General features: G+C 34.7%; 1 protein-coding gene across 1 annotated transcript; it reads right to left on the reverse strand.

Annotated features, from left to right (window-relative positions):
* Positions 1-17439: 17439 nt before the first annotated feature.
* On the reverse strand, positions 17440-63956 carry LOC134683346 (uncharacterized). Its single transcript, XM_063542595.1, has 5 exons — positions 63470-63956; positions 51081-51251; positions 48699-48831; positions 34611-34910; positions 17440-23477 (listed from the first exon to the last, which is right to left on the reverse strand). Exons 1-5 carry the CDS (start codon positions 63835-63837, stop codon positions 23298-23300), a joined length of 1152 nt encoding a protein of 383 aa, XP_063398665.1. The 5' UTR covers positions 63838-63956; the 3' UTR covers positions 17440-23297.
* Between the last annotated feature and the right edge of the window lie 80223 nt (positions 63957-144179).

A 144179-nucleotide genomic window follows, 5' to 3' on the forward strand; every position in this document is an offset into this window, starting at 1 on the left:
TTGGATGATTAAAATAGGTAAATATGGGACCTTTGGGCGAATTCAAAAATAAAAAATAGTTTCTTCATCGGAATTATTTCTTTCCAATATTCTATTTAATTATTAGTATTGTATCAAAAAAGAACAATACATATGTTCTTCATTTGTCACTTGTTATTTAAGGTCACTTTGTGTCTTTATTTTCCAAACACCACTTTCATATCAACTTTCTTCTTAAAAGGGCACAGCGTAAGGCAAATATCTTGATTCATTTTTCCGCTTTCAAGATGGTGAGTTTTCCTTTATTAGCGAACTCTGCATGTCTTTCATTACTGATTGGATATGCATTGTTATTTAAATAAAACATTTTTGTGTAACTAACTAAAGAACAATCTATGCTTCAATATGAAAATATTTTCTAGTGCGTATAAGCAATTAATTATCTATATACTACACTGTTATATTAGTAAAATGCTTATCATTGAAGGCAGCATTATGTTTTATATTAAAGAAGGTTAAAGTTATTGCAACTAAAATTGATCAACATAAGTTGGTATTTGCCTTAAGGTTGATAATGTTTTGATCAATTAAAGGGACCTTTGGGTGAATAAAATAAGTAAATATGGGACCTTTGGGCGAATTCAAAAATAAAAAAAAGTTTTTTCATCGGAATTATTTCTTTCCAATATTCTATTTAATTATTAGTATTGTATCAAAAAAGGACAGTAATATGTTCTTCATTTGTCACTTGTTATTTAAGGTCACTTTGTGTCTTTATTTTTCTAACACCACTTTCATATCAACTTTCTTCTTAAAAGGGTATGGCGTGAGGCAAATGTCTTCATTCATTTTTCCGCTTTCAAGATAGTGAGTTTTCCTTTATTAGCAAACTCTGCATGTCTTTCATTACTGATTGGATATGCCTTGTTATTTAAATAAAACATTTTTGTGTAAATAACTAAAGAACAATCTATGCTTCAATATGAAAATATTTACTAGTGCGTATAAGCAATTAAGTATCTATATACTACACTGTTATATTAGTAAAATGCTTATCATTGAAGGCAACATTATGTTTTATATTAAAGAAGGTTAAAGTTCATGCAACTAAAACTGATCAACATAAGTTGGTCTTTGCCTTAAGGATGATATTTTTTTGATAAATAAAAGGGACCTTTGGGTGAATAAAAAAGGTAAATATGGGACCTTTGGGCGAATTCAAAAATAAAAAATAGTTTCTTCATCGGAATTATTTCTTTCCAATATTCTATTTAATTATTAGTATTGTATCAAAAAAGGACAATAATATGTTCTACATTTGTTACTTGTTATTTAAGGTAACTTTGTGTCTTTATTTTCCGAACACCACTTTCATATCAAAAGAGGGACGAAAGATACCAAAGGGACAGTCAAACTCATAAATCAAAAACAAACTGACAACGCCATGGATAAAAATGAAAAAGACAAACAGAAAAACAATAGTACACATGACACAACATAGAAAACTAAAGAATAAACAACACGGAATTATTGGTTTATTGATTTATATTAAAGAAGGTTTAAGTTATTTCAACTTTCTTCTTAAAAGGGTACAGCGTAAGGCAAATATCTTGATTCATTTTTCCGCTTTCATGATAGTGAGTTTTCCTTTATTAGCAAACTATGCATGTCTTTCACTACTTATTGAATATGCCTTGTTATTTAAATAAAGCATTTTTGAGTAAATAACAAAAGAACAATCTATGCTTCAATATGAAAATATTTTCTAGTGCGTATAAGCAATTAAGTATCTATATACTACACTGTTATATTAGTAAAATGCTTATCATTGAAGGCAACATTATGTTTTATATTAAAGAAGGTTAAAGTTCATGCAACTAAAACTGATAAACATAAGTTGGTCTTTGCCTTAAGGCTGATAATTTTTTGATAAATAAAAGGGACCTTTGGATGATTAAAATAGGTAAATATGGGACCTTTGGGCGAATTCAAAAATAAAAAATAGTTTCTTCATCGGAATTATTTCTTTCCAATATTCTATTTAATTATTAGTATTGTATCAAAAAAGGACAATAAATATTTTCTTCATTTGTCACCTGTTATTTAAGGTAACTTTGTGTCTTTATTTTCCGAAATCCACTTTCATATCAACTTTTCTCTTAAAAGGGTACGGCGTAAGGCAAATATCTTAATTCATTTTTCCGCTTTCAAGATGGTGAGTTTTCCTTTATTAGCAAACTCTGCATGTCTTTCATTACTGATTGGATATGCCTTTTTATTTAAATAAAACATTTTTGTGTAAATAAATAAAGAACAATCTATGCTTCAATATGAAAATATATTCTAATGCGTATAAGCAAGTAATTATCTATGAACTTCACTATTATATTCGTAAAATGCTTATCATTAATGACAGCATTATGCTTTATATCAAAAAAGGTTATATGTCATGCTACAAAAAATCATTAACGTAAGTTGGGCATTACCTTAAGGTTTGCAGTTTTTTTATAAAAAAAAAAAAGGGACCTTTGGGTGAATAAAATAAGTAAATATGGGACCTTTGGGCGAATTCAAAAATAAAAAAAAGTTTCTTCATTGGAGTTATCTGTTTAATTATTAATGTTGTATCAAAAAAGGACAATAAAATGTTCTTCATTGGTCACTTGTGTCTTTATTTTTCAAACACCACCTTCATATGACCTTTCTTCTTAAAAGGGTAAGGCGTGAGGCAAATGTCTTGATTCATTGTTCCGCTTTCAAGATGGTCAGTTTTCCCTTATTAGCAAACTCCGCATGTCTTTCATTACTGATTGGATATGCCTTGTTATTTAAATAAAACATTTTTGTGTAAATAACTAAAGAACAATCTATGTTTCAATATGAAAATATTTACTAGTGCGTATAAGCAATTAAGTATCTATATACTACACTGTTATATTAGTAAAATGCTTATCATTGAAGGCAACATTATGTTTTATATTAAAGAAGGTTAAAGTGATTGCAACAAAAATTGATAAACATAAGTTGGTATTTGCCTAAAGGTTGATAATGCTTTGATCAATTAAAGGGACCTTTGGGTGAATAAAATAAGTAAATATGGGACCTTTGGGCGAATTCAAAAATAAAAAAAAAATTTCTTCATCGGAATTATTTCTTTCCAATATTCTATTTAATTATTAGTATTGTATCAAAAAAGGACAATAATATTTTCTTAATTTGTCACTTGTTATTTAAGGTAATTTTGTGTCTTTATTTTTCAAACACCACTTTCATATGAACTTTCTTCTTAAAAGGGTACAGCGTAAGGCAAATATCTAGATTCATTGTTCCGCTTTCAAGATGGTGAGTTTTACTTTATTAGCAAACTCTGCATGTCTTTCATTACTGATTGGATATGCCTTTTTATTTAAATAAAACATTTTTGTGTAAATAACTAAAGAACAATATATGCTTCAATATGAAAATATATTCTATTGCGTATTTAAGCAATTAATTATCTATTTACCACACAATTATATTCGTAAAAGGCTTATCATTAATGGCAGGATTATGTTTTATATTAAAGAATGTTAAAGTTCATACAACTAAAATTGATAAACATAAATTGGTCTTTGTCTGAAGGATGATATTTTTTTGATAAATAAAAGGGACCTTTGGGTGAATAAAATAGGTAAATATGGGACCTTTGGGCGAATTCAAAAATAAAAAATAGTTTCTTCATCGGAATTATTTCTTTCCAATATTCTATTTAATTATTAGTATTGTATCAAAAAAGGACAGTAATATGTTCTTCATTTGTCACTTGTTAGTTAAGGTCACTTTGTGTCTTTATTTTTCGAACACCACTTTCATATCAACTTTCTTCTTAAAAGGGTACGGCGTGAGGCAAATGTCTTGATTCATTTTTCCGCTTTCAAGATAGTGAGTTTTCCTTTATTAGCACACTCTGCATGTCTTTCATTACTGATTGGATATGCCTTGTTATTTAAATAAAACATTTTTTTGTAAATAACTAAAGAACAATCTATGCTTCAATATGAAAATATTTACTAGTGCGTATAAGCAATTAAGTATCGATATACTACACTGTTATATTAGTAAAATGCTTATCATTGAAGGCAACATTATGTTTTATATTAAAGAAGGTTAAAGTTCATGCAACTAAAACTGATAAACATAAGTTGGTCTTTGCCTTAAGGATGATAATTTTTTGATAAATAAAAGGGACCTTTCGATGATTAAAATAGGTAAATATGGGACCTTTGGGCGAATTCAAAAATAAAAAATAGTTTCTTCATCGGAATTATTTCTTTCCGATATTCTATTTAATTATTAGTATTGTATCAAAAAAGGACAATAAATATTTTCTTCATTTGTCACCTGTTATTTAAGGTAACTTTGTGTCTTTATTTTCCGAAATCCACTTTCATATCAACTTTCTTCTTAAAAGGGTACGGCGTAAGGCAAATATCTTGATTCATTTTTCCGCTTTCAAGATGGTGAGTTTTCCTTTATTAGCAAACTCTGCATGTCTTTCATTACTGATTGGGTATGCCTTTTTATTTAAATAAAACATTTTTGTGTAAATAAATAAAGAACAATCTATGCTTCAATATGAAAATATATTTTAATGCGTATAAGCAAGTAATTATCTATGAACTTCACTATTATATTCGTAAAATGCTTATCATTAATGACAGCATGATGCTTTATATCAAAGAAGGTTAAATGTCATGCTACAAAAATTCTTAAGGGTTCCGCGGAACCCAGTGTCTCGCCTACTGATGCTGTTAATTGCAGGCTCAACAAAAGAGGAATAAAATCAATAAAAATATTCCTCTTGATACTGTCTTATGATTCTAAGAAGCTTCTGTCCAAGTTTGGTATGCTTTTAAAACTTTTTTAAAAAGTCCATTTATAAGTAAAATACAGATACTAGCTTTTGATCATAAACAAGCTTCTGTCCAAGTTTGGAACAGGTCCAAAATAGTATAAGAAAGTTATTAAAATTTTAAAAACTTTAACCACAGAGTGAATGCGTTGTTTCCTGGCAGAAAATCTAAGTCCATTTAAAAGTAAAATGCACAAAAAATGGATTTATTTGTTAACAAAATTTACTTCTGGATACTATGTTATGATCATAAACAAGCTTCTGTCCAAGTTTGGTACAAACCCAGGATAGTTTAAGAAAGTTATTAAAATTTCAAAAACTTTAACCACAGAGTGAATGTAATGTTTCCTGGCAGAAAAACTAAGTCCATTTTTAAGTAAAATATGGAAAAAATGAAATTTCATTTTTTCCAAAATTTCCTTCTGGATACTATCTTATGATCATAAACAAGCTTCTGTATAAGTCTGGTACAAATACAGTATAGTTTAAGAAAGTTATTAAAATTTCAAAAACTTTAACCACAGAGTGAATGTAATGTTATGGCAGAAAAACTAAGTCCATTTATAAGTAAAATACGGAAAAAATAGAATTTTATTTTTACAAAATTGACTTCTGCATACTATCTTATGAACATAAACAAGCTACTGTCCAAGTTTGGTAGAAATCCAGTTTAGTTTAAGAAAGTTATTAAAATTTCAAAAACTTTAACCACAGAGTGAATATTTGTTGACGCCGCCGACGACGCCGACGCCGACGGAATGTAGGATCGCTATGTCTCGCTTTTTCGACTAAAGTCGAAGGCTCGACAAAAAATCATTAACGAAAGTTGGGCATTACCTTAAGGTTTGCAGTTTTTTTATAAATAAAAGGGACCTTTGGGCGAATTCAAAAATTAAAAAAAGTTTCTTCATCGGAGTTATTTCTTTCCGATATTCTGTTTAATTATTAGTATTGTATCAAAAAAGGACAATAATATTTTCTTAATTTGTCACTTGTTATCTAAGGTAACTTTGTGTCTTTTATTTTTCGAACACCACTTTCATATGAACTTTCTTTTTAAAAGGGTACGGCGTAAGGCAAATATCTAGATTCATTGTCCCGCTTTCAAGATGGTGAGTTTTCCTTTATTAGCAAACTCTGCATGTCTTTCATTAGTTATTGGATATGCCTTCTTATTTAAATAAAACATTTTTGTGTAAATAACTAAAGAACAATATATGCTTCAATATGAAAACATATGCTAGTGCGTATAAGCAATTATTTATCTGTTTACTACACAATTATATTAGTTAAATGCTTATCATTAATGGCAGTATTATGTTTTATATTAAAGCAGGTTAAAGTTCATGCAACTAAAATTGATAAAACATAACTTGGTCTTTGCCTTAAGGATGATAATTTTTTGATAAATAAAAGGGACCTTTGGGTGAATCAAATAGGTAAATATGGGACCTTTGGGCGAATTCAAAAATAAAAAATAGTTTCTTCATCGGAATTATTTCTTTCCAATATTCTATTTAATTATTAGTATTGTATCAAAAAAGGACAGTAATATGTTCTTTATTTGTCTCTTGTTATTTAAGGTCACTTTGTGTCTTTATTTTCCGAACACCACTTTCATATCAACTTTCTTCTTAAAAGGGTACAGCGTAAGGCAAATATCTTGATTCATTTTTCCGCTTTCAAGATAGTGAGTTTTCCTTTATTAGCAAACTCTGCATGTCTTTCATTACTGATTGGATATGCATTGTTATTTAAATAAAACATTTTTGAGTAACTAACTAAAGAACAATCTATGCTTCAATATGAAAATATTTTCTAGTGTGTATAAGCAATTAAGTATCTATATACTACACTGTTATATTAGTAAAATGCTTATCATTGAAGGCAGCATTATGTTTTATATTAAAGAAGGTTAAAGTTTTTGCAACTAAAATTGATCAACATAAGTTGGTATTTGCCTTAAGGTTGATAATGTTTTGATCAATTAAAGGGACCTTTGGGTGAATAAAATAAGTAAATATGGGACCTTTTGGCGAATTCAAAAATAAAAAAAAGTTTCTTCATCGGAATTATTTCTTTCCAATATTCTATTTAATTATTAGTATTGTATCAAAAAAAGGACAATAAATATTTTCTTCATTCGTCACCTGTTATTTAAGGTAACTCTGTGTCTTTATTTTCCGATCACCACTTTCATATCAACTTTCTTCTTAAAAGGATACGACGTAAGGCAAATATCTTGTTTCATTTTTCCGCTTTCAAGATGGTGAGTTTTACTTTATTAGCAAACTCTGCATGTCTTTCATTACTGATTGGATATGCCTTTTTATTTAAATAAAACATTTTTGTGTAAATAAATAAAGAACAATATATGCTTCAATATGAAAATATAATTATTCTAATGCGTATAAGCAAGTAATTATCTATGAACTTCACTATTATATTCGTAAAATGCTTATCATTAATGACAGCATTATGCTTTTTATCAAAGAAGGTTAAATGTCATGCTACAAAAATTCATAAACGTAAGTTGGGCATTACCTTAAGGTTTGCAGTTTTTTTTATAAATAAAAGGGACCTTTGGGTGAATAAAAAAGGTAAATATGGGACCTTTGGGCGAATTCAAAAATAAAAAAATAGTTTCTTCATCGGAATTATTTCTTTCCAATATTCTATTTAATTATTAGTATTGTATCAAAAAAGGACAATAAATATTTTTTTTATTTGTCACCTGTTATTTAAGGTAACTTTGTGTCTTTATTTTCCGATCACCACTTTCATATCAACTTTCTTCTTAAAAGGATACGGCGTAAGGCAAATATCTTGATTCATTTTTCCGCTTTCAAGATGGTGAGTTTTCCTTTATTAGCAAACTCTGCATGTCTTTCATTACTGATTGGATATGCCTTTTTATTTAAATAAAACATTTTTGTGTAAATAAATAAAGAACAATATATGCTTCAATATGAAAATATAATTATTCTAATGCGTATAAGCAAGTAATTATCTATGAACTTCACTATTATATTCGTAAAATGCTTATCATTAATGACAGCATTATGCTTTATATCAAAGAAGGTTAAATGTCATGCTACAAAAATTCATAAACGTAAGTTGGGCATTACCTTAAGGTTTGCAGTTTTTTTATAAATAAAAGGGACCTTTGGGTGAATAAAATAAGTAAATATGGGACCTTTGGGCGAATTCAAAAATTAAAAATAGTTTCTTCATCGGAGTTATTTCTTTCCGATATTCTGTTTAATTATTAATGTTGTAACAAAAAAGGACAATAATACGTTCTTCATTTGTCACTTGTTATTTAAGGTAACTTTGTGTCTTTATTTTTCAAACACCACTTTCATATCAACTTTCTTCTTAAAAGGGTACGGCGTGAGGCAAATGTCTTGATTCATTGTTCCGCTTTCAAGATGGTGAGTTTTCCTTTATTAGCAAACTCCGCATGTCTTTCATAGCTGATTGGATATGCCTTGTTATTTAAATAAAACATTTTTGTGTAAATAACTAAAGAACAATCTATGCTTCAATATGAAAATATTTACTAGTGCGTATAAGCAATTAAGTATCTATATACTACACTGTTATATTAGTAAAATGCTTATCATTGAATGCAACCTTATGTTTTATATTAAAGCAGGTTAAAGTTATTGGAACTAAAATTGATAAACATAAGTTGGTATTTGCCTTAAGGTTGATAATGTTTTGATCAATTAAAGGGACCTTTGGGTGAATAAAATAAGTAAATATGGGACCTTTGGGCGAATTCAAAAATAAAAAAAAAGTTTCTTCATCGGAATTATTTCTTTCTAATATTCTATTTAATTATTAGTATTGTATCAAAAAAGGACAATAATATTTTCTTTATTTGTCACTTGTTATTTAAGGTAACTTTGTGTCTATATTTTTCGAACACCACTTTCATATGAACTTTCTTCTTAAAAGGGTACGGCGTAAGGCAAATATCTAGATTCATTGTTCCGCTTTCAAGATGGTGAGTTTTCCTTTATTAGCAAACTCTGTATGTCTTTCATTAGTGATTGGATATGCCTTGTTATTTAAATAAAACATTTTTGTGTAAATAACTAAAGAAAAATAAATGCTTCAATATGAAAATATATTCTATTGCGTATAAGCAATTAATTATCTATTTACCACACAATTATATTAGTTAAATGCTAATCATTAATGGCAGCATTATGTTTTATATTAAAGAATGTTAAAGTTATTGCAACTAAAATTGATAAACATAAGTTGGTCTTTGCCTTAAGGATGATATTTTTTTGATAAATAAAAGGGACCTTTGGGTGAATAAAAAAAGCTAAATATGGGACCTTTGGGCGAATTCAAAAATAAAAAAAATAGTTTCTTCATCGGAATTATTTCTTTCCAATATTCTATTTAATTATTAGTATTGTATCAAAAAAGGACAATAAATATTTTTTTTTATTTGTCACCTGTTATTTAAGGTAACTTTGTGTCTTTATTTTCCGATCACCACTTTCATATCAACTTTCTTCTTAAAAGGATACGGCATAAGGCAAATATCTTGATTCATTTTTCCGCTTTCAAGATGGTGAGTTTTCCTTTATTAGCAAACTCTGCATGTCTTTCATTACTGATTGGATATGCCTTTTTATTTAAATAAAACATTTTTGTGTAAATAAATAAAGAACAATATATGCTTCAATATGAAAATATAATTATTCTAATGCGTATAAGCAAGTAATTATCTATGAACTTCACTATTATATTCGTAAAATGCTTATCATTAATGACAGCATTATGCTTTATATCAAAGAAGGTTAAATGTCATGCTACAAAAATTCATAAACGTAAGTTGGGCATTACCTTAAGGTTTGCAGTTTTTTTATAAATAAAAGGGACCTTTGGGTGAATAAAATAAGTAAATATGGGACCTTTGGGCGAATTCAAAAATTAAATAGTTTCTTCATCGGAGTTATTTCTTTCCGATATTCTGTTTAATTATTAATGTTGTATCAAAAAAGGACAATAATATGTTCTTCATTTGTCACTTGTTATTTAAGGTAACTTTGTGTCTTTATTTTTCGAACACCACTTTCATATCAACTTTCTTCTTAAAAGGGTACGGCGTGAGGCAAATGTCTTGATTCATTGTTCCGCTTTTAAGATGGTGAGTTTTCCTTTATTAGCAAACTCCGCATGTCTTTCATTGCTGATTGGATATGCCTTGTTATTTAAATAAAACGTTTTGTGTAAATAACTAAAGAAAAATATATGCTTCAATAAGAAAATATATTCTATTGCGTATAAGCAATTAATTATCTATTTACCACACAATTATATTAGTTAAATGCTAATCATTAATGACAGCATTATGTTTTATATTAAAGAATATTAAAGTTATTGCAACTAAAATTGATAAACATAAGTTGGTCTTTGCCTTAAGGATGATATTTTTTTGATAAATAAAAGGGACCTTTGGGTGAATAAAAAAGGTAAATATGGGACCTTTGGGCGAATTCAAAAATAAAAAATAGTTTCTTCATCGGAATTATTTCTTTCCAATATTCTATTTAATTATTAGTATTGTATCAAAAAAGGACAATAATATTTTCTACATTTGTTACTTGTTATTTAAGGTAACTTTGTGTCTTTATTTTCCGAACACCACTTTCATATCAAAAGAGGGACGAAAGATACCAAATGGACAGTCAAACTCATAAATCTAAAACAAACTGACAACGCCATGGATAAAAATGAAAAAGACAAACAGAAAAACAATAGTACACATGACACAACATAGAAAACTAAAGAATAAACAACACGGAATTATTGGTTTATTGATTTATATTAAAGAAGGTTTAAGTTATTTCAACTTTCTTCTTAAAAGGGTACAGCGTAAGGCAAATATCTTGATTCATTTTTCCGCTTTCAAGATAGTGAGTTTTCCTTTATTAGCAAACTATGCATGTCTTTCACTACTGATTGGATATGCCTTGTTATTTAAATAAAGCATTTTTGAGTAAATAACAAAAGAACAATCTATGCTTCAATATGAAAATATTTTCTAGTGCGTATAAGCAATTAATTATCTATATACTACACTGTTATATTAGTAAAATGCTTATCATTGAAGGCAGGATTATGTTTTATATTAAAGAAGGTTTAAGTTATTGCAACTAAAATTGCTAAAGATAAGTTGGTATTTGCCTTAAGGTTGATAATGTTTTGATCAATTAAAGGGACCTTTGGGTGAATAAAATAAGTAAATATGGGACCTTTGGGCGAATTCAAAAAATAAAAAAAAGTTTCTTCATCGGAATTATTTCTTTCCAATATTCTATCTAATTATTAGTATTGTATCAAAAAAGGACAATAATATGTTCGTCATTAGTCATTTGTAACTTTGTGTCTTTATTTTTCGAACACCACCTTCATATGACCCTTCTTCTTAAAAGGGTTTGGCGTGAGGCAAATATTTTGTTTCATTGTTCCGCTTTCAAGATGATCAGTTTTCCTTAATTAGCAAACTCACCATATTTTCTATTTCTAATCGGATATGATTTTGTATTTAAATACAACATTTTTGTGTAAATAACTTAAGAACAATCTATGCTTCAATATGAAAACATATTATAGTGCGTATAAGCAATTAATTATCTGTTTACTACACAATTATATTAGTTAAATGCTTATCATCAATGACAGCATTATGTTTTATATTAAAGAAGGTTAAACTTCATGCAACTGAAACTGTTAAACATAAGTTGGTCTTTGCCTTAAGGATGATAATTTTTTGATAAATAAAAGGGACCTTTTGATGATTAAAATAGGTAAATATGGGACCTTTGGGCGAATTCAAAAATAAAAAGTAGTTTCTTCATCGGAATTATTTCTTTCCAATATTCTATTTAATTATTAGTATTGTATCAAAAAAGGACAATACATATTTTCTTCATTTGTCACCTGTTATTTAAGGTAACTTTGTGTCTTTATTTTCCGAACACCACTTTCATATCAACTTTCTTCTTAAAAGGGTACGGCGTAAGGCAAATATCTTGATTCATTTTTCCGCTTTCGAGATGGTGAGTTTTCCTTTATTAGCAAACTCTGCATGTCTTTCATTACTGATTGGGTATGCCTTTTTATTTAAATAATACATTTTTGTGTAAATAAATAAAGAACAATCTATGCTTCAATATGAAAATATTTTCTAGTGCGTATAAGCAATTAATTATCTATATACTACACTGTTATTTTTAGTAAAATGCTTATCATTATATGATTTGTCTTTATGTAATATAAATGTATGTCAATGATACGACTTTAAAGATGTACTTTTGTATATTATATTTCTAAAGACAAAAAAGAAAAAACGATAACTCTAGAAATATTCATATTTTATAAATAGAAATATACTAGTCTACGGAAAGCCAAAAAAACAAATTTTCAGCCAACAAATGACAAAACGTTAGGACAAAGGGCACCGGGTAATGTCGAGAGCCCCCTGATCTTTCAATCTTTCTTATATTATGCAGGTATCTAAATAATAGGTGGATACAAACGTGACAAAAATGAATTAGGGTAAACTTCCTGTCTTAAATGAGGTTGAGAACCCCCTGGTCTTTCAATGTCCATAAAATTCAACCAAATGATTGACTGTGTATATATAAAGGTTTAAACAGAAGGGATTTTCAGAAAAATAAAAGTCATCTTCAATATCTACGGAGGGCTTAGATTGTCACTTTTCAACTAAAAAATGTCAAAATGGTAGGACAAAGGGCACAGGGTAATGGTGAGAGCCCCCTGATCTCTCAATCTTTCTAATATTGTGTACATATTAAGTCAATAGGTAGACACCAACGTGACAAAAATGAATTTGGGTACCCTTCTTGTCTTCCATTTTTACGGAGAGCCCAAAGTGCCAGTTGGATATTCAAAATATATAGCGAAAACCTACCCGAGACCGCTTAAATGAGCTAAAGAACCCCCTGATATTTCAATGTCCATAAAATTGAACAAATCATTGACTCTGTATATATAAAGGTTGTAACAGAAGGATTTTCCAGAAAAACGTCATCTTCAATATCTACGGAGGGCTTAGATTGTCACTTTTCAGCTAAAAAATGTCAAAATGTTAGGACAAAGGGCACAGGGCAATGGTTAGAGCCCCCTGATCTCCCAATCTTTCTTATATTATGCAGGTATTAAGTCAATAGGTAGACACCAACGTGACAAAAATGAATTTGGGTACACTTCCTGTCTTCCATTTTTACGGAGAGCCCAAAGTGCCAGTTGGATATTCAAAATATATAGCAAAAACCTACCCGAGACCGCTTAAATGAGGTTGAGACCCCCCTGGTCTTTCAATGTCCATAAAATTCAACCAAATCATTGACTGTGTATATATAAAGGTTGTAACAGAAGGGATTTTCAGAAGAAAAAAAAGTCACCTTCAATATCTACGGAGGGCTTAGATTGTCACTTTTCAACTAAAAAATGTCAAAATGTTAGGACAAAGGGCACAGGGTAATGGTGAGAGCCCCCTGATCTCTCAATCTTTCTAATATTATGCAGATATTTAGTCAATAGGTAGATACAAACGTGACAAAAATGAATTTACGTACACTTCCTGTCTTCCATGTTTACGGAGCGCCCAAAGTGCCAGTTGGATATTCAAAATATATAGCGAAAACCTACCCGAGACCGCTTAAATGACGTTGAAATCCCCCTGGTCTTTCAATGTCCGTAAAATTCAACCAAATCATTGACTCTGAATATATATAGGTTGTAATAGAAGGATGTTTAAAAAAAAAGTCATCTTCAATATCTACGGAGGGCTTAGATTGTCACTTTTCAGCTAAAAAATGTCAAAATGTTAGGACAAAGGGCGCAGGGTAATGGTGAGAGCCCCCTGATCTCTCAATCTTTCTTATATTATGCAGGTATTTAAATAATAGGTAGATACAAATGTGACAAAAATGAATTAGGGTACACTTCCTGTCTTCCATGTTTACGGAGCGCCCAAAGTGCCAGTTGGATATTCAAAATATATAGCGAAAACCTACCCGAGACCGCTTAAATGAGTTTGAGACCCCACTGGTCTTTCAATGTCCATAAAATTCAACCAAATCATTGACTGTGTATATATAAAGGTTGTAATAGAAGGGATTTTCAGAAAAAATAAAAAGTCATCTTCAATATCTGCGGAGGGCTTAGATTGTCACTTTTCAACTAAAAAATGTCAAAATGTTAGGACAAAGAGCACAGGGTAATGGTGAGAGCCCCTGATCTCTCAATCTTTCTAATATTATGCAGATATTTAGTCAATAGGTAGATACAAACGTGACAAAAATGAATTTAGGTACACTTCCTGTCTTCCATGTTTACGGAGCGCCCGAAGTGCCAGTTGGACATTCAAAATATATAGCGAAAACCTACCCGAGACCGCTTCAATGAGGTTGAAATCCTCCTGGTCTTTCAATGTCCGAAAATTCAACCAAATCATTGACTCTGAATATATAAAGGTTGTAATAGAAGGATGTTTAAAAAAACGTCATCTTCAATATCTACGGAGGGCTTAGATTGTCACTTTTCAGCTAAAAAATGTCAAAATGTTAGGACAAAGGGCACAGGGTAATGGCGAGAGCCCCCTGATCTTTCAATCTTTCTTATATTATGCAGGTATTTAAATAATAGGTAGATACAAACGTGACAAAAATGAATTAGGGTACATTTCCTGTCTTCCATGTTTACGGAGCGCCCAAAGTGCCAGTTGGATATTCAAAATATATAGCGAAAACATACCCGAGACCGCTTAAATGAGGTTGAGACCCCCTGGTCTTTCAATGTCCATAAAATTCAACCAAATCATTGACTCTGTATATATAAAGGTTGTAACAGAAGGGATTTTCAGAAAAAAAAAGTCATCATCAATATCTACACGGAGGGCTTAGATTGTCACTTTTCAACTACAAAATGTCAAAATGTTAGGACAAAGGGCACAGGGTAATGGTGAGAGCCCCCTGATCTCTCAATCTTTCTAATATTATGCAGATATTTAGTCAATAGGTAGATACAAACGTGACAAAAATGAATTTAGGTACACTTCCTGTCTTCCATGTTTACGGAGCGCCCAAAGTGCCAGTTGGATATTCAAAATATATAGCGAAACCCTACCCGAGACCGCTTAAAAGAGGTTGAAATCCCCCTGGTCTTTCAATGTCCGTAAAATTCAACCAAATAATTGACTCTGAATATATAAAGGTTGTAATAGAAGGATGTTTAAAAAAAAACGTCATCTTCAATATCTACGGAGGGCTTAGATTGTCACTTTTCAACTAAAAAATGTCAAAATGTAAGGATAAAGGGCACATGCTAATGGTGAGAGCCCCCCTGATCTCTCAATCTGTCTTATATTATGCAGATATTTAGTCAATAGGTAGATACAAACGTGACAAAAATGAATTAGGGTACACTTCCTGTCTTCCATGTTTACGGAGCGCCCAAAGTGCCAGTTGGATATTCAAAATATATAGCGAAAACCTACCCGAGACCGCTTAAATGAGGTTGAGACCCCCCTGGTCTTTCAATGTCCATAAAATTCAACCAAATCATTGACTGTGTATATATAAAGGTTGTAACAGAAGGGATTTTCAGAAAAAAATTCACCTTCAATATCTACGGAGGGCTTAGATTGTCACTTTTCAACTAAAAAATGTCAAAATGTTAGGACAAAGGGCACAGGGTAATGGCGAGACTCCCCTGATCTCTCAATCTTTCTTATATTATGCAGGTATTTAAATAATAGGTAGATACAAACATGACAAAAATGAATTAGGGTACACTTCCTGTCTTCCATGTTTACGGAGCGCCCAAAGTGCCAGTTGGATATTCAAAATTTAGCGAAAACCTACCCGAGACCGCTTAAATGAGGTTGAGACCCCCCTGGTCTTTCAATGTCCATATAATTCAACCAAATCATTGACTCTGTATATATAAAGGTTGTAACAGAAGGGATTTTCAGAAGAAAAAAAAGTCATCTTCAATATCTACACGGAGGGCTTAGATTGTCACTTTTCAACTAAAAAATGTCAAAATGTTAGGACAAAGGGCACAGGGTAATGGTGAGAGCCCCCTGATCTCTCAATCTTTCTAATATTATGCAGATATTTAGTCAATAGGTAGATACAAACGTGACAAAAATGAATTTAGGTACACTTCCTGTCTTCCATGTTTACGGAGCGCCCAAAGTGCCAATCTTTTTTGTACCTTTCTTTCATTATGAAAAGGTTCCTGTCCAAATTTCATTTCGTAACACAAATGTTTTGCCATTTTATGAGTAACCAATTTTTATGATTAGTATCAATACTTTGAAAAACACCTGCATATACTTGATAACTTACTCGTGTACAGCGGGAATGATTACACGTGGACGTTGTTGCGATTTAAACTTAATATAACATAATTTAGGGCTGTATTGACAGACGTCCTAAAAATAAAGGTATATGGCTTTTATTTAAAAACAAGCACATGGACCCCATTTTTTTTCTTTTCCAATCAGTTAAGTACTGTTTCAAGAACACTCCCCCAAAATTTCAGGAAAAAAATCAACAATCAAATTTTTTCTTCACTTCCGAAAAGACGCAAAAATATGGTCAATTTCTTTATAAATTTCCGATATAGCAATCTAAATCCGGAAAATTGTGAGACAATGAGAGCATATTAGATATACGTTAAAAGTGGTGTGTAGTGGAGATTCTTACTTGTACCAAGTTGCTATTTCTGTAAAATATTTGCTTATGCTTGCTGAGCAGCAAAAACAATGCAATGAGTATATCAGAATAAGAAGTTGGTTTAAGGGCATACATCATACAGAAGATCCCTCGTTGATCTTTTCTTAAAATTTTGACTTGGCTCTCTCATTGTCTCACCAAACATTGAACATTAAGCATAACCAGAAATTGAGCGACTTATTTGACCATCCCTAGCTGTCTTTTTGAAAATGCCTGTACCAAGTCAGGAATATGACAGTTGTTATCTATTAAATTGATGTGTTTTATCATTTGATTTTGCCAATTGATTAGAGTCTTTCCATTTTGAATTTTTCTCGGAGTTCAGTATTTTTGTGATTTTACCTTTTGTTTGTTTTGTTAGTTCATCAGTATGCACAGAACTTATGAATGAAAACATATTTGCCTATTGTTTCAACTATATGAGTCCTGATTATTTTGCTTGTACATGCAACACTGTACATATTTGTTGGGTTTTTTTCTGAGAGAAATTAATTAAATTATATAATCGGCTTAATTTGTTTATTGTACAGGATACATTATAATAAGGTACTTTTTACTATCATTGCTGATTTACTTTTTCCTTAATTCAGTAATGACGCATTACAGTGTTTTTCAGGCAAACTAAAATTTGCTGAATTTTCCATTGCCGAGAATGTTTTTGTTATATTACAGATTGCATAGGCTATGCAAACAGACATACATATTTAAATGGCCTTCATATATTAATTGATTGGTGTATTATTGAACAATAAGAAATAATACATACCTATAATAAACCATCAAAGTACTAACTAACTAATCAGTTCACAAACTGTAAGCTCGTGATAATCAATGTGTGTGTTTGTCAGCAACATGCAAAAGTACGCTGAGTTAGCAATTACACACACAAAAATTAATAAAAATGAAAAATTACAATTTCTACACATATACTTTATTTTATATATATATACAAAAGTGAATGAACATTCAATATATAATTTCAAAGAAAATAGTAAGTGGATTGGTGAGATGTTCATCCAGTCCTATAAATAAATAATTGTAAAATACAGTATTATGGAAAAATTCACATACTGTAATTAATATATACAAAATTTAAAAAAAATTGTTTATAATATTTAATCAAGATTAAATTGTTAATGTCTTAATTTTTTTTAACTGTGGGTGACTATATATATAAATGAATAAATGTAAAAAGACTTTAGAAATATATAGATAAGTTAGATCCATCAATAAAGGATATGTACAAATTCAACAAATCATTCAAATTGATTATATATATCTTTAGCTAGTTCAAGCTTGTTTTTTTTTAATTTACACAACATTTCACCAGTAATATACCGATTTCAAACTAGACACTTTAGCCTGTGTCAATCACCTTTGTGTATGTGCATATCAAACAAAGGCAACTCTCCAATATTGACACTTCATGACAAAAATCTCTATTTTGTTTATCATTAATTTCTGATTGTTCAGTCTAATATGTTTTTCTGTATCTTATTCATAATGGAAAAAAAATGTTTCTCTGTAAATATCATATTATTTTTATGATAATTGACTAAAATGTTTCGATTGGAGGCAGCAACCCCACAAAGGATCATCTGATTTGTCTAAAAATATCAGGGCAGATAGATCTTGACTTAATGAATAATTTTAACCCTGATGGGTTTCAGAGATATAACAAAAATCTACATTTTAACCATATAATAAACCATCAAAGTACTAACTAACTAATCAGTTCACAAACTGTAAGCTCGTGATAATCAATGTGTGTGTTTGTCAGCAACATGCAAAAGTACGCTGAGTTAGCAATTACACACACAAAAATTAATAAAAATGAAAAATTACAATTTCTACACATATACTTTATTTTATATATATATACAAAAGTGAATGAACATTCAATATATAATTTCAAAGAAAATAGTAAGTGGATTGGTGAGATGTTCATCCAGTCCTATAAATAAATAATTGTAAAATACAGTATTATAGAAAAATTCACATACTGTAATTAATATATACAAAATTTAAAAAAAATTGTTTATAATATTTAATCAAGATTAAATTGTTAATGTCTTAATTTTTTTTGACTGTGGGTGACTATATATGTAGGACTCAAATATATAGTGGGTTCCAAATCTATGGCAGATTCCTAATCTATGTTAAATGTGACGTCATGCCATCCCAAATCTATGGCAAGTTTTGTAATTTCCTAATCTATGGCGGATTCATGTTGTTTCCAAATTTATGGCAAGTTTTGTGCAAATGAAAAACAATGCAGTACATTGTTTACCAATGACTTGTCATAAGCAAGTGGAAAAAAATACGACAACGGGAGCATGTCTATAAATATTTGTGAAATGAACATTTCATAATGGTCAACCAAAAAAAAATCATAAATGTACAGTGCATTTGGTCCATCTTCGGGATAATATGTCACATCTTCCTTTAAACCACCCGCAAATTGTTGGCAGGGTAATATCTTTATCTTGAATGGTGTTCAAATCTATGGGTTCCGCCATCTTTATCTGCGGCAAAGATGTAATATGGCGGTATATTCAATTGTGACGTTATACGGTACCCTTTCCACAAGATCTGCCATAGATTTGGAGTAAACAAAAATCTGCCATAGATTTGAGTTGTTTGGCGTTTGTAACGTCACATTTGCCATAGATTAGGAATCTGCCACAGATTTGGAACCCGCCATAGATTTGAGTCCTACATATATATAAATTAATAAATGTAAAAAGACTTTAGAAATATATAGATAAGTGAGATCCATCAATAAAGGATATGTACAAATTCAACAAATCATTCAAATTGATTATATATATCTTTAGCTAGTTCAAGCTTGTTTTTTTTTAATTTACACAACATTTCACCAGTAATATACCGATTTAAAACTAGACACTTTAGCCTGTGTCAATCACCTTTGTGTATGTGCATATCAAACAAAGGCAACTCTCCAATATTGACACTTCATGACAAAAATCTCTATTTTGTTTATCATTAATTTCTGATTGTTCAGTCTAATATGTTTTTCTGTATCTTATTCATAATGGAAAAAAAATGTTTCTCTGTAAATATCATATTATTTTTATGATAATTGACTAAAATGTTTCGATTGGAGGCAGCAACCCCACAAAGGATCATCTGATTTGTCTAAAAATATCAGGGCAGATAGATCTTGACTTAATGAATAATTTTAACCCTGATGGGTTTCAGAGATATAACAAAAATCTACATTTTAACCCTATGTTCTTGTTTTAGCCATTGTGTCCATGTTGGTTGGCATGCCGTTTAATTGCACACATTTTTAGTCTAGATACCTTAATGATGATTATGACCAAGTTAAGTTCACTTTGCCTAGCTGGTTTCAGGAGAAGATTTTTGTAAATGTTAAAGACTGACCATGACAGATGACAGACAACCAGTGATGAGAAAGCTCATTGGGCCATTTGGGCCAGGTGAGCTAAAAAAGAGTAATAACTATTTAACAAAAAAAATTATGTGAGTGTGAAGTTACTCAGATTGACAATTTTATAGAGAATTCATAAGTTTTGTTTTACAATACAATCAAAACAGATATTTACACATAGCTATACATGGATGACTTTTCATTGTCAGTTAATTTTAAAAGAACTCTTAATAACTGCACTAACGAAGTGTACAATCCCCTGAGGCATTGTTCATGGGACAAGAGTCTACTGATTAAAGATGAAAGAGCAAAAATTAAAATAAAACGTTTTCAATTTTCCAAATTTTCATACATTTTAGAACAACCCAACAATAGGCTGAAAGATTTACCTGAAAATTCATGGGGTGAAAGAAGATAACATAATGAACTGTTTAACTGCATGTCAGATTTGCTCTAAATGCTTTAGCTCATGAGTTATAAGCCCAAAACTATTGTACTTCATGTTCTTATTTTAGCCATGGTAGCCATGTATTTTGATAAAACAGAAAATAAAACACACTTTCATCTAAATACCCTAGGGATCATTCAGCTTAAGGGCATACAATACAGTTACAGGGGAGGTAATGACGTTGCTAAGGTCAAATGTTATTTTCGCGACGTCAAACTGTGACATATTGGGAAAAGATGCATTTTTCGACTGATTTTTATCATTCAAACTGATTTCATTTGAAAACAAGTGCATGGACCCATTATTTAATAACAAAAAATAATTTGTGTTTTAACTTTTAAAACAACTAGAGGCTCTAAAGAGCCTGTGTCGCTCACCTTGGTCTATGTGAATATTAAACACAGGACGCAGATTGATTCATGACAAAATTTTGTTTTGGTGATGGTGATGTGTTTGTACATCTTAATTTACTGAACATTCTAGCTGCTTACAATTATCTCTATATATAATTAACTTGGCCCAGTAGTTTCAGAGGAAAAGATTTTTGTAAAACATTACTAAGATTTACGTAAAATGGTTGAAAATTGACTATAAAGGGCAATAACTCCTAAATGGGTCAACTGACCAATTCTGTCATGTTGACTTATTTGTAAATCTTACTTTGCTGAACATTATTGCTGTTTACAGTTTATCTCTTTCTATAATCATATTCAAGATAATAACCAAAAACAGCAAAATTTCCTTGAAATTACTAATTCAGGGGCAGCAACCCAACAATGGGTTGTCCGTTTCATCTGAAAATTTCAGGGCAGATAGATCTTTACCTGATGAACAATATAACACCTGGTCAGCTTTGCTCTAAATGCTTTGGTTTTTGAGTTATAAGACAAAAACTGCATTTTACCCCCATGTTCTATTTTTAGCTGTGGCAGCCATCTTGGTTGGTTGGCCGGGTCACACAAAACATTTTTTAACCTAGATACCTCAATGTTAGTTGTGGCCAAGTTTGGTTAAATTTGGCCCAGTTGTTTCAGAGAAGATTTTTGTAAAAGATTACTAAGATTAAAGAAAAATGGTTGAAAATTTACTATAAAGGGCTTATTTGTTTACTTTGCTGAACATTATTGCTGTTTACAGTTTATCTCTATCTATAATAATATTCAAGATAATAACCAAAAACAGTAAAATTTCCTTAAAATTACCAATTCAGGGGCAGCAACCCAACAATGGGTTGTCCGATTCATCTGAAAATTTCAGACAGATAGAGCTTTACCTGATGAACATTTAACACCATGTCAGATTTGCTTAAAAATGCTTTGGTTTTTGATTTATAAGCCAAAAACTGCATTTTACCCCTATGTTCTATTTTTAGCTGTGGCGGCCATCTTGGTTGGTTGGCGGGGTCACGCCACACATTTTTTTAAACTAGATACCCCAATGATAGTTGTGGCCAAGTTTGTTTTAATTTGGCCCAGTTGTTTCAGAGGAGAAGATTTTTGTAAAACATTACTAAGATTTACAAAAAATGGTAAAAAATTGACTATAAAGGGCAATTACTCCTAAACAAGTCAACTGACCATTTCAGTCATGTTGACTTATTTGTAAATCTTACTTTGCTGAACATTATTGCTGTTTACAGTTTATCTCTATCTATAATAATATTCAAGATAATAACAAAAAAACAGCAAAATTTCCTGATAATTACTAATTCAGGGACAGCAACCCAACAATGGGTTGTCTGATTCATCTGAAAATTTCAGGGCAGATAGATCTTGACCTGATTAACATTTTACCCCATGTCAGATTTGCTCTAAATGCTTTTGTTTTCGAGTTATAAGCCAACAACTGCATTTTACCCCTATGTTCTATTTTTAGCCATGGCGTCCATCTTGGTTGGTTGGGCAGGTCACCAGACACAATTTTTAAACTAGATACCCCAATAATGATTGTGGCCTAGTTTGGTTTAATTTGGCCCAGCAGTGTCAGAGGAGAAGATTTTTGTAAAAGTTAACAACGCCGGACGATGGACGTAGGACGACGCCGGATGCCAAGTGATGAGAAAAGCTCATTTGGCCCTTTGGGCCAGGTGAGCTAAACAAGTTACGCCTTTCTTTTGGAAAAAAAATTATATGGCCACAAATCTGAATTTTGGGCAAATATACATCATTTGGACCTCAATTTACTCAAAAAATAGCACATGAAGGTATATTTTTTATTACATATTTGTTTAATCAGGTAAAAATAGCCTATATGCAAATTTTCATCAACTTGTAAATATAGGTTCAAAACTGTATGGTATGCCCTAAAGCTTAGTTGGAATTACTGTGGATTCATTTATTTTCGTGGGTACCAATTTTTCATGGATTTAAGAAATCTAACATGTTCTTGCAAATTCAATTTCGTGTTTTTGCTGAAGTCTACATACAAGCCTGTAGAAAATTTGTTATTTATTGAAAATTTGATTTTGTAATTTATCTGTACCCAAGAAATCAACGAAAATTGGTATCCAACAAATAATAATGAATCCACAGTAGTCCTGTAGGATTTTTTAACATTAAAAAAATTATGTAAAATTGTCCCATATACAGTTTTTATTCAAGCTTCACTAGTCAAAATTCAGGAAAAAATTTGATAATGTTTGGCCCAGAATTTTTATGATTTTTGGACAAACAAACAACTTTGCCAATTGATGGAAAAAGATGACATGGTGTGTTATACCAAGTGATCTTAAAAATATTTTGTATAGAGTACTTTGTACAATATCATTTATATATTTATGTTATTAAGTCTCATAAAATTTTCTATCAAGATACCTCGAGATTCTTCACAGAGAATATCATAAGGTGGTGAATAATAAATGGTAGCATCATCTTGTTCTTCAAGCTCTTGGTTGTTTTTCAACTTTTCTAAATGCTTCCTTGACATTTCTAAAAGAGTGAATATGACCTAAAAATAAAGATTTTTTAAATTTATACTGATCAAGATAAATATGCTTCAAACAATCCATAATTAAATTTGTTCTATTATAAATGATATATTGATTGATAGTTTACTAATACATCTAGTGACAAATATCAGTAGCATATATACTGAGCCAAAAAAGTTTAGCAACAAAAATATGAAATTTTATTTTATTACAAAATTGTAACAATAAATGATTTAAATAATAAAAAAAAAAAATTTTGACATGTCAGAAGAAACATGAATGTTTATCATTCACATTCATTAGGATTTTCTCTGTATGGAGCGTGGGAGGGTCAAAATGCGAAAATGAGTATAGTGTTATTCAAAATTAATTTCTCGGTCATGCCCTTAGTGCATCAATGAAGGATTGCCAGACACACCAGCAGCTGTCCTTGGTCAATGCACTACTCTTGTGGCCGGAAAAAACTTATCACGTGTTGATGCAAAGCGAAAGTAGCGCTCCTCCCTTGACGATAGTTTTCATGGTCTACGACATATCAACCTATCCCGTGCAGTTGCAATTTGTTGATATCTGTTTGTTATTCACTAAACTATTGACTTGTGCACATTTAATCGAGCCACGACATCAGAAACACTCATTCTGGCATCAACCATTCCAATAGCCTTCTGACGCTCATTTTCGGGAAGGCCATGTTGACGGCCCATGCAATTTTTTAAAACTTTTTTGTGTTTTTCTTACCAATGATGTGTTTTTGAACATTAGCAAACAAAAAAAACAAAAATTTTGTTTTAAAAGTACAGGTACAGAAGGTAAAACATCAATTTCACGTGGAAAGCTGAAATGGCGCGAAATCAATCATCCAGAAAAAAAGTAAGACTGTTAAAAATTACAGGTAAATCTAAGGATTATATCAATGATGTTTTAAAAAAAAAATTGCAGAAACAATAAAAGAAAAATTGAAAAAAAAAGTGTTGCTAAACTTTTTTGGCTCAGTATATAAATAAAAGAAGAAAATATCTCAGTACAAAAAGACCCTGGCTCAATCTTTCTTATAAAATATGAAATGTGAAAATATTTTTTGAGTAGATTTGATATCATTGCTAGTTTTTAGAGTTCTATTGTTCTAGTCTTAGGTTTTTTTGTGCTGTGCTTTTAAATTTGTATTCATATCTTCGCTGTTTTTTTTTTATTTCTAATATGTTGAAAGTTTTCTAGTTCTGTTGTGTCCAGTAAATTTCTCAGTTACTGATCAATGCTCTAATCTCTTTTTTAGCTGTACTTGTTCATTTTATACTAACATGACATGGCATTTATGAGCATTTTATGTGTCTTTTCAACTCAGGAATGAAAAATCTGAGCATTGAGCTTTAAAAATAGCTTTGTTGTACCGGTTTTATAAACTTTAAGTTTAAACAAGCAAATTTAAGTAGGATTTTGGGATCAAAGTTATGAAGGGGCATACCACTAAAACAATAAGTGACTCACTGCCAAAACATTTTGAAAATGAATTCCATAGTGGTTAACCAAATCGTGATGGTAACCTCAATAGACTTCAAGATTCAAATAATGTGCCCGTCAAATAATATATTCATGGTACCTATTTACCCCATTTATTAAACCAACTAGTAAGTCCCTTAAGAAACATGAAGGCAGCTTTTTTTATAAAAAAAATTAGTAAAATATGAACAGTTTGAATTTTCAGATAATATTTATTTCATCATTAATACATCATTTTGATGTCAATTTAAATCAAGTAATCATTACTTTTATCTTTCACTTTATAAACCTTGCCAGCGGTAGACAGTAAAATATTTACTATACATTTAAAAAATATCTGGTACTTAAACTAGAGATCTCAAGAGCATGTGTCGCTCATCTTAATCTATGTGCATACTTAACAATGGACACAGATAAATTCATGACTAAATTGTGTTTTGGTGATTGTAATGTGTTCGTAGATCTTACATTAATAATGAACATTCTTGGTTACAATTATCTCTATCTATAATAAACTTGGCCCAGTAATTACAGTGGAAATTTTTTTTCAAAAAATTTACAAAAATCTATGAAAAATGTTAACAAGAGTACTAGTGCACACGCTGAAATGTATCGCCTTCTATACTAATCATTGATATTACGTTGATAGTCCTAAGTATAAAGATTTATTACAACTGTCCCATAAACTTAACATGAAGGAAGTACACCACTAATTCATGGTCCCATTGCTTTCTATGTTAAATTCCTCTGTTTGAAGCAGGCACATCTCTTTAAGTTTAAATAAAGTGGCAATCATTGCATTGCAAAGCAACACTTTATGGTGTCTTGTACTGAGAAATCAACATACCTTTAATGGCATATAAGAAAGAACTGGATCCCGGAACTTCGAGGGTACACAAACAGGTACTTCAGATCTGACAAACAGACAAAATGTACCCTCTTTTTAAAATTTGGTGCATTTTTTTTTAATATTCAAAATTAAAAGTCCAAAAGTGCTCTACAATAATAACCAGTCATTCAGCTTTCATTTGATGCCAAAAATACCTAAATATTCTACATATTTTGAAAGTTACACTCATGCGTAGGAACTATTTTGTGTTAAATATGTACTACTTTCTGGTATGTGCTTTCTGGCCAACCCAAATTAGTGGTGTTACACCTTAACCAAGATAACTAAACAAAGACCAAAGAATCTTGAAAATGAGGTCAAGGTCAGATGAACCATGCCAGGCAGACATGTACAGCTAACAATGCTTCTATACAACATATATAGTTGACCTATTACTATTTAAGAAAAATAGACCAAAACACAACAAGAGTGCACACACTGAAATGTCTCGCCTTCTTTACTAATCCTTGATACTATCTTGATAGACCTAAATATAAAGCTTTATTACAACTGTCACATAAACTCAACATTAACCAAGAAAAGGAAACATTGATCAATCAACCATGAAAATGAGGTCAAGGTCAGATGAACCATGCCAGGCAGACATGTACAGCTAACAATTTTTCAATACAACAAATATAGTTGACTTATTGCTTATAAATAAAGAAAAACAGACCAAAACACACAAACACTTAAAACTTAGCAATGGACCGTGAAAATGAGGTCAAAGTCAAATAAAACCAGCATAACCGACATAAAGATCATAAAATATGTCCATACACCAAATATAGTTGACCTAATGCATAAAGTATTAGAAAAATAGACCAAAACTAAAAAACTTAACTTTGACCACTGAACCATAAAAAATAAGGTCAAGGTCAGATGACACCTGTCAGCTAGACATGTACACCTTACAATCATTCTATACACCAATAATAGTAGACCTATTGCATATAGTATAAGAAAAACAGACCAAAACACAAAAACTTAACTATAACCACTGAACCATGAAAATGAGGTCAAGGTCAGATGACACCTGTCAGCTAGACATGTACACCTTACAATCATTTCATACACCAATTATAGTAGACCTATTGCATATTGTATAAGAAAAACAGACCAAAACACAAAAACTTAACTATAACCACCGAACTATGAAAATGAGGTCAAGGTCAGATGACACCTGCTAGTTGGACATGTACACATTACAGTCCTTCCATACACCCAATATACTACACCTATTGCTTATAGTATCTGAGATATGTACTTGACCACCAAAACTTAACCTTGTTCACTGATCCATGAAATGAGGTCGAGGTCAAGTGAAAACTGTCTGACAGACATGAGGACCTTGCAAGGTACGCACATATCAAATATATTTATCCAATTACTTATAATAAGAGAGAATTTAACATTACAAAAAATCTTAACTTTTTTTTCAAGTAGTCACTGAACCATGAAAATGAGGTCAAGGACATTGGACATGTGACTGACGGAAAGTTTGTAACATGAGGCATCTATATACAAAGTATGAAGCATCCAGGTCTTCTACCTGCTAAAATATAAATCTTTTAAGAAGTGAGCTAACACCGCCGCCGCAGCCGGATCACTATCCCTATGTCGAGCTTTCTGCAACAAAAGTTGCAGGCTCGACAAAAACTTAACACTGTGCAATGAACCGTGAAAATAAGGTCATGGTCAAATATAGTTGACCTACGGCATAAAGTTTTAGATAAAAAGACCAAAACTCAAAACCTTAACTTTGACCACTGAACCATGAAAATGAGGTTAATTATATAAGGTCACATGATATCTGTTCCAAGGCTTCCAAAACGGTCATATATTCCGGTCATTTGTATAATGTCCATTAAAAGTCCGGCTGGGCAAAGCATGAAACGGTCATATTGTTTTCAAGTCTTTCGGTCATTTTAATATAACTAGAACACACCCGCGAAATCGCGGGCATTCAGAGCGTAGTTTAAGTATGTAAAGTCTTGTTGGAAGAATTATGTAAAATATTGAATGACTGGAGAATTTCAGCAAAAGTATCATAAGTCAAAGGTTATTGGGAACAGGAAAATGTTGTTTTTTTTTATCCCTCCTCCTTTATTTCCAAAATTCCCAATTTTGGTTTTCTATCAATTTCATTATGAACATAATACTTTAGTGGGGAATTTCAGCAAAAGTATCATAAGTCATAGGTTATTGTCGACAGGAAAATGTTTTTTTATATCCCTCCTCCTTTATTTCCAAAATTCCCAATTTTTGGTTTTCTATCAATTTCAATAAGAACATAATACATTGAGTATGTTATGAACATTTAAGTAAGGAGCCTGTAATTCAGTGGTTGTCGTTTGTTTATTTGTTACATATTTGTTTTTCGTTCATTTTTTGTACATGAATAAGGCCGCTAGTTTTCTGTTTGGATTGTGTTACCTTGTCAGTTCGGGGCCTTTTAAAGCTGAGTATGCGGTATGGGCTTTGCTCGTTGTTGAAGGTCATACGTTGACCTTTAGTTGTTAATTTCTGTGTCATTTTGGTCTCTTGTGGAGAGTTGTCTCAACTTGGCTATCATACCACATCTTCTTTTTTTGTAATCAATGAATTTTGTAAAAGATTTAATAACTGGAGAATTTCAGAAAAGGTATCAAAAGTTCACTTGAATAATTTTAGGACTTATCTGTATATTATGAACATTCATTACTATATAAATATAGTGTATTTACTTTCAATTTTAAGTCTACTAATCGATCCATGGTGGTCATTGATATAGTATACAGACCCTCTCTATTTATTAAACTATGTGACCGCCGTGGATAGTAAACTTGAAAATGATAGCAGATAGAATTCTTAAAATACAGCATACAGAAAAACGCAAACTGGAAGTCTTATCAGACTTAAAATTTCGTCCAATGACGGGACAATATCCAGATGCCTTTTGGTCATTGATATAGTATACAGACCCTCTCTATTTATTAAAATATGTGACCGCCGTGGATAGTAAACTTGAAAATGATAGCAGATAGAATTCTTAAAATACAGTATACAGAAAAACGCAAACCGGAAGTCTAATCAGACTTAAAATTTCGTCCAATGACGGGACAATATCCGGATGCCTTTTTTCTCGTTTTTCTCCCAAAATAACTCAATCTGAATAATCATATGAATGGATGACAAATGCAACTATGCACTGCACCTATAGGACACAGAGGCGTGTTGATTAATTTGTTGTGGAAAGAAGAGAAGCGACACCAAAAATGAGGTCTTCTCGTTTAATAGTATAGATTCACGATCTTTTTGACCCAAACTTTTGCTTTAAAAGCCCCACATTTCCAGCCATAAAAGTGACATGATGATGAATTACTATCAAAACAACCCCTACTTCAATACTTTCTAATTTTTATCAAGGCTAATAAGTTGTTGGACAGTTGAAAACAGCCTGTTCAGATGACAGGTAAACTATAATTTTCAGCACCGGACATCGCATTTAAATTAATCGATCTATATTCACAAATTTTTTCGTACATTTCAGCGGTTTGTATCTAATTGATTTAGTCCAAAAGATTAAGTTATAATAAATACATTTATAAACATGATTTGATGAAACATTTAAAAACGTTTTAAATGAAAAATCGTCAGAAATACGTTACATGAACAAGTTCACGTGTGCGCATGTGCACAGGTGGGAAATTTAGGGAAATTTAATAATGCACCCTACATTTCTTCAAAAATGCTAAAATTATCATTGATACCTGTATGTAATGTTCATTTCAAGTATTTTGTTGAAGAAATAACGTGGCTTCTTCACTCAGTCGTGCTTTGTAAAAAAAAGGTGTCATACCACCAATTAAAGGTCCCTATCTGTTCAACCAAATTTTACATTTTTCACAGCTTTCTAAATATTTTACCTTAAGTTTAACTTCATAGAAACCAGGTATATCCTGAATCCTACATGTATCAGCTTTCTACATGCCAATTTTCAATAGGTGTTTAAAATCATATAAAAAAGAAAAGGTGTTCCGAATAGAGGTACCACTAAAAATAACCCCTGGTTTTCTGGAAATCTTAAATTAGTACTAGAACACACCCGTGATCTCACCGGTCCGTGACTGAATTAAAGTATATAACTATGCGCAAGCCTTATTTAAGTATTAGTATTGTCATCTGATAAAGTCATACCGATTATAAGATACACAGTTTTCTCTGCTTTCAAATCTTTCTGTTTGAACCCGTCGAACTGGAACTTATCAATTATTGGTAATATTTATTATTTGGAAAACAATAGGTCCTGGAATGGAGTCAACAGCATTGTCCTATATTGGTTATAAATAAAGTTGAATTATTTGTTTCGCTGTTTTACGTCATGCCCACTAACAAATTGAAAACTGTACCTATACGCCTTATTTTTAGTCCAGATTTTTAGTATTCGTATTGTTATCTTAGAAAGTCTTATTGATTAAAATACTACAATAGGTAACAATTTGACAATTTAGTAGTGTCAACCCTGTGATTATGACCCGTGTATATATAGCATATTAATCCTGAATACACCGTTTGGTGGTGTGCCTGTCAAAAGCGGAACGTACATATAAGGTAATAGGTAACAGGTGAATATACTATTGGTATCGGTATCGGACTCAACCCGGAACTTCTTAATTATTGGCAATATTAATTATGTGGAAAACAAAAGGGCCTGGAGTGGTGTAATTTTTAATCTTCACCTTTGTACTATATTAGTTATATATATAAAGTTGAATTCTGTGATTCGCCGTTTTTACGTGATGAAGGCTGACAAATTGGACCTCATAATTTTAGTATTATAGATACTATGGAGTGCATTAATCCTCAAGTTTGAATGCAAACTCATAAACAAGGAAATTTTAGCTCAAAATGGTCATAATATATTCCTCTTTCACCAAAAGTTTCATTTCTGCCAATTTGTCGGTTAGTTTAAGTAAAAAAGGACATCAAATGCACTATTTTTTGTACGAGTAGGCCTACTTTCACATACATTCTAAATTTGAGGGAGTAATTGGTGGTATGACACCTAAAACGTACACTGATTTTACGTATCCAATTTTGGTCCATGTTTTACCATTGACAAGTCAACATCTGGTTTCTGAAAATGTGACTTTAAAAACTAAATAAAGTTTTTGAGAATGTCATTTTGCACAAATAAAGAGCCTAAGGCAGATATGAGCACGCTGATGTGTACACTTTGAATGATGCACTGCCAATTTGGGAGCTTAGCTATAATCCAACAACCCTAAATTCCGACAGTCCAGTAGTCTGACAGTTCGATAGTCCGACGGTTCCATATTTTGACAGCCCATTAATCCTACAGTCCGATGGTCCAACACAAAGCTCTTCTGCTGAGGGGAGGGGAGCTTGATCCTCTGCTGCAAAGGATGTAGATATCGTCCTATATAAATTGAATGCACTTTTGTACCTTCATCATTGTTCATTGTGGTGAAAAAGCGTTGACCAAAGTACATTTTGTATGAAGCAGGGAATCTTTGCTCTCACCCCATATATCTCGTATAAGGTCACTATATATTATAACACACCATGTAACTAATAGTATTGAAGGAGAGACACTCATTCTTATTATGTCTCTGCCGGATATTTTGACGTCTGTTCATCCGTCCTGCTTCAAGTTAAAGTTTTGGTTGACAGTTTAGTCGAGGTAGTTTTTGATGAAGATGAAAGCCAATCACCTTGAAACTTAGTAAACATGTTCTTTATGATAGCCTTTTAGGATCTTTCTAAATGCCAAATTAGATATTTTACCCTTATTCACGGTCCACTGAACATAGAAAATGAAAGTGACTGCTGATGGGGCATCCGTGTACTTGGGACACATTCTTGTTCTGATATGATTTTGCATTCAATTTATTCTAGATTTAATCTTTTTAAAATAAAACTAAAGGCTCTAAAGAGCCTGTGTCGCTCACCTTGGTATATGTGAATTAAACAAAGGAAGCAGACAGTTCATGACAAAATTGTGTTTAGGTGATTGTGATGTGTTTGTACATCTTACTTTACTAAACATTCTTGCTGCTTACAATTACCTCTATCTATAATGAACTTGTCCCTGTAGTTTCAGTGGAAAATGTTAGTAAAAATTTACAAATTTTATGAAAATTGTTAAAAATTGATTATAAAGGACAATAACTTCTTCTTCTTAGGGGGTCAATTGACCATTTTGGTCATTTGACTTATTTTTTAGTCTTAAATTGCTGTACATTATTGCTGTTTACAGTTTATCTCTTCTATAATAATATTCAAGATAATAACCCAAAACAGCAAAATTTCTTTAAAATTACCAATTTAGGGGCAGCAACCTAACACTGAGTTGTCCGATTCATCTAAACATTTCAGGGCATATAGATCTTGACCAGATAAACAATATTCCCCCTTGTCAGATTTGCTCTCAATGCTTTGGTTTTTGAGTTATAAGCCAAAAACTGCATTTTACCCCTATGTTCTATTTTTAGCGATGGCGGACATCTTGGTTGGTTGGCCCGGTCACCTGACACATTTTTGTAAACTAGACACCCAGATGATTGTGGCCAAGTTTGGTTCAATTTGGCCCAGTTGTTTTAGGAGAGAAGATTTTTGTAAAAGCTAAAGCCGGACGACGGACGACAGACGCCAAGTGATGAGAAAAGCTGACTTGGCCCTTTGGGCCAGGTGAGCTAAAAAACAGACCAAAACACAAAAACTTAACTATAACCACCGAACCATGAAAATGAGGTCAAGGTCTAATGACACCTGCCAGTTGCACATGAACACCTTAGTCCTTTCATACACCGAATATACTAGCCCTATTGCTTATAGTATCTGAGATATGGACTTGACCACCAAGACTTAACCTTGTTCATGTTGTTCACTGATCCATGAAATGAGGTTGAGGTCAAGTGAAAACTGTATGACAGACATGAGAGCTTGCAAGGTACGCACAAATTAAATTAGTTATCCTATTACTTATAATAAGAGAGAATTCAACATTACAAAAAATCTGAACTTTTTTTGCAAGTGGTTTCTGAATCATGAAAATGAGGTCAAGGACATTGGACATGTGACTGACAGAAACTTCTTAACATGAGGCATCTATATACAAAGTATGAAGCATCCAGGTCTTCCACCTTCCAAAATATAAAGCTTTTAAGAAGTTAGCAAACGCCGCTGTAGCCACAGCCGCTGGATCACTATCCCCATGTCAAGCTTTCTGCAACAAAAGTTGCAGGCTCAACAAAAATTGACTATAAAGGGCAATACTCCTACAGTGGTCAACTGACAATTTTGGTCATTTGACTTATTTGTATATTGTACTTTGCTGAACATTATTGCTGTTTACAGTTTATTTCTATCTATAATAATATTGAAGATAATAACAAGTAACTGCAAAATTTTCTTTAAATTACCAATTCAGGGGCAGTAATATAACCTAACAACGGGTTGTCCGATCCATCTGAAAATTGTAGGGCAGTTACAACTTAGTCAGATTTGCTCTAAATGCTTTGATTTTTGAGTTATAAGCCAAAAACTGCATTTTACCCCTATGTTCTATTTTTAGCCATGGCAGCCATCTTGGTTGGGTGGCCGGGTCACCAGGCCCAAGACCACAATTAATTCCTCTATCATTTCTTTATAACATTTTGTCGCATTTAAAAAATTTTGCCTATTCTTTTTGTCTAACTTTTTGTGTGAGTAATGTACAGTTCAAGTCCCAAAACATATGCAATTTTCAGAAAAATTGCATGTTTACATCATACAAATTTGGCCAATACACATCCATACCCCTATAGGCAAGTCAAGAGATGTTCCAAAAAGTGTAAATATAACCTTTTTGCACCTGGCCTAATCATGCACTCTTTCCTTATTAAAATCAGTTAAAATAAAACATCCAAAAGTTTATTTCAGCTCTTTTCTTTCATTCCCACCCCAGAAAAGCTAAGAATGAATGAGAAAGGGAAAGAAAAAATTTAAAGAAAAACTACACTATAATTAAAGGGAACTATATTCGTGAACAACGAAAAGCAGGGTCATTAATTGTGGTCTTGGGCCACCAGACACATTTTTTATAACAAACTACCACAAAGATGATTGTGGCCAAGTTTGAATTAATTTCACCCAGTAGTTTCAGAGAAGATTTTTGTAAAAGATTACTAAAATTTACAAAAATTGGTTAAAAAATTACTATAAAGGGCAATAACTCCTAAAGGGGTCAACTGACCATTTCGGTCATACTAACTTACTTGTAACTCTTTTTTTGCTGAACATTATTTCTGTTTACAGTTTCTCTTTATCTATGATAATATTCAAGATAATAACCAAAAACAGCAAAGTTTCCTTAAAATTTTCCATTCAGGGGCAATTTTCTGTATAGTTAAAGAGATGAAAGAGCTAAATTCATTCAAGTGAATGGACTGAAATTTTGCCCTTAATTACATAATAATTGATTACATAATGATTGCAGAATGAAAATATTGCATTCATCTAAAAGTTTAATCTTTTATCTATCTATATATACCTCTTTTATTATTGTATATATGCATTCATAAGAAAGTTACAGCATTTTAAAGGTTAGTGATTGGATGTAAAATAATCTTTGTATTATGCTACCTTAAATATAAAGCTAAAAAACATACATACACAGCATATAGTTAATGGCTTAGTAGGTCATATCAATCACTTTGTATAGCTATATATAGTTTAATTCAAAAGAAATATGTTTTCTTTTTTCAATTGCACATGTACTCACTGTTGTTTCATCAACTATCATCCCAGGAATAGTTAGTATATCAATTTTCAAATCTCCATAGTATCTGTTTAGATCCAACAGAAGTTCTCCACCATGTTGTCCCAGAACTCTTTTAGTGGTAATATCTTGAATTAAAGGTGGTTCAATTTTTTCAGCAGCCCGTAATCTTGGGCTTTTTCTTCTATGTCCATCTGAATGTGTGCTGCTGTAAGCAGTATCAGAGGAAGACTCACTGGTGCCACTGGTAGAACTTCTCATTCTTTTCCGTTTTTGGGGACATGACTTTGCATTATTCTTTACCTAAACAAAAAATTTCAAAAATTATATATTCTATAGAATTTACAACTTCTGGAAAGAAATGCACACATGCTTCATTGTACAGGCATGGGTACTACTTATGTACATGCAAAAATTCTTTTGCTTGATAAGCCTGTCAGTTTTAGTTAATTTGAATATGCAAATCTTGATTAATTTGTAGATCAGGACCTAACATTAAAATAAATCATTCCAACTGTAAAGAAAACCAATAAGGTCACCTAATATTGTTGACCTTTGTCTGACATGTCTGATAGTAAGAGTAGTTAATGAATATTTGATAACAGAACAATTCCCAAGGGTACTTTCAAAGCTTTGGTGTACTAACTTATTGCACTTACTGCCCAAGTGCACTGGTGAAATTGATATCCAAAGATAAAGGGATAATTGATTTATGTAAAAAATTAAAAAAAATATAGTGAGCAGTCAGCCATTCAATAACAAAGGCCAGTTAATTCACCTGTGTAATGTATTTCTACGGCGGACCAGACGTGGCACTAGAGCAGGGAAAAGTGTTCATTGTGCGATACCTGTTATAACAAGTAAGATCAATCATTATGATAGACAGAATATAATATGTCACAAACAACATGGTGCCAACATCGCGAATCTAGCCAAAATACCACTTCCGAAAACGAACAGTTTAATTTCAGATGAAATAAACACGAACAACAATTTTGTTATATCTGTCTTAAATTGTCGATCAGTTAAGAACAAAGCACTCTCAATTAGTGACTATGTTGTTTCAAATAAACTGGACATGTTTGCAATAACAGAAACCTGGTTAGGTTCATGTATAGACGAGTCAGTATAACAAGAATTAGTACCAACAGGCTATGACTTTCTCCAATTAAACTGAGAGCATCCGCGCGGTGGCTGTATCGCTCTTATTATGTTTAAAAAGGGCATGAACATAGAATGTCTTCCAAATAATGACATTTGCATAGATCAATTCGAACACATGGATTTTTCGTTTTGCCATGCTAAAACATGCGTAAAGTTTTGTGTCATTTACCGGCCTCCACCATCAAAGTCAAATGACTTGCGAACTAGCTTATTTTTCGATCAATGGAATTCTTATCTCGACTGGATTGTACTTTCCCACATGAATTTATCATTACCGGCGATTTCAATTTTCATGTGGACGACAAAAATGACTCCAATGCTATGAAATTTTTACAAACTTTGGAAGACCACAACCTGACACAGCACATATCCACAGCGACTCACATTCGTGGACACACACTCGATCTTTTTATCACAAGGTCGGAGTCAAATTTACTGAGAACCAAAGCCTCGGTACATGAACCGAATTTATTTGATGCACAGGGTAACCCTTTTTGTGATCATCATGCTATTCAAGCCATATTGGCTGGTGCTAAACCAAAGAAAATAAGTAAAACTTTCACTTTCCGTAAATGGAAAACCTTTGATCAAGTTGAGCTGTCAAAGGATATTGTTCTTGATATCCCTGAAACAAATCCATCTGTTGATGAACTAGCGAATCAGTATGACTCGGAGCTTCGGGATGTTGTAGAAAAACATGCGCCTCTCGTAACAAAATCTGTGCTTCTTCGTCCGAACACGCAATGGTATTCAGATGAACTCCGTGAGTCTAAACGTAACAGACGGAGAGCTGAGTGAAAATGACGAGAAACTGGTTTAGAGATACACCGACAAATCTTCAAAGAAAGATGTTCAAATACTGGCAAACTTTTACATCAAACTAAACAAGATTTCTTCTCCAAGAAAATCGAGGATTGCTCAGGTGATCACAAACAACTTTTTAAATTGTCAAACTTATTGATGGGTAAGCAGCATGATATTGTTCTACCAACCTCAACATCGAACACAGAACTGTCTAATAAGTTCGCACATTTCTTTATCAATAAGGTCACCACAATCAGAAACGTATTAAGTCAGCAACATTCCTTTAACAGAGAGTTATCTTTGGCTGAAGACACTCCGTTTAATGGTGACCCTTTGGTTTGTTTCAAACGCACAACTAGCGATGAAGTTTTTAAAATCATCAGCAAGTCACCGAACAAGTCATGCGAGCTTGACCCTCTGCCGACGCATATTTTGAAACAAAATATGGATGCTGTGGTTCCATTTATCGGTAACATCATTAACACTTCGCTTGAACAATCAGTAGTGCCTTCAACATTTAAAGAGGCGCTAGTAAGACCTTTGTTAAAAAAATGTTTAAGGGTTCCGCGGAACCCAGTGTCTCGCCTATTTTTGCTGTAAATCGCAGGTTCAACAACAATGAGGAAAAAAATCAATAAAAATATTCCTCTTGTTACTATTTTATGATTGTTAGAAAATCTAAGTCCATTTAAAAGTAAATTACAGAAAAAAATGAGTAATTTTTTTACAAACTTTACTTCTGGATACAATCTTATGATCATAAATAAGCTTCTGTCCATGTTTGGTACAAACCCAGGATAGTTTAAGAAAGTTATTAAAATTTTAAAAACTTTAACCAGAGTGAATGTAATGGTTCCCCGCAGAAAAACTAAGTCCATTTAAAAGTAAAATATGGAAAAAATGGATTTATTTATTTACAAAATTTACTTCTGGATACTATCTTATGATCATAAACAAGCTTCTGTCCAAGTTTGGTACAAACCCAGGATAGTTTAAAGAAAGTTATTAAAATTCTAAAAACTTTAACCACAGAGTGAATGTTTTGTTTCCTGGCAGAAACAACTAAGTCCATTTATAATAAAATACGGAAAAAATGGAATTTTATTTTTACAAAATTTACTTTTGGATACTATCTTATGATCATAAACAAGCTTCTGTCAAAGTTTGGTAGAAATCCAGTATAGTTTAAGAAAGTTATTAAAATTTCAAAAACTTTAACCACAGAGTGAATATTTGTTGACGCCGCCGCCGACGGAATGTAGGATCGCTTAGTCTCGCTTTTTCAACTAAAGTCGAAGGCTCGACAAAAACCTGGACTTGATAAGGAATTGTTTCGGAATTATAGGCCAGTCTCTAATCTTCCTTTCATCTCAAAATTGTCGGAAAAAGTAGTGGATAAACGTCTTGATCAGCATCTTGACAACTACAGGCTTCGTGATCCTTTACAATCAGCGTATAGGCCACATCATTCAACTGAGACGGCCCTGCTTCGTGTTAACCATGATATCGTGGAAGCACTAGATGAACAATTATCAATGGTGTTGGTATTACTGGATCTTTCAGCAGCATTCGATGTGATCGATCATTCAATATTGTTTCAACGGCTCGAACATTCGTATGAGATAACTGGAAAAGCATTAAATTGGATTCGTTCTTATCTTACCAACATGAACCAGCGAGTCGTTATAGGGTCGGATAGATCAAACGCCAGTCATCTGCCATTCGGAGTTCCGCAAGGTTCAGTTCTCGGACCTAAACTGTATTGTCTTTTTTCGAGACCAATTGGTTTTATATATGGCGTCGTCATGGTTTCAAATTTCACTGCTATGCAGATGACACACAGGTCTACATGACAATCAAACCGCTCAATGACTGGAACAACTACGTTAAGAGACTTGAATTGTGTTTGGAAAAAATTGGCATTTGGATATCAAACAATCTGTTGAAACTAAACCAGGATAAAACGGAACTGATCATCTTTTCATCGAAACATCAGTCGAAGAACATGCCTGTTTTCCAACTTAAAGTAGGTGAAAATGTCATCAATAGTGTCACATCGGTACGTAATCTTGGTGTTTATTTTGACAGCCGTCTTACCATGGAAAAACAAGTTGCGTCTATCATAAAATCGTGTAATTACCATCTGTGCAACATTGGAAGAATCCGACATTTCATCTCTAAGGATGCTTGTAAAACTCTGGTTAATTCCCTTGTAACTTCCAGACTTGACTACGCAAATAGTCTACTCTTAGGCGTTAACAAGTGTCAAATTGAAAGGTTTCAGAGAGTTCAGAACACTGGAGCCCGTCTTGTTACGAAAACTAGGAAAAGAGAACACATTACACCTATTCTCGCTGGACTGCACTGGCTCCCTGTTGAATTCCGGCCAAGGTTCAAAATCCTTGTCTACACGTACACGGCACTGCAAGGAACTGCCCCGAACTATATACAGGAACTATTACATCTCCAAACAACAACTAGGGCACTACGATCAGAGGGCAGCCTTAGACTCAAACTGCCACATGTCCGAACAAAAACGTATGGTGAAAGACAATTTAATCGTGCTGCCGCTACCCTATGGAACAATCTACCTGTACAAATTCGTCACTCTAAATCTGTTCAGTGTTTTAAAAAACAATTGAAGACATATTTTTACAGACTTGCGTTTAATAAGCTGTTATCTTAATTCTTATTCCTTTTATTTGAAAGTGTGCTGTGATTTTTGTTTTTTGTTTTCTTCGTCCAATTTTTATTCTAGCAAAAGTTTTCATGACCATTTCAATTATTTATCCTAATCTTTCTGCTAAATTTTTTAATATATTTTCGCTTTCTATGTTTTAATTTTTTTTGGTACTTATTATTGATTTTAATTCTATTATTTTTCTATCAATATAATTATTTATGTTCATATATCTTTCATATATACGTTTTTAGTTCTTTTAACCATAACATTTTTTATTTCATTTTGTTTTGTGGTTAACTTATTATATTTTTATCATGTATATATATATGTAAAGCGCCTTAGAGTGATTTTATTGTTATATAGGGCGCTATAGAAATTTTTACTATTATTACTATTATTATTATGTAGGACAAGAGGCTGTCACCATGGTCACAACGACAGCAAACCGGATTTATTAACATTTATTTGTGTCCTGGCAATATCACATGAACCATTACTGATGAATGGTGAATGTGAAAATCGTCAATATCAAATTTGACCTCCATTTTATCATCAGTATCAACATATCAAAGGAGTAGGTTCTGTAAGACCCCTTTTTGGCCCCAAAATAAAGCAGTTTTACAAAATTGAAACCAGATGCTCCGCAGGGCGTAGCTTTATACGACCGCAGAGGTTGAACCCTGAACGGTTGGGGCAAGTATGGACACAACATTCAAGCTGGATTCAGCTCTAAATTTGGATTGTGATTAAATAGTTGACATAGCATAGGTTTTTGACACAGAATGAATGTGTTCTAATGAACTTAAAATTTTTGTTTTCTCTTAGAGCAATTCACTATGCTGTTGAATATTAATCCTCTCAAAAAAATGTTTGAAGAAATTTTCATTTTATTTATAAAATTTCAAATGAGAATAAATAGTTGACACAGCATAGGTTTCTGACACAGAATGAATGTATTCAAATGAATTTAAAATTTTTGTTTTCTCTTAGAGCAATTCACTATGCTGTTGAATATTAATCCTCTCCAGGGGCGGATGCAGGAATTTTCCAAAGGGGGGGTGCTATCCCAGGGCAAAGGGGGGGGTGCAAAACATATGTCCCGATACAAATGCATTGATCGACCAAAATAAAGGGGGGGTGCGAACCCCTGGAACCCCCCCTCTGGATCCGCCACTGCTCTCAAAAAAATGTTTGAAGAAATTTTCTTTTTATTTATGAAATTTCAAATGAGAAAAATTGAACCCAATTTTTTAATCACATCCCCCTTTCCCTTATTCCAAAACTAATTTCAATTAAAATATTCTAGTAGAGTTTGCAACAATTACTACTCATTTAAATACATCATAAAATATTAAGATGTAAAAAAAAACTGCTTGTTATCACTGAATGGTAAAGATTATTTAAATTTATCAGTTGGTAGTAAAAAGTGAATATACATTGTATATTGTATATAACAAAGATTTAAGTTGATTCTGGACAAAGAAAGATAACTCCAATTAAAAAAAAATTTGCTATTTCACAATATTGTGAAATTAGATATTTCTTGCCATTGCACAATACTGTGCAATTGAAAAGACTTGCTATTCCACAATACTTAATATAATAATTTTAGATCCTGATTTGGACCAACTTGAAAACTGGGCCCATAATCAAAAATCTAAGTACATGTTTAGATTCAGCATATCAAAGAGGCCCAAGAATTTATTTTTTGTTAAAATCAAACTTAGTTTAATTTTGGACTCTTTGGACCTTAATGTAGGCCAATTTGAAAATGGGACCAAAAATGAAGAATTTACATACACAGTTAGATTTGGCATATCAAAGAACCCCATTTATTCAATTTTTGATGAAATCAAACAAGTTTAATTTTGGACCCCGATTTGGGCCAACTTGAAAACTGGGCCAATAATAAAAAATCTAAGTTCATTTTTAGATTCAGCATATCAAAGAACCCCAAGGATTGAATTTTTGTTAAAATCAAACCAAGTTTAATTTTGGACCCTTTGGACCTTAATGTAGACCAATTTGAAAACGGGACCAAAAGTTAAGAATATACATACACAGTTAGATTCGGCATATCAAAGAACCCCAATTATTCAATTTTGATGAAATCAAACAAAGTTTAATTTTGGACCCTTTGGGCCCCTTTTTCCTACTGTTGGGACCAAAACTCCCAAAATCAATACCAACTTTCCTTTTATGGTCATTAACCTTGTGTTTGAATTTCATAGATTTCTATTTACTTATACTAACGTTATGGTGCAAAAACCAAGAAAAATGCTTATTTGGGTCCCTTTTTGGCCCCTAATTCCTAAACTGTTGGGACCTAAACTCCCAAAATCAATACCAATCTTCCTTTTGTGGTCATAAACATTATGTTAAAATTTCATTGATTTCTATTTACTTAAACTAAAGTTATTGTGCAAAAACCAAGAATAATGCTTATTTGGGCCCTTTTTTTGCCCCTAATTCCTAAACTGTTAAAACCAAAACTCCCAAAATCAATCCCAACCTTTCTTTTGTGGTCATCAACCTTGTGTCAAAATTTCATAGATTTCTATTAACTTAAACTAAAGTTATAGTGCGAAAACCAAGAAAATGCTTATTTGGGCCCTTTTTGGCCCCTAATTCCTAAAATGTTGGGACCAAAACTCCCAAAATCAATACCAACCTTCCTTTTATGGTCATAAACCTTGTGTTAAAATTTCATAGATTTCTATTCACTTTTACTAAAGTTAGAGTGCGAAAACTAAAAGTATTCGGACGACGACGACGACGACGACGTGATAGCAATATACGACGAAAATTTTTTCAAAATTTGCGGTCGTATAAAAAGTACATGTTTAGATTTAGCATATATATCAAAGAATATCATGCAAGAATTAAATTTTTGATAAAATCAAACGAAGTTTAATTTTGGACCTATTGGACTTTAATCATGTAGAGTAATTTGAAAACAGGACAAAAAATTAAGAATCTAAATACACTGTTAGATTTGGCATATCAAGGAACCCAAATAATTCCTTTTTTGATGAAATCAAACAAAGTTTAATTTTGGACCCTTTTGGACTCTAATTCCTAAACTGTTGGGACCAAAACTTCCAAAATCAATCAAAACCTTTCTTTTGTGTTCATAAACCTAATTGTGTTCAAATTTCAAAGATTTCTTTTTTTACTAATTATACTAAAGTTATTGTGCTAAAACCAAGAAAAATGCTTATTTGGGATTTTTTTTACCTCTTTTTCCTAAACTGTTGGGAAAAAAACTCCCAAAATCAATCCCAACTTTCCTTTTGTGGACATAAACCTAATGTTAAAATTTCATAGATTTCTGTTCACTTAATTAAACTAAAGAAATGTGCCAAAACCAAGAAAAATGCTTATTTGGGCCTTTTTAGGCCCCTAAATTGAATTCCTAAACTGTTGGGACGAAAACACCCAAAGTCAATCCCATCCTTCCTTTTATGGTCATAAACCTTGTGTTTAAATTTCATAGATTTCTATTTACTTTTACTAAAGTTAGAGTGTGAAAACCAAATGTCTTTGGATGACGACGACGCCAACATGATACCAATATACAACCAAAGATTTTTCAATTTTTGCGAGAGTGTTATGGGATTTGTTTGTTATATAATTAAAGCTAACTTTTTTGCAGCATGGGTCCCCTTTTAAAAGTCCCCCAACTTCTACTTCATCATGTGAACTTAAGTAGAGGGTCAATGTCATACACTATGTTAAAGAAATCTTCTACTTGCTGAATTTTTCTGAAGACCATAAAACCATCCATGGGTGCTCTTATAATTTGTTTGTATAACTGTCCATTAAACCCAAATTCATTGTTTCTTAGAAATAATTTAACAAATGCAGGTAAACCTTTTTTGTTGGGAATCTTTAAAGGATATTCTTGTATATCAATTAATTCTACTGCATTGATAACCATTTCTTTTAAATTAACAATGATCACATTAACGTTACAGTATAGGCAATTATATAATACATTCCCTTTTTATCTTGTGTGGCTCTATTTTATTAATGAAATCTGTTGTATCTAGAATTCAAAAGTTTTGCCTCTTCAATAATGGTTTTATATTAGGTCAATTAATTTCTCAATCTCAATCCATCTTGTGGGAGAGTTACCGCTATCATTGCCTATTGATGATTGGTTATAATCATTCCTCAGTAAAGGACCTAAATATCGTCCCCCGTCAATTATTAATTGGAATGAGTGTCTTAATATCATCCACGACTCACTCCATACTTACTGTATATATGAAATGGATAAAACGGGAAAAAGCTGACAAAAAATCTTTGGACTCTTTTTTTAATTCAGTAATGAAGATAGTTGATATACGTATTCAACATTTTAAAGAACATTTTACTATTAACAATAACCACAATAAACCTATTTCTCGTATCAAACATAAACTAAAAGAACTAGCCAAGGAATTTGTTTTTGTCCCGGCCGATAAAGCAGCAAATAATATTATTATTGTTTGACGTAAATTTTACATTGAGGTTCTGAAAAAGGAAATCACCAATTCACCAACATTCCAACTGACTCCATTTTCAGAAAACGAAATCTGTAACAAACATAAACTTTTAGCCACCGCTTTACAAGCAGAGCCAAATACAATGCAAGTCCCAACTATGTATTGGCTTCCGAAGCTACACAAAACCCCTTACAAATATAGATTTATTTCGTCTTCAAGCCGTTGTTCAACTACTAAATTGTCTATTCTTCTTACCAGCACACTTGGTACAATTAAAAACCTTATAATAAATTGTTCAAATAAGGCCTTCGAAAATAGTGGAATAAATTACTTTTGGAGTGTCAAGAACTCGTTGGAAGTACTTGATAAATTGCATGCTTATATTGGTGATTTTGAATCTGTTCAAAGTTTTGATTTTTCTACCCTGTATACCACATTGCCTCACATTCTCATTAAGAAAAATTTCACACACCTAATCAAATGGGCATTCAAAAAATCAGAATGTGAATATATATATATCTTCAAACTCTTTTAGGTCATTTTTAGTAGCAATAAACAAAAAAACTATGTTATTTGGACATGCTTTGATACTATATATGCCCTTGAATTTTTACTAGATAACATAGATTCCGTATATCGTCAGATTATCGGAATTCCAATGGGGACTAACTGAACACCACTTATTGCAGACCTCTTTTTGTATTGTTATATGAGTTACAATTTATGACAAAAATAAGCAAAGACCCATCAAAACAACATCTGATAAACAAATTTAATACTTTTAGATATTTGGATAATATTTTGGCTCTCAATAATGACGACTTCAGTATGTATATTAATGAAATTTATCCTGCTGAACTTACTTTAAATAAAGCTAATACTAACAATGACCACTGCCCTTTCCTAGATCTTGATATCTATATCACTAACGGAAAGCTGAATACTAAAATTTATGATAAAAGGGATGATTTTTCCTTTCCTATCTTTAATTATCCGTTTTTAGATGGTGACCTTCCCTTGTCACCATCTAACGGTGTTTATATATTTCAACTTGTAGGATTCGCTGGTGTATGTAACAATGTTTTAGATTTTAACAAGAAAAATTATTACACCAGGGTTTTCGTTATCACAAACTAGTCAAAACATTTACTAAATTTTATCATCGGTATAAAGACATCATTCGTAAAAATAGCTCAACATGCAGACTTCTTATACGTTCATGTATTTCACATCCAATTTTTTATGGAAATATTCTTTATAAAGCACAAAGGTGTCAGTATTCACCTCAGAAACTTCAAAACCTTTAAATAGACTTATTAAGAAGGGATATAATTACGATACTGTTTTCAAGTCATTAAAGATTGCATATTTTGGCGTTAATATTGAGTCACTGATAAGGTCTTTGCGTCGGACCTAAACACATTTATTCTAAAAACAATTGTTGGCATGACACCTGTTATGTTCTTCTCATATATGTTATGATGGTATGATACAAAACCCCTAACGGGAAGGATTGTGCCTGATGTTCATATGATGAAATCATAGTCTTTCAGTCAGTTTAATTGAAGTCTGGAGCTGGCATGTCAGTTAACTGCTAGTAGTCTGTTGTTATTTATGTATTATTGTCATTTTGTTTATTTTCTTTGGTTACATCTTCTGACATCAGACTCGGACTTCTCTTGAACTGAATTTTAATGTGCGTATTGTTATGCGTTTACTTTTCTACATTGGTTAGAGGTATAGGGGGAGGGTTGAGATCTCACAAACATGTTTAACCCCGCCGCATTTTTGCGCCTGTCCCAAGTCAGGAGCCTCTGGCCTTTGTTAGTCTTGTATTATTTTAATTTTAGTTTCTTGTGTACTATTTGGAAATTAGTATGGCGTTCATTATCACTGAACTAGTATATATTTGTTTAGGGGCCAGCTGAAGGACGCCTCCGGGTGCGGGAATTTCTCGCTACATTGAAGACCTGTTGGTGACCTTCTGCTGTGGTTTTTTTATTTGGTCGGGTTGTTGTCTCTGTGACACATTCCCCATTTCCATTCTCAATTTTATAATGAAAATTAATTAATGCACATTGTATCATACTAGTTGATCAGTTTGCAATGCCTCATTAATTATTTCTAAATTAATTTTATGAATTTTTGAAAGACTGAGGTACATGTGTCCATGTTTATTCTTTGAAAAATTATATGTATGGATAGCTATTTCGTTTTTTAAATATAGATTTTTACTATATATTTTATTATAATATATATATTATATTGTAATAAGTGAGTTGGCAATCAGTATAATTTTTTTTATTCGCCAGGTTTTTAAATTTATTGAATACCCCATATGGAGGTGCTCTTAATTGCAGGAAGCTAATACAGATATTAAGAAGAACAAATGTTTCAAATGAACAATGAGAAAGTTTCAGAATATTCCTCCATATACCATATTATTAACTAATAAATATGCGTGAACCCCTGAGCAATTAGCATTTTAAAGATCAAAGAAAACACCAAAATCTCTTAAATAGGACTGACTTGGCCCAGTAGTTTCAGTGGAAAATGTTAGTGAAAATTTACAAATTTTATGAAAATTGTTTAAAATTTACTATAAAGGGCAATAACTCCTTAGTGGGTCAGTTGATCATTTTGGCCATGTTGACTTATTTTTAGGCCTTACTTAACTGTACATTATTGGTGTTTACAGTTTATCTCTATCTATAATAAATTTCAAGATACATGTAATAACAAAAAAACAGCAAAATTTCCTTAAAGTTACAAATTCAGGGGCAGCAACCTAACAAACGACTATCCGTTTCATCTGAAAATTCCAGGGCAGAGAGATCTTCACCTGATTAACAATTTCTCCTCCTGTCATATTTGCTCTAAATGCTTATTAAATTAGGCCATGTTTGGTTTCATTTGGTTTTTTGAGTTATAAGCCAAAAACTGCATTTTACCCTTATGTTCTATTTTTAGCCATGGGGGCCATCTTGGTTGGTTGGCCAGAAAACTGGACTAATTTTAAAACTTGGTACCCCAATGATGATTGTGGCAAAGTTTGGTCTAATTTGGCCCAGTAGTTTCAGAGGAGAAGATTTTTGTAAAAGATAACTAAGATTTACGAAATATGGTAAAAAATTGACTATGAAGGGCAATGACTCCTACAGGGGTCAACTGACCATTTTGGTCCTGCTGACTTATTTGTAAATCTTCTTTTGCTGAACATTTTTGCCCTTTACAGTTTATCTCTATCTATAATAATATTCAAGATTATGAATAACCAAAAAAAGCAAAATTGCCTTAAAATTACCAATTCAGGGGCAACAACCTAACAACAGGTTGTCCGATTCATCTGAAAATTATTTCACAGATAGATCTTTATCTGATTAACAATGTTATTCCATGTCAGATTTGCTCTTAATGCTTTGGTTTTTGAGTTAAAAGCCAAAATCTGCATTTTACCCCTATGAACTTTTTTTAGCCATGGCGGTCATCTTGGTTGGTTGGCCAGGTCACACAAATTACACTCAAATCAATCCATGTGTTCTTAGACAGTAGATGTTATTGTGTCCTGTTAAATTGTTCCCTTTAAAAAGTTTTGGATTCTCATATATTCTATGTATAATTTTTGGACTAGTTTGAATCTCGGTCTATTTCTGTAATTTATTCTTACATACTTTTGATTTTTTAACCCTGTATGCGTACATTGCCTATGTAAATTTTAAAATTGTTTGTATGCACATTGAACGACAAATTTATGTGACGTATATAATTTTTCTGACGTCGGACACTCAAGTAGATCCATGTGTTCATGGATAGGTTTTTGTGTCCTGTTAAATTGCTCCTTTTAAAAGTTTTGGATTCTCATAAATTCTATGTATAACTTTTGGACTAGTTTGATTTCTGTAATTTATTATTACATACTTTTGATTTTTTAACCCTGTCTGCGCTCATTGCCTATGTAAAATTTAAAATTGTTTATAATCCAGGTACTTTTGATAACTATTGTATGCACATTGAACGACAAATTTATGTGACGTATATAATTTTTCTGACGTCAGACACTCAAATCAATCCATGTGTTCGTAGATAGTAGATGTTGTTGTGTCCTGTTAAATTGTTATACGATGATGACTGATGTTTCCATATTTTGACTATTTTATTGATTGTGACTGTTTATTTAAACGCATCATGTAAATGTAACGGAATTTGATGAGACTGTTATTAAAGTGAGAGGGTTAGCGCTATAGAACCAGGTCTAATCCACCATTTTCTACATTTGAAAATGCCTGTACCAAGTCAGGAATATGACAGTTCTTGTCCATTCGTTTTTGATGCGTTTTGTTTTTTGATTTTGCCATGTGATTATGGACTTTCCAAATTGATTTTCCTCTGAGTTCAGTATTTTTGTGATTTTACTTTTTACACTACACAATTTTTAAACTAGATACCCTAATAATGATTTAGGCCATGTTTGGTTTCATTTGGCCCAGTAGTTTCAGAAGAGAAGATTTTTGTAAAAGTTTATGACGACGGACGCCAAGTGATGAGAAAAGCTCACATGGCCCTTCTGGCCAGGTGAGCTATAAATCAGTGAAATAGGTGATAATGAAATCACTTGTTTAAGTAGCACCCCTGACTGTTGTAGTTCTTACATGACGGCACAGCCAAACAACAGTTCTATGTCCTAGAACTGTTTTTTGGCAAGACCTGATACAACTGATTTTCTGAATTCTGAGACATTGCTGATACAATTTGATATGAGGCTTCTGATACAAATTTCAAACAAAATTGGTACATATTACAGCAGTTTTAGGCCATGCAAGCTCAGTATTTATACATGTTTTATGACCCCTGAACGGGGTTGGGATAAGCATGTAAGGATGGGTTGATGAAAATTCCTTTAATTGTAAAAGCAGGTATTCAGTATTTTACTAATTGGTATAAATTACTTACTTCAACAATAGAAACACATGTATCTGTTCTTTGCTGTTGAAGTCCAAGCTTGAAAAAACGAAAATCTGGCTCTGATTTTATTGTTTTGCCTCTTAAATTTTTCCAAACTGTTTGCTCAGCCTTGGAACATATTCTTCAATAAAAAAAATTACCTGTTATTTCCTTATCAAAACATTATGATCTTTTTGTTTTGACTGTTTCATGTGTCTTTTACTTAAAATTCTAACTACCGGATGCACATAAACAAATAATATATATCATGCATGTGTATATATAATCATGATAACTGCATGATGAAAATTAAAAAGGGTGTCACATACTTACTTATTAGTAAATAAAAATTGTGGAATGATTGCCAAAAAGTTAACTATCCATTAGAGTTCAATGACTCTGATTTTTATTACTACAGGTCACTGTTCATCCTTCAACAATTAGCAAAACTCAAATCATAAAGTAGTATTTATGAGGCCCCAAAATGATAAAAATGTGAAACAATTCCAACAAAAAGAAATGTTTAAGAAAACAATAAACAATTTATCTTTTAATTAAGCACTTGGTAAATTTATAAGTAAAATACATGAAATAAAAGAATAAACCTGTTTATTGATCTTTAAAAAAAGAATAGTACATTGTCCTTTAAATGATTTAATTGAATACAAAAAATAAAATATGTTACAACAAGTATGATGTCAACAAATTCATGCATGCGTACTACAAATATCTACAGTAAAAACATCTGGTTACAAGTTAACACATGACGTTCATGTAGATGAGATGAAATCTAAAACTTTACATAAATAAAAGGGTACATATTTACGAAAGCGACTGTTTTTCAATCCTAAATTAATTTACAAATATAATGATTCAGATGCTTAATCATGTGTAAAAATCGGTGTCAGGAATCAGAAGTTGTTATGAAATTGTAATACACAGAAACGAATGCGGCATATGGAGGCTCATTATGATTTTAAAGTCAGCACCATAGGCCTTAAGAAGACTTGAAGTCTTCTTCCACCAAAAACTTAAAAATTTTAAATTGGACATTTACCTATTATAGTCCAATATCCCAAATCTAAATACATGGTAAGATTCAGCATATCATCAATGTTGACCAATTTGATAATTGGGCCCAAATGTTAAAATCTAAATACATGTTTATAAAGTTCAGCATATCAAAGAACCCCTTAAAATTCAATTTTTATTAAAATAAAACAAAGTTTAATTTTGGACCCTTTGGACCTTAGTCATTGTTAGTGTAGACCAATTTGAAAACAAGACCAAAAATTAAGAATCTAAATACAGGGTTAGATTAGGCATATCAACATGATCAAAGAACCCCAATAACTCATTTTTTGATGAAATCAGATAAAGTTTAATTTTGGACCTTTTTGGCCCCTAATTCCTAAACTGTTAGCACCAAAACTCCCAAAATCAATCCCAACCTTCCTTTTTTGGTCATAAACCTTGTGTTAACATTTCATAGATTTCTATTTACTCATTTTAAAGTTATATGTATGTGCAAAAACCAAGAAAAATGCTTATTTGGGACCTTTTTTGGCCCCATAACCCTCAAATGTAAAGACAAAAATTCCAAAAGTCAATCCCAACCTTTCTTTTGTAGTCATAAACCATATGTTAAAAATTCATAGATTTCTGTTTTATTCTACCAAAGTTATTGGGTGAAAACCAAGAAAAATGCTTATTTGGGACCTTTTTGAACCCTTTTTCCTAAACTGTTGGGACCAAAACTCCCAAAATCAATCCCAACCTTTCTTTTATGGTCATAAACCTCATGTTTGAATTTCATAGATTTCTATTTACTTATACTTAAATTAACAGTTAACGTCATACCAATATATGACTAAAAAAAATCAAATTTTGCGGTCATATAATTACTCAGAACTATTCAACATCACAATATAAACAGGCCTAGGGTATACTTGTATTTTATATGTAGTTTTACAATTATTTCAATTATTTATATTGATTACATTGATCCCATGCAGTTATATGTGAGTAATAATACATGAATTTTCATCAACTCGTTCTTTAATATGTAAATTAATCAATGAGCATAGATTTCTCTTAGAAGAAATGTCCAAGTGAATAAACTAAATAATGTACACAGATCTATAACAATAGCTATGTATATTGTGTTCATTCAATGGGACAATAAAACAGACAAAAAATTAAATATCAAGACAAAGAGAGAAGATTCTGTGGAAAGCTTTCATTTTGTTCGCCATCAGGAATTTGTGGTAAAGCATGTAAAGAAAAATATTCCTAGTCTTAAAAGTTTACCAGAAACAGACTCATGACAATAATTCAATTTATATGTACATGTGTACTCTTGAAATACTGTTTATTTTATGGCACACTTACATAGGTTCTAGGCAACATAAATCTGCAAATCCACACACAAATCGTGAATAAACTCCTTCATAGGATTTCAATTGTCTATGATGTTCATACACTTCTGAAAGAAGTCTGTCAAATGCAGTTATAAAACGCTTTACTTTTTGTGTAACAAAAGCTTCTTTCATGGTAGTTATCCTGAAAGCAAATAAAATATTATTACATTTGCACACTAGGACAGCACTAAAAACTCCATGGGCAGATGCAGCTAATTTTAAAAACCATACCTCACCATTCAAAAGCATTGATTGTTAAAAAAATAGGCTGCTGATCATGAAATTAAAGCTTAATTAATTTGAGTAATTGTCTAAAAACTGGAAAATACACCTTTTTTATGAATAAAACCCTGTAACTCTGAAACGTTTTGGTTGGATGGGTCACGCCACACATTTTTTAACCTAGATAACCCAATAATGATTGTGACAAAGTTTGGTTAAATTTGGCCACATAGTTTCAGAGGAGAATTCAAAGGGTTTTTTAAAAGAAACTAAAATTTTTGAAAAATGGTTAAAAATTGACTATAACATGTATAAAGGGCAATTTTAGTCATGTTAACTTATTTGTAGATCTTACTTTGCTGAACGTTATTGCTGTTTACAGTTTTTCTCTATCTATAATAACATTTAAGATAGTAACCAAAAAGGCCAAAATGTCCTTAAAATTACTAACTTTGGGGCAGCAACCCAACAACTGGTTGTCTGTTTCGTCTGAAAATTTCAGGGCAGATAGATAATACCTGTTAACAATTTTACCCCATATCAGATTTGCCCTAAATGCTTTGGTTTCAGAGTTATAAGCCAAAATTTACATTTCATCCCTATGTTCTATTTTTAGCCATGGCGGCCATCTTGGTTGGTTGGCCGGGTCACGCCACACATTTTAAAAACTAGATACCCCAATGATGATTGTGGCCAAGTTTGGTTTACTTTGGCCCAGTAGTTTCAGAAGAGAAGATTTTTGTAAAAGCTAACGACGGACGACGGACTCCGAGTGATGAGAAAAACTCACTCTGCCCTTTGAGCTAAAAATGTACTTGTACAAGTTGACATTGGTACAAGTTTGCAATGGTCATGGCGGTATTGGCTCATTATAAATCTTTTAAATATATTTGACCTTTTGCATCAAGTATCTAAGAATAAACAAACTAAATCAGGAAAACTTAAGATTATTAACCATGAAAATGAGGTCATGGTCAGACAATAATTACCAAACAGACATTCACACCTTACCATGCTATCAATCATTCCATACCAGTGATATTGTTGGCTTTATTCAAAACTACCTCAACCCATTTTTATTTGAATATTATGCATCATTTTCATCAAATTGGGAAATTTTAAATTATACATGACTTAATTTGACTGAAACTTCAATTTAAAGAGCCATTTTCAAGAGTCAAACCCTGCTTTAAAATAAGCCCTCATTTTGTCAGTGATGATACATAAATAGACCCTCAAATCTACAAATATAGTCATTTAAGGCATGAAAAATGTTTAAATGAGTGTTTTTTAGTTTGCATTCATGCACAATTTCTACTGAGACAGCACTGTTTGGAACTAGAGGCTCTAAAGAGCCTGTGTCGCTCACCTTGGTATATGTGAATATTAAACAAAGGAAGCAGATGAATTCATGACAAAATTGTGTTTTGTTGATGGTGATGTGTTTTTAAATCTTACTTTACTAAACAGTCTTGCTGCTTACAATTATCTCTATCTATATTGAAATTGGCCCAGTAGTATCAGTGGAAATGTTAATTAAAAATTTAAAATTTTATGAAAATTGTTAAAAATTGACTATAAAGGACAATAACTCCTTAGGGGGTCAATTGACCATTTCGGTCATGTTGACTTATTTATAGATCCTACTATGCTGAACATTATTGCTGTTTACAGTTTATCTTTATCTATAATAATATTCAAGATAATAACCAAAAACAGCAAAATTTCCTTAAAATTACCGATTCACGGGCAGCAACCCAACAACAGGTTGTCAGATTCATCTTCCAATTACAGGGCAGATAGATATTGATCTGATAAACAAATTCACACCAAGTCAGATTGCTCTAAATGCTTTGGTTTTGAGTTATAAGCCAAAAACTGCATTTTACCCCTATGTTCTATTTTTAGCCTTTGTGGCCATCTTGGTTGGTTGACCTGGTCACGCCACACATTTTTTAAACTATATACCCCAAAGATGATTGTTGCCAAGTTTGGATTAATTTGGCCCAGTAGTTTCAGAGGAGAAGATTTTTGTAAAGATAACTAAGATTTACGAAAAAATGGTTAAAAATTGACTATAAAGGGCAATAACTCCTAAACAGGTCAACTGACCATTTCGGTCATGTTGACTTGTTTGTAGATAATATTTTGTTGAACATTATTGCTGTTTACAGTTTATCTCTATCTATAATAATATTCAAGATAAAAACCAAAAACAGCAAAATTTCCTTAAAATTACCGATTCAGGAGCAGCAACCCAACAACCAATTGACTGATTCATCTGAAAATTTCAGGGCAGATAGATCTTGACCTGATAAACATTTTTATCTCATGTCAAATTTCCTCAAAAGGTTTTGGTTTTTGAGTTATATGCCAAAAACTGCATTTTACCCCTATGTTCTATTTTTAGCTGTGGCGGCCATCTTGGTTGGTTGACCAGGTCACGCCACACATTTTTTAAACTAGATACCCCAAAGATGATTGTGGCCAAGTTTGGATTAACTTGGCCCAGTAGTTTCAGAGGAGAAGATTTTTGTAAAAGATTACTTTAATTTACGAAAAATGGTGAAAAATTTACTATAAAGGGCAATAACTCCTAAACGGGTCAACTGACCATTTTGGTCATTTTGACTTATTTGTAGATCTTACTTTGCTGAACATTATTGCTGTTAACAGTTTATCTCTATCTATAATAATATTCAAGATAAAAACCAAAAACAGCAAAATTTCCTTAAAATTACCAATTCAGGGGCAGCAACCCAACAACCGATTGACCGATTCATCTGAAAATTTCAGGGCAGATGGATCTTGACCTGATAAACATATTTACCCCATGTCAAATTTGCTCTAAATGCTTTGGTTTTTGAGTTATAAGCCAAAAACTGCATTTTACCCCTATGTTCTATTTTTAGCCCTGGCGGCCATCTTGGTTGGTTGACCGGGTCACGCCACACATTTTTTAAACTAGATACCCCAATGATGATTGTGGCCAAGTTTGGTTTGATTTGGCCCAGTAGTTTCAGAGGAGAAGATTTTTGTAAAAGTTAACGACGACGGACGACGGACGACAGACGACGGACGACGGACGACGGACGCAAAGTGATGGGAAAAGCTCACTTGGCCCTTCGGGCCAGGTGAGCTAAAAAAAAATGTCTTTTTGTAAATAATTTTAAGCCATTTTTTTTCAAATTGGGATTCTTCTCCAGAGGAAAAAGCCTTTATTCTCCACTAATTTAAGGCAAACAATATCACTGCATACACATAATATCAATGAATATAGTTGACCTACATGTACATTTGTCACTGGTATTAAAGTCTAAAAGAGATAATCCTAGCTGCAATTACGATTATCCCAATATGGGGACGGCAGATATAGGTAAAATCTTTACAGTCATTTTTCTCAAATGTAGCATGTTTTTGTCAATAGTTACTCAGCTGCAGGTTTTTCTATACCATTACATCATATTTGAATCGTAACCGTGGACTGGAATTGTCTAAGCGCTTTGAAAATTGCCGTTGAAATATTCGAGATGATAATCGTAACTTGGAAAAAAGATAATTGAATTATGGCATTAAAAAATTTGAAGATAATCGTCACTGGATCATAGTGTTTTATTGATATTGACAATAAGAACGTATATCGGATAGCACATGATGAAATTATGCGTGATGAATTAATCACGTTTCAACATCTTATGATATATCTTGTTTGTGCATACATGTATATTATTAATAGTTCTAATGAAAACAGCTACATATTATTATATCATACAATTGGAAGGGTGAACAAGCTTCAAGAAATTTGGATATGGGAAAAACACGAACTATGTTAAATTAAAGAAAACTCCAAGAACTAGGAATGTCATAAAATATTGGAATGAGCGAGGAGGAAATTTTAAAGGAAGTTATGATATATGGCAATAATTGTCGGGGGAAACGCATGTGTCACCCTAAATCAGATTTGTGATTGATAAAACTGAGAATGGTTATGTTGATAACATTCTGAAAATTATATGAAACTAACCATGCTAACCCTTGTTATTTGTTTTGCACGAATACAATTGAAAAAAAAAATAATCTCTAATACTTGTTTCGTAGGTGACTGTTTTGTAGTGGACATGTTTACATGTTTTATTGTCCCCCCCCCCCACACAATCTCTATATTGCAATAGTAACACAAGTGTGCACACGCTGAAATGTCTCGCCTTCTTTACTTATCATAGATATAAAAATATGTTGATAGACCAAATATAAAGCTTTATTACAACTCTCACATAAACTCAACATTAAAAAAGAAAACAAAACATTGATCAATGAACCATGAAAATGAGGTCAAGGTCAGATGAACCATGCCAGGCTGAAATGTACAGCTAACAATTCTTCAATACAAACTAGAGGCTCCAAAGAGCCTGTGTCGCTCACCTTGGTCTATGTGAATATCAAACAAAGGAAGCATATGGATTCATGACAAAATTGTGTTTTGGTGATGGTGATGTGTTTGTAAATCTTACTTTACTAGTCTTGCTGCTTACATTTGAACTTGGCCCAGTAGTTTCAGTGGAAAATGTAAATAAAAATTTACAAATTTTATGAAAATTGTTAAAAATTGACTATAAAGGACAATAACTCCTTAGGGGGTCAATTGACAATTTCGGTCATGTTGACTTATTTGTAAATCTTACTTTGCTGAACATAATTGCTGTTTACAGTTTATCTCTATCTATAATAAAATTTAAGATAATAACCAAAAACAGCAAAATTTCCTTAAAATTACCGATTTAGGGGCAGCAACCCAACAATGGGTTGTCAGATTCATCTGAAAATTATAGGGCAGATAGATCTTGATCTGATTAATAATTTTACCATGTGTTGGATTTGCTCTAAATGCTTTGGTTTTTGAGTTATAAGCCAAAAACTGCATTTTACCCCTATGTTCTATTTTTAGCTGTGGCGGCCATCTTGATTTGATAGTCGGGTCACCGGACACATTTTTAAAACAAGATACCCCAAAGATGATGATTGCCAAGTCTGGATTAATTTGGCCCAGTAGTTTCAGAGGAGAAGATTTTTGTAAAAGATAACTAAGATTTACGAAAATGGTTAAAAATTGACTATAAAGGACAATAACTCCTAAACGGGTCAACTGACCATTTCGGTCATGTTGACTTATTTGTAAATCCTACTTTACTAAACATTATTGCTGTTTACAGTTTATCTCTATCTATAATAATATTCAAGATAATAACCAAAAACTGCAAAATTTCCACAAAATTACCAATTCAGGGGCAGCAACCCAACAACGGGTTGACAGATTCATCTGAAAATTTCAGGGCAGATAGATCTTGACCTGATAAACATTTTTACTCCATGTCAGATTTCCTCTAAATGCTTTGGTTTTTGAGTTATAAGCCAAAAACTGCATTTTACCCCTATGTTCTATTTTTTGCCGTGGCGGCCATCTTGGTTTGATGACCGGGTCACGCCACACATTTTTTAAACTAGATACCCCAATGATGATTGTGGCCAAGTTTGGTTCAATTTGGCCCAGTAGTTTCAGAGGAGAAGATTTTTGTAAAAGATAACTAAGATTTACGAAAAATGGTTAAAAATTGACTATAAAGGGCAATAACTCCTAAACGGGTCAACTGACCATTTCGGTCATGTTGACTTATTTGTAAATCCTACTTTACTAAACATTATTGCTGTTTACAGTTTATCTCTATCTATAATAATATTCAAGATAATAACCAAAAACTGCAAAATTTCCACAAAATTACCAATTCAGGGGCAGCAACCCAACAACGGGTTGACCGATTCATCTGAAAATTTCAGGGCAGATAGATCTTGACCTGATAAATATTTTTACTCCATGTCAGATTTCCTTTAAATGCTTTGGTTTTTGAGTTATAAGCCAAAAACTGCAGTTTACCCCTATGTTCTATTTTTAGCCGTGGCGGCCATCTTGGTTGGTTGACCGGGTCACGCCACACATTTTTTAAACTAGATACCCCAATGATGATTGTGGCCAAGTTTGGTTCAATTTGGCCCAGTAGTTTCAGAGGAGAAGATTTTTGTAAAAGTTAACGACGACGGACGACGGACGACGGACGACAGACGACGGACGACGGACGCCGGACGCAAAGTGATGGGAAAAGCTCACTTGGCCCTTCGGGCCAGGTGAGCTAAAAATATAGTTGACTTAGGCCACACTTAAAAATATTTTGGTTTGTCCAAACCCTACCCAAGGTTAACACAGTGGGTAGGTAGGTAGGCTTTTTCTTTTTTTTTCTTCAAAAAAAGAAATTGAATTATCAGATGTTTATAAGTCTTCATGCCTATTTGATTAAAAAAAAACTTCTTCAAATCAGGACAATAAAAGAATTTGAGTAGGCAGCTTTTTTCTGGGTAGGTAGCGTTTGGGCAAACAAACCTATTATTTATTATGGCCTTATTGCCAATAAATTCAGAACCAGATGCTCCGCAGGGCGTAGCTTTATACGACCGCAGAGGTTGAACCCTGAACGGTTGGGGCAAGTATGGACACAACATTCAAGATGGATTCCGCTCTTAATTTGGATTGTGATTAAATAGTTGACACAGCATAGGTTTCTGACACAGAATGAATGTATTCAAATGAACTTAAAATTTTTGTTTTCTCTTAGAGCAATTCACTATGCTGTTGAATATTAATCCTCTCAAAAAAATGTTTGAAGAAATTTTCTTTTTATTTATGAAATTTCAAATGAGAAAAATTTAACCCAATTTTTTATTCACATCCCCCTTTCCCTTATTCCAAAACTTATTTCAATTAAAATATTCTAATGGAGTTTGCAACAATTACTACTCATTTAAATACATGATGTAAAAAAACTGCTTGTTATCACTGAATGGTAAAGATTATTTAAATTTATCAGTTGGTAGTAAAAAGTGAATATACATTGTATATTGTATATAACAAAGATTTAAGTTGATTCTGGACAAAGAAAGATAACTCCAATTAAAAAAAATTCTTGCAGATATTTCTTGCTTACTATACTGGACAAAGAAAGATAACTCTTAATTAAAAAAAAATTTGCTATTTCACAATATTGTGAAATTAGATATTTCTTGCCATTGCACAATACTGTGCAATTGAAAAGACTTGCTATTGCACAATACTTAATATAATAATTTTAGATCCTGATTTGGACCAACTTGAAAACTGGGCCCATAATCAAAAATCTAAGTACATGTTTAGATTCAGCATATCAAAGAGGCCCAAGAATTTATTTTTTGTTAAAATCAAACTTAGTTTAATTTTGGACCCTTTGCACTTTAATTTAGACCAATTTTAAAACTGGACCAAAAATGAAGAATCTACATACACAGTTAGATTTGGCATATCAAAGAACCCCAATTATTCAATTTTTGATGAAATCAAACAATGTTTAATTTTGGACCCCGATTTGGGCCAACTTGAAAACTGGGCCAATAATCAAAAATCTAAGTACATTTTTAGATTCAGCATATCAAAGAACCCCATGGTTTCAATTTTTGTTAAAATCAAACTAAGTTTAATTTTGGACCCTTTGGACCTTAATGTAGACCAATTTGAAAAAGGGACCAAAAATTAAGAATCTACATACACAGTTAGATTCGGCATATTAAAGAACCCCAATTATTCAATTTTGATGAAATCAAACAAAGATTAATTTTGGACCGTTTGGGCCCCTTTTTCCTTAACTGTTGGGACCAAAACTTCCAAAATCAATACCAACCTTCCTTTTATAGTCATAAACCTTGTGTTTAAATTTCATATATTTCTATTCACTTATACTAACGCTATGGTGCGAAAACCAAGAAAAATGCTTATTTGGGTCCCTTTTTGGCCCCTAATTCCTAAACTGTTGGGACCGAAACTCCCAAAATCAATACCAACCTTCCTTTTGTGGTCATAAACATTGTGTTTAAATTTCATTGATTTCTATTTACTTTAACTAAAGTTATTGTGCGAAAACCAAGAATAATGCTTATTTGGGCCCTTTTTTGGCCCCTAATTCCTAAACTGTTGAAAATAAAACTCCCAAAATCAATCCCAACCTTTATTTTGTGGTTATAAACCTTGTGTCAAAATTTCATAGATTTCTATTAACTTAAACTAAAGTTATAGTGCGAAAACCAAGAAAATGCTTATTTGGGCCCTTTTTGGCCCCTAATTCCTAAAATGTTGGGACCAAAACTCCCAAAATCAATACCAGTCTTCCTTTTATGGTCATAAACCTTGTGTTAAAATTTCATAGATTTCTATTTACTTTTACTAAAGTTAGAGTGCGAAAACTAAAAGTATTCGGACGACGACGACGACGACGACGACGACGACGACGCCAACGTGATAGCAATATACGACGAAAATTTTTTCAAAATTTGCGGTCGTATAAAAACAGACCAAAACACAAGAACTTAACACTGAACAATAAGCTGTGAAAATAAGGTCAAGGTCAAATAAAACCTGCGTAACAGACAAATAGATCATAAATCATTTCCATACACTAAATATAGTTGACCTAATGCATAAAGTACAAAATGTATTAGAAAAATAGACCAAAACTCAAAAATTAAACTTTGACCACTGAACCATGAAAATGAGGTCAAGGTCAGATGAAACCTGTCAGCTAGACATGTACACCTTACAATCATTCCATATACCAAATATAGTAGACCTATTGCATATAATATAAGAAAAACAGACCAAAGCACAAAAACTTAACTATAACCACTGAACCATGAAAAAGAGGTCAAGGCCAGATGACACCTGCCAGTTGGACATGTACACCTTACAGTCCTTCCATACACCAAATATACTAGACCTATTGCTTATAGTATCTGAGATATGGACTTGACCACCAAAACTTAACCTTGTTCACTGATCCATGAAATGAGGTGGAGGTCAAGTGAAAACTGTCTGACGGGCATGAGGACCTTGCAAGGTACGCACATACCAAATATAGTTATCCAATTACTTATAATAAGAGAGAATTTAACATTACAAAAAATCTTAACTTTTTTTTCAAGTAGTCACTGAACCATGAAAATGAGGTCAAGGACATTGGACATGTGACTGACGGAAAGTTCGTAACATGAAGCATCTATATATACAAAGTATGAAGCATCCAGGTCTTCTACCTTCTAAAATATAAAGCTTTTAAGAAGTGAGCTAACACCGCCGCCGCCGTAGCTGCCGCCGGAACACTATCCCTATGTCGAGCTTTCTGCAACAAAAGTTGCAGGCTCGACAAAAAATGATTATATTCATCAAAGCACGTACAATGTACTAAGGGACGACATCAAAAGATCGATGTAGGATAAAAAACTTAAATCAAATAGTTTGGGGGTGGGGGGTCAACACTGGTCAACATTGCTGCAAGTTTTGTTAATCTAAAATAGATTTTACATATATTCCTATCGGTCAATAAATTTTTCCCAAATTAAGGCCACGGTTTTTTATTTGTTGGTTTATGGATCCGCCGACCCGATTTTTCCGATTTTCAGCTCAGAATAAAAATAAAATAGACTTTCATGCTTTTTTATTCCCGCCGACCCTTATAAATGCATTTTCCTTGAAATATAATTAAAATTTTCTTTTTTTATGAAATGAAATGCATTAATCATTAACAAAGTCGATAACACTTTCTGTTGTGAAAAATAAAACACTTCCAATTTACGTTTCTAAAAATAGACAAACTGACCTTGAAATGTCTTTTGCGCAAATAATTTTGCGGAACGAAACCTGTGTTTAAAAAGTTCGTTTCCCTTATTTGTCATCAGTCCGTAAGATGCATCATCTCAGAGAAATAGACTTGTCCAAATGTGGACAGGTGGAATACATCAATTAAAGTACTGAATATTAACAAATCATTTGAAATTTTCTTGTTTCATAGATTTTAAACGAAAAATATTGATCATTGGGACAAAAACCGGATTGCATGACAATTGATTAACCTGATTTTGTCATGTTTCCAGTGGACGAGTCTATTACGTTTTTCGACACGTGTGTTGAAACTTATTTTTGTACGACGTTTTTACATTTTTTTCTATATCAGTTTTTGTGCTTGAAGATCATTATTCACCAAGATTTCTGGAATTGATTGAGAGCTACCCGAATCTGTTTTTCTTGTTTGTGAAATATTATAACGATTTAATTTCGTCTTTGTCCGTGCAACCCCCCTTTTTTACAGGAAATTATTAAACGATGTCATGCGATGTTCATAATCACTGATCAATAATATTTCATCGAACTGAATGTTAAGAAATGATGACAAAACAGCATACAAGACAAACATTTTGTTAGTAAGGTGAAATATATATTTATTTTGCAAATTTTTTCAGTTTTCAAAGATATTTTTTTTTCTTTTTCCGACCGACCGACCCGACTTTTTTATGGGAAAAATCCGTAAACCAACAAATTAAAAAACCGTGGCCTAAGTTAAGAGAGGGGGTGTGGGGGTCAGAGAAAAACTATGTGAATTAAGTTTTTCATCCTTCTTTGAACTTTTGGTGTCGTCCCTAAGCTGTACACTTATTTTTTCATAATTTTAAAACCAGATACTGAAGGAGATTTGAACCGTTTCGGAGTGGATATTAACAAAAATACGGTATTACTCTGATCCATTGGTGTGCTCTTTTTTTTGTCAACAATTAAACTGCCGTTATAAAAACATAACTTCTCTTGCAAACATTGAGAATGAATGTTGAATAGGGTGTCTAGGGACATGCCAATTTGGATATTTTGAATCATTCAGGAATCAATTTAACTTATTAGTCCTTCTAAAAATAGTATGTTTCTTTGCTTAAAAAATGTTAAATCTAATTTCATGTACTGACTGCACAAAAACTTGATTACTTGTAAAGATAAAAAACATTTTTTTTTAATTTTGCTGGGAAAAGAAATCACGGTTTTGTAGAAAAACGCCCATAAATCGAGAGATATATAAGTAAATTTGTCTTAGATATTATTAAAAACCTACAAGTTTCTTCATTTATTTTATTTTCCGTAAATGTCATCAATTAACTGTACATTTGCATTTTAAAACCACTGAAATACTGAAAGATGTTTTTAAGTAACTATTATCCGATAAAGAAATTACGATTATCAAACAAGAAAAAGTTCCATAGAGTTACGATTATCATCCCGAATTTTTCAACGGCAATTTTCAAAGTGCTTAGACAATTCCCGTCCATCAGTACGATTCAAATATGATGTAATGGTATGGAAAAACAAAGTAGCTGAGTAACTATTGACAAAAACATGCTAAATTTGAGAAAAATGACAGTAAAAATTTTACCTATATCTGCCGTCGCCATATTGGGATAATCGTAATTGCAGTTATGATTATCTCTTTAATACAGTGATTTGTATTGCTAATAGTATTAAAAAAACAGACCAAACAAGAATGTTTCTATAGTACACAGATGCCCCACTCACACTATCATTTTCTATGTTCAGTGAACAGTGAATTTGAGGTAAAAATCTAATTTGGCATTTAGAAAGAATCATATCATCATGACCAAAACTTTATATGGGGACGAAGTCCCCTATTACAATAGAATATTCAATAAAAAAATAAATAAATCAGTAAATTTCCTGAATTTTTCATCACGTTCATTGTACTAATAAATTCACTTTTTTTTGTTGCATTTTTGAATTTCCAGATAGGCGCAGATCTAGAAATTTCCTTCCACTTCCGGTCTTGTTTACATGAGGCTTTGAAAAAATGTGTATGTATCAGTCTAAGAAAGGAACTAATACATGTAATACTAATTCATTTAAAAAAAAAATGTTTGTTATTAAAAAAACGTTACCTGATGACAGCGTTTCTTTGTTTACATTGAATATGATGTCATAACTGAAATAACTTCACAACTAAAATCCCTAACAACAGAACCAAAATCGGAAGAAAAAACAATTTTTTTTTTACAAATATATTTAAGTTACAAAAAAAATAATTCATAGACTTCGTCCCCATTTACAGGTAATACCTGCCTGTATGGACACAGGAGTACCTCTGGCATCAAACTGCTTAATACAAGAAAGCTGTTATTGTTATAAAGAGAAAATCCCTTTATCATGTTTGTGTAGAGATGTATTAATTTATTGCTTACATGTTAGGTTCTTTTGTCAGCTTTGAATATAATCTAGCAATTGTGGATTGAACCACTGATCTTTGAAACTTTAACTTTAAAACTGATGCATCAAACTTCAAGAAATCCCGTACTGAGTGAATGTATGAGAGTTGTTCCTCATCCAAATCTGTTACTGTTTTCATTCGTTTAAGTACTTCGAGTGGATCCAGGGAAAAGTCTTTTGCGTAGTAAATGTTTAAGCTCTCAAGATTGTGTCTTTTCCAGTTAGACACCCAGTCTGGTAAATCAACTTTCAATGATCCTGGGCACTCCAAAGATGCTTTTCGTTTTGGCTGGGGCATCTTAAAAGGTAAAGATGTCGAGGGTCCTGGTTCCGAATCCATCATGTACTACAAAAATACAGACGCGAATATCCCACTTAACTCGACCCCTGCTGTTATTTCGCTCTCATCTACTCAAGTGTCGAAGTATAACCTAGCGGGGGTAATCACATGTTGTATACAAGGGGAATATAAGTAAGGGGGAGGAAAACCAATGGTAATATGCTGGGAAGATCTTATTCGAAACTGTTGGGACTTTACCATATCAAATGAGTAAATATTAGAGATAATCGAAAAATAAATCGTATCGTGCCATTGGTTTAAAAACGTTTACGTCAAAATGAGTCGACAATAACTTACAACATGAATATATTATTGATATATTTGAACACTATTATTCTTAAATTAATAGGTCAATATACAGTTTGATAAAAAAAAACTAGAATGCGTATTGATTACATTCATGCGCTTGTTCGACTCATGATGATAATAAAATGGCAACTTCAATTTATTTGTTACCTTATGATCTATGGAGTTGGGCTGAGACTATATATAGTAGTCTCAGAGTTGGGGTGCTGGGATAGGCTTTGACAACGATTTATTGAAATAAAAAAGCAGCAAGATTCGTTAACAATAACTACTCAGACCGAACACCTGGCTGTGTAACACACATGGTTAAACAACTACAGTGGAAAAGCCTGGAAGAACCGTTGTAGAAAAATCAACAGACTATGTATCTATAATACTAAAATTACGAGGTCCAATTTATCAAACGATGAATCAAAGAATTCAACTTTATTTAAAACTAATAAAGTACAATGGTGTAGATTAAAAATCATAGCCAGAAATGAGTAGTGGTTTTGCTAATTAATATTCATAATATGTAAATGAGAATTGTACCACGTGATAGTAGTTTGAACTGGACTGGCTTGATAGGCTTGATATCATTAAAATCTTTAAAACACGGATATTATTAGTTGCCCATCACAGAGTCCTCATTTACAATCACTTTGATATTTCCGTAAAGTTGTCAGGCGGTCAAAATCAAAACTATGAACGTGAATTTAGTGATTTTTTCGTGCTTTCGTGAGTTTATTCTTCTTGAAAAAGTGACATTTTAATTTTACGTGGGAACCTAGAGTTCAACGACTACACATACAAGGTTTGGACTTGCTTAATAAGTTCGTTAGTATTCTCGTTTGAACTGTTTATCTGATTGGCAATTATACCACGTCTATTTTCTTAATACTTAAAACTAAGAAGATGTGGTATGAAAGCCAATAAGACATATCTCCAAAACATACCAAATCACTGAGAAGTAAACAGCTATATGTCACTATATGGTCTTTAACAATGAGAAACAAAACATACTGCATAGTAAGCTAGTATGAAAGATCCCGAAATGATAAATGTGGGGAAAAAATGAGAAACATGAGAAAGACGAAGACGCCGACGCCATTATTATTGACGACTGCATAACTATTTGCTTTGTCTCACTTCCGCGACATTAATGTCGCAGGCTCGACATACATCAAATGACTAGTACTTTATTGTCAACAAATGGAACACTTTTAATCATCTCACACTCAATTACAGGAACACAAAGAATAATATATGTTCCAATTGTTGAAACCATAATTCCTTCCGCTTTTCCTCGAGGATGACCTTCCATATTCGACAAAATCAATGGGATTGTAATTTCACGAATAACATGACGACAGCTGACTCACGTTGAGCAGGATCAACCCACTTTTCGAGATCTTTGCCGGATTTTGATGAATTTATATTGACTAGTAATACCGATATATTGAGTTATCTAGCTTCAACTGATGTTTTATTGATTTTGTTGTGCTGTGACACGGCGTTCCCATGTTTGGTGTAAGGTTAAGCGCTCACAGACATGTTTAACCCCACCACATTCTTTACATGCCCGTCACAAATCAAGAGCATGTAGTTCAAAAGTTGACGTTGGTTCATATTTATTTTTTTTTTGTAAATTGTTTTGTTATAAATAAGGCCGATACATTTTTCGTTTGAATTGTTTCATATTTCCATGTGGAGGTCTATTAGATTTGTTAAAGGTCGTACGGCTGTCTGTGATTGCTTACATCCTCTTTATTTAAACTCAGGTAGCTAGTTGTCTCATTGGCAATCACACCACATCTCACAACTTTATTGAGTAGTGGCGTCGGCGTCTTGGTCATATAGATTGTTATGTTTCCCGCCTGTGTAGTTATACATGTCAATTATGATGCTTTCTTTCATAGCTTTCTATATGCGGTAAAGGTTTTGCTGATCTTCTTTTTTTTTATTTAGCTAGCGGATCCCTCCACGTGCGCTTCCTTCGATATAATTCTCTGCGATTCGACATAGATACAGTGAGTAAAACTGTTTCGTAAATCTCTATGAATTGTGAGAGGAGTTACCGGTAATACTTTAGATCATACAAGATTTTTTTAAATGTTGTTTTTTTTGTAGATGCTTTGATCTCAAAGACCAAAATATAAGCATGTACAGAAAAAGAAACCCAATTTATCAAATATTGTATGTTACAGAATTATTTTTTTTATAGTCAACATTTCAATTTTACACTGACACTCAGCAATGTCATACAACAGAAAGTTCCGTTGAATCCTTCACGAATTTATCATTATACCGAATCCATTTGAGAACTAAGGAAATTAAACGGCCTGACTTAATAAGGGGGGGGGGGGGGGGGGGGTAAATCCCCCTTATGTCCGAAATATTGTAATTTTTTAGTACTTTTTTCTGATATTTGACTGTCGTACTGTAACCCCTCTTCATACAAAAGAACTCACACAACCGAAGCATATTAAACAAACGAAATATGGAAATCGAAACAAGATAGACCTACGTTTTTCCAAAGTAGTCACGTGGTTTTATGTCATCTTCAAATAAACAAGTTGTCGACTTAATCAATTAACAAGTTGAATTTATGATGTCGACTTTTTATTACTATGTCATTACATTTATATTAGAAAGTCGACCTTGTAATGCAATTATTTCTTTATCATTCGGACAAGTTGACTCCACATGATTATTTGATTCCAGCTTATAACACACAACATAACTTATAATTCCGACTTATTAGCAACAAAATAACTTTACAAGGGGTGTACCATATGCGCTTCCATACTATTGTGATAAGATATTATTTGAAGTGTTCGATGGTTCTTAACTTTGTTACTCTTGAGTCAGTGGGGATTATTTAATTTGTGTCATTTTCATCTTTTATAGACTTTTCTTGTTCTAAAATATGAATGCATAATTTAGCTATTTATAACAAAAGCGGCTTGTTAGTAATGTGCTTATGACAGTACCATAGACAAGTAGTATATTTTATTCCAGTTTTCTGAATTTTTCTATACTTTTTTGGAAAAGTCTGTATTTGTCAATGTGAAGTGTGAAATCATTTTCTTTTCATCTTATCATTAAAATATATTATGATCTTTTATTAAAGAGATTTTAGAAAAATCGTAAGAGTTACGCGGAACCCAGTGTCTCGCCTACTTTTGTTGTAAAAAGAGTGTAAGTACAGAATGTAGTAAAGTAAAATCACAAAAACACTGAACTAAGAAGAAAATCAATTCGGAAAGTCCATATGGCAAAATCAAATAACAAAAGAGTCACAAAACACATCAAAAACGAATGGACAAGAACTGTCATATTCCTGACTTGGTACAGGTATTTTCAAATGTGGTAGGCTCAACAAAAAATAAGGAAAAAGGATAAAAAATAATCGCAGTCTTTTATAGATACTGTATATATATTTTGATTCTGTCTATGTGTGGTCAAAATCCATATGGGATTATGAATCCAAGGATTTGTATAGTTACAATACAAATCCTTGATAAATCTAATATAAAAAAAACTTTTAATGCACACCGCATGGCATGTGGAAAAAAAATCCATTTAAAAGTAATTAATATACGGAAAAACAAGAAATAAATTATCATAAAATATCCTTCTAGATACTAGCCTAGATTCTATCCAAGTTATGTACAAATCCAGGATAGTAAGTTATAAGTGTTATAAAAAATTTAAAAAAAACAAGAATGTGTCCCTAGTACACGGATGCCTCACTCGCACTATCATTTTCTATTGAAAAATAGGATCACAGGAGTTTGAAATCGAGAGAAGCTCTACTGTGATAGTCGACTTTGGTATATCCCCCCCCCCTTTATTGATAGGATTTCAAACTCCTGTGGCAGGATTCGGCAAATCAAACAACATTTGTGTGTATGTATCAGCTTAGGGGTCGGCTTGTACCGTATTCTTTTATATACGTTTTAATATAATTATACCAAATTATCTTGAAAACTTTTAATTAAAACATAATGATCCAGAATCAACCTAGTTGTTTCATACTCATTTTCAAAGGACCCCTTTTTTTTTTTTTACCTCAAACCTTTTACATTATAATAAAAATCATACACATTCATGAATTACAATTAATATATATCTTTATTTTTGTTCCTTATAAAAAAAAAATTGTTGGGGCCGGATCGACTTTGCATTTGGGCCGAATCGACGTGGGACGGATCGACTTGGGTCGGATCGACGTGGGGCCGGATCGACCCGAAAGCTCGAATGGACTGTGAAATTTTGGGGAAAAAACTATAATTTGACATTAAATTTAGAAAGATCATATCAAAAGGGACATGTATACTAAGTTTCAAATTGATACAGACCTTCTAAAATTCAAACTGACCATTATTCCGTGCGTTCATCGTGTATCGTACGTGTTGCGTGCGTGCATCGTGCGTGTACCAATCGTGCGTTCACCATTCATCGCTCCGTGTATTTTTCGTGTAACGTGCGTGCATCGTGTATTTTTAATCGTGTATCGTGCGCTCATCAATCATTCATTCTTAACCGTGTATCGTGCGTTCATCCTTACCTTACCTTACCTTACCTCTGTATCTTTACCCCCTTCAAAGGAGAACCACACAGTTTCTGTGTGTTGAACAGGTGCAATCATTCATTCTTAATTCTTAACCGTGTATCGTGCGTTCGTCAATCGTGTAAAGTAACGTGCATTTGTCAAACATTCATCTCTAATTGTGTAAATTTCATACATTGAGGTTTTTATATAAAAGTCGGTTATAAAGCTCATCAAAGCTTATATTTTTTTCTCACGGTTAAAGTGTATATATATGTTACGACTTTAAATACAATTTATAGTCATGCATGTACTTACTTTCTTCACGGTGAACACTTTATCAACTTCATCGTACATAACGTTCATACAGATTCATTACTTTTTGTGTACATATTTTATCATCTGTAAGTATTTCGTAGTTATTCAGTGAATCTTGGCTGGGAGTCCGGACTGACACATTTTGATATAATGATACATGTTGTACGTACAAACAACAACATGATATTGATATTTCTACGACAGAAGAGTAAAAATTGGAATTTCTATTCAACTGAGCGAAATGGACTTAAAAATATACTGTTGGTCAACTGTTATTTGTTAAAAAAATTCTGTCAATTAAAAACAAATTAAAGTGCTTTTTCAAAATTGAGTTGCGAGGTAGCTCCACTAAAATAATAGAAAATGGAATGTATGAAAGAAAAGAAGTCCACGAGATGACATGTGCTGTAGCTCTCCTATTGAAGATGAACTTCACGTCACCCTAAAATGCCCATTATATGTAGTTTTAAGACAAATATCAGATTTATACATTTTAATGAACATTTTAACCTATAATTATCATAAAGCGAAAAATTTATATTTTTATTTAATAACGGCAATGTTGCTGCTAAAGTCGCCTAAAACACCAACACTATTTTTATTTTAATCAAAAGAAACTATACAAATCCGTAGTTGAACTAGGCTAGATTATAATTCTTCGCTTATTTGGCAAATTCATATGCTGCTAAGATATTTTCAAATAAATACCATTATAAATATCTTTTTTGTCTTAGTTTCTGATGGTTACATGCACGTGATGTTATTCCATTGAGAAAATACAATATACAAGATGGGGCCGACAAGATTGTCGGGTAAAAGATGGATTAGCATTTTTATAATAGAATAGAAATAAGATTCCTAAAAAAAAAGGGGGGGGGGGGCAGATGGGAAGTTGTGTGTGGGCATTATATGATTGTATGATTTACAAAGATAAATTGCATGTACGCATCATGAGAACTGTAAAGTTTGGAGCTATAATTAGTCAATTTGTTGATTTTCCAATTTCAGTGGCATGAAAACACCCAAAATACTAGGCGTATTTTTTCGACAAAATTTCACAACATAAATAATGTCGCGACTAACAGTTTGCTCACATTTTTTTCAAATTTACCCCTAACTTTTTTCAAAGAAAAAGCAGTTTGAAGTGAATGTCAAACTTTAGATCATGACCTTGACCTTTGACCTTGACCTAATTTTCATTTTTTTTGGACCAAGGATCTCAAATCAAAAGACCCGAGGTCTCTATCACTTATGGTTTTCCAGTTTAAAATACATTTCAAAATTCAAAAACAAAAGGGGAAATAAGTCTCATATGGAATCTCTATACGGCTTCGGTCAAAATAAAACAGAACATCCTGAGGATGTAACACGCCATTTGGAAAAATAAATTTGTCGGTTTCTTAAATGGTTGTGAAGTTTAAGCGATAACAAAAAAAACAGTGTTCGGGGAGATAACTCTAAACTGGGAAAGTATTAGGTTTCGCGGTGTCAGTTTCAAAAGCGCATAAACTGTTCCATATCATATTTCATTTATCTAAGTGACATCTTGCGAAACAAAAAAACAGCGAAGAGAAAAAAAGTTGGCGGAAGAAAAAAAATAATAATTAAAAACCAATTGTTCAGAGAACCATTGATGGTCAGCTTTCCACCAGTAAAGATATGAAAATATTCAAATTTAGTTTTAAATGTTCATTTTAGCGTCAAATGACAGCTTATTGAATGCTGATTCCAAAAATATATGGTTTCTATACAAAAAGATATAAATAAGGGAAATCATTCTTTACTTCCGGTTTAAAAGATGTTACTGCCGGTATTTTTCGATAGTTTACTTGACACTGATTCCAAAAATATATGGTTCTATATACTTTTACATTAATTTAGTACAAAATATAGCTACTTCCGGTTTACAAATTGTCACATCCGGTTGGCTTTTTCTAGATCCCATGGCTTTATCATGTATACATATGAGGTAAAAGCAAAGGTCAAAATCTAGAAAGTTAAATTTACCTATGACCTTGAGCTCAATTTCAAGGTCATCAGCCAAGGACCTCAAATCAAAAGACTCTAGGCCTCTACCTTATACTGTTAATGAGTTATATTACCATACAACTAATATTAGATATAAAAGGGGGGAAAACTCGCCTCAAACGTCTACATACTCTTTCAACTAATATTTACGTGTTACAACATGTCACAACTAACAATTGTGTGAAAATATTTTGTCGATATCTTATAAGATTTCTGAAAATAAGAGATCACAAGCCAAAATCAAAATTTAGAATTTGACCTTGACCTATGACCTTGACCTCATTTTAATTTTTTTGGACCAAGAATCTTAAATCAAAAGACCCTAGGTCTCTATCACTTATGGTTTACCAGTTAGAAATGCATATCACTTATATCATATATAAAAGGGGGGATAACTCTCATATGGAGTCTCTGGATAGCTTCGGTCAAATTAAAACAGAACATCCTGAGGATATAACGAGCAATTTGGAAAATAAATTTGTAGATTTCTTAGCCGGTTGCGAATATTAAGTGATAACAAGAAAAAAGCAGTGTTTGGGGAGATAACTCTTACATTGAAAAGATTTTGGTTACACAATGTGAGTCACAAAAGCATAATAACTGTTCCATATCATATACCATATGTCTAAGCGACATCTTGCAAAACCAAAAAACTGCGAAGCAAAAAAAAGTTGACGGAAGAAAAAAAAAAATAATAATAATAATCATAAAAAAAACCAATAGGTCTTTCAACCGAAAAGGTTGAAAGACCTAATAATCAGAAGAAAACCAATAGGTCTTTCCACGGAAAAGTGGAAAGACCTAATAATAATAATCAGAACAAAAACAATAGGTCTTTCATCCGAAAGGTGAAAGACCTAATTATAGTGAACATCTTCCCCCAGCACCGCCCAGACATGCCATTGAGGTATATTATAGCTCAAACTAATGCTTAGGGTGTCTACTACATGCCTGAATCTTTATTTATATTGAAATATGTGAACGTAAAACAAGAAAATATTTCATCGACCCCTACCCCGAATTTGGATAGCCAGACGCAAATATTGACCATACCTACCCCGGATCTTTTCACCCTAGAGACCAAACTGAGCATGTCATTGGTCTATACAAGGTGTCATTTTTATCGTAAAGGCCTTGGCTAGCTTTAACATGTGTTTTCCAACATAAATAGGTGCCTCATTAAGCGGGAAACACGAAAAACCATCATAAAAGCCAAGAAAACCAACATAAAGGCAAATATCAATTATAGTGAAAATCTCCCCCAGCACCGCCCAGACATGCCATTTAGGTTTATTAAAGCTCAAACTAATGTTTAGGGTGTCTACTACATGCCTGTATTTTTATTTATACTGAAATATGTGAACGTAAGCCAAACAATTATTTCGTCGACCCCTACTCCCAATTTGAATCGCTAGACGCCAATATTGACCATACCTACCCCGGATCTTTTCACCCTAGAGACAAAACTGAGCATATCATTGGTCTATACAAGGTGTCATTTTTACCGTAAAGGCCTTGTCTAACTTTAACATGTGTCTTCCAACTCATTTAGGTGCCTCATTAAGCGGAAAACACGAAAAACCATCATAAAAGCCTAGAAATCCACATAAAGGCAAATATCAATTATAGTGAAAATCTTCCACCAGCACCACCCAGACATGCCATTGAGGTATATTATAGCTCAAACTAATGCTTAGGGTGTCTACTACATGCCTGAATCTTTATTTATACTGAAATATCTGAATGTAAGCAAAAATAATATTTAATCGACCCCTACCCCCAATTTGGATACCCAGACGCCAATATTGACCATACCTACCCCGGATCTTTTCACCCTAGAGACAAATCTGAGCATGTCATTGGTCTATACAAGGTGTCATTTTTACCGTAAAGGCATTGGCTTACTTTAACGTGTGTTTTCCAACATAAATAGGTGCCTCATTAAGCGGGAAACACGAAAAACCCTCATAAAAGCCAAGAAAACCAACATAAAGGCAAATATCAATTATAGTGAAAATCTTCCCCCAGCACCGCCCATACATGCCATTGAGGTATATTATAACTCAAACTAATGCTTAGGGTGTCTACTACATGCATGAACCTTAATTTATACCTTAATATGTGAACGTTAGCCAAGACGGTATTTAATCGACCCCTACCCCCAATTTGGATAGCCAGACGCCAATATTGACCATACCTACCCCGGATCTTTTCACCCTAGAGACAAAACTGAGCATGTCATTAGTCTATACAAGGTGTCATTTTTACCGTAAAGGCCTTGTCTAACTTTAACATGTGTCTTCCAACTTAATTAGGTGCCTCATTAAGCGGAAAACACGAAAAACCATCATAAAAGCCAAGAAAACCAATAAAAAGGCAAATATCAATAATAGTAAAACTCTTTTCCCAGCACCGCCCAGACATGCCATTGAGGTATAATATAGCTCAAACTAATGCTTAGGGTGTCTACTACATGCCTGAATCTTTATTCATACTGAATTATGTGAACGTAAGCCAAAATAATATTTAATCGACCCCTATTCCCAATTTGGATCGCCAGACGCCAATATTGAGCATACAAACCCCGGATCTTGTCACCCTAGAGACCAAACTGAGCATGTCATTGGTCTATACAAGATGTCATTTTTACCGTAAAGGACTTGGCTAACTTTAACATGTGTTTTCCAACCTAAATAGGTGCCTCATTAAGCGGGAAACACGAAAAACAATCATAAAAGCCAAGAAAACCAAAATAAAGGCAAATATCAATTATAGTGAAAATCTTCCCCCCAACACCGCCCAGACATGCCATTGAGGTATATTATAACTCAAACTAATGCTTAGGGTGTCTACTATATACCTAAACCTTAATTGATACTGACATATGTGAACTTAAGCCTACACAATATTTAATCGACCCCCACCCCCAATTTGGATAGCCAGACGCCAATATTGACCAAACCTACCCCGGATCTTTTCACCCTCGAGACCAAATTGAGCATGTTATTGGTCTATACAAGGTGTCATTTTTACCGTAAAGGCCTTGTCTAAGTTTAACATGTGTTTTCCAACATAAATAGGTGCCTCATTAGGCGAAAAACACGAAAAACCATCATAAAAGCCTAGAAAATCAACATAAAGGCAAATATCAATTATAGTGAAAATCTTCCCCCAGCACCGCCCAGACATGCCATTGAGGTATATTATAGCTCAAACTAATGCTTAGGGTGTCTACTACATGCCTGAATAATCATTTATACTAAAATATGTGAGCGTAAGCCAACAAAATATTTAATCGACCCCTACTCCCAACTTGGATCGCCAGACGCAAATATTGACCATACCTACCCCGTATCTGTTCACCCTAGAGACCAAACTGAGCATGTCATTGGTCTATACAAGATGTCATTTTTACCGTAAAGGCCTTGTCTAACTTTAACATGTGTTTTCCAACATAAATAGGTGCCTCATTAAGCGGGAAACACGAAAACCCATCATAAAAGCCAAGAAAACCAACATAAAGGAGAATATCAATTATAGTGAAAATCTCCCCCAGCACCGCCCAGACATGCCATTGAGGTTTATTATAGCTCAAACTAATGCTTAGGGTGTCTACTACATGCCTGAATCTTTATATATATTGAAATAAGTGAACGTAAGCCAAGAAAATATTTCATCGACCCCTATCCCGAATTTGGATAGCCAGACGCAAATATTGACCATACCTACCCCGGATTTTTTCACCCTAGAGACCAAACTGAGCATGTCATTGGTCTATACAAGGTGTCATTTTTACCGTAAAGACCTTGTCTATTTTTAAAATGTGTTTTCCAACATAAATAGGTGCCTCATTAAGCGGGAAACACGAAAAACCATCATAAAAGCCAAGAAAAACAACATAAAGGCGAATATCAATTATAGTGAAAATCTTCCCCCAGCACCGCCCAGACATGCCATTGAGGTTTATTATAGCTCAAACTAATGTTTAGGTTGTCTACTACATGCCTGAATTTTTATTTATACTGAAATATGTGAACGTAAGCCAAAAAATTATTTCGTCGACCCCTACTCCCAATTTGGATCGCCAGACGCCAATATTGACCATACCTACCCCGGATCTTTTCACCCTAGAGACGAAAGTGAGAATGTCTTTGGTCTATACAAGGTGTCATTTTTACCGTAAAGGCCTTGGCTAACTTTAACATGGGTTTTCCAACATAAATAGGTGCCATATTAAGCGGGAAACACGAAAAACCATCATAAAAGCCAAGAAAACCAACATAAAGGCAAACATCAATTATAGTCAAAATCTTCCCCCAGCACCACCCAGACATGCCATTGAGGTATATTATAGCTCAAACTAATGCTTAGGGTGTTTATTATATGCCTGAATCTTTATTTATACTGAAATATTCGAATGTAAGCCAAAACAATATTTCATCGACCCCTACCCCCAATTTGGATAGCCAGACGCCAATATTTACCATACCAACCCCGGATCATTTCACCCTAGAGACAAAATTGAGCATGTCATTGGTCTATACAAGGTGTCATTTTTATCGTAAAGGCCTTGGCTAACTTTAACATGTGTTTTCCAACATAAATAGGTGCCTCATTAGGCGGGAAACACGAAAAACCATAAAAAAGGCAAGAAAACCAACATAAAGGCAAATATCAATTATAGTGAAAATCTTCCCCCAGCACCGTCCAGAAATGCCATTGAGGTATGTTATAGCTCAAACCAATGCTTAGGGTGTCTTCTACATGCCTGAATTTTTATTTATACTGAAACATGTGAACGTAAGCCAAACAAATATTTGATCGACCCCTACTCAAAATTTAAATCGCCAGACGCCAATATTTACCATACCTACCCCCGGACCTTTTCACCCTAGAGACCAAAGTGAGCATGTCTTTGGTCTAAACAAGGTGTCATTTTTACCGTAAAAGCATTGGATAACTTTAACATGTGTTTTCCAACTTAATTAGGTGCCTCATTAAGCGGAAAACACGAAAAATCATCATAAAAGCCTAGAAAACCAACATAATTAAAAGGCAAATATCAATTATAGTGAAAATCTTCCCCCAGCACCGCCCAGACATGCCATTGAGGTATATTATAGCTCAAACTAATGTTTAGGGTGTCTACAAAATGCCTGAATCTTTATTCATACTGAAATATGTGAACATAAGCCAAAATAATATTTCAACGACCCCTACTCCAATTTGGATCGCCAGACGCCAATATTGAGCATACCTACCCCGGATCTTTTCATCCTAGAGACCAAACTGAGCATGTCATTGGTCTATACAAGGTGTCATTTTTACTGTAATGGACTTGTCTAACTTTAACATATGTTTTCCAACATAATTAGGTGCCTCATTAGGCGGGAAACACGAAAAACAATCATAAAAGCCAAGAAAACCAACATAAAGGCAAATATCAATTATAGTGAAAATATTCCCCAAGCACCGCCCAGACATGCCATTGATGTATATTATAGGTCAAACTAATGCTTAGGGTGGCTACTTCATGCCTGAACCTTAATTTATACTGAAATATGTGAACGTAAGCCAAGACAATATTTAATCGACCCCCACCCTAAATTTTGATAGCCAGACGCCAATATTGACCATACGTATCCCGGATCTTTTCGCCCTAGAGACCAAATTGAGCATGTCATTGGTCTATACAAGGTGTCATTTTAACCGTAAAGGCCTTGTCTAACTTTAACATGTGTTTTCCAACATAAATAGGTACCTCATTAAGCGGAAAACATGAAAAACCATCATAAAAGCCTAGAAAATCAACATAAAGGCAAATATCAATTATAGTGAAAATCTTCCCCAAGCACCGCACAGACATGCCATTGAGGTATAGTATAGCTCAAACTAATGCTTAGGGTGTCTACTACATGCCTGAATCTTCATTTATACTGAAATATGTGAACGTAAGCCAACAAAATATTTAATCGACCCCTACTCTCAATTTGGATCGCCATCTGCCAATATAGACCATACCTACCCCGGATCTTTTCACCCTAGAGACCAAATTGAGCATGTCATTGGTCTATACAAGGTGTCATTTTTACCGTAAAGGCCTTGTCTAACTTTAACATGTGTTTTCCAACATAAATAGGTACCTCATTAAGCGAAAAACACGAAAACCATCATAAAAGCCTAGAAAATCAACATAAAGGCAAATATCAATTATAGTGAAAATCTTCCCCAAGCACCGCCCAGACATGCCATTGAGGTATATAATAGCTCAAACTAATGCTTAGGGTGTCTACTACATGCCTGAATCTTCATTTATACTAAAATATGTGAAAGTAAGCCAACAAAATATTTAATCGACCCCTACTCCCAATTTGAATCGCCATCCGCCAATATAGACCATACCTACCCCGGATCTTTTCACCCTAGAGACCAAACTGAGCATGTCTTTGGTCTATACAAGGTATTATTTTTACTTTAAAGGCCTTGGCTAACTTTAACATGTGTTTTCCAACATAAATAGGTGCCTTATTAAGCGGAAAACACTAAAAACCGTCAGAAAAGCCAAGAAAACAACATAAAGGCAAATATCAATTATAGTGAAAATCTTCCCCCAGCACCGCCCAGACATGCAGTTGAGGTACTAGTTTATTAGAGCTCAAACTAATGCTTAGGGTGTCTACTACATGCCTGAATCTTTATTTACACTGAAACATGTGAGCGTAAGCCAAAAAGGTGTCATTTTTACCGTAAAAGCATTGGATAACTTTAACATGTGTTTTCCAACTTAATTATGTGCCTCATTAAGCGGAAAACACGATAAATCATCATAAAAGCCTAGAAAACCAACATAAAGGCAAATATCAATTATAGTGAAAATCTTCCCCCAGCACCGCCCAGACATGCCATTGAGGTATATTATAGCTTAAACTAATGTTTAGGGTGTCTACAAAATGTCTGAATCTTTATTCATACTGAAATATGTGAACGTAAGCCAAAATAATATTTAAACGACCCCTACTCCAAATTTGGATCGCCAGACGCCAATATTTAGCATACTTACCCCGGATCTTTTCATCCAAGAGACCAAACTGAGCATGTCATTGGTCTATACAAGGTGTCATTTTAACTGTAATGGACTTGTCTAACTTTAACATATGTTTTCCAACATAATTAGGTGCCTCATTAAGCGGGAAACACGAAAAACAATCATAAAAGCCAAGAAAACCAACATAAAGGCAAATATCAATTATAGTGAAAATCTTCCCCAAGCACCACCCAGACATGCCATTGATGTATATTATAGCTCAAACTAATGTTTAGGGTGTCTTCAAAATGCCTGAATCTTTATTCATACTGAAATATGTGAACGTAAGCCAAAAAAATATTTAAACGACCCCTACTCCAAATTTGGATCGCCAGACGCCAATATTTAGCATACTTACCCCGGATCTTTTCATCCTAGAGACCAAACTGAGCATGTCATTGGTCTATACAAGGTGTCATTTTTACTGTAATGGACTTGTCTAACTTTAACATATGTTTTCCAACATAATTAGGTGCCTCATTAAGCGGGAAACACGAAAAACAATCATAAAAGCCAAGAAAACCAGCATAAAGGCAAATATCAATTATAGTGAAAATCTTCCCCAAGCACCGCCCAGACATGCCATTGATGTATATTATAGCTCAAACTAATGCTTAGGATGTCTACTACATGCCTGAACCTTAATTTATACTGAAATATGTGAACGTAAGCCAAGACAATATTTAATCGACCCCCACCCCAAATTTGGATAGCCAGACGCCAATATTGACCATACCTACCCCGGATCTTTTCGCCCTAGAGACCAAATTGAGCATGTCATTGGTCTAAACAAGGTGTCATTTTAACCGTAAAGGCCTTGTCTAACTTTAACCTGTGTTTTCCAACATAAATAGGTACCTCATTAAGCGAAAAACACGAAAAACAATCATAAAAGCCTAGAAAATCAACATAAAAGCAAATATCAATTATAGTGAAAATCTTCCCCAAGCACCGCCCAGACATGCCATTGAGGTATAGTATAGCTCAAACTAATGCTTAGGGTGTCTACTACATGCCTGAATCTTCATTTATACTGAAATATGTGAACGTAAGCCAACAAAATATTTAATCGACCCCTACTCCCAATTTGGATCGACATCCGCCAATATAGACCATAGCTACCCCGGATCTTTTCACCCTAGAGATCAAACTGAGCATGTCTTTTGCCTATACAAGGTATCATTTTTACTGTAAAGGCCTTGGCTAACTTTAACATGTGTTTTCCAACATAAATAGGTGCCTCATTAAGCGGAAAACACTAAAACCGTCAGAAAAGCCAAGAAAACAACATAAAGGCAAATATCAATTATAGTGAAAATCTTCCCCCAGCACCGCCCAGACATGCAGTTGAGGTACTAGTTTATTATAGCTCAAACTAATGCTTAGGGTGTCTACTACATGCCTGAATCTTTATTTACACTGAAACATGTGAGCGTAAGCCAAAAAGGTGTCATTTTTACCGTAAAAGCATTGGATAACTTTAACATGTGTTTTCCAACTTAATTATGTGCCTCATTAAGCGGAAAACACGATAAATCATCATAAAAGCCTAGAAAACCAACATAAAGGCAAATATCAATTATAGTGAAAATCTTCCCCCAGCACCGCCCAGACATGCCATTGAGGTATATTATAGCTTAAACTAATGTTTAGGGTGTCTACAAAATGTCTGAATCTTTATTCATACTGAAATATGTGAACGTAAGCCAAAATAATATTTAAACGACCCCTACTCCAAATTTGGATCGCCAGACGCCAATATTTAGCATACTTACCCCGGATCTTTTCATCCAAGAGACCAAACTGAGCATGTCATTGGTCTATACAAGGTGTCATTTTAACTGTAATGGACTTGTCTAACTTTAACATATGTTTTCCAACATAATTAGGTGCCTCATTAAGCGGGAAACACGAAAAACAATCATAAAAGCCAAGAAAACCAACATAAAGGCAAATATCAATTATAGTGAAAATCTTCCCCAAGCACCGCCCAGACATGCCATTGATGTATATTATAGCTCAAACTAATGCTTAGGGTGTCTACTACATGCCTGAACCTTAATTTATACTGAAATATGTGAACGTAAGCCAAGACAATATTAAATCGACCCCACCCCAAATTTGGATAGCCAGACGCCAATATTGACCATACCTACCCCGGATCTTTTCGCCCTAGAGACCAAATTGAGCATGTCATTGGTCTAAACAAGGTGTCATTTTAACCGTAAAGGCCTTGTCTAACTTTAACATGTGTTTTCCAACATAAATAGGTACCTCATTAAGCGAAAAACACGAAAAACAATCATAAAAGCCTAGAAAATCAACATAAAAGCAAATATCAATTATAGTGAAAATCTTCCCCAAGCACCGCCCAGACATGCCATTGAGGTATATTATAGCTCAAACTAATGCTCAGGGTGTCTACTACATGCCTGAATCTTCATTTATACTGAAATATGTGAACGTAAGCCAACAAAATATTTAATCGACCCCTACTCCCAATTTGGATCGACATCCGCCAATATAGACCATAGCTACCCCGGATCTTTTCACCCTAGAGATCAAACTGAGCATGTCTTTTGTCTATACAAGGTATCATTTTTACTGTAAAGGCCATGGCTAACTTTAACATGTGTTTTCCAACATAAATAGGTGCCTCATTAAGCGGAAAACACTAAAACCGTCAGAAAAGCCAAGAAAACAACATAAAGGCAAATATCAATTATAGTGAAAATCTTCCCCCAGCACCGCCCAGACATGCAGTTGAGGTACTAGTTTATTATAGCTCAAACTAATGCTTAGGGTGTCTACTACATGCCTGAATCTTTATTTACACTGAAACATGTGAACGTAAGCCAAAAAAATATTTCATCGACCCCTACTCCAAATTTGGATCGTCAGATGCCTATATTGACCATACCTACCCCGGATCTTTTCCCCCTAGAGACCAAACTGAGCATGTGTTTTGTCTATACAAGGTGTCATTTTTACCGTAAAGGCCTTGACTAACTTAAACATGTGTTTTCCAACATAAATAGGTGCCTCATTAAGCGGAAAACACTAAAATCCATCATAAAAGCCTAGAAAACTAACATAAAGGCAAATATCAATTATAGTAAAAATCTTCCCCCAGCACCGCCCAGACATGCCATTGAGGTATATTATAGCTCAAACTAATGCTTAGGGTGTCTACTACATGCCTGAATCTTTATTTATACTGAAATTAGTGAACGTAAGCCAAGAAAATATTTAATCGACCCCTACCCCCAATTTGGATAGCCAGACGCCAACATTGACCATACCTTCCCCGGATCTTTTCACTCTAGAGACAATACTGAGCATGTCATTGGTCTAAACAAGGTGTCACTTTTTCCGTTAAGGCCATGGCTAACTTTAACATGTGTTTTCCAACATAAATAGGTGCCTCATTAAGCGGAAAACACTAAAACCGTCAGAAAAGCCAAGAAAACAACATAAAGGCAAATATCAATTATAGTGAAAATCTTCCCCCAGCACCGCCCAGACATGTAGTTGAGGTACTAGTTTATTATAGCTCAAACTAATGCTTAGGGTGTCTACTACATGCCTGAATTTTTATTTATACTGAAACATGTGAACGTAAGCCAAAAAAATATTTCATCGACCCCTACTCCCAATTTGGATCGCCAGACGCCAATATTGACCATACCTACCCCGGATCTTTTCACCCTAGAGACCAAACTGAGCATGTCTTTGGTCTATACAAGATGTCATTTTTACCGTAAATGCCTTGGCTTACTTTAACATATGTTTTCCAACATAAATATGTGCCTCATTAGGCGGGAAACACGAAAAACCATCATAAAAGCCAAGAAAACCAACATAAAGGCAAATATCAATTATAGTGAAAATCTTCCCCCAGCACCGCCCAGACATGCCACTGAGATATATTATAGCTCAAACTAATGCTTAGGGTGTCTACTTCATGCATGAATCTTTATTTATACTGAAACATGTGAACGTAAGCCAAAAAAATATTTAATCGACTCCTACTCCCAATTTGGATCGCCAGACGCCAATATTGACCATACCTACCCCGGATCTTTTCACCCTAGAGACCAAACTGAGCATGTCTTTTGTCTATACAAGGTGTTATTTTTACTGTAAAAGCCTTGGCTAACTTTAACATGTGTTTTCCAACATAAATAGGTGCCTTATTAAGCGGAAAACACGAAAAACCATCATAAAAGCCAAGAAAACCAACATAAAGGCAAATATCAATTATAGTGAAAATCTTCCCGCAGCACCGCCCATACATGCCATTGAGGTATATTATAGCTCAAACTAATGCTTAGGGTGTCTACTACATGCCTGAACCTTTATTTATACTGAAATATGTGAACGTAAGCCAAGACAATATTTAGTCGACCCCCACCCCCAATTTGGATAGCCAGACGCCAATAATGACCATATCTACCCCGGATCTTTTCACCCTAGTGACCAAACTGAGCATGTCATTGGTCTATACAAGGTGTCATTTTTACCGTAAAGGCCTTGTCTAACTTTAACATATATTTTCCAACACAATTAGGTGCCTCATTAAGCGGAAAACACGAAAAACCATCATAAAAGCCTAGAAAACCAACATAAAGCCAAATATCAATTATAGTGAAAATCTTCCCCCAGCACCGCCCAGACATGCCATTGAGGTATATTATAGCTCAAACTAATGCTTAGGGTGTCTACTACATGCCTGAATCTTTATTTATACTAAAACATGTGAACGTAAGCCAAAAAAATATTTCATCGACCCCTACTCCCAATTGGGATCGCCAGACGCCAATATTGACCATACCTACCCCGGATCTTTTCCTCCTAGAGACCAAACTGAGCATGTCTTTTGTCTATACAAGGTGTTATTTTTACTGTAAAGGCCTTGGCTAACTTTAACATGTGTTTTCCAACATAAATAGGTGCCTTATTAAGCGGAAAACACTAAAAAACGTCAGAAAAGTCAAGAAAACAACATTAAGGCAAATATCAATTATAGTGAAAATCTTCCCCCAGCACCGCCCAGACATGCCATTGAGGTATTTTATAGCTCAAACTAATGCTTAGGGTGTCTTCTACATGCCTGAACCTTTATTTATACTGAAATATGTGAACCTAAGCCAAGACAATATTAAGTCGACACCCACCCCCAATTTGGATAGCTAGACGCCAATATTGACCATATCTACCCCGGATCTTTTCACCCTAGAGACCAAACTGAGCATGCCATTGGTCTATAGAAGGTGTCATTTTTACCGTCAAGGCCTTGTCTAACTTTAACATGTGTTTTCCAACATAATTAGGTGCCTCATTAAGCGGAAAATACGAAAAAACAATCATAAAAGCCTAGAAAACCAACATAAAGGCAAATATCAATTATAGTGAAAATCTTCCCCCAGCACCGCCCAGACATGCCATTGAGGTATATTATAGCTCAAACTAATGCTTAGGGTGTCTACTTCATGCATGAATCTTTATTTATACTGAAATATGTGAACGTAAGCCCAAAAAAAATTTAATCGACCCCTACTCCCAATTTGGATCGCGAAACGCCAATATTGACCATACCTACCCCGGATCTTTTCACCCTAGAGACCAAACTGAGCATGTCTTTGGTCTATACAAGATGTCATTTTTACCGTAAATGCCTTGGCTTACTTTAACATATGTTTTTCAACATAAATAGGTGCTTCATTAAGCGGAAAACACGAAAAACCATCATAAAAGTTAAGAAAACCAACATAAAGGCAAATATCAATTATTATAGTGAAAATCTTCCCTTAGCACCGCTCAGACATGCCATTGAGGTATATTATAGCTCAAACTAATGCTTAGGGTGTCTACTACATGCCTGAATCTTTATTTATACTTAAATATGTGAACGTAAGCCAAGAAAATATTTAATCGACCCATACCCCAAATTTGAATAGCCAGACGCCAATATTGACCATACCTACCCCGGATCTTTTCACCCTAGAGACAAAACTGAGCATGTCATTGGTCTGTACAAGGTGTCATTTTTACCGTAAAGGCCTTGGCTAACTTTAACATGTGTTTTCCAACATAAATAAGTGCCACATTAGGCGGAAACACGAAATACCATAAAAAAGTCAAGAAAACCAACATAAAGGCAAATATCAATTATGATGAAAATCTTCCCCCAGCACCGCCCAGACATGCCATTGAGGTATATTATAGCTTAAACTAATGCTAAGGGTGTCTACTACATGCCTGAATCATTATTTATACTAAAATATGTGAACGTAAGCCAAGAAAATATTTAATCGACCCATACCCCCAATTTGGATAGCCAGACGCCAATATTGACCATACCTACCCCGGATCTTTTCACCCTAGAGACAAAACTGAGCATGTCATTGGTCTATAAAAGGTGTCATTTTTACCGTAAAGGCCTTGGCTAACTTTAACATGTGTTTTCCAACATAAATAAGTGCCTCATTAGGCGGAAACACGAAATACCATAAAAAAGGCAAGAAAACCAACATAAAGGCAAAAATCAATTATAATGAAAATCTTCCCCCAGCACCGCCCAGACATGCCATTGAGGTATATTATAGCTCAAACTAATGCTAAGGGTGTCTACTACATGCCTGAATTTTTATTTAAAGTGAAATATGTGATCGTAAGCCAAAAAAATATTTAAGCGACCCCTACTCCAAATTTGGATCGCCAGACGCCAATATTGACCATACCTACCCCGGATCTTTTCACCCTAGAGACAAAACTGAGCATATCATTGGTCTATACAAGGTGTCATTTTTACCGTAAAGGCCTTGTCTAACTTTAACATGTGTCTTCCAACTTAATTAGGTGCCTCATTAAGCGGAAAACACGAAAAACCATCATAAAAGCCAAGAAAACCAACATAAAGGCAAATATCAATTGTAGTGAAAATCTTCCCCCAGCACCGCCCAGACATGCCATTGAGGTATATCATAGCTCAAACTAATGCTAAGGATGTTTACTACATGCCTGGTTCTTTATTTATACTGAAATATGTGAACGTAAGCCAAACAAATATTTAATCGACCCCTACTCCCAATTTGAATCGCCAGATGCCAATATTGAGCATACCTACCCCGGATCTTTTCACCCTAGAGACCAAATTGAGCATGTCATTGGTCTATACAAGGTGTCATTTTTACCGTAAAGGCCTTGACTAACTTTAACATGTGTTTTCCAACATAAATAAGTGCCTCATTAAGCGGGAAACACGAAAAACCATCATAAAAGCCAAGAAAACCAACATAAAGGCAAATATCAATTATAGTGAAAATCTTCCCCCATCACCGCCCAGACATGCCATTGAGGTATATTTTAGCTCAAACTAATGCTTAGGGTGTCTACTACATGCCTGAATCATTATTTATACTGAAATATGTGAACGTAAGCCAAGAAAATATTTAATCGACCCATACCCCCAATTTGGATAGCCAGACGCCAATATTGACCATACCTACCCCGGATCTTTTCACCCTAGAGACCAAACTGAGCATGTCATTGGTCTATACAAGTTGTCATTTTTACCGTTAAGGCCTTGCTAACTTTAACATGTGTTTTCCAACATAAATAGGTGCCTCATTAAGCGCAAAACTCGAAAAACCATCATAAAAGCCAAGAAAACCAACATAAAGGCAAATATCAATTATAGTGAAAATCTTCCCCCAGCACCGCCCAGACATGCCATTGAGGTATATTATAGCTCAAACTAATGCTTAGGGTGTTTACTACATGCCTGGATCTTTATTTATACTGAAATATGTGAACGTAAGCCCAAAAAAATTTAATCGACCCCTACTCCCAATTTGGATCGCCAGACGCCAATATTGAGCATGCCTACCCCGGATCTTTTCACCCTAGAGACAAAATTGAGCATGTCATTGGTCTATACAAGGTGTCATTTTTACCTTAACGGCCTTGGCTAAATTTAACATGTGTTTTCCAACATAAATAGGTGCTTCATTAAGCGGAAAACACGAAAAGCCATCATAAAAGCCAAGAAAACCAACATAAAGGCAAATATCAATTATTATAGTGAAAATCTTCCTGCAGCACCGCCCAGACTTGCCACTGAGGTATATTATAGCTCAAAAAAATGCTTAGGGTGTCTACTACATGCCTAAATCTTTATTTATACTGAAATATGCGAATGTAAGCCAAGAAAATATTTAATCGACCCCTACCCCCAATTTGGATAGCCAGACGCCAATATTGACCATACCTACCCCGGATCTTTTCACCCTAGAGACAAATCTGAGCATGTCATTGGTCTATACAAGGTGTCATTTTTACCGTAAAGGCATTGGCTAACTTTAACATGTGTTTTCCAACATAAATAGGTGCCCCATTAAGCAGGAAACACGAAAAACCATCATAAAAGCCAAGAAAACCAACATAAAGGCAAATATCAATTATAGTGAAAATCTTCCCCCAGCACCGCCCAGACATGCCATTGAGGTATATTATAGCTCAAACTAATGCTAAGGGTGTCTACTACATGCCTGAATTTTTATTTAAAGTGAAATATGTGATCGTAAGCCAAAAAAATATTTAAGCGACCCCTACTCCAAATTTGGATCGCCAGACGCCAATATTGACCATACCTACCCCGGATCTTTTCACCCTAGAGACAAAACTGAGCATGTCATTGGTCTTTACAAGGTGTCATTTTTACCGTAAAGGCCTTGTCTAAGTTTAACATGTGTTTTCCAACATAAATAGGTGCCTCATTAGGCGAAAAACACGAAAAACCATCATAAAAGCCTAGAAAATCCACATAAAGGCAAATATCAATTATAGTGAAAATCTTCCCCCCAGCACCGCCCAGACATGCCATTTAGGTATATTATAACTCAAATTAATGCTAAGGGTGTCTACTACATGCCTGAATCTTCATTTATACATAAATATGTGAATGTAAGGCAAAAAAATATTTCATCGACCCCTACCCCCAATTTGAATAGCCAGACGCCAATATTGACCATACCTACCCCGGATCTTTTCACCCTAGAGACAAAACTGAGCATGTCATTGGTCTATACAAGGTGTCATTTTTACCGTAAAGGCCTTGGCTAACTTTAACATGTGTTTTCCAACATAAATAAGTGCCTCATTAGGCGGAAACACGAAATACCATAAAAAAGGCAAGAAAACCAACATAAAGGCAAAAATCAATTATAATGAAAATCTTCCCCCAGCACCGCCCAGACATGCCATTGAGGTATATTATAGCTCAAACTAATGCTAAGGGTGTCTACTACATGCCTGAATTTTTATTTAAAGTGAAATATGTGATCGGAAGCCAAAAAAATATTTAAACAACCCTACTCCAAATTTGGATCGCCAGACGCCAATGTTGACCATACCTACCCCGGATCTTTTCACCCTAGAGACCAAATTGAGCATGTCATTGGTCTATACAAGGTGTCATTTTTACCGTAAAGGCCTTGACTAACTTTAACATGTGTTTTCCATCATAAATAAGTGCCTCATTAAGCGGGAAACACGAAAAACCACCATAAAAGCCAAGAAAACCAACATAAAGGCAAATATCAATTATAGTGAAAATCTTCCCCCAGCACCGCCCAGACATGCCCTTGAGGTATTGTATAGCTCAAACTAATGCTAAGGGTGTTTACTACATGCCTGGATCTCGATTTATACTGAAATAGGTGAACGTAAGACAAAACATTATTTAATCGACCCCTACTCCCAATTTTGATAGCCAGACGCCAATATTGACCATACCTACCCCGGATCTTTTCACCCTAGAGACAAAACTGTGCATATCATTGGTCAATACAAGGTGTCATTTTTACCGTAAAGGCGTTGTCTAGCTTTAACATGTGTCTTCCAACTTAATTAGGTGCCTCATTAAGCGGAAAACACGAAAAACCATCATAAAAGCCAAGAAAACCAACATAAAGGCAAATATCAATTATAATGAAAATCTGCCCCCAGCACCGCCCAGACATGCCATTGAGGTATATTATAGCTCAAACAAATGCTTAGGGTGTCTACTACATGCATAAACATTAATTTCTACTGAAATATGTGAACGTAAGCCAAGACAATATTTAATCGACCCCTACCCCCAATTTGGATAACCAGACGCCAATATTGACCATACCTACCCCGGATCTTTTCACCCTAGAGACAAAACTGAGCATATCATTGGTCTATACAAGGTGTCATTTTTACCGTAAAGGCCTTGTCTCACTTTAACATGTGTCTTCCAACTTAATTAGGTGCCTCATTAAGCGGAAAACACGAAAAACCATCATAAAAGCCAAGAAAACCAACATAAAGGCAAATATCAATTGTAGTGAAAATCTTTCCCCAGCACCGCCCAGACATGCCATTGAGGTATATCATAGCTCAAACTAATGCTAAGGGTGTTTACTACATGCCTGGTTCTTTATTTATACTGAAATATGTGAACGTAAGCCAAACAAATATTTAATCGACCCCTACTCCCAATTTGAATCGCCAGATGCCAATATTGAGCATACCTATCCCGGATCTTTTCACCCTAGAGACCAAATTGAGCATGTCATTGGTCTCTACAAGTTGTCATTTTTACTGTTAAGGCCTTGCTAACTTTAACATGTGTTTTCCAACATAAATAAGTGCCTCATTAAGCGCAAAACTCGAAAAACCATCATAAAAGCCAAGAAAACCAACATAAAGGCAAATATCAATTATAGTGAAAATCTTCCCCCAGCACCGCCCAGACATGCCATTGAGGTGTATTATAGCTCAAACTAATGCTTAGGGTGTTTACTACATGCCTGGATCTTTATTTATAGTGAAATATGTGAACGTAAGCCCAAAAAAATGTAATCGACCCCTACTCCCAATTTGGATCGCCAGACGCCAATATTGAGCATGCCTACCCCGGGTCTTTTCACCCTAGAGACAAAATTGAGCATGTCATTGGTCTATACAAGGTGTTATTTTTACCTTAACGGCCTTGGCTAAATTTAACATGTGTTTTCCAACATAAATAGGTGCTTCATTAAGCGGAAAACACGAAAAGCCATCATAAAAGCCAAGAAAACCAACATAAAGGCAAATATCAATTATTATAGTGAAAATCTTCCTGCAGCACCGCCCAGACTTGCCATTGAGGTATATTATAGCTCAAAAAAATGCTTAGGGTGTCTACTACATGCCTAAATCTTTATTTATACTGAAATATGCGAATGTAAGCCAAGAAAATATTTAATCGACCCCTACCCCCAATTTGGATAGCCAGACGCCAATATTGACCATACCTACCCCGGATCTTTTCACCCTAGAGACAAATCTGAGCATGTCATTGGTCTTTACAAGGTGTCATTTTTACCGTTAAGGCATTGGCTAACTTTAACATGTGTTTTCCAACATAAATAGGTGCCCCATTAAGCAGGAAACACGAAAAACCATCATAAAAGCCAAGAAAACCAACATAAAGGCAAATATCAATTATAGTGAAAATCTTCCCCCAGCACCGCCCAGACATGCCATTGAGGTATATTATAGCTCAAACTAATGCTAAGGGTGTCTACTACATGCCTGAATTTTTATTTAAAGTGAAATATGTGATCGTAAGCCAAAAAAATATTTAAGCGACCCCTACTCCAAATTTGGATCGCCAGACGCCAATATTGACCATACCTACCCCGGATCTTTTCACCCTAGAGACAAAACTGAGCATGTCATTGGTCTTTACAAGGTGTCATTTTTACCGTAATACATGCCTGAATTTTTATTTAAAGTGAAATATGTGATCGGAAGCCAAAAAAATATTTAAACAACCCTACTCCAAATTTGGATCGCCAGACGCCAATGTTGACCATACCTACCCCGGATCTTTTCACCCTAGAGACCAAATTGAGCATGTCATTGGTCTATACAAGGTGTCATTTTTACCGTAAAGGCCTTGACTAACTTTAACATGTGTTTTCCATCATAAATAAGTGCCTCATTAAGCGGGAAACACGAAAAACCACCATAAAAGCCAAGAAAACCAACATAAAGGCAAATATCAATTATAGTGAAAATCTTCCCCCAGCACCGCCCAGACATGCCCTTGAGGTATTGTATAGCTCAAACTAATGCTAAGGGTGTTTACTACATGCCTGGATCTCGATTTATACTGAAATAGGTGAACGTAAGACAGAACAATATTTAATCGACCCCTACTCCCAATTTTGATAGCCAGACGCCAATATTGACCATACCTACCACGGATCTTTTCACCCTAGAGACAAAACTGTGCATATCATTGGTCAATACAAGGTGTCATTTTTACCGTAAAGGCGTTGTCTAGCTTTAACATGTGTCTTCCAACTTAATTAGGTGCCTCATTAAGCGGAAAACACGAAAAACCATCATCAAAGCCAAGAAAACCAACATAAAGGCAAATATCAATTATAATGAAAATCTGCCCCCAGCACCGCCCAGACATGCCATTGAGGTATATTATAGCTCAAACAAATGCTTAGGGTGTCTACTACATGGCTGAATCATTATTTATACTGAAATATGTGAACGTAAGCTAAGAAAATATTTAATCGACCCATACCCCCAATTTGGATAGCCAGACGCCAATATTGACCATACCTACCCCGGATCTTTTCACCCTAGAGACCAAACTGAGCATTTCATTGGTCTATACAAGTTGTCATTTTTACCGTTAAGGCCTTGCTAACTTTAACATGTGTTTTCCAACATAAATAGGTGCCTCATTAAGCGCAAAACTCGAAAAACCATCATAAAAGCCAAGAAAACCAACATAAAGGCAAATATCAATTATAGTGAAAATCTTCCCCCAGCACCGCCCAGACATGCCATTGAGGTATATTATAGCTCAAACTAATGCTTAGGGTGTTTACTACATGCCTGGATCTTTATTTATACTGAAATATGTGAACGTAAGCCCAAAAAAATTTAATCGACCCCTACCCCCAATTTGGATAACCAGACGCCAATATTGACCATACCTACCCCGGATCTTTTCACCCTAGAGACAAAACTGAGCATATCATTGGTCTATACAAGGTGTCATTTTTACCGTAAAGGCCTTGTCTAACTTTAACATGTGTCTTCCAACTTAATTAGGTGCCTCATTAAGCGGAAAACACGAAAAACCATCATAAAAGCCAAGAAAACCAACATAAAGGCAAATATCAATTGTAGTGAAAATCTTTCCCCAGCATCGCCCAGACATGCCATTGAGGTATATCATAGCTCAAACTAATGCTAAGGGTGTTTACTACATGCCTGGTTCTTTATTTATACTGAAATATGTGAACGTAAGCCAAACAAATATTTAATCGACCCCTACTCCCAATTTGAATCGCCAGATGCCAATATTGAGCATACCTATCCCGGATCTTTTCACCCTAGAGACCAAATTGAGCATGTCATTGGTCTATACAAGTTGTCATTTTTACTGTTAAGGCCTTGCTAACTTTAACATGTGTTTTCCAACATAAATAAGTGCCTCATTAAGCGCAAAACTCGAAAAACCATCATAAAAGCCAAGAAAACCAACATAAAGGCAAATATCAATTATAGTGAAATTCTTCCCCCAGCACCGACCAGACATGCCATTGAGGTGTATTATAGCTCAAACTAATGCTTAGGGTGTTTACTACATGCCTGGATCTTTATTTATACTGAAATATGTGAACGTAAGCCCAAAAAAATGTAATCGACCCCTACTCCCAATTTGGATCGCCAGACGCCAATATTGAGCATGCCTACCCCGGATCTTTTCACCCTAGAGACAAAATTGAGCATGTCATTGGTCTATACAAGGTGTCATTTTTACCTTAACGGCCTTGGCTAAATTTAACATGTGTTTTCCAACATAAATAGGTGCTTCATTAAGCGGAAAACACGAAAAGCCATCATAAAAGCCAAGAAAACCAACATAAAGGCAAATATCAATTATTATAGTGAAAATCTTCCTGCAGCACCGCCCAGACTTGCCATTGAGGTATATTATAGCTCAAAAAAATGCTTAGGGTGTCTACTACATGCCTAAATCTTTATTTATACTGAAATATGCGAATGTAAGCCAAGAAAATATTTAATCGACCCCTACCCCCAATTTGGATAGCCAGACGCCAATATTGACCATACCTACCCCGGATCTTTTCACCCTAGAGACAAATCTGAGCATGTCATTGGTCTATACAAGGTGTCATTTTTACCGTAAAGGCATTTGCTAACTTTAACATGTGTTTTCCAACATAAATAGGTGCCCCATTAAGCAGGAAACACGAAAAACCATCATAAAAGCCAAGAAAACCAACATAAAGGCAAATATCAATTATAGTGAAAATCTTCCCCCAGCACCGCCCAGACATGCCATTGAGGTATATTATAGCTCAAACTAATGCTAAGGGTATCTACTACATGCCTGAATTTTTATTTAAAGTGAAATATGTGATCGTAAGCCAAAAAAATATTTAAGCGACCCCTACTCCAAATTTGGATCGCCAGACGCCAATATTTACCATACCTACCCCGGATCTTTTCACCCTAGAGACAAAACTGAGCATGTCATTGGTCTTTACAAGGTGTCATTTTTACCGTAAAGGCCTTGTCTAACTTTAACATGTGTTTTCCAACATAAATAGGTGCCTCATTAGGCGGAAAACACGAAAAACCATCATAAAAGCCTAGAAAATCCATATAAAGGCAAATATCAATTATAGTGAAAATCTTCCCCCAGCACCGCCCAGACATGCCATTTAGGTATATTATAGCTCAAACTAATGCTTAGGGTGTCTTCTACATGCCTGAACCTTAATTTATACTGAAATATATGAACGTGAGCCAAGACAATATTTAGTCGACCCATACCCCCAATTTGGATAGCCAGACGCCTATATTGACCATACCTACCCCGGATCTTTTCCCCCTAGAGACCAAACTGAGCATGTGTTTTGTCTATACAAGGTGTCATTTTTACCGTAAAGGCCTTCACTAACTTAAACATGTGTTTTCCAACATAAATAGGTGCCTCAATAAGCGGAAAACACTAAAATCCATCATAAAAGCCTAGAAAACCAACATAAAGGCAAATATCAATTATAGTAAAAATCTTCCCCCAGCACCGCCCAGACATGCCATTGAGGTATATTATAACTCAAACTAATGCTTAGGGTGTCTACTACATGCCTGAATCTTTATTTATACTGAAATTAGTGAACGTAAGCCAAGAAAATATTTAATCGACCCCTACCCCCAATTTGGATAGCTAGACGCCAACATTGACCATACCTTCCCCGGATCTTTTCACTCTAGAGACAATACTGAGCATGTCATTGGTCTATACAAGGTGTCACTTTTACCGTTAAGGCCTTGGCTTACTTTAACATGTGTTTTCCAACATGAATAGGTGCCTCATTAGGCGGGAAACACGAAAAACCATAAAAAAGGCAAGAAACCAACATAACGGCAAATATCAATTATAGTAAAAATCTTCCCCTAGCACCGCGCAGACATGCCATTGAGGTATGTTATAGCTCAAACTAATGCTTAGGGTGTCTACTATATGCCTGAATTTTTATTTATACTGAAACATGTGAACGTAAGCCAAAAAAATATTTCATCGACCCCTACTCCCAATTTGGTTCGCCAGACGCCAATATTGACCATACCTACCCCGGATCTTTTCACCCTAGAGACCAGACTGAGCATGTCTTTGGTCTATACAAGATTTCATTTTTACCGTAAATGCCTTGGCTTAATTTAACATATGTTTTCCAACATAAATAGGTGCCTCATTAAGCGGGAAACACGAAAAACCATCATAAAAGCCAAGAAAACCAACATAAAGGCAAATATCAATTATAGTGAAAATCTTCCCCCAGCACCGCCCAGACATGCCATTGAGATATATTATAGCTCAAACTAATGCTTAGGGAGTCTACTTCATGCATGAATCTTTATTTATACTGAAATATGTGAACGTAAGCCAAAAAAATATTTAATCGACCCCTACTCCCAATTTGGATCGCCAGACGCCAATATTGACCATACCTACCCCGGATCTTTTCACCCTAGAGACCAAACTGAGCATGTCTTTTGTCTATACAAGGTGTCATTTTTACTGTAAAAGCCTTGGCTAACTTTAACATGTGTTTTCCAACATAAATAGGTGCCTTATTAAGCGGAAAACACGAAAAACCATCATAAAAGCCAAGAAAACCAACATAAAGGCAAATATCAATTATATTGAAAATCTTCCCGCAGCACCGCCCATACATGCCATTCAGGTATATTATAGCTCAAACTAATGCTTAGGGTGTCTACTACATGCCTGAACCTTTATTTATACTGAAATATGTGAACGTAAGCCAAGACAATATTTAGTCGACCCCCACCCCAAATTTGGATAGCCAGACGCCAATAATGACCATATCTACCCCGATCTTTTCACCCTAGAGACCAAACTGAGCATGTCATTGGTCTATACAAGGTGTCATTTTTACCGTAAAGGCCTTGTCTAACTTTAACATGTGTTTTCCAACATATTTAGTTGCCTCATTAAGCGGGAAACACGAAAAACCATCATAAAAGCCTAGAAAACCAACATAAAGCCAAATATCAATTATAGTGAAAATCTTCCCCCAGCACCGCCCAGACATGCCATTGAGGTATATTATAGCTCAAACTAATGCTTAGGATGTCTACTACATGCCTGAATCTTTATTTATACTAAAACATGTGAACGTAAGCCAAAAAAATATTTCATCGACCCCTACTCCCAATTGGGATCGCCAGACGCCAATATTGACCATACCTACCCCGGATCTTTTCCTCCTAGAGACCAAACTGAGCATGTCTTTTGTCTATACAAGGTGTTATTTTTACTGTAAAGGCCTTGGCTAACTTTAACATGTGTTTTCTAACATAAATAGGTGCCTTATTAAGCGGAAAACACTAAAAACCGTCAGAAAAGTCAAGAAAACAACATAAAGGCAAATATCAATAATAGTGAAAATCTTCCCCCAGCACCGCCCAGACATGCCATTGAGGTATTTTATAGCTCAAACTAATGCTTAGGGTGTCTACTACATGCCGGAACCTTTATTTATACTGAAATATGTGAACCTAAGCCAAGACAATATTAAGTCGACACCCACCCCCAATTTGGATATCTAGACGCCAATATTGACCATATCTACCCCGGATCTTTTCACCCTATAGACCAAACTGAGCATGCCATTGGTCTATAGAAGGTGTCATTTTTACCGTAAAGGCCTTGTCTAACTTTAACATGTGTTTTCCAACATAATTAGGTGCCTCATTAAGCGGAAAACACGAAAAAATAATCATAAAAGCCTAGAAAACCAACATAAAGGCAAATATCAATTATAGTGAAAATCTTCCCCCAGCACCGCCCAGACATGCCATTGAGGTATATTATAGCTCAAACTAATGCTTAGGGTGTCTACTACATGCATAAATCTTTATTTATACTGAAATATGTGAACGTAAGCCCAAACAAAATTTAATCGACCCCTACTCCCAATTTGGATCGCCAGACGCCAATCTTCCCTTAGCACCGCCCAGACATGCCATTGAGGTATATTATAGCTCAAACTAATGCTTATGTTGTCTTCTACATGCCTGAACCTTAATTTATACTGAAATATGTGAACGAGAGCCAAGACAATATTTAGTCGACCCCCACCCCCAATTTGGATAGCCAGACGTCAATTTGGCTATACCTACCCCGGATCTTTTCACCATAGAGACAAAACTGAGCATGTCATTGGTCTATACAAGGTGTCATTTTTACCTTAACGGCCTTGGCTAACTTTAACATGTGTTTTCCAACATAAATAGGTGCTTCATTAAGCGGAAAACACAAAAACCATCATAAAAGCCTAGAAAACCAACATAAAGGCAAATATCAATTATTATAGTGAAAATCTTCCCTTAGCACCGCTCAGACATGCCATTGAGGTATATTATAGCTCAAACTAATGCTTAGGGTGTCTACTACATGCCTGAATCTTTATTTATACTAAAATATGTGAACGTAAGCCAAAACAATATTTCATCGACCCCTACTCCCAATTTGGATCGCCAGACGCCAATATTGACCATACCTACCCCGGATCTTTTCCTCCTAGAGACCAAACTGAGCATGTCTTTTGTCTATACAAGGTGTTATTTTTACTGTAAAGGCCTTGGCTAACTTTAACATGTGTTTTCCAACATAAATAGGTGCCTTATTAAGCGGAAAACACTAAAAACCGTCAGAAAAGTCAAGAAAACAACATAAAGGCAAATATCAATTATAGTGAAAATCTTACCCCAGCACCGCCCAGACATGCCATTGAGGTATATTATAGCTCAAACTAATGCTTAGGGTGTCTACTACATGCCTGAATCTTTATTTATACTAAAATATGTGAACGTAAGCCAAGAAAATATTTAATCGACCCATACCCCCAATTGGGATAGCCAGACGCCAATATTGACCATACCTACCCCGGATCTTTTCACCCTAGAGACAAAACTGAGCATGTCATTGGTCTATACAAGGTGTCATTTTTACCGTAAAGGCCTTGGCTAACTTTAACATGTGTTTTCCAACATAAATAAGTGCCTCATTAGGCGGAAACACGAAATACCATAAAAAAGGCAAGAAAACCAACATAAAGGCAAATATCAATTATGATGAAAATCTTCCTCCAGCACCGCCCAGACATGCCATTGAGGTATATTATAGCTCAAACTAATGCTTAGGGTGTCTACTACATGCCTGAATCATTATTTATACTAAAATATGTAAACGTAAGCCAAAAAAACATTTAAGCGACCCCTACTCCAAATTTGGATCGCCAGACGCCAATATTGACCATACCTACCCCGGATCTTTTCACCCTAGAGACCAAATTGAGCATGTCATTGGTCTACACAAGGTGTCATTTTTACCGTAAAGGCCTTGGCTAACTTTAACATGTGTTTTCCAACATAAATAGGTGCCTCATTAAGCGGGAAACACGAAAAACCATCATAAAAGCCAAGAAACCATTATAAAGGCAAATATCAATCATAGTGAAAATCTTCCCCCTGCACCACCCAGACATGCCATTGAGGTATATTATAGCTCAAACTAATGCTTAGGGTGTCTACTACATGCCTGAATCATTATTTATACATAAATATGTGAATGTAAGGCAAAAAAATATTTCATCGACCCCTACCCCCAATTTGGATAGCCAGACGCCAATATTGACCATACCTACCCCGGATCTTTTCACCCTAGAGACAAAACTGAGCATGTCATTGGTCTATACAAGGTGTCATTTTTACCGTAAAGGCCTTGGCTAACTTTAACATGTGTTTTCCAACATAAATAAGTGCCTCATTAGGCGAAAACACGAAATACCAAAGAAAAAAAGGCAAGAAAACCAACATAAAGGCAAATATTAATTATAGTGAAAATCTTCCCCCAGCACTGCCCAGACATGCCCTTGAGGTATTGTATAGCTCAAACTAATGCTAAGTGTGTTTACTACATGCCTGGATCTCGATTTATACTGAAATATGTGAACGTAAGACAAAACAATATTTAATCGACCCCTACTCCCAATTTTGATAGCCAGACGCCAATATTGACCATACCTACCCCGGATCTTTTCACCCTAGAGACAAAACTGTGCATATCATTGGTCAATACAAGGTGTCATTTTTACCGTAAAGGCCTTGTCTAGCTTTAACATGTGTCTTCCAACTTAATTAGGTGCCTCATTAAGCGGAAAACACGAAAAACCATCATAAAAGCCAAGAAAACCAACATAAAGGCAAATATCAATTATAATGAAAATCTGCCCACAGCACCACCCAGACATGCCATTGAGGTATATTATAGCTCAAACAAATGCTTAGGGTGTCTACTACATGCATGAACATTATTTTCTACTGAAATATGTGAACGTAAGCCAAGACAATATTTAATCGACCCCTACCCCCAATTTGGATAGCCAGACGCCAATATTGACCATACCTACCCCAGATCTTTTCACCCTAGAGACACAACTGAGCATATCATTGGTCTATCCAAGGTGTTATTTTTACCGTAAAGGCCTTGTCTAACTTTAACATGTGTCTTCCAACTTAATTAGGTGCCTCATTAAGCGAAAAACACGAAAAACCATCATAAAAGCCAAGAAAACCAACATGAAGGCAAATATCAATTGTAGTGAAAATCTTCCCCCAGCACCGCCCAGACATGCCATTGAGGTATATCATAGCTCAAACTAATGCTAAGGGTGTTTACTACATGCCTGGTTCTTTATTTATACTGAAATATGTGAACATAAGCCAAACAAATATTTAATCGACCCCTACTCCCAATTTGAATCGCCAGATGCCAATATTGAGCATACCTACCCCGGATCTTTTCACCCTAGAGACCAAATTGAGCATGTCATTGGTCTATACAAGGTGTCATTTTTACCGTGAAGGCCTTGACTAACTTTAACATGTGTTTTCCAACATAAATAAGTGCCTCATTAAGCGGGAAACACGAAAAACCATCATAAAAGCCTAGAAAACCAACATAAAGCCAAATATCAATTATAGTGAAAATCTTCCCCCATCACCGCCCAGACATGCCATTGAGGTATATTATAGCTCAAACTAATGCTTAGGGTGTCTACTACATGCCTGAATCATTATTTATACTGAAATATGTGAACGTAAGCTAAGAAAATATTTCATCGACCCATACCCCCAATTTTGGATAGCCAGACGCCAATATTGACCATACCTACCCCGGATCTTTTCACCCTAGAGACCAAACTGAGCATGTCATTGGTCTATACAAGTTGTCATTTTTACCGTTAAGGCCTTGCTAACTTTAATATGTGTTTTCCAACATAAATAGGTGCCTCATTAAGCGCAAAACTCGAAAAACCATCATAAAAGCCAAGAAAACCAACATAAAGGCAAATATCAATTACAGTGAAAATCTTCCCCCAGCACCGCCCAGACATGCCATTGAGGTATATTATAGCTTAAACTAATGCTTAGGGTGTCTACTACATGGCTGAATCATTATTTATACTGAAATATGTGAACGTAAGCTAAGAAAATATTTAATCGACCCATACCCCCAATTTGGATAGCCAGACGCCAATATTGACCATACCTACCCCGGATCTTTTCACCCTAGAGACCAAACTGAGCATGTCATTGGTCTATACAAATTGTCATTTTTACCGTTAAGGCCTTGCTAACTTTAACATGTGTTTTCCAACATAAATAGGTGCCTCATTAAGCGCAAAACTCGAAAAACCATCATAAAAGCCAAGAAAACCAACATAAAGGCAAATATCAATTATAGTAAAAATCTTCCCCCAGCACCGCCCAGACATGCCATTGAGGTATATTATAGCTCAAACTAATGCTTAGGGTGTTTACTACATGCCTGGATCTTTATTTATACTGAAATATGTGAACGTAAGCCCAAAAAAATTTAATCGACCCCTACTCCCAATTTGGATCGCCAGACGCCAATATTGAGCATGCCTACCCCGGATCTTTTCACCCTAGAGACAAAATTGAGCATGTCATTGGTCTATACAAGGTGTCATTTTTACCTTAACGGCCTTGGCTAACTTTAACATGTGTTTTCCAACATAAATAGGTGCCCCATTAAGCGGGAAACACGAAAAACCCTCATAAAAGCCAAAAAAATAACATAAAGGCAAATATCAATTATAGTGAAAATCTTCCCCCAGCACCGCCCAGACATGCCATTGAGGTATATTATAACTCAAACTAATGCTAAGGGTGTCTACTACATGCCTGAATCTTCATTTATACTAAATATGTGAACGTAAGCCAATAAAATATTTAATCGACCCCTACTCCCAATTTGGATCGTCAGACGCCAATATAGACCATACCTACCCCGGATCTTTTCACCCTAGAGACAAAACTGAGCATGTCATTGGTCTATACAAGGTGTCATTTTTACCTTAACGGCCTTGGCTAACTTTAACATGTGTTTTCCAACATAAATAGGTGCTTCATTAAGCGGAAAACACGAAAAACCATCATAAAAGCCAAGAAAACCAACATAAAGGCAACTATCAATTATTATAGTGAAAATCTTCCCTTAGCACCGCCCAGACATGCCATTGAGGTATATTATAGCTCAAACTAATGCTTATGGTGTCTAATACATGCCTGAATCTTTATTTATACTAAAATATGTGAACGTAAGCCAAGAAAATATTTAATCGACCCATACCCCCAATTTGGATAGCCAGACGCCAATATTGACCATACCTACCCCGGATCTTTTCACCCTAGAGACCAAATTGAGCATTTCATTGGTCTATACAAGGTGTCATTTTTACTGTAAAGGCCTTGACTAACTTTACCATGTGTTTTCCATCATGAATAAGTGCCTCATTAAGCGGGAAACACGAAAAACCACCATAAAAGCCAAGAAAACCAACATAAAGGCAAATATCAATTATAGTGAAAATCTTCCCCCAGCACTGCCCAGACATGCCCTTGAGGTATTGTATAGCTCAAACTAATGCTAAGGGTGTTTACTACATGCCTGGATCTCGATTTATACTGAAATATGTGAACGTAAGACAAAACAATATTTAATCGACCCCTACTCCCAATTTTGATAGCCAGACGCCAATATTGACCATACCTACCCCGGATCTTTTCACCCTAGAGACAAAACTGTGCATATCATTGGTCAATACAAGGTATCATTTTTACCGTAAAGGCCTTGTCTAGCTTTAACATGTGTCTTCCAACTTAATTAGGTGCCTCATTAAGCGGAAAACACGAAAAACCATCATAAAAGCCAAGAAAACCAACATAAAGGCAAATATCAATTATAATGAAAATCTGCCCACAGCACCGCCCAGACATGCCATTGAGGTATATTATAGCTCAAACAAATGCTTAGGGTGTCTACTACATGCATGAACATTAATTTCTACTGAAATATGTGAACGTAAGCCAAGACAATATTTAATCGACCCCTACCCCCAATTTGGATAGCCAGACGCCAATATTGACCATACCTACCCCGGATCTTTTCACCCTAGAGACACAACTGAGCATATCATTGGTCTATACAAGGTGTTATTTTTACCGTAAAGGCCTTGTCTAACTTTAACATGTGTCTTCCAACTTAATTAGGTGCCTCTTTAAGCGGAAAACACGAAAAACCATCATAAAAGCCAAGAAAACCAACATGAAGGCAAATATCAATTGTAGTGAAAATTTTCCCCCAGCACCGCCCAGACATGCCATTGAGGTATATCATAGCTCAAACTAATGCTAAGGGTGTTTACTACATACCTGGTTCTTTATTTATACTGAAATATGTGAACGTAAGCCAAACAAATATTTAATCGACCCCTACTCCCAATTTGAATCGCCAGATGCCAATATTGAGCATACCTACCCCGGGTCTTTTCACCCTAGAGACCAAATTGAGCATGTCATTGGTCTATACAAGGTGTCATTTTTACCGTAAAGGCCTTGACTAACTTTAACATGTGTTTTCCAACATAAATAAGTGCCTCATTAAGCGGGAAACACGAAAAACCATCATAAAAGCCTAGAAAACCAACATAAAGGCAAATATCAATTATAGTGAAAATCTTCCCCCATCACCGCCCAGACATGCCATTGAGGTATATTATAGCTCAAACTAATGCTTAGGGTGTCTACTACATGCCTGAATCATTATTTATACTGAAATATGTGAACGTAAGCTAAGAAAATATTTAATCGACCCATACCCCCAATTTGGATAGCCAGACGCCAATATTGACCATACCTACCCCGGATCTTTTCACCCTAGAGACCAAACTGAGCATGTCATTGGTCTATACAAGTTGTCATTTTTACCGTTAAGGCCTTGCTAACTTTAATATGTGTTTTCCAACATAAATAGGCGTCTCATTAAGCGCAAAACTCGAAAAACCATCATCAAAGCCAAGAAAACCAACATAAAGGCAAATATCAATTATAGTGAAAATCTTCCCCCAGCACCGCCCAGACATGCCATTGAGGTATATTATAGCTTAAACTAATGCTTAGGGTGTCTACTACATGCCTGAATCATTATTTATACTGAAATATGTGAACGTAAGCTAAGAAAATATTTAATCGACCCATACCCCCAATTTGGATAGCCAGACGCCAATATTGACCATACCTACCCCGGATCTTTTCGGCCTAGAGACCAAACTGAGCATGTCATTGGTCTATACAAGTTGTCATTTTTACCGTTAAGGCCTTGCTAACTTTAACATGTGTTTTCCAACATAAATAGGTGCCTCATTAAGCGCAAAACTCGAAAAACCATCATAAAAGCCAAGAAAACCAACATAAAGGCAAATATCAATTATAGTGAAAATCTTCCCCCAGCACCGCCCAGACATGCCATTGAGGTATATTATAGCTCAAACTAATGCTTATGGTGTTTACTACATGCCTGGATCTTTATTTATACTGAAATATGTGAACGTAAGCCCAAAAAAATTTAATCGACCCCTACTCCCAATTTGGATCGCCAGACGCCAATATTGAGCATGCCTACCCCGGATCTTTTCACCCTAGAGACAAAATTGAGCATGTCATTGGTCTATACAAGGTGTCATTTTTACCTTAACGGCCTTGGCTAACTTTAACATGTGTTTTCCAACATAAATAGGTGCCCCATTAAGCGGGAAACACGAAAAACCATCATAAAAGCCAAGAAAACCAACATAAAGGCAAATATCAATTATAGTGAAAATCTTCCCCCAGCACCGCCCAGACATGCCATTGAGGTATATTATAACTCAAATTAATGCTAAGGGTGTCTACTACATGCCTGAATCTTCATTTATACTAAATATGTGAACGTAAGCCAATAAAATATTTAATCGACCCCTACTCCCAATTTGGATCGTTAGACGCCAATATAGACCATACCTACCCCGGATCTTTTCACCCTAGAGACAAAACTTAATTAGGTGCCTCATTAAGCGGAAAACACGAAAAACCATCATAAAAGCCAAGAAAACCAACATGAAGGCAAATATCAATTGTAGTGAAAATTTTCCCCCAGCACCGCCCAGACATGCCATTGAGGTATATCATAGCTCAAACTAATGCTAAGGGTGTTTACTACATGCCTGGTTCTTTATTTATACTGAAATATGTGAACGTAAGCCAAACAAATATTTAATCGACCCCTACTCCCAATTTGAATCGCCAGATGCCAATATTGAGCATACCTACCCCGGATCTTTTCACCCTAGAGACCAAATTGAGCATGTCATTGGTCTATACAAGGTGTCATTTTTACCGTAAAGGCCTTGGCTAACTTTAACATGTGTTTTCCAACATAAATAAGTGCCTCATTAAGCGGGAAACACGAAAAACCATCATAAAAGCCTAGAAAACCAACATAAAGGCAAATATCAATTATAGTGAAAATCTTCACCCAGCACCGCCCAGGCATGCCATTGAGGTATATTATAGCTCAAACTAATGCTTAGGGTGTTTACTACATGCCTGGATCTTTATTTATACTGAAATATGTGAACGTAAGCCCAAAAAAAAATTAATCGACCCCTACTCCCAATTTGGATCGCCAGACGCCAATATTGAGCATACCTACCCCGGATCTTTTCACCCTAGAGACAAAACTGAGCATGTCATTGGTCTATACAAGGTGTCATTTTTACCTAAACGGCCTTGGCTTACTTTAACATGTGTTTTCCAACATAAATAGATGCTTCATTAAGCGGAAACTCGAAAAACCATCATAAAAGCCAAGAAAACCAACATAAAGGCAAATATCAATTATTATAGTGAAATTCTTCCCTTAGCACCGCACAGACATGCCATTGAGGTATATTATAGCTCAAACTAATGCTAAGGGAGTCTACTACATGCCTGAATCTTTATTTACACTGAAACATGTGAACGTAAGCCAAAAAAATATTTCATCGACCCCAACTCCCAATTTGGATCGCCAGATGCCAATATTGACCATACCTACCCCGGATCTTTTCCCTTTAGAGACCAAACTGAGCATGTCTTTTGTCTATACAAGGTGTCATTTTTACCGTAAAGGCCTTGACTAACTTAAACATGTGTTTTCTAACATAAATAGGTGCCCCATTAAGCGGAAAACACTAAAAACCGTCAGAAAAGCCAAGAAAACCAACATAAAGGCAAATATCAATTATAGTGAAAATCCCCCCAGCACCGCCCAGACATGCCATTGAGGTATATTATAGCTCAAACCAATGCTTAGGGTGTCTTGTACATGCCTGATTTTTTTATTTATACTGAAACATGTGAACGTAAGCCAAAAAAATATTTCATCGACCCCTACTCCGAATTTGGATCGCCAGACGCCAATATTGACCATACCTACCCCGGATCTTTTCACCCTAGAGACCAAACTGAGCATGTCATTGGTCTATACAAGGTGTTGTTTTTACCGTAAAGGCCTTGGCTAACTTTAACATGTGTTTTCCAACATAAATAAGTGCCTCATTAGGCGGAAAACACGAAATACCATAAAAAAGCCAAGAAAACCAACATAAAGGCAAATATCAATTATAGTGAAAATCTTCACCCAGCACCGCCCAGACATGCCATTGAGGTATATTATAGCTCAAACTAATGCTTAGGGTGTTTACTACATGCCTGGATCTTTATTTATACTGAAATATGTGAACGTAAGCCCAAAAAAAATTTAATCGACCCCTACTCCCAATTTGGATCGCCAGACGCCAATATTGAGCATACCTACCCCGGATCTTTTCACCCTAGAGACAAAACTGAGCATGTCATTGGTCTATACAAGGTGTCATTTTTAACTAAACGGCCTTGGCTAACTTTAACATGTGTTTTCCAACATAAATAGATGCTTCATTAAGCGGAAACACGAAAAACCATCATAAAAGCCAAGAAAACCAACATAAAGGCAAATATCAATTATTATAGTGAAAATCTTCCCTTAGCACCGCCCAGACATGCCATTGAGGTATATTATAGCTCAAACTAATGCTAAGGGAGTCTACTACATGCCTGCATTTTTATTTAAAGTGAAATATGTGATCGTAAGCCAAAAAAATATTTAAGCGACCCCTACTCCAAATTTGGATCGCCATACGCCAATATTGACCATACCTACCCCGGATCTTTTCACCCTAGAGACCAAACTGAGCATGTCATTGGTCTATACACGGTGTCATTTTTACCGTAAAGGCCTTGTCTAACTTTAACATGTGTTTTTCAACATGAATAGGTGCCTCATTGGGCGGAAAACACGAAAAACCATCATAAAAGCCTAGAAAATCAACATAAAGGCAAATATCAATTATAGTGAAAATCTCCCCTAAGCACCGCACAGACATGCCATTGAGGTATATTATAACTCAAACTAATGCTTAGGGTGTCTACTACATGCCTGAATCTTCATTTATACTGAAATATGTGAACGTAAGCCAACAAAATCTTTAATCGACCCCTACTCCCAATTTGGATCGCCAGACGCCAATATAGACCATACCTACCCCGGATCTTTTCACCCTAGAGACAAAACTGAGCATGTCATTGGTCTATACAAGGTGTCATTTTTACCGTAAAGGCCTTGGCTAACTTTAACATGTGTTTTCCAACATAAATAGGTGCCTCATTAAGCAGAAAACACGAAAAACCATCATAAAAGCCTAGAAATCCATAAAAGGCAAATATCAATTATAGTGAAAATCTTCCCCCAGCACCGCCCAGACATGCCATTGAGGTATATTATAACTCAAACTAATGTTTAGGGTGTCTACTACATGCCTGAATCTTTATTTATACTGAAATATGTGAACGTAAGCCAAAAAATTATTTCGTCGACCGCTACTCCCAATTTGGATAGCCAGACGCCAATATTGACCATACCTACCCCGGATCTTTTCACCCTAGAGACAAAACTGAGCATATCATTGGTCTTTACAAGGTGTCATTTTTACCGTAAAGGCCTTGTCTAACTTTAACATGTGTTTTCCAACATAAATAAGTGCCTCATTAAGCGGGAAACACGAAAAACCATCATAAAAGCCTAGAAAACCAACATAAAGGCAAATATCAATTATAGTGAAAATCTTCCCCCATCACCGCCCAGACATGCCATTGAGGTATATTATAGCTCAAACTAATGCTTAGGGTGTCTACTACATGCCTGAATCATTATTTATACTGAAATATGTGAACGTAAGCTAAGAAAATATTTAATCGACCCATACCCCCAATTTGGATAGCCAGACGCCAATATTGACCATACCTACCCCGGATCTTTTCACCCTAGAGACCAAACTGAGCATGTCATTGTTCTATACAAGTTGTCATTTTTACCGTTAAGGCATTGCTAACTTTAACATGTGTTTTCCAACATAAATAGGTGCCTCATTAAGCGCAAAACTCGAAAAACCATCATAAAAGCCAAGAAAACCAACATAAAGGCAAATATCAATTATAGTGAAAATCTTCCCCCAGCACCGCCCAGACATGCCATTGAGGTATATTATAGCTCAAACTAATGCTTATGGTGTTTACTACATGCCTGGATCTTTATTTATACTGAAATATGTGAACGTAAGCCCAAAAAAATTTAATCGACCCCTACTCCCAATTTGGATCGCCAGACGCCAATATTGAGCATGCCTACCCCGGATCTTTTCACCCTAGAGACAAAATTGATCATGTCATTGGTCTATACATGTACAAGGTGTCATTTTTACCTTAACGGCCTTGGCTAACTTTAACATGTGTTTTCCAACATAAATAGGTGCCCCATTAAGCGGGAAACACGAAAAACCATCATAAAAGCCAAGAAAACCAACATAAAGGCAAATATCAATTATAGTGAAAATCTTCCCCCAGCACCGCCCAGACATGCCATTGAGGTATATTATAACTCAAAATAATGCTAAGGGTGTCTACTACATGCCTGAATCTTCATTTATACTAAATATGTGAACGTAAGCCAATAAAATATTTAATCGACCCCTACTCCCAATTTGGATCGTCAGACGCCAATATAGACCATACCTACCCCGGATCTTTTCACCCTAGAGACAAAACTTAATTAGGTGCCTCATTAAGCGGAAAACACGAAAAACCATCATAAAAGCCAAGAAAACCAACATGAAGGCAAATATCAATTGTAGTGAAAATTTTCCCCCAGCACCGCCCAGACATGCCATTGAGGTATATCATAGCTCAAACTAATGCTAAGGGTGTTTACTACATGCCTGGTTCTTTATTTATACTGAAATATGTGAACGTAAGCCAAACAAATATTTAATCGACCCCTACTCCCAATTTGAATCGCCAGATGCCAATATTGAGCATACCTACCCCGGATCTTTTCACCCTAGAGACCAAATTGAGCATGTCATTGGTCTATACAAGGTGTCATTTTTACCGTAAAGGCCTTGGCTAACTTTAACATGTGTTTTCCAACATAAATAAGTGCCTCATTAAGCGGGAAACACGAAAAACCATCATAAAAGCCTAGAAAACCAACATAAAGGCAAATATCAATTATAGTGAAAATCTTCACCCAGCACCGCCCAGGCATGCCATTGAGGTATATTATAGCTCAAACTAATGCTTAGGGTGTTTACTACATGCCTGGATCTTTATTTATACTGAAATATGTGAACGTAAGCCCAAAAAAAAATTAATCGACCCCTACTCCCAATTTGGATCGCCAGACGCCAATATTGAGCATACCTACCCCGGATCTTTTCACCCTAGAGACAAAACTGAGCATGTCATTGGTCTATACAAGGTGTCATTTTTACCTAAACGGCCTTGGCTTACTTTAACATGTGTTTTCCAACATAAATAGATGCTTCATTAAGCGGAAACACGAAAAACCATCATAAAAGCCAAGAAAACCAACATAAAGGCAAATATCAATTATTATAGTGAAATTCTTCCCTTAGCACCGCACAGACATGCCATTGAGGTATATTATAGCTCAAACTAATGCTAAGGGAGTCTACTACATGCCTGAATCTTTATTTACACTGAAACATGTGAACGTAAGCCAAAAAAATATTTCATCGACCCCAACTCCCAATTTGGATCGCCAGATGCCAATATTGACCATACCTACCCCGGATCTTTTCCCTTTAGAGACCAAACTGAGCATGTCTTTTGTCTATACAAGGTGTCATTTTTACCGTAAAGGCCTTGACTAACTTAAACATGTGTTTTCTAACATAAATAGGTGCCCCATTAAGCGGAAAACACTAAAAACCGTCAGAAAAGCCAAGAAAACCAACATAAAGGCAAATATCAATTATAGTGAAAATCCCCCCAGCACCGCCCAGACATGCCATTGAGGTATATTATAGCTCAAACCAATGCTTAGGGTGTCTTGTACATGCCTGATTTTTTTATTTATACTGAAACATGTGAACGTAAGCCAAAAAAATATTTCATCGACCCCTACTCCGAATTTGGATCGCCAGACGCCAATATTGACCATACCTACCCCGGATCTTTTCACCCTAGAGACCAAACTGAGCATGTCATTGGTCTATACAAGGTGTTGTTTTTACCGTAAAGGCCTTGGCTAACTTTAACATGTGTTTTCCAACATAAATAAGTGCCTCATTAGGCGGAAAACACGAAATACCATAAAAAAGCCAAGAAAACCAACATAAAGGCAAATATCAATTATAGTGAAAATCTTCACCCAGCACCGCCCAGACATGCCATTGAGGTATATTATAGCTCAAACTAATGCTTAGGGTGTTTACTACATGCCTGGATCTTTATTTATACTGAAATATGTGAACGTAAGCCCAAAAAAAATTTAATCGACCCCTACTCCCAATTTGGATCGCCAGACGCCAATATTGAGCATACCTACCCCGGATCTTTTCACCCTAGAGACAAAACTGAGCATGTCATTGGTCTATACAAGGTGTCATTTTTAACTAAACGGCCTTGGCTAACTTTAACATGTGTTTTCCAACATAAATAGATGCTTCATTAAGCGGAAACACGAAAAACCATCATAAAAGCCAAGAAAACCAACATAATGGCAAATATCAATTATTATAGTGAAAATCTTCCCTTAGCACCGCCCAGACATGCCATTGAGATATATTATAGCTCAAACTAATGCTAAGGGAGTCTACTACATGCCTGCATTTTTATTTAAAGTGAAATATGTGATCGTAAGCCAAAAAAATATTTAAGCGACCCCTACTCCAAATTTGGATCGCCATACGCCAATATTGACCATACCTACCCCGGATCTTTTCACCCTAGAGACCAAACTGAGCATGTCATTGGTCTATACACGGTGTCATTTTTACCGTAAAGGCCTTGTCTAACTTTAACATGTGTTTTTCAACATGAATAGGTGCCTCATTGGGCGGAAAACACGAAAAACCATCATAAAAGCCTAGAAAATCAACATAAAGGCAAATATCAATTATAGTGAAAATCTCCCCTAAGCACCGCACAGACATGCCATTGAGGTATATTATAACTCAAACTAATGCTTAGGGTGTCTACTACATGCCTGAATCTTCATTTATACTGAAATATGTGAACGTAAGCCAACAAAATCTTTAATCGACCCCTACTCCCAATTTGGATCGCCAGACGCCAATATAGACCATACCTACCCCGGATCTTTTCACCCTAGAGACAAAACTGAGCATGTCATTGGTCTATACAAGGTGTCATTTTTACCGTAAAGGCCTTGGCTAACTTTAACATGTGTTTTCCAACATAAATAGGTGCCTCATTAAGCAGAAAACACGAAAAACCATCATAAAAGCCTAGAAATCCATAAAAGGCAAATATCAATTATAGTGAAAATCTTCCCCCAGCACCGCCCAGACATGCCATTGAGGTATATTATAACTCAAACTAATGTTTAGGGTGTCTACTACATGCCTGAATCTTTATTTATACTGAAATATGTGAACGTAAGCCAAAAAATTATTTCGTCGACCGCTACTCCCAATTTGGATAGCCAGACGCCAATATTGACCATACCTACCCCGGATCTTTTCACCCTAGAGACAAAACTGAGCATATCATTGGTCTTTACAAGGTGTCATTTTTACCGTAAAGGCCTTGTCTAACTTTAACATGTGTTTTCCAACATAAATAAGTGCCTCATTAAGCGGGAAACACGAAAAACCATCATAAAAGCCTAGAAAACCAACATAAAGGCAAATATCAATTATAGTGAAAATCTTCCCCCATCACCGCCCAGACATGCCATTGAGGTATATTATAGCTCAAACTAATGCTTAGGGTGTCTACTACATGCCTGAATCATTATTTATACTGAAATATGTGAACGTAAGCTAAGAAAATATTTAATCGACCCATACCCCCAATTTGGATAGCCAGACGCCAATATTGACCATACCTACCCCGGATCTTTTCACCCTAGAGACCAAACTGAGCATGTCATTGTTCTATACAAGTTGTCATTTTTACCGTTAAGGCCTTGCTAACTTTAACATGTGTTTTCCAACATAAATAGGTGCCTCATTAAGCGCAAAACTCGAAAAACCATCATAAAAGCCAAGAAAACCAACATAAAGGCAAATATCAATTATAGTGAAAATCTTCCCCCAGCACCGCCCAGACATGCCATTGAGGTATATTATAGCTCAAACTAATGCTTATGGTGTTTACTACATGCCTGGATCTTTATTTATACTGAAATATGTGAACGTAAGCCCAAAAAAATTTAATCGACCCCTACTCCCAATTTGGATCGCCAGACGCCAATATTGAGCATGCCTACCCCGGATCTTTTCACCCTAGAGACAAAATTGATCATGTCATTGGTCTATACATGTACAAGGTGTCATTTTTACCTTAACGGCCTTGGCTAACTTTAACATGTGTTTTCCAACATAAATAGGTGCCCCATTAAGCGGGAAACACGAAAAACCATCATAAAAGCCAAGAAAACCAACATAAAGGCAAATATCAATTATAGTGAAAATCTTCCCCCAGCACCGCCCAGACATGCCATTGAGGTATATTATAACTCAAAATAATGCTAAGGGTGTCTACTACATGCCTGAATCTTCATTTATACTAAATATGTGAACGTAAGCCAATAAAATATTTAATCGACCCCTACTCCCAATTTGGATCGTCAGACGCCAATATAGACCATACCTACCCCGGATCTTTTCACCCTAGAGACAAAACTTAATTAGGTGCCTCATTAAGCGGAAAACACGAAAAACCATCATAAAAGCCAAGAAAACCAACATGAAGGCAAATATCAATTGTAGTGAAAATTTTCCCCCAGCACCGCCCAGACATGCCATTGAGGTATATCATAGCTCAAACTAATGCTAAGGGTGTTTACTACATGCCTGGTTCTTTATTTATACTGAAATATGTGAACGTAAGCCAAACAAATATTTAATCGACCCCTACTCCCAATTTGAATCGCCAGATGCCAATATTGAGCATACCTACCCCGGATCTTTTCACCCTAGAGACCAAATTGAGCATGTCATTGGTCTATACAAGGTGTCATTTTTACCGTAAAGGCCTTGGCTAACTTTAACATGTGTTTTCCAACATAAATAAGTGCCTCATTAAGCGGGAAACACGAAAAACCATCATAAAAGCCTAGAAAACCAACATAAAGGCAAATATCAATTATAGTGAAAATCTTCACCCAGCACCGCCCAGGCATGCCATTGAGGTATATTATAGCTCAAACTAATGCTTAGGGTGTTTACTACATGCCTGGATCTTTATTTATACTGAAATATGTGAACGTAAGCCCAAAAAAAAATTAATCGACCCCTACTCCCAATTTGGATCGCCAGACGCCAATATTGAGCATACCTACCCCGGATCTTTTCACCCTAGAGACAAAACTGAGCATGTCATTGGTCTATACAAGGTGTCATTTTTACCTAAACGGCCTTGGCTTACTTTAACATGTGTTTTCCAACATAAATAGATGCTTCATTAAGCGGAAACACGAAAAACCATCATAAAAGCCAAGAAAACCAACATAAAGGCAAATATCAATTATTATAGTGAAATTCTTCCCTTAGCACCGCACAGACATGCCATTGAGGTATATTATAGCTCAAACTAATGCTAAGGGAGTCTACTACATGCCTGAATCTTTATTTACACTGAAACATGTGAACGTAAGCCAAAAAAATATTTCATCGACCCCAACTCCCAATTTGGATCGCCAGATGCCAATATTGACCATACCTACCCCGGATCTTTTCCCTTTAGAGACCAAACTGAGCATGTCTTTTGTCTATACAAGGTGTCATTTTTACCGTAAAGGCCTTGACTAACTTAAACATGTGTTTTCTAACATAAATAGGTGCCCCATTAAGCGGAAAACACTAAAAACCGTCAGAAAAGCCAAGAAAACCAACATAAAGGCAAATATCAATTATAGTGAAAATCCCCCCAGCACCGCCCAGACATGCCATTGAGGTATATTATAGCTCAAACCAATGCTTAGGGTGTCTTGTACATGCCTGATTTTTTTATTTATACTGAAACATGTGAACGTAAGCCAAAAAAATATTTCATCGACCCCTACTCCGAATTTGGATCGCCAGACGCCAATATTGACCATACCTACCCCGGATCTTTTCACCCTAGAGACCAAACTGAGCATGTCATTGGTCTATACAAGGTGTTGTTTTTACCGTAAAGGCCTTGGCTAACTTTAACATGTGTTTTCCAACATAAATAAGTGCCTCATTAGGCGGAAAACACGAAATACCATAAAAAAGCCAAGAAAACCAACATAAAGGCAAATATCAATTATAGTGAAAATCTTCACCCAGCACCGCCCAGACATGCCATTGAGGTATATTATAGCTCAAACTAATGCTTAGGGTGTTTACTACATGCCTGGATCTTTATTTATACTGAAATATGTGAACGTAAGCCCAAAAAAATTTAATCGACCCCTACTCCCAATTTGGATCGCCAGACGCCAATATTGAGCATACCTACCCCGGATCTTTTCACCCTAGAGACAAAACTGAGCATGTCATTGGTCTATACAAGGTGTCATTTTTAACTAAACGGCCTTGGCTAACTTTAACATGTGTTTTCCAACATAAATAGATGCTTCATTAAGCGGAAACACGAAAAACCATCATAAAAGCCAAGAAAACCAACATAATGGCAAATATCAATTATTATAGTGAAAATCTTCCCTTAGCACCGCCCAGACATGCCATTGAGATATATTATAGCTCAAACTAATGCTAAGGGAGTCTACTACATGCCTGCATTTTTATTTAAAGTGAAATATGTGATCGTAAGCCAAAAAAATATTTAAGCGACCCCTACTCCAAATTTGGATCGCCATACGCCAATATTGACCATACCTACCCCGGATCTTTTCACCCTAGAGACCAAACTGAGCATGTCATTGGTCTATACACGGTGTCATTTTTACCGTAAAGGCCTTGTCTAACTTTAACATGTGTTTTTCAACATGAATAGGTGCCTCATTGGGCGGAAAACACGAAAAACCATCATAAAAGCCTAGAAAATCAACATAAAGGCAAATATCAATTATAGTGAAAATCTCCCCTAAGCACCGCACAGACATGCCATTGAGGTATATTATAACTCAAACTAATGCTTAGGGTGTCTACTACATGCCTGAATCTTCATTTATACTGAAATATGTGAACGTAAGCCAACAAAATCTTTAATCGACCCCTACTCCCAATTTGGATCGCCAGACGCCAATATAGACCATACCTACCCCGGATCTTTTCACCCTAGAGACAAAACTGAGCATGTCATTGGTCTATACAAGGTGTCATTTTTACCGTAAAGGCCTTGGCTAACTTTAACATGTGTTTTCCAACATAAATAGGTGCCTCATTAAGCAGAAAACACGAAAAACCATCATAAAAGCCTAGAAATCCATAAAAGGCAAATATCAATTATAGTGAAAATCTTCCCCCAGCACCGCCCAGACATGCCATTGAGGTATATTATAACTCAAACTAATGTTTAGGGTGTCTACTACATGCCTGAATCTTTATTTATACTGAAATATGTGAACGTAAGCCAAAAAATTATTTCGTCGACCGCTACTCCCAATTTGGATAGCCAGACGCCAATATTGACCATACCTACCCCGGATCTTTTCACCCTAGAGACAAAACTGAGCATATCATTGGTCTTTACAAGGTGTCATTTTTACCGTAAAGGCCTTGTCTAACTTTAACATGTGTCTTCCAACTTAAATAAGTGCCTCATTAGGTAGCAATACACAGTTAGGAGTTTAGTTTCGCATTATGGCCCCTGTGGATTTTTCAAATAGGAAAGTTATTGTGAAATAAAATTCATTTTTAGACAGATGAGTGTTAATTTAGCCTTCAAAGGTAGTTTATAAGAGCATCAAGATTATTTTTTACATGTTTTATGGGCTGTTTTCTGTTTGACAGTCCGTATTTTCATAGCTAGACCGGCCATCGGTCCAGAAATTAATGTACTGTTTACAAACACTCTTTTTCTACACGAAGTTTTTGACGCAATTTTACAAAAAAATGAGATGAAAGACATATGATTTTCATTGGATTTGCTGAATGATATATGTACACAGTTTCAGAAAAGGTATTACTTCAAGCAATTGAAATTCTACTTTTAGTCAAATTTTGGGGAAATCTGTGACATCTTTCCCCCCTTTTTTACAATATTTTATAACAAATAAATGCAGATTGTTGCCATGGATACACCAAAAAGAAATTATATTTTACCATTTTATATACTGGAAATAAAATCTATGAAAGATTCTGATTACATACATATGCCCATTTATGACACAAACAGTAGGCTTGATATTGCAAGAAAGCAATGAAAAGGGAATGGTAAAATTCATAAGGGCTAATTTTATTATTTTTTCCTAACTTTTTATTGCTACCTTATGGCATACTCACCAAGCTCAGAATTGTATAATTTAAGACTTTTCATGCCACAAATCTATTGATATTTAGATTCTAAATCAACTTCTGAGTAAATTAAGTGTTTAACAATGACAATATGTGTCAAATTTATTGTTTACAGTCCTTAGCAACCAAAATTAGACATTTTGACACTAGGCTTATACTTGTACTTTATCGGCTTAACGCTTGCTTCTGATGGATTGGGCTGCATGTAGTAGCACAAGTATTGAACGCGTTGGTTTTTTTCTTGCGAATATATCATCTTATTGTTTTTATCAAGATTTCATGTTACATTTTGGCATATATTAGATGTATAGTTAAATCAGATGTAAGAAATTGATCCCCATCACCAAGTTTTTAATCAAGTCTTTGATATGCAATAAGCATAAAGATTAACATTTTTTATGATTAAAATTGCTCAATTTTGTACAATGGTACATCATCAGAGATCTTATTATGATATTCAACATTAAAACATACACAAGACACCATGGTCTTATCTCTAGTAATATTTTCAAAGACCAGGGACCCTATATAACATACACAAGACACCACGGTCTTATCTCTAGTAATAATTTCATAAGACCAGGGACCCCATATGACATACACAAGACACCATGGTCTTATCTCTAGTAATAATTTCATAAGACCAGGGACCCCATATGACATACACAAGACGCCATGGTCTTAGCTCTAGTAATATTTTCATAAGACCATGGACCATATATTACATATACAAGACACCACGGTCTTATCTCTAGTAATATTTTCATAAGACCAAGGACAATATGACATACATAAGGTGCAAATTGAACATACCTTGTGCAATGTGAGTATATGCACGGCATGACATTTCAAGGCGTTTGTGTGCATAAAATGCTTCTAATATGCGTGGCTGCACTATTTCCCGTGCATAGTCTATTCAACTTCACAGGACAGAATTTAATGCATTTCTGTTTTGTTGTGTACGCTACTGACGACCACCTAGGACAGTTTGTTAAAAATAAAACACGTTGAGACTTTGTTAATCTCACAAACAAGAAATGCCACAAAACAGTCAGCCTTAAGTTACATAGATTTAATTATGACTATTGAACGTGTAGCTAGCCTAGCTGCTACATAGATATTGATAGCAGATAGACTAGCTACTCGTTAAGTAAAAAAAATCTCTCATGGATGTGTAACTAAGCTACTGGACCAACTTCAGTGGGAATCACTGCAACACAGACGATGGAAACAGTGTCTGGTGCTGTGTTACAAGACTCAACACGAGATGATTGCCATTCATCCAGCCAAATACTACACAACAGGGGACAGTAGGACCAGGGGCAACCATAAATTTAGAAAAACTAGAGTGAAGAGGGATGTATACTACCACTCATTCTTCCCAAGAACAACTAGAGAATGGAATAAACTCCCCGAATCTGTAGTGGAGTCTGGATCTCTAGAGGACTTCAGGGCCAGAGTGAATACCATCCCCTGGACCCAGCCACATCTGAAATAGACAGCAGGATAACCAGTGTACATAGATGTAATTAATATCATGTTTTATTGTAAACACCGTCCAGTTTATTTCCTGGACTTTTACTTTTGGCCAGAAGAGTGGCCTCCTGTCTGTTTGAGATGCGCCCGAGTCAATTACACTTTACTACAGAGTTCGACTCGTAGTGGGAAGAAGAAGAAGAAGAAGAAGAAATGATAAAAAAAAAACTTTGGAGACTAAATAATTGCAGGAAAGCAGGGTTGGGTATAACGGACCCACTTGTAGAAAAATAACCATATGTTAACATAAAGTTTTGTACAGATATTATTTCATTGTAGATTAGAGAAAACATATTTGTATCAAACTTTATGAAATTAACTATACTAATATTATAGTATTGCCATACCAACGCTGTTTATTGTATTTCGTGTATAAGAAGAGGTGGTGGCAATTTTTTAATACTTTTACCCCCCCCCCCCCCCATTTTCTTTGAATTTGGGTCTTTCTAAATTTCACTCTAGTTGCTAGGGTCACCCTACCCCAACTTTGGGCCTCAATTTAAAATGTTTCATAACTTTACCCACCTGGGTCTTTGGGTCTAGGCAAACTGTAGGGATTTTTGTTTATGAATTGCAGAATGAGGAGGTGATGTCACTTTTATTGTAAACATTAGTTATTTAATACTGAGAGAGGTCAGATTCGTCTTTGAATAACTTTCTACTTTGGAAATTAAAGAACTTTAACACATTTAATACAATGATTGGTTCATCAATTAGGCAAAAGTCTTTATTCAAAATTACATTCGGGGCTCATTTTGTCCGAATTGCACTAAGACGAATGAATGACCAATCAAACACGACATGTACATCAAATACAGTTTTTTACATTGGGTTGTCGGCCTTGAAATTCTTTTACACAAACAGCGTATTTTTAAATCAGAAGTTAACTGTCATTATTTATTTTAAACAACACATTCGTCTTATTTCAGGTCAAGAGTACTTGCTATTTATCAAGCTTCCTGATCACCAAATCTTAATTATACATGTTGTAATATCATACATAAAAAAACACCGATGTTTGTTAAATAGTTTAATGTATACTCTATGCACTGAAGCCAAGAAAGGTGAGGTCTGTTCCCGTTGAAATATTGTTAGTTACCTACAATGAATTTCAACACATCTACCTCAGGTTTCAACGGGGCCCTTTGACCTCACTAACATATGAGTATAGAATTGATTGGGATTGGGATTGATACACTTTAATAGAACAAGGACTTGTATAGGCTGTTTAGCATTAGTTTTTAAATTTTTGAAGTTGAAAATTATGTTACAGGGCACAAAGGTATCTTTAAATTTATTTCTTACTGAAAATCTAAAGCTATTAAACCATTGATGTGGGTTATACATCCAGTGATTGGGAAGATGATGATCTCAGAGGTAGAGATTAACTTATAAAGATCAGTAGCCAGCCTGAAAATTGCGCTTTTTGTTCAGAAATGTCGCATAGAGTGACACATGTAAGCTCCCACATGGCGCACAATATGTTTCATTTTGTATCTAAATGTTAAGATATTGTAAAATGGATATGATATATAATATATAAAACACCCGGCCCATTGAACCTTTTACTTTCAATTCAATATCAATGTTCTAATATCACATACTACATGCAATAAATCAACTATATTTGGTGTATGGACAGTGTTCAAGCTAGTCCTTTTTCACAGGGCGGTCCACCCGCCCTTACCCGAGTGCCGCCCTGTGCCCTTTGTACAGTTTCCAGGGCGCCCTGCCTTTTTTTGAAGATGGATTGTATATTATTTTGTTCGTATTGATATGATCCGCCAATAACGAAATTTTACCTGGCTTTCTTTACGACTCCAACACTGTAAATCTACCTGACGCCTGACGCGTCCGGACGCGTTCAAAATGTGTACACCGGTTGTTCAATATTTTAACGTCATATGTTCATTCTTAGAGACGTGTTCAAAGTTTTAACGTTCGTGTTGAAAATATTAACATGTGTGTTCAGACACAGTGTACACCGGTGTTCAAATTCTGATCTGAAAAAGAGGATAGTTGTTTGTCCGGTTTTATGTCCTTCTAATTGGCAAATTTACAAAGAAATTCATTTTAAAATATGAATGTACATGCAGGATGATGATCTTGTGAATTTTTGACAAATAATTTTGTAATTGTGAAATATTAAACTTCCAAGCTGGCATATATGTATAGTTTATGAACTTATTTTATTATTATTACTAGTTTTACTTATAAGTGACATAATTATGCATATGAATGAGGCCTGTTATGATAATATCGTAATAAAAATATGTCGATGTTTATCTTATTTCATGATCCGTTCAGTTTATTAACATTACATGTTCAATCGGTGTTCAAATCGCTTGAAATTTTGAACACCTCGCGTTAAAAAAAAATATACCAGGGTACCAAATACCGGAAACTGATATCGGCTGGTGATTTAGGCGGTTAAACGAAGAATGGATACATATAAGGAAGAGCACTGGAGAAGGGACTTCTATCTCACATGCACACGAAAGAAGTAAGTATCAAGTTAGGATAACCTCCATAGGTAGTTCGATGGCTTCCTTCAGGCTTGTTATTTTCTCATGTCAGATATATATTTGTCAAATATTCATAACTGTTATATCCAAATTTTCAATATTCAACATAAAAGACGAATTAAAGAACAGTATTTAAAGTAAATAACTGTATAAAGCTTAGTTCTGGTGATTTCTAAACTGATGAATAACCAGTCTGTGATTGTCTGTCTGTTTAAATACAGAATAGATTGACACGTATATATTAGCTGAACACTTAGTGTTAAGAACTCTAACATCAAGTGTTCAAAAATGAAACACAAAGGCATTAAAAACTGAACACCACACATTCAATTGATGAACACTAAGTGTTAAGAACTCTAACATCAAGTGTTCAAAAATGAAACACAAAGGCATTAAAAACTGAACACCACACATTCAATTGATGAACACTAAGTGTTAAGAACTCTAACATCAAGTGTTCAAAAATGAAACACAAAGGCATTAAAAACTGAACACCACACATTCAATTGATGAACACTAAGTGTTAAGAACTCTAACATCAAGTGTTCAAAAATGAAACACAAAGGCATTAAAAACTGAACACCACACATTCAATTGATGAACACTAAGTGTTAAGAACTCTAACATCAAGTGTTCAAAAATGAAACACAAAGGCATTAAAAACTGAACACCACACATTCAATTGATGAACACTAAGTGTTAAGAACTCTAACATCAAGTGTTCAAAAATGAAACACAAAGGCATTAAAAACTGAGCATCACACATTCAATTGATGAACACTAGTGTAAACATATGGAACACCATTTTTGACTTAGACAATGCATATTTTTTTTATTTGCAGGACTCGTTAGATTGGAATGTTTGAATTAGAAACCGGTAGCAAATAAGCCCACGAAGGTCATTTCTGCATGCTATAAAGTGTTGGAAAAAAAGAAAGATGTCTTAAAGGTATGACACTATATGTTTATTAATAGCTTATGTAGGTGTATCATTTCTATATCTGTATACCTTAGGTCAAGAAATCGACTTATGTAATTTATAATGTCAAAACTTGCAATTCGCTGCCACAGAATATCAATTTGTACTCTAGTACTAGTATATATCGAAATTAAAGCACAACAACTATTGCATACTTTGATGCTTTATGAAAAACTCTCTTCTATTAATTTTAACTTTTATTTTGCAGGATACATAGGCTCATAGACATTACTTGTTGTGGAGGATTTTGACATTGGAAGTTGATGATAACACATAAAATGCCACCCAGTTGATAGCTTTAAGTGAAGATGCACTGAAAAGTTGATGGTTAGGATACACATGATGTAGCAACTATATCTTGTCATGTAGGGTTAAATCATTATTTGTGATATATTTAAGTCGGTTTTAAAACATTATGTATGTGATTTTATTGACTGTTAATTTTGATATCATAAGGTATTTTTGTGCACTTTTCTTACATATATGCTCATTTGATTATATAAAGAATTACTTGTTAAAATATGTTTTATTGTTGTATTTTGCCTGATTCAATATAGTTTTTATAACAGTTAAATTAAGTTTATAACTTATGGAAAATTATGTACGCTTAACAATAGAACATGTTCCACATTTGAACACCATCAATTTGAACACCTATGTCAACTGTTCTGAATGTTAACGTCTGGTGTTCTGAATCTTAACATTTTGGGTTTTGAACATGTTCGGTGTGTTCAAAAAGTGTTACATGGCTGTTGAACGCGTCGACGTATAACGATTTTGAACATTCGGACACGTTAAATCGTTGAACACTAATGTTAAGGTCTTTAACATCAAGTGTTCAAAAATGAAACACAAAGGCATTAAAATCTGAACACCACACATTCAATTGATGAACACTAGTGTAAACATTTGGAACACCATTACACGTTCAAAAAGTGTTACAAAAAAGCGTTCAAGCAGTGTTCTATTTATTAACACTTAGATTTACAGTGAAGCTAATCAACAGTAACATCAGGTGTCACAATCTGTTGTTCTAGGTTATCCGTTTATTGGATGGGTCATTAATGATCATCAACATTACTTCTTTTGAACTGCATGATTTTGAATTTTGTTTCTCTTACCCCTTTTGGGTCAATTCCAAGGATTCTGAAACGGGGATTACATATGAAGAAAGCCTTCTCATTTTCCTAGTAACTTTTAGCAATACCATTTTTTTAGAACACGACAAAAGTCTTAACTGGTTTATTTTTCAGATCTCAAAAATATATTTTCTTTTAAATTTTACATGTTACTATCCATTGAAAATGGACAGTCATATAGGATACTTAAAAATACTTTGTCGTCGCCGTTGTCTGGACAAATTAGTTTTTTTTTCAAGAATCTGAATGACACCCTCCTTCTTTCCGGCACTTTTAATCTTAAAAAAAGATAAATGAAAATATAACAACAGCAAATAAGCAAATAAATAAAATAAATAAAAACAAAACGAAAAAACAAAATCTAAGCAAAATACAACAAAAAACAAACACACAGTGCCCAGTCCCCTTTCTTTGCTTTCAAAGTAAGTAAGTCCCTTATAGAACTGAAATTTTAAAAAAATGATTTACTATAGAAATGAAAGATTGTTTGAGATGTGTTGTATTAACTTCGATATTTTTTTGGTAGGGGTGTGCCATTTTTGCCTCAAAAAACGTACCCATTTTGATATAACATTCACTGAAATTCAGTACCTATAGTTATATAAATATTTAAGAAAGAATGACCTATACTTATATACAATATTTAAAATATGACGTCAAAACGTTATTGCAGATCAAACCAGGAGACAAATTTCCGGGGTTCATTTGGGAACTTATTTGAAAGGTGAACTTTCAAATGAATTGATTAAATTTAATATAATAATTGACCATTAATAATGTAAGATTCTCAATAGCATATTTATATATCAAACTCTGACCCTGTAAACTTGATTGTTGTTTTTCGTTTATTTTTTCTATGTATTTCATGTTTTAGATAGTATTATGTATTTGTATTTGTTTTGTTATCTTGTGATTATCATTGGACTATAATTGTCTATGTTCTTTATGTTGTGAACTTGTTTGTTTTGCGTTGACCCTCTTTTGGGTGTATGATGCAATAAAATTATTCTTATTCTTATTCTTATTCTTATATGATATGTAGATCATACCCCAAATCAATATACAGTTATCCAACGTAAATGCATTATTTATCCCGTAACAATAATAATACTGTGACCTATAGACATGGTGTCAGAGTCAATCTATCACAGTCAGATGATTTATCCTGTAACAATAATGATACTGTGACCAATAGAAATGGCGTCAGAGTCAATCTATCACAGTCAGATGATTTATCCTGTACCACTAGTGATACTGTGGCCAAAAGACATAGTGTCAGAATCAATCTATCACAGTCAGATGATTTATCCTATAACAATAATGATACTGTGACCTGTAGACATAGTGTCAGAATCAATCTATCACAGTCCGATGATTTATCCTGTAACAATAGTGATACCTTGACCAAAAGAAATGGTGTCAGAGTCAATCTATCACAGTCAGATGATTTATCCCGTAATAATAATGACACTGTGACCTATAGACATGGTGTCAGAGTCGATCTATCAGTCAGATTATTTATCCCGTAACAATAATGATACTGTGACCTATAGACATGGTGTCAGAGTCAATCTATCACAGTCAGATGATTTATCCTATAACAATAATGATACCTTGACCAATAGAAAAGGCGTCAGAGTAAATATGTCACAGTCAGATGATTTATCCTGTACCACTAGTGGTACTTTGGCCAATAGACATAGTGTCAGAGTCAATCTATCACAGTCAGATGATTTATCCCGTAACAATAATGACACTGTGACCTATAAACATGGTGTCAGAGTCAATCTATCACTGTCAGATGATTTATCCCGTAATAATAATCATACTGTGACCTATAGACATTGTGTCAGAGTCAATCTATCACAGTCAGATTATTTATCCCGTAACAATAATGATACTCTGACCTATGGACATGGTGTCAGAGTCAATCTATCACAGTCAGATGATTTATCCTGTAACAATAATGACACCTTGACCAATAGAAATGGCGTCAGAGTAAATCTATCACAGTCAGATGATTCATCCTGTACCACTAGTTGTACTGTGGCCAATAGACACAGTGTCAGAGTCAATCTATCACAGTCATATGATTTATCTTGTAACAATAATGATACTGTCACCTATAGACACGATGTCAGAAACAATCTATCACAGTCAGATGATTTATCCTATAACAATAATGATACTGTGACCAATAGAAATGGTGTCAGAGTCAATCTATCACAGTCAGATGATTTATTCCGTAATAATAACGATACTGTGACCTATAGACATGGTGTCAGAGTCAATCTATCACAGTCAGATTATTTATCCCGTAACAATAATGATACTGTCACCTATAGACATGGTGTCAGAGTCAATCTATCACAGTCAGATGATTTATCCTGTAACAATAATGATAATGTGACCTATAGACATAGTGTCAGAATCAATCTATCACAGTCAGATGATTTATCCTATAACAATAATGATACTGTGACCTGTAGACATAGTGTCAGAATCAATCTATCACAGTCCGATGATTTATCCTGTAACAATAGTGATACCTTGACCAAAAGAAATAGTGTCATAGTCAATCTATCACAGTCAGATGATTTATCCCGTAATAATAATGACACTGTGACCTATAGACATGGTGTCAGAGTCGATCTATCAGTCAGATTATTTATCCCGTAACAATAATGATACTGTGACCTATAGACATGGTGTCAGAGTCAATCTATCACAGTCAGATGATTTATCCTATAACAATAATGATACCTTGACCAATAGAAATGGCGTCAGAGTAAATATGTCACAGTCAGATGATTTATCCTGTACCACTAGTGGTACTTTGGCCAATAGACATAGTGTCAGAGTCAATATATCACAGTCAGATGATTTATCCCGTAACAATAATGATACTGTGACCTATAAACATGGTGTCAGAGTCAATCTATCACTGTCATATGATTTATCCCGTAATAATAATCATACTGTGACCTAAAGACATTGTGTCAGAGTCAATCTATCACAGTCAGATTATTTATCCCGTAACAATAATGATACTCTGACCTATGGACATGGTGTCAGAGTTAGTCTATCACAGTCAGATGATTTATCCTGTAACAATAATGATACCTTGACCAATAGAAATGGCGTCAGAGTAAATCTATCACAGTAAGATGATTTATCCTGTACCACTAGTTGTACTGTGGCCAATAGACATGATGTCAGAAACAATCTATCACAGTCAGATGATTTATCCTATAACAATAATGATACTGTGACCAATAGAAATGGTGTCAGAGTCAATCTATCACAGTCAGATGATTTATCCCGTAATAATAACGATACTGTGACCTATAGACATGGTGTCAGAGTCAATATATCACGGTCAGATTATTTATCCCGTAACAATAATGATACTGTGGACTATAGACATGGTGTCAGAGTCAATCTATCACAGTCAGATGATTTATCCTGTAACAATAATGATACTGTGACCTAAAGACATAGTGTCAGAATCAATCTATCACAGTCAGATGATTTATCCTGTAACAATAATGATACTTTGACCTATAGACATAGTGTCAGAGTCAATCTATCACAGTCAGAGGATTTATCCTGTAACAGAAATGGTACTGTGGCCTATAGACATGGTGTCATAGTCAATCTATCACCATCAGAAAATTTATCCTGTAACAAAAATGGCTCTGTGGCCTATACATGTGGTGTCAGAGTCAATCTATCACAGTCAGGTGATTTATTCTGTAGCAATAATGGTACTGTGGCCTATAGATATAGTGTCAGAGTCAATTTATCACAGTCAGATGATTTATCCCGTAATAATAATGATACTGTGACCTATAGACATCGTGTAAGAGTCAATCTATCACAGTCCGATGAATTATCCTGTAACAATAATGATATATTGACCAAAAGAAATGGCGTCAGAGTAAACATATCACAATACTGTGAGCTATAGACATAGTGTCAGAATCAATCTATCACAGCCAGATGATTTATCCTGTAAAAATAAGATACTTTGACGTATAGACATAGTATCAGAGTCCATCTATCACAGTCAGATGATTTATCCTGTAACAAAAATGGTACTGTGGCCTATAGACGTGGTGTCTGAGTCAATCTATCACTGTCAGTTGATTTATCCCGTAATAATAATGATACTGTGACCTATAGACATGGTTTCAGAGTGAATCTATCACAGTCAGATTATTTATCGCGTAACAATAATGATACTGTGACCAATAGACATGGTGTTAGAGTCAATCTATCACAGTTAGATGATTTATCCTGTAACAATAATGATACCTTGACCAATAGAAATGGCGTCAGAGTAAATCTATCACAGTCAGATGATTTATCCTGTACCACTAGTTGTACTGTGGCCTATAAACATGGTGTCAGAGTCAATCTTTCACTGTCAGATGATTTATCCCGTAATAATAATCATACTGTGACCTATAGACATTGTGTCAGAGTCAATCTATCACAGTCAGATTATTTATCCCGTAACAATAATGATACTCTGACCTATGGACATGGTGTCAGAGTCAATCTATCACAGTCAGATGATTTATCCTGTAACAATAATGATACCTTGACCAATAGAAATGGCGTCAGAGTAAATCTATCACAGTCAGATGATTTATCCTGTACCACTAGTTGTACTGTGGCCAATAGACACAGTGTCAGAGTCAATCTATCACAGTCATATGATTTATCTTGTAACAATAATGATACTGTCACCTATAGACATGATGTCAGAAACAATCTATCACAGCCAGATGATTTATCCTATAACAATAATGATACTGTGACCAATAGAAATGGTGTCAGAGTCAATCTATCACAGTCAGATGATTTATCCCGTAATCATAACGATACTGTGACCTATAGACATGGTGTCAGAGTCAATCTATCACAGTCAGATTATTTATCCCGTAACAATAATGATACTGTGACCTATAGACATGGTGTCAGAGTCAATCTATCACAGTCAGATGATTTATCCTGTAACAATAATAATAATGTGACATATAGACATAGTGTCAGAATCAATCTATCACAGTCAGATGATTTATCCTATAACAATAATGATACTGTGATCTGTAGACATATTGTCAGAATCAATCTATCACAGTCCGATGATTTATCCTGTAACAATAGTGATACCTTGACCAAAAGAAATGGTGTCAGAGTCAATCTATCACAGTCAGATGATTTATCCCGTAATAATAATGACACTGTGACCTATAGACATGGTGTCAGAGTCGATCTATCAGTCAGATTATTTATCCCGTAACAATAATGATACTGTGACCTATAGACATGGTGTCAGAGTCAATCTATCACAGTCAGATGATTTATCCTGTAAAAATAATGATACTGTGACCTATAGACATAGTGTCAGAATCAATCTATCACAGTCAGATGATTTATCCTGTAACAATAATGATACTTTGACCTATAGACATAGTGTCAGAGTCAATTTATCACAGTCAGAGGATTTATCCTGTAACAAAAATGGTACTGTGGCCTATAGACATGGTGTCATAGTCAATCTATCACCATCAGAAAATTTATCCTGTAACAAAAATGGCACTGTGGCCTATACACGTGGTGTCAGAGTCAATCTATCACAGTCAGGTGATTTATTCTGTAGCAATAATGGTACTGTGGCCTATAGATATAGTGTCAGAGTCAATTTATCACAGACAGATGATTAATCCCGTAATAATAATGATACTGTGACCTATAGACATGGTGTAAGAGTCAATCTATCACAGTCAGATGATTTATCCCGTAACAATAATGATACTGTGACCTATAGACATGGTGTCAGAGTCAATCTATCACAGTCCGATGAATTATCCTGTAACAATAATGATACCTTGACCAAAAGAAATGGCGTCAGAGTAAACATATCACAATACTGTGAGCTATAGACATAGTGTCAGAATCAATCTATCACAGCCAGATGATTTATCCTGTAACAATAAGGATAATGTGACCTATAGACACAGTGTCAGAGTCAATCTATAACAGTCAGATGATTTATCCTGTAACAATATGATACTTTGACGTATAGACATAGTGTCAGAGTCCATCTATCACAGTCAGATGATTTATCCTGTAACAAAAATGGTACTGTGGCCTATAGACATCGTGCCATAGTCAATCTATCACAGTCAGATGATTTATCCTGTAACAAAAATGGCACTGTGGCCTATAGACGTGGTGTCAGAGTCAATCTATCACTGTCAGGTGATTTATCCCGTAATAATAATGATACTGTGACCTATAGACATTGTGTCAGAGTGAATCTATCACAGTCAGATTATTTATCGCGTAACAATAATGATACTGTGACCTATAGACATGGTGTCAGAGTCAATCTATCACAGTCAGATGATTTATCCCGTAATAATAATGACACTGTGACCTATAGACATGGTGTCAGAGTCGATCTATCAGTCAGATTATTTATCCCGTAACAATAATGATACTGTGACCTATAGACATGGTGTCAGAGTCAATCTATCACAGTCAGATGATTTATCCTGTAAAAATAATGATACTGTGACCTATAGACATAGTGTCAGAATCAATCTATCACAGTCAGATGATTTATCCTGTAACAATAATGATACTTTGACCTATAGACATAGTGTCAGAGTCAATCTATCACAGTCAGAGGATTTATCCTGTAACAAAAATGGTACTGTGGCCTATAGACATGGTGTCATAGTCAATCTATCACCATCAGAAAATTTATCCTGTAACAAAAATGGCACTGTGGCCTATACACGTGGTGTCAGAGTCAATCTATCACAGTCAGGTGATTTATTCTGTAGCAATAATGGTACTGTGGCCTATAGATATAGTGTCAGAGTCAATTTATCACAGACAGATGATTAATCCCGTAATAATAATGATACTGTGACCTATAGACATGGTGTAAGAGTCAATCTATCACAGTCAGATGATTTATCCCGTAACAATAATGATACTGTGACCTATAGACATGGTGTCAGAGTCAATCTATCACAGTCCGATGAATTATCCTGTAACAATAATGATACCTTGACCAAAAGAAATGGCGTCAGAGTAAACATATCACAATACTGTGAGCTATAGACATAGTGTCAGAATCAATCTATCACAGCCAGATGATTTATCCTGTAACAATAAGGATAATGTGACCTATAGACACAGTGTCAGAGTCAATCTATAACAGTCAGATGATTTATCCTGTAACAATAAGATACTTTGACGTATAGACATAGTGTCAGAGTCCATCTATCACAGTCAGATGATTTATCCTGTAACAAAAATGGTACTGTGGCCTATAGACATCGTGCCATAGTCAATCTATCACAGTCAGATGATTTATCCTGTAACAAAAATGGCACTGTGGCCTATAGACGTGGTGTCAGAGTCAATCTATCACTGTCAGGTGATTTATCCCGTAATAATAATGATACTGTGACCTATAGACATTGTGTCAGAGTGAATCTATCACAGTCAGATTATTTATCGCGTAACAATAATGATACTGTGACCTATAGACATGGTGTCAGAGTCAATCTATCACAGTCAGATGATTTATCCTGTAACAATAATGATACCTTGACCAATAGAAAATGGCGTCAGAGTAAATCTATCACAGTCAGATGATTTATCCTGTACCACTAGTGGTACTGTGGCCAATAGACATAGTGTCAGAGTCATCCCATGACAGTCAGATGATTTATCCTGTAACAATAATGATACCGTCACCTATAAACATGATGTCAGAGTCAATCTATCACAGTCAGATGATTTATCCCGTAACAATAATGATACTGTGAACTATAGACATGGTGTCAGAGTCAATCTATCACAGTCAGATGATTTTTCCTGTAACAATAATGATACCTTGACCAAAAGAAATGGCGTCAGAGTAAATCTATCACAGTCAGATGATTTATCCTGTACTACTAGTGGTACTGTGGCCAATAGACATAGTGTCAGAGTCAATCTATCACAGTCAGATGATTTATCCTGTAACAATCAGGATACTGTGGCCTATAAACATGGTGTCATAGTCAATCTATCACAGTCAGATGATTTATCCTGTAACAAAAATGGCACTGTTGCCTACAGACGTGGTGTCAGAGTCAATCTATCACAATCAGGTGATTTATCCTGTAGCAATAATGCTACTGTGGCCTATAGACATAGTGTCAGTGTCAATTTATCACAGTCAGATGATTTATCCCGTAATAATAATGATACTGTGGCCTATAGACATGGTATAAGAGTCAATCTATGACAGTCAGATGATTTATCCCGTAACAATAATGATACTCTGACCTATGGACGTGGTGTCAGAGTCAATCTGTCACAGTCAGATGATTTATCCTGTAACAATAATGATACCTTGACCAATAGAAATGGCGTCAGAGTAAATCTATCTCAGTCAGATGATTTATCCTGTACCACTAGTGGTACTGTGGCCAATAGACATAGTGTCAGAGTCAATCTATCACAGTCATATGATTTATCCTGTAACAATAATGATACTGTCACCTATAGATATAATGTCAGAGACAATCTATCACAGTCAGATGATTTATCCTGTAACAATAATGATACTGTGGCCTATAGACATAGTGTCAGAGTCAATCTATCACAGTCAAATGATATATCCTGTAACAATAATGATACTGTGACCTATAAACATGGTGTCAGAGTCAATCTATCACAGTCAGATGATTTATCTTGTAACAATAATGATACTGTCACCTATGGACATGATGTCAGAGTTAATCTATCACAGTCAGATGATTTATCCTATAACAATAATGATACTGTGACCAATAGAAATGGTGTCAGAGTCAATCTATCACAGTCAGATGATTTATCCCGTAATAATAACGATACTGTGACCTATAGACATGGTGTCACAGTCAATCTATCACAGTCAGATTATTTATCCCGTAACAATAATGATACTATGACCTATAGACATGGTGTCAGAGTCAATCTATCACAAGTCAGATGATTTATCCTGTAACAATAATGATACTGTGACCTATAGACATAGTGTCAGAATCAATCTATCACAGTCAGATGATTTATCCTGTAACAATAATGATACTTTGACCTATAGACATAGTGTTAGAGTCAATCTATCACAGTCAGATGATTTATCCTGTAACAAAAACGGTACTGTGGCCTATAGACATGGTGTCATAGTCAATCTATCACAGTCAGATGATTTATCCTGTTACAAAAATGGCACTGTGGCATATAGACGTGGTGTCAGAGTCAATCTATCACAGTCAGGTGATTTATTCTCTAGCAATACTGGTATTGTGGCCTATAGACATAGTGTCAGAATCAATTTATCATACAGATGATTTATCCCGTGACCTATAGACATCGTGTAAGAGTCAATCTATCACAGTCAGATGATTTATCCCGTAACAATAATGATACTGTGACCTATAGACATGGTGTCAGAGACAATCTATCACAGTCCGATGAATTATCCTGTAACAATAATGATATCTTGACCAAAAGAAATGGCGTCAGAGTAAACATATCACAATACTGTGAGCTATAGACATAGTGTCAGAATCAATCTATCACAGCAAGATGATTTATCCTGTAACAATAAGATACTTTGACGTATAGACATAGTATCAGAGTCCATCTATCACAGTCAGATGATTTATCCTGTAACAAAAATGGTACTGTGGCCTATAGACGTGGTGTCTGAGTCAATCTATCACTGTCAGTTGATTTATCCCGTAATAATAATGATACTATGACCTATAGACATGGTTTTAGAGTGAATCTATCACAGTCATATTATTTATCGCGTAACAATAATGATACTGTGACCAATAGACATGGTGTTAGAGTCAATCTATCACAGTTAGATGATTTATCCTGTAACAATAATGATACCTTGACCAATAGAAATGGCGTCAGAGTAAATCTATCACAGTCAGATGATTTATCCTGTACCACTAGTTGTACTGTGGCCAATAGACATAGTGTCAGAGTCAATCTATCACAGTCAGATGATTTATCCTGTAACAATAATGATACTGTCACCTATAGACATGATGTCAGAGTCAATCTATCACAGTCAGATGATTTATCCCGTAACAATAATGATACTGTGACCTATAGACATGGTGTCAGAGTCAATCTATCACAGTCAGATGATTTTTCCTGTAACCATTATGATACCTTGACCAAAAGAAATGGCGTCAGAGTAAATCTATCACAGTCAGATGATTTATCCTGTACCACTAGTGGTACTGTGGCCAATAGACATAGTGTCAGAGTCAATCTATCACAGTCAGATGATATATCCTGTAATAATAATGATACTGTGACTTATAAACATGGTGTCAGAGTTAATCTATCACAGTCAGATGATTTATCTTGTAACAATAATGATACTGTGACCTATAGACATGATGTCAGAGACAATCTATCACAGTCAGATGGTTTATCCTATAACAATAATGATACTGTGAGCTATAGACATAGTGTCAGAATCAATCTATCACAGCAAGATGATTTATCCTGTAACAATAAGATACTTTGACGTATAGACATAGTATCAGAGTCCATCTATCACAGTCAGATGATTTATCCTGTAACAAAAATGGTACTGTGGCCTATAGACGTGGTGTCAGAGTCAATCTATCACTGTCAGGTGATTTATCCCGTCACAATAATGATACTGTGACCTATAGACATGGTGTCAGAGTGAATCTATCACAGTCAGATTATTTATCGCGTGACAATAATGATACTGTGACCTATAGACATGGTGTCAGAGTCAATCTATCACAGTCAGATGATTTATCCTGTAACAATAATGATACCTTGACCAATAGAAATGGCGTCAGAGTAAATCTATCACAGTCAAATGATTTATCCTGTACCACTAGTTGTACTGTGGCCAATAGACATAGTATCAGAGTCAATCCATCACAGTCAGATGATTTATCCTGTAACAATAATGATACTGTCACCTATAGACATGATGTCAGAGTCAATATATCACAGTCATATGATTTATCCTGTAACAATAATGATACTGTGAATTATAGACATGATGTCAGAGTCAATCTATCACAGTCAGATGATTTATCTCGTACCAATAATGATACTGTGAACTATAGACATGGTGTCAGAGTCAATCTATCACAATCAGATGATTTTTCCTGTAACCATTATGATACCTTGACCAAAAGAAATGGATTCAGAGTAAATCTATCACAGTCAGATGATTTATCCTGTACCACTAGTGGTACTGTGGCCAATAGACATAGTGTCAGAGTCAATCTATCACAGTCAGATGATATATCCTGTAACAATAATGATACTGTGACCTATAAACATGGTGTCAGAGTCAATCTATCACAGTCAGATGATTTATCTTGTAACAATAATGATACTGTCACCTATGGACATGATGTCAGAGTTAATCTATCACAGTCAGATGATTTATCCTATAACAATAATGATACTGTGACCAATAGAAATGGTGTCAGAGTCAATCTATCACAGTCAGATGATTTATCCCGTAATAATAACGATACTGTGACCTATAGACATGGTGTCACAGTCAATCTATCACAGTCAGATTATTTATCCCGTAACAATAATGATACTATGACCTATAGACATGGTGTCAGAGTCAATCTATCACAAGTCAGATGATTTATCCTGTAACAATAATGATACTGTGACCTATAGACATAGTGTCAGAATCAATCTATCACAGTCAGATGATTTATCCTGTAACAATAATGATACTTTGACCTATAGACATAGTGTTAGAGTCAATCTATCACAGTCAGATGATTTATCCTGTAACAAAAACGGTACTGTGGCCTATAGACATGGTGTCATAGTCAATCTATCACAGTCAGATGATTTATCCTGTTACAAAAATGGCACTGTGGCATATAGACGTGGTGTCAGAGTCAATCTATCACAGTCAGGTGATTTATTCTCTAGCAATACTGGTATTGTGGCCTATAGACATAGTGTCAGAATCAATTTATCATACAGATGATTTATCCCGTGACCTATAGACATCGTGTAAGAGTCAATCTATCACAGTCAGATGATTTATCCCGTAACAATAATGATACTGTGACCTATAGACATGGTGTCAGAGACAATCTATCACAGTCCGATTAATTATCCTGTAACAATAATGATATCTTGACCAAAAGAAATGGCGTCAGAGTAAACATATCACAATACTGTGAGCTATAGACATAGTGTCAGAATCAATCTATCACAGCAAGATGATTTATCCTGTAACAATAAGATACTTTGACGTATAGACATAGTATCAGAGTCCATCTATCACAGTCAGATGATTTATCATGTAACAAAAATGGTACTGTGGCCTATAGACGTGGTGTCTGAGTCAATCTATCACTGTCAGCTGATTTATCCCGTAATAATAATGATACTATGACCTATAGACATGGTTTTAGAGTGAATCTATCACAGTCAGATTATTTATCGCGTAACAATAATGATACTGTGACCAATAGACATGGTGTTAGAGTCAATCTATCACAGTTAGATGATTTATCCTGTAACAATAATGATACCTTGACCAATAGAAATGGCGTCAGAGTAAATCTATCACAGTCAGATGATTTATCCTGTACCACTAGTTGTACTGTGGCCAATAGACATAGTGTCAGAGTCAATCTATCACAGTCAGATGATTTATCCTGTAACAATAATGATACTGTCACCTATAGACATGATGTCAGAGTCAATCTATCACAGTCAGATGATTTATCCCGTAACAATAATGATACTGTGACCTATAGACATGGTGTCAGAGTCAATCTATCACAGTCAGATGATTTTTCCTGTAACCATTATGATACCTTGACCAAAAGAAATGGCGTCAGAGTAAATCTATCACAGTCAGATGATTTATCCTGTACCACTAGTGGTACTGTGGCCAATAGACATAGTGTCAGAGTCAATCTATCACAGTCAGATGATATATCCTGTAATAATAATGATACTGTGACTTATAAACATGGTGTCAGAGTTAATCTATCACAGTCAGATGATTTATCTTGTAACAATAATGATACTGTGACCTATAGACATGATGTCAGAGACAATCTATCACAGTCAGATGGTTTATCCTATAACAATAATGATACTGTGAGCTATAGACATAGTGTCAGAATCAATCTATCACAGCAAGATGATTTATCCTGTAACAATAAGATACTTTGACGTATAGACATAGTATCAGAGTCCATCTATCACAGTCAGATGATTTATCCTGTAACAAAAATGGTACTGTGGCCTATAGACGTGGTGTCAGAGTCAATCTATCACTGTCAGGTGATTTATCCCGTAACAATAATGATACTGTGACCTATAGACATGGTGTCAGAGTGAATCTATCACAGTCAGATTATTTATCGCGTGACAATAATGATACTGTGACCTATAGACATGGTGTCAGAGTCAATCTATCACAGTCAGATGATTTATCCTGTAACAATAATGATACCTTGACCAATAGAAATGGCGTCAGAGTAAATCTATCACAGTCAAATGATTTATCCTGTACCACTAGTTGTACTGTGGCCAATAGACATAGTATCAGAGTCAATCCATCACAGTCAGATGATTTATCCTGTAACAATAATGATACTGTCACCTATAGACATGATGTCAGAGTCAATATATCACAGTCATATGAATTATCCTGTAACAATAATGATACTGTGAATTATAGACATGATGTCAGAGTCAATCTATCACAGTCAGATGATTTATCTCGTACCAATAATGATACTGTGAACTATAGACATGGTGTCAGAGTCAATCTATCACAATCAGATGATTTTTCCTGTAACCATTATGATACCTTGACCAAAAGAAATGGATTCAGAGTAAATCTATCACAGTCAGATGATTTATCCTGTACCACTAGTGGTACTGTGGCCAATAGACATAGTGTCAGAGTCAATCTATCACAGTCAGATGATATATCCTGTAATAATAATGATACTGTGACTTATAAACATGGTGTCAGAATTAATCTATCACAGTCAGATGATTTATCTTGTAACAATAATGATACTGTCACCTATAGACATGATGTCAGAGACAATCTATCACAGTCAGATGGTTAATCCTATAGCATTAATGATACTGTGACCTGTAGACATAGTGTCACTGTGGCCTAAAGACGTGGTGTCAAAGTCAATCTTTATATGTCAGTTGATTTATCCCGTAATAATAATGATACTGTGACCTATAGACATGGTTTCAGAGTCAATCTATCACAGTCAGATTATTTATCCGTAACAATAATGATACTGTGACCTATAGACATGGTGTCAGAGTCAATCTATCACAGTCAGATGATTTATCCTGTAACAATAATGATACCATGACCAATAGAAATGGCGTCAGAGTAAATCTATCACAGTCAGATGATTTATCCTGTACCACTAGTGGTACTGTGGTCAATAGACATAGTGTCAGAGTCAATCCATCACAGTCAGATGATTTATCCTGTAACAATAATGATACTGTGACCTATAGACATGGTGTCAGAGTCAATCTATCACAGTCAGATGATTTTTCCTGTAACAATAATGATACCTTGACCAAAAGAAATGGCGTCAGAGTAAATCTATCACAGTCAGATGATTTATCTTGTACCACTAGTGGTACTGTGGCCAATAGACATAGTGTCAGAGTCAATCCATCACAGTCAGATGATTTATCCTGTAACAATAATGATACTGTCACCTATAGACATGGTGTCAGAGTCAATCTATCACAGTCAGATGATTTATCCTGTAACAAAAATGATACCTTGACCGATAGAAATGGTGTCACAGTCAATCTATCACAGTCAGATGATTTATCCCGTAATAATAATGATACTGTGACCTAAAGACATGGTGTCAGAGTCAATCTATCACAGTCAGATTATTTATCCCGTAACAATAATGATACACTGACCTATAGACATGGTGTCAGAGTCAATTTATCACAGTCAGATGATTTCTCCTGTAACAATGATGATACTGTGACCTATAGACAAATTGTCAGAATCAATCTATCACAGTCAGATGATTTATCCTGTAACAATAATGATACTTTGACCTATAGACATATTGTCAGAGTCAATCTATCACAGTCAGATGATTTATCCTTTATAAAAAATGGTACTGTGGCCTATAGACATGGTGTCATAGTCAATCTATCACAGTCAGATGATTTATCCTGTTACAAAAATGGCACTGTGGCCTATAGACGTGGTGTCAGAGTCAATCTATCACAGTCAGGTGATTTATTCTGTAGCAATAATGGTACTGTGGCCTATAGACATGGTGTAAGAGTCAATCTATCACAGTCAGATGATTTATCCAGTAACAATAATGATACTGTGACCTATAGACATGGTGTCAGAGTAAATCTATCACAGTCAGATGATTTTTCCTGTAACAATAATGATACCTTGACCAAAAGAAATGGCGTCAGAGTAAATATATCACAGTCAGATGATTTATCCTGTACCACTAGTGGTACTGTTGTCAATAGACATAGTGTCAGAGTCAATCTATTACAGTCAGATGATATCTCCTGTAACAATAATGATACTGTGACCTATAGACATGATGTCAGAGTTAATCTCTCACAGTCAGATGATTTATCCTGTAACAAAAATGTCAATGTGGCCTATAGACGTGGTGTCAGAGTCGATCTATCACAGTCAAGTGATTTTTTTCTGTAGCAATAATGGTACTGTGGCCTATAGACATAGTGTCAGAGTAAATTTATCACAGTGAAATGATTTATCCCGTAATAATAATGATACTGTCACCTATAGACATGGTGTAAGAGTCAATCTATCACAGTCAGATGATTTATCCCGTAATAATAATGATACTTTGACCTATAGACATGGTGTCAGAGTTAATCTATCACAGTCAGAATATTTATCCCGTAACAATAATGATACTATGACCTATAGACATGGTGTCAGAGTCAATCTATCACAGTCAGAATATTTATCCCGTAACAATAATGATACTATGACCTATAGACATGGTGTCAGAGTCAATCTATCACAGTCAGATGATTTATCCTGTAACAATAATGATACCTTCACCAATAGAAATGGATTCAGAGTCAATCTATCACAGTCAGATTATTTATCCCGTAACAATAATGATACTGTGACCTATAGACATGGTGTCAGAGTCAATTTATCAGAGTCAGATGATTTATCCTGTAACAATGATGATACTGTGACCTATAGACATAGTGTCAGAATCAATCTATCACAGTCAGATGATTTATCCTGTAACAATGATGATACTGTGAGTTATAGACATAGTGTAAGAATTAGTCTATCACAGTCAGATGATTTATCCTGTAACAATAATGATACTTTGACCTATAGACATATTGTCAGAGTCTATCTATCACAGTCAGATGATTTATCCTTTATGAAAAATGGTACTGTGGCCTATAGACATGGTGTCATAGTCAATCTATCACAGTCGGGTGATTTATTCTGTAGCAATAATGGTACTGTGACCTATAGACATAGTGTCAGAGTCAATTTATCACAGTCAGATGATTTATCCCGTATTAATAATGATACTGTGACCTATAGACATGGTGTAAGAGTCAATCTATCACAGTCAGATGATTTATCCCGGAAAAATAATGATACTTTGACCTATAGACATGTTGTCTGAGTCAATCTATCACAGTCCGATGATTTATCCTGTAACAATAATGATACTGTGACCTATAGACATGATGTCAGAGTCAATCTATCACAGTCATATGATTTATCCTGTATCAATAATGATACTGTGAATTATAGACATGATGTCAGAGTCAATTTATCACAGTCAGATGATTTATCCCGTAATAATAATGATACTGTGACCTATAGACATGGTGTAAGAGTCAATCTATCACAGTCAGATGATTTATCCCGTAACAAAAATGATACTGTGAACTATAGACATGGTGTCAGAGTCAATCTATCACAGTCAGATGATTTTTCCTGTAACAATAATGATACCTTGACCAAAAGAAATGGCGTCAGAGTAAATCTATCACAGTCAGATGATTTATCCTGTACTACTAGTGGTACTGTGGCCAATAGACATAGTGTCAGAGTCAATTCATCACAGTCAGATGATTTATCCTGTAACAATCAGGATACTGTGGCCTATAAACATGGTGTCATAGTCAATCTATCACAGTCAGATGATTTATCCTGTAACAAAAATGGCACTGTTGCCTACAGACGTGGTGTCAGAGTCAATCTATCACAATCAGGTGATTTATCCTGTAGCAATAATGCTACTGTGGCCTATAGACATAGTGTCAGTGTCAATTTATCACAGTCAGATGATTTATCCCGTAATAATAATGATACTGTGGCCTATAGACATGGTGTAAGAGTCAATCTATGACAGTCAGATGATTTATCCCGTAACAATAATGATACTGTGACCTATAAACATGGTGTCAGAGTCAATCTATCACTGTCAGATGATTTATCCCGTAATAATAATGATACTCTGACCTATAGACATGGTGTCAGAGTCAATATATCACAGTCGGTTTATTTATCCCGTAACAATAATGATACTCTGACCTATGGACGTGGTGTCAGAGTCAATCTGTCACAGTCAGATGATTTATCCTGTAACAATAATGATACCTTGACCAATAGAAATGGCGTCAGAGTAAATCTATCTCAGTCAGATGATTTATCCTGTACCACTAGTGGTACTGTGGCCAATAGACATAGTGTCAGAGTCAATCTATCACAGTCATATGATTTATCCTGTAACAATAATGATACTGTCACCTATAGACATAATGTCAGAGACAATCTATCACAGTCAGATGATTTATCCTGTAACAATAATGATACTGTGGCCTATAGACATAGTGTCAGAGTCAATCTATCACAGTCAAATGATATATCCTGTAACAATAATGATACTGTGACCTATAAACATGGTGTCAGAGTCAATCTATCACAGTCAGATGATTTATCTTGTAACAATAATGATACTGTCACCTATGGACATGATGTCAGAGTCAATCTATCACAGTCAGATTATTTATCCCGTAACAATAATGATACTCTGACCTATAGACATGGCGTCAGAGTAAATCTATCACAGTCAGATGATTTATCTTGTACCACTAGTGGTACTGTGGCCAATAGACATAGTGTCAGAGTCAATCCATCACAGTCAGATGATTTATCCTGTAACAATAATGATACTGTCACCTATAGACATGATGTCAGAGTCAATCTATCACAGTCAGATTATTTATCCCGTAACAATAATGATACTGTGACCTATAGACATGGTGTCAGAGTCAATCTATCACAGTCAGATGATTTATCCTGTAACAAAAATGATACCTTGACCGATAGAAATGGTGTCACAGTCAATCTATCACAGTCAGATGATTTATCCCGTAATAATAATGATACTGTGACCTAAAGACATGGTGTCAGAGTCAATCTATCACAGTCAGATTATTTATCCCGTAACAATAATGATACACTGACCTATAGACATGGTGTCAGAGTCAATTTATCACAGTCAGATGATTTCTCCTGTAACAATGATGATACTGTGACCTATAGACAAATTGTCAGAATCAATCTATCACAGTCAGATGATTTATCCTGTAACAATAATGATACTTTGACCTATAGACATATTGTCAGAGTCAATCTATCACAGTCAGATGATTTATCCTTTATAAAAAATGGTACTGTGGCCTATAGACATGGTGTCATAGTCAATCTATCACAGTCAGATGATTTATCCTGTTACAAAAATGGCACTGTGGCCTATAGACGTGGTGTCAGAGTCAATCTATCACAGTCAGGTGATTTATTCTGTAGCAATAATGGTACTGTGGCCTATAGACATGGTGTAAGAGTCAATCTATCACAGTCAGATGATTTATCCAGTAACAATAATGATACTGTGACCTATAGACATGGTGTCAGAGTAAATCTATCACAGTCAGATGATTTTTCCTGTAACAATAATGATACCTTGACCAAAAGAAATGGCGTCAGAGTAAATATATCACAGTCAGATGATTTATCCTCTACCACTAGTGGTACTGTTGTCAATAGACATAGTGTCAGAGTCAATCTATTACAGTCAGATGATATCTCCTGTAACAATAATGATACTGTGACCTATAGACATGATGTCAGAGTTAATCTCTCACAGTCAGATGATTTATCCTGTAACAAAAATGTCAATGTGGCCTATAGACGTGGTGTCAGAGTCGATCTATCACAGTCAAGTGATTTTTTCTGTAGCAATAATGGTACTGTGGCCTATAGACATAGTGTCAGAGTAAATTTATCACAGTGAAATGATTTATCCCGTAATAATAATGATACTGTCACCTATAGACATGGTGTAAGAGTCAATCTATCACAGTCAGATGATTTATCCCGTAATAATAATGATACTTTGACCTATAGACATGGTGTCAGAGTTAATCTATCACAGTCAGAATATTTATCCCGTAACAATAATGATACTATGACCTATAGACATGGTGTCAGAGTCAATCTATCACAGTCAGAATATTTATCCCGTAACAATAATGATACTATGACCTATAGACATGGTGTCAGAGTCAATCTATCACAGTCAGATGATTTATCCTGTAACAATAATGATACCTTCACCAATAGAAATGGATTCAGAGTCAATCTATCACAGTCAGATTATTTATCCCGTAACAATAATGATACTATGACCTATAGACATGGTGTCAGAGTCAATTTATCAGAGTCAGATGATTTATCCTGTAACAATGATGATACTGTGACCTATATACATAGTGTCAGAATCAATCTATCACAGTCAGATGATTTATCCTGTAACAATGATGATACTGTGAGTTATAGACATAGTGTAAGAATTAGTCTATCACAGTCAGATGATTTATCCTGTAACAATAATGATACTTTGACCTATAGACATATTGTCAGAGTCTATCTATCACAGTCAGATGATTTATCCTTTATGAAAAATGGTACTGTGGCCTATAGACATGGTGTCATAGTCAATCTATCACAGTCGGGTGATTTATTCTGTAGCAATAATGGTACTGTGACCTATAGACATAGTGTCAGAGTCAATTTATCACAGTCAGATGATTTATCCCGTAATAATAATGATACTGTGACCTATAGACATGGTGTAAGAGTCAATCTATCACAGTCAGATGATTTATCCCGGAAAAATAATGATACTGTGACCTATAGACATGTTGTCTGAGTCAATCTATCACAGTCCGATGATTTATCCTGTAACAATAATGATACTGTGACCTATAGACATGATGTCAGAGTCAATCTATCACAGTCATATGATTTATCCTGTAACAATAATGATACTGTGAATTATAGACATGATGTCAGAGTCAATTTATCACAGTCAGATGATTTATCCCGTAATAATAATGATACTGTGACCTATAGACATGGTGTAAGAGTCAATCTATCACAGTCAGATGATTTATCCCGTAACAATAATGATACTGTGAACTATAGACATGGTGTCAGAGTCAATCTATCACAGTCAGATGATTTTTCCTGTAACAATAATGATACCTTGACCAAAAGAAATGGCGTCAGAGTAAATCTATCACAGTCAGATGATTTATCCTGTACTACTAGTGGTACTGTGTCCAATAGACATAGTGTCAGAGTAAATTCATCACAGTCAGATGATTTATCCTGTAACAATCAGGATACTGTGGCCTATAAACATGGTGTCATAGTCAATCTATCACAGTCAGATGATTTATCCTGTAACAAAAATGGCACTGTTGCCTACAGACGTGGTGTCAGAGTCAATCTATCACAATCAGGTGATTTATCCTGTAGCAATAATGCTACTGTGGCCTATAGACATAGTGTCAGTGTCAATTTATCACAGTCAGATGATTTATCCCGTAATAATAATGATACTGTGGCCTATAGACATGGTGTAAGATTCAATCTATGACAGTCAGATGATTTATCCCGTAACAATAATGATACTGTGACCTATAAACATGGTGTCAGAGTCAATCTATCACTGTCAGATGATTTATCCCGTAATAATAATGATACTCTGACCTATAGACATGGTGTCAGAGTCAATATATCACAGTCGGTTTATTTATCCCGTAACAATAATGATACTCTGACCTATGGACGTGGTGTCAGAGTCAATCTGTCACAGTCAGATGATTTATCCTGTAACAATAATGATACCTTGACCAATAGAAATGGCGTCAGAGTAAATCTATCTCAGTCAGATGATTTATCCTGTACCACTAGTGGTACTGTGGCCAATAGACATAGTGTCAGAGTCAATCTATCACAGTCATATGATTTATCCTGTAACAATAATGATACTGTCACCTATAGACATAATGTCAGAGACAATCTATCACAGTCAGATGATTTATCCTGTAACAATAATGATACTGTGGCCTATAGACATAGTGTCAGAGTCAATCTATCACAGTCAAATGATATATCCTGTAACAATAATGATACTGTGACCTATAAACATGGTGTCAGAGTCAATCTATCACAGTCAGATGATTTATCTTGTAACAATAATGATACTGTCACCTATGGACATGATGTCAGAGTTAATCTATCACAGTCAGATGATTTATCCTATAACAATAATGATACTGTGACCAATAGAAATGGTGTCAGAGTCAATCTATCACAGTCAGATGATTTATCCCGTAATAATAACGATACTGTGACCTATAGACATGGTGTCACAGTCAATCTATCACAGTCAGATTATTTATCCCGTAACAATAATGATACTATGACCTATAGACATGGTGTCAGAGTCAATCTATCACAAGTCAGATGATTTATCCTGTAACAATAATGATACTGTGACCTATAGACATAGTGTCAGAATCAATCTATCACAGTCAGATGATTTATCCTGTAACAATAATGATACTTTGACCTATAGACATAGTGTTAGAGTCAATCTATCACAGTCAGATGATTTATCCTGTAACAAAAACGGTACTGTGGCCTATAGACATGGTGTCATAGTCAATCTATCACAGTCAGATGATTTATCCTGTTACAAAAATGGCACTGTGGCATATAGACGTGGTGTCAGAGTCAATCTATCACAGTCAGGTGATTTATTCTCTAGCAATACTGGTATTGTGGCCTATAGACATAGTGTCAGAATCAATTTATCATACAGATGATTTATCCCGTAATAATAATGATACTGTGACCTATAGACATCGTGTAAGAGTCAATCTATCACAGTCAGATGATTTATCCCGTAACAATAATGATACTGTGACCTATAGACATGGTGTCAGAGACAATCTATCACAGTCCGATGAATTATCCTGTAACAATAATGATATCTTGACCAAAAGAAATGGCGTCAGAGTAAACATATCACAATACTGTGAGCTATAGACATAGTGTCAGAATCAATCTATCACAGCAAGATGATTTATCCTGTAACAATAAGATACTTTGACGTATAGACATAGTATCATAGTCCATCTATCATAGTCAGATGATTTATCCTGTAACAAAAATGGTACTGTGGCCTATAGACGTGGTGTCTGAGTCAATCTATCACTGTCAGTTGATTTATCCCGTAATAATAATGATACTGTGACCT

Source organism: Mytilus trossulus, chromosome 9 (assembly GCF_036588685.1).
Source record: "Mytilus trossulus isolate FHL-02 chromosome 9, PNRI_Mtr1.1.1.hap1, whole genome shotgun sequence".
In the NCBI taxonomy this organism is placed as follows: domain Eukaryota; kingdom Metazoa; phylum Mollusca; class Bivalvia; order Mytilida; family Mytilidae; genus Mytilus; species Mytilus trossulus.

Excerpts from the sequence above, each read along its gene's own strand:
- LOC134683346 (XM_063542595.1), bottom strand. The coding sequence starts at position 63,837 with ATGATGGATTCGGAACCAGGACCCTCGACATCTTTACCTTTTAAGATG. Across the intron at positions 48,832-51,080 it reads TTATGTTGCCTAGAACCTAT|AATATGTTCCAAGGCTGAGC; the intron begins GTAAGTGTGCCA and ends TTTTTATTGAAG. Across the intron at positions 23,478-34,610 it reads TGATAGTTGATGAAACAACA|GTCATATTCACTCTTTTAGA; the intron begins GTGAGTACATGT and ends CTTTATTTTTAG.